Below are 116547 nucleotides of genomic sequence, written 5' to 3'. Positions count from 1 at the left end.
AAAACCCTGGCACGTGCCCTGGACCAGAATCGAACCTGCGACCTTTCAGTCCTCCGGCCAATACTCTATCCACCGAGCCAAACCAGGTAGGGCTAGTTTATTGATTTTTAGAGATACAGGAAGGGAGTGGGGGGGGGGGAGAGAGAGAGAGAGAGAGAGAGAGAGAAAGAGAGAGGAAAAAACATCAATGTGAACCTCAATTGGCTGCCTTCTGCATGCTCACTACCAGGGATCTAGCCAAAAACCCAGGCATGTGCCCTGACTGGGAATCGAACTTTTTGGTACACAAGACAACACCCAACCAACTGAGCACACCAGCCAGGGCTAAACATTGTTCTAATTTGATAAAAGTTGTATTCTGATTATTTTAATCAGTGGAATTCACTATATTAGGTAATATATGACATTTACCTGGAGAAAATTGAGAAGAACAGAGAAGACACATACCATAAGACTGCACAGACTTTGAGAGAACATGACTTTCAACAAAGGCATTTCATGTCTTCTTTGGCTAAATCTAAATCACTTTAAAAAATTTTAAGTTCACATTTTTGTTTCACTTTTTTTTCCATTTTAAATTTTTTCCTGCTTCTTTGTTTATATCTCTAAGATCCTTTTTAGTCCATGAGGATGCTGAATGAATACTCAGGTACTTCAAATATGAAGAGGGGGAACAGCCAACTGAAGGATATTGCAACTCCTTCCTTAAATATTCATATAAGATATGACTGCTTTATCTAAGAGCACCACTCCCAGGGTACTGCATATATTGAACAGAGAGATGATGTATATTTCTGCTACAAACTGACAGTAACTCACTCCTTGAAGATATCCTATATAATAAAAGGGTAATATGCAAATTGACCCTAACAGCAGAACAACTGGGAATGACTGGTCACTATGACACACACTGACCACCAGGGGGCAGATGCTTAATGCAGGAACTGTCCCCTGGTGGTCAGTGCACTCCCACAGGGGGAGCTCTGCTCAGCCACAAGCCAGGCTGATGGCTGCCAGCACAGCGGTTGTGGCAGGAGCCTCTCCCGCCTCCTCAGCAGCTCTAAGGATGTCCGACTGCAGCTTAGGTCTGCTCCCTGCTGGTAAGTGGACATCCCCCTGAGGGCTGCCGGGCTGCCAGAGGGATGTCTGACTGACAGCATGGGCCTGATCCCCCAGGGAGCGGGCCTAAGCCAACAGGTGGACATCCTCCGAGGGGTCCCAGACTGCAAGAGGGCATAGGCCAGGCTGAGGGATCCCCCCGAGTGCACAAATATTTGTGCACCGGGCCTCTAGTATATATATATATTAATATACATGTTTTGGTTTTTTTTTTCAGAGAAGAAGGGAGAGGGAGAAAGATATAAACATCAAAGATGAGAGAGAATCATTGATTGGCTGCCTCCTGCACACCCCCTACTGGGAATTGAGCCCACAGCCTAGGCATGTGGCCTGACTGGGAATCAAACCATGATCTTGGTTCCTGGGTTGACGCTCAACCACTGAGACACAATGGCTGGGCTATGGGGCTCCTTTTATGAGTCCACATTTGACCAGATGTCATCATGATCACAAAACACTGAGCTAAAACTGCCCACAAATTGTTAAAAATAAATTTCCCATTCCAGTTCAATAAATACAAACGTCCACCAATAAGAACCAAAAAATCCCCAACTGGAAGGGATTGGGATAATTTGTAGGTTGTCTAATTCTAATGTTGACCTTCCTTCCCTCTGTTCTCAGCTACCAATTTGGCCATTTGCCCAGCTATGAGACCCCTTTCTTCCAAATGGTAGATGTCATCTTTTCTAAATTTCCTTTTAGCAGAAAAATAGTGGAATCTTGAAACTGATATCAACTGGAGTGTTTGGAGGGCCTCGGGGTTTTCATCCTAATCCACCATAGCAAAATATACCTTCCTAGTGAATGCACTGGAGTGCACCCAGGTATATGCCGAGATCTAAACTTCTTCAGCAGCGTGTTTGCATATTATACATGTTCTAACCTTCTGGACAGCAGCAAACATTACAATAATAGTTTCTTGCAAAATAATAGAACACAGCTTTACTCATTTTTATCACTCTATTTCTCTTGCTCCAATTCATCAGCCGCCTGAACTTTTCTGCTAATATATTCTTCCCTTGGCCAGGATGTGTGGAACCTCGTGAGTCATGAACACCAAGGGCATCACCAGTCAGAGACATACACCAAAGCCATCACCGTTCTGCCATAGTTGTTTCCTTCTTTCTGTTATGTTTCAAACCATATAAGCCAAAATTTGATCATTTCTTCCAGCAAATAATCTCCAAGATGGTAGGTTGTTTTTTCTTTCTTGTCTTTAATCCTAGTAAAAGAGCTATATCACAAATTCCCATGTATGTCTGGTGTATGAGCCATATATTAGAATTTATAAAATATCCTATGGGGGAGAAAATATTCTGTGGTGAAAGAGGTTTGGAAAATGTTCTAGCCTTAGTCTTTCTGCAGACTCGCATTTCTGGACAGTACCTGGATTTACCACAAGCATCTCAAACTTCCCAAAAGCCAGCTTTCTCCTCCCCTTGGCGACCAAGCCCTCCTCCTTTTGCGGAAGGCTAACACAATCCCACCAATCACTGAGGTCTTAAAACTGAGGACTCTTCTTGGACTCCTCTCTTTCCCTCATCCATCAAACCTGACCTTGGCCTCTGAGACAGACTCTCCACTTAGCTATGTGACCTTGGGAACGTTCCTCACTTCTCTATGCCTCAATTTTCCTGCCTGTAAGACGGACAAGGTAACAGCACGCCATTCCTAAGGCTGTTCTGCACAGCCCCCAGAGGAGGACCAAGGATGGAAATCTCAGCCCGGCCTTCCTCTCGATTTCCCGCGCCACCACTAGAGGCAGTGTGGAGTCGTAACGCAGAGGACATGGACCTGGGAACCAGGCTCACCGCGCTGACATGCCTGCCTTTTAGCAAGGCCAGTCTTTTCAGACACCTGTGGAAATGGAGATAACGCTTACCTCGTGTAATAGTTGTGAACATTAAACGTTAACATTTCCCAAGCCCTAGAACAATACTGGCACGGTTGAATTATTTTCCTTCTCTTTTTTAAATGGTCGGATTTTAAACATTGCTTCTAATATTCCAGGCATGTGCCCTCTCCAAATACGATTACCACTCCCTCTACCCTTTAACACAGTTCCTCATGTTGTGGTGACCCCCAACCATAAAATTATTTTCGTTGCTACTTCATAACTGTAATTTTGCTACTGTTATGAATCGTAATGTAAATATCTGATATGCAGGATGTATTTTTCAGGGGTCGCGACCCACAGGTTGAGAACCGCTGCATGCCGTCAGGCAGATGAATGAAAATGTTGGACAAGACAGGACCAAAGGAATGCGTGTAAATAACGTCAAATATATTTACATTTCTGGAAGGATGGCTACTGGGGAATGCGCCTGAGCGGGAGATGTACGTATGTCTTATCATGTCTATGCGTAACTTTGATCAAAATTAAAACGTTTAACTTGTAAAGGAAATGAACGCCATATCCTGCTGCCCTGCTCCTTGCGCCCGCTCCTGCAGCCGCAGCCCGCCAGCCGCCTTGGGGCCTGGTCGCCCCAGCCCCGCGGTTGCCAAGGTAAACATGGGGGTGGCGGTTACCAGCGCGCTCACAGGCGGGTGCCTAGCAACCGGTGTGCGCAACAGAGGAACTGGCGGAAGTCTGAGCTGGGAAGGAGGTGAGAGGCTAGGGGAGCTGGGGTGCTGTGAGGACTCACACCCAGGCTCAAGCTCCCTCCCTTCCTCCCTCCTCCTTCTTTCTCTGCGCCGCCGCCGGGGTATTAATTTAAACCCAAAAGGATTATCCTGGGGAAGGGAGTGGTGGGGTGCGCCTGGGAACTAGACAGAGCCCGGCTGCTCCTCCTCCAACAGGGGCTGAGGGAGGGAGTATGATGATCAGGTGGGGAGGGGACCAGCGCATACCCACTCCAAAAAAACAACAACAACTCCCCTGCGCCAGCCCACATCCCTTGCAAAACTAGCCCGCCCTCTCTGGATGGTGAACAGGGCTCGTTTTCTTAGAACCCGTGCAGGGCCTGAGCACAGCTGGGGCGGAGAAAGAAAAGAAAGCGCCACGGGACTTGATTGCTGGAAGTAGGGGTGGAAACTGGATTAAGGACTATTATTCCTGCTAAACCCCACCCACCCACCAGCCCCACTAAGCACTTGGCAGCACACACACCCTCCAGGACCTGCAGGGTCCAGGAGTGTGTGTCTGTGGATGGATGGGTGGGAGAAAACTTAGTTAATACCTCAAAGTTGAGCAAATCGAGAGCTGCTCCCAAGCAGGCTTTCTGCAGCAAGGGTTTGGGAGCAAAATGGACAGGAGCAGGTCCTTTGGGGGGAGTTTTTTTATGTTATAGCAAAGGTGGAAATTTATTGAAGAACAAGTACAGACTCCCACGTGGGGAGGCGGAAAGAGTCCCTGCAGGGAGCTTTTGATCTAGGAGAGGACTGACTGAACCGTCTTGTCTCCCGCAGCCTTGCTTGTCCTCTCCAGCAGAGGTGGGTGTCTTGGAACAGGCCTAGGGGCTCAGCACCATGGCCACGCTGAGCGTCAAGCCCAGCCAACGCTTCCAGTTGCAGGACTGGCATACCAACAGCTACCTGCTGTCCACCAACGCTGAGCGGCAGCGAAATGCCTCACACCAGATCCGCCAGGAGGCCCGGATCCTCCGCAATGAGACCAACAACCAGGTTGGGAGCGGGAGCTCAGGTGGGCACAGGGATAGCCCCTGTCCCCAAACACCCTCTTTATCTGGCTCTGTCTCTTCCAGACCATTTGGGATGAACACGACAACAGGACTCGACTGGAAGAGAGAGTTGATACAGTCAACCGATGGAAGGAGATGCTGGACAAGTGTCTGACGGATTTAGATGCAGAGATCAACGCCCTGACACAGGCAGGGAGCTAGGGCAGGGTGCTAGGAGACCCTGCCGCAAGGACCTCCCCTCCCTCCCCACTTGGAGGTCAGGGAACCCTTCATGGGGTATGGAGTGACCTGTCCACCTGAGTCACTCACTGGCCCCTCTATTAACGTGGGAGTGAGCGTGCTTCTCAGGGAATGGCCCAGCAGCCTCCTGTGCCTTCTCTGTTCCAGATGAAAGAGTCAGCAGAGAAAAACCTGCAGGCCAAGAACCTGCCCCTGGATGTGGCAATCCAGTGCCTGACCCTGCGGGATAGCCGGCGAGACGTTGACGTGGTGAGGGACCCTGTGGAGGAAGAGCTGCACAAAGAGGTGGAAGTCATTGATGCCACCAAGAAGGCCTTGCAACAGAAGATCAGCCAGACGTTTGAGAAGCTCTGGTAAGGGAGAGGCGTCATTCTCAAGCTCACCTGCACTTGAAGGCTGTGTGTCCTAAGTAGAATATTTGTACTGTGGATGACCGGCAGCTGGTTCTCCGGCTGCCTTCGGTCCCTGCTGTGCCCATGGCAAACACCTCTAACCGATGATACCACTTTTTCCTCTGCCTCCACATGGTCTCAGAAGACTGCTCTAGGGAGCCATTGTCGATTGATGGGAAGCATGGGAGATGGAGCCCATTTACCACCACCCCTGACTGAGTACCCTATTGTGTGTATGTGTGAGCCTTTGTGAGTGTAACTAATGCGTGTGCCCTTGTGGTTGTGTGTGAGCACGTGAGGGTCAGAATTTTGTCTGTGAGGAGCTTGTCCAACTATGCTGGTCTTTGTCGCAGCTGCAGGCAGCAGCTCCATTGTCACTCCAGCCTGCCCATCCCTCGGGGGCCCTGGAGCACAATGGGGGCTAAGTCCTTGGGGCCGTGGAGGGATGGAGCTTGAGCTAGTCTGTTCCTGCCCCAGCCTCCTGCAGGATATCCGACAGCAGCTCAACTCTGACCATCGGGGCAAAATGGAGACACTGGACATTGACAGAGGTTGCCTCTCTCTCAACCTCAAGTCCCCAAACATCTCTCTGAAGATTAATCCCGCGCGTGTCCCCGATGGGTAAGAAGTGTTTCAGTCTCTCCTCCCCTCACCCCACAGTGGCCAAACTCTTATGACCCCTGTATCTCCTGCCACCTGCAGCTCCTCATCACTTCAAGAGTGGGATGAATTTAGTCGGTTCAACAAGAACCGGGCGGAGGCTGAGATGAAAGAAGCCACAGACCTGAGGGAGGCCATCGCCCTCACTATTGCTGAGGTAACTGACCACCCCCCTGACCCTGCTCTTCCATGGCTAATGGATGGGCCAAGTAGGCACTCAAGTCTTTAGCTTTAAAAAAAAAAAAAAAAATATATATATATATATATATATATATATATATATATATATATATACACACACACACACACACACACACACACACACACACACACATATATATATAATTAATTAATTTCAGAGAGGAAGGGAGAGGGAGAGAGAGATAGAAACATTAATGATGAGAGAGAATCATTGATTGGCTGCCTCCTGCACGCCCCCTACTGGGGATCGAGCCCACAACCCGGGCATGTGCCCTTGACAGGAATTGAACTCAGGACCCGTTAGTCCGCAGGCCGATGCTCTATCCACTGAGCCAAACCGGCTGGGGCAAGCCTTTAGCTTTTGTTCCCTGTTGGCCATTGGCATCCCAACCCTTCACTTGAGGAACATCCTTAAGATGGTCATGAACTTATACCCTGTCTTGCCCGGCCCACATCTTGTCCTTCAGACCAACAATGAACTTGAAGCCCAGAGGGTGGCAACGGACTTTGCCTTCAGAAAGCGGCTGCGGGAGATGGAGAAAATATACAGTGAGCTCAAGTGGCAAGAGAAGAATGTGAGCCTTCTCATTAGTCTCCTGGGCTTGGACTTCCTGCTGTGGGAGGAGGAGTCCAGTGTCGGTCCAGCAAGCCCTGGGTGCACCGTGGTGGGTCTAGCAACTGGAGACCACTCACTCTGTCCCCTGTAGACCTTGCAGGAGATCGCTGACCTGCAGGAGGACATCCGGCACCTGGAGGAAGATCTGCACAGGAAGTTCCTGAACCTGAAGCTATGCCATACTCGGCTCGAGTCCAGAACCTACAGGCCCAATGTGGAACTCTGCCGGGACCAGGTGGGAGGGTACCCCAGTGGGGCACTGCTCCCTCCCCTCCCGCTAAAGTCTCCTCAGGATCACTCACTCCCCAGCACATATTCCTGGTGGAGCAGGGGTGCCCAGGCCCATGGGCTAAAGGCTAGTATGGCTGATTCCCAATCCTCACCTCTGCTTCCAGGCACAGTATGGCCTCACCGACGAGGTTCACCAGTTAGAGGCAACCATTGCTACCCTGAGGCAGAAGTTGGCACAAGCACAGTAGGTTTGGGGAGTGGACCGGAGGGGCAGGGAGACACCTTTCACCCATGGGGCCTCTTGCTGCCTTCTGGCTTCCCTGCTGGCTTCCTTCACCTTCCGCCTCATGCAGGGGTGGTGGGTTGTTAATGCCTCCTCCCCAGGGATGCTCTGAATGCCCTGTACAAGCACCTGGCCCGGCTGCAGGCTGACATCGCCTGCAAGGCCAACTCCATGCTGTTGGACACCAAGTGCATGGACACTCGCCGGAAGCTGACGGTGCCAGCCGAGAAGTTTGTGCCCGAGGTGGACACCTTCAACCGCACCACAAACCGTATCCTGAGTCCACTCAAAAGCTGCCAGCTGCAGCTAGCCTAGCCTTGGAGGCTGAGGAGGGAGGGGGAGGTTAGGAGGGAAATGGAAGAGGAAGGGGGTGGAGAGAATGAATCTAATAAATGTTGGGTTTCTCAGTCTTCTAGAAGGTTTTCTGCTACCCCTGCATGCAGCCAGCGGAGAGTGAGAAGGCTCTTGGCCCTCCTGTGAATGGAGAGGCATAAACGGGGACCATCATCCCCCAAGCTCCATGTTCCAAATCTGATTCCTTCTCCCTCTTTAGGGACCCCTCTCAGGGGTAGGCCAGCACCCCCTGGGCTCCAATGGCTCCAATGATTTCGAACCAGCCCAGCCCCAGCAGGACCCTTAGCTGCCCTCTTGTTGCCTAGGGAAGGCCCGGAGAAGACTATGATCACAGTGGGAGTGGGGGACCAAGAACTGGGGCTGTGGTCATCGGAGAGCTGGGGTGACGGGGCAAAGAAAGAGGCTTCATAAAGGCAGGACCCGGGTGGCAGTGGCCTGAAGGGCAGGGCTACCGCGGTCCGATAGTCCCCTCCTGGACTCTTTAGTGGCCGTCCCGCCCGGCGTGACACCAGTTACAGATGGGGAGAACGAGGCCTAAAAGCAGAGGCCTGGTGGGCTCCAACCAGCGTTGCAGGACCTAACCTGGTCCCACGCACGCGGAGCTGCACCTCCGGGCCGCTGGGTGGCGCTGTGGGTCTCAAGCGGCGCCGCGACTCAGAGCCACGAGGGGGCGCTGTGGGGCTGGGGCGCGAAGCAGCCGGGGGTGGGGGGAAGCGCGGAGGCGCGCGCGGGCCGCACCGGAAGTGGCGGCGGGCCCGTGCGGATGGCGGCGGCGGCGGCGATGGCTGCTGCGAGCTGCGGAGGGGCTGGGGCGGCCCGCTCCCTCTCCCGCTTCCGAGGTTGCCTGGCGGGCGCGCTGCTCGGGGACTGCGTGGGCGCCATCTACGAGGCGCAGGACACCGTCAGCCTGACGTCAGTGCTGCGTCACGTCCAGAACCTGGAGCCCGACCCGGGCTCGGCGGGCAGCGCGCGGACAGGTGGGCGGGGCCGGGCGCTCCGGGGACTCGGGCGGCGGGGCTCCCGGAGGGACGCGGGGCGGTGGGAGCGCGGCCGGGAGAGGGCGTGTGGGGAGATGCGGCTCCGCAGGGCCGACCTGGGACCCGCACGGCCCGCGCGGGCACCTCGGGCTCAGCCTGGCTAAAGCCGAGCTCCGTCCGCACGCCTCTCGCCCGAACCTCTCCCGACTCGGGCGTGGCAGCACCGTCCTCCGAGGCGCGCCCGCCGGAACCCCGAGTCGCGCTGGTCCGGCACGGACACCCTCTCGATGTTTCCTGCCTCGACCCAGCTGTCTGAAACCAGTGCGCCCCAGTCCACTGTCCACACCGCGGCGAGTGCTCGTCCCAAAACGGAGACCTATGGCGGCCTCCTCGCAGGAAGCTCTGCAGTGGTTTTCTGTTGCCCGTAGGATAGATAGAGCTCAATCCTCAGCGTGCCCGTCTCGTTTCATCTGACACCGCCGCACCTGCCTCCTGGGCTCCGCTCCTCGCACATCTGCCCCCTTTAGCCCGGTCTGTGCCGGCGGCGCACATCTGCCCCCTTTAGCCCGGTCTGTGCTGGGCTCCTCGCACATCTGCCCCCTTTAGCCCGGTCTGTGCCGGCCTCGCACATCTGCCCCCTTTAGCCCGGTCTGTGCCGGCGGCGCACATCTGCCCCCTTTAGCCCTGTCTGTGCTGAGCTCCTCGCACATCTGCCCCCTTTAGCCCGGTCTGTGCCGGCGGCGCACATCTGCCCCCTTTAGCCCGGTCTGTGCCGGCGGCGCACATCTGCCCCCTTTAGCCCTGTCTGTGCTGAGCTCCTCGCACATCTGCCCCCTTTAGCCCGGTCTGTGCCGGCGGCGCACATCTGCCCCCTTTAGCCCGGTCTGTGCCGGCGGCGCACATCTGCCCCCTTTAGCCCGGTCTGTGCTGGGCTCCTCGCACATCTGCCCCCTTTAGCCCGGTCTGTGCCGGCGGCGCACATCTGCCCCCTTTAGCCCGGTCTGTGCCGGCCTCGCACATCTGCCCCCTTTAGCCCGGTCTGTGCCGGGCGGCGCACATCTGCCCCCTTTAGCCTGGTCTGTGCCGGCGGCGCACATCTGCCCCCTTTAGCCCGGTCTGTGCTGGGCTCCTCGCACATCTGCCCCCTTTAGCCCGGTCTGTGCCGGCGGCGCACATCTGCCCCCTTTAGCCCGGTCTGTGCCGGAGGCGCACATCTGCCCCCTTTAGCCCTGTCTGTGCTGCGCTCCTCGCACATCTGCCCCCTTTAGCCCGGTCTGTGCTGCGCTCCTCGCACATCTGCCCCCTTTAGCCCGGTCTGTGCCGGCAGCGCCCCTCGCTTCTAGTCCAGGCGCCCCCACGGCCCAGCCTCCCGCCCCCTGTGCAGTCAGCTCCTCCCTCACCCAGCTCTCAGCTCAGGATCACGCCTGAGGTCAAGCAGTGGGTGATTCTTCCTGGAGAACATGCAGTACAGCAAGGAAAGGGGCTAGAGAAGCAGTTTGATCGGAGAAGTAGGGGGCATGGGTATCAACAAAACCTGAGAACATTTCACGGTGAAGATGCTGGTCACAGAGACACAAGGCGAGGGAAGTCTGGATTTAGAAAAGCATTTTCAGTAGAAGGTTGAAGCCTGGAAGTTAGATTCCAGTGGGTTTAGGAGGAAATGGAAAATGAGAAAATAGAGTAATTTGCTACAAAGGGAAGGAGAGAGATGAGGTGAAGACAAGATGTAGGGACCGTTTTTTTGTTTTGTTTTTATATTTTTTTATTGATTTCAGAGAGAGAAAGGAAGAGGGAGAGAGAGAAACATGAATGATGAGAGAGAATCATTGATCGGCTGCCTCCTGCACGCCCCATCCTGGGGATTGAGCCCTCAACCCCCAGGCATGTGCCCTGACTGGGAATCGAACCTCCACCTCCTGGTTCTTAGGTTGATGCTCAACCATTGAGCCACGCCGGCCGGGCTGTAACCAGTTCTTCAAATGAAACCAAGTCCCTAGCCCTAGCCCCTTTTTGGCCTATTTTGCTAAGTCACCACATAAACAATGGTGCTGTGTTGAAAATGCCAGAGCAGGACTCCTGGGCACCCAGAGGAGGGAGTGGGGGTGGGAGGAGGGAGGGGAGCAGTCCCAGCTGGGATGGATTTGACCCAGGCTCCAAGACTGATCCTGGGAACATGTAGGGGAATGGTGGGACATAAGATGAGTGAGGAGGGAAGGGCTTTGAATGCCACAGCAGTGACTTTGGGCCTCATCCTGAAGGCAACCAATAGCCATTTTGAGCAGGAGAGTGAGATAAGGAAAGTGACAGTCTAGTATTAGGAAGAAGTATCTGGCTGCACATGTAGGATGGGTTGCAGGGTGGGAAATGTGCAGGAAATGTGAGAGGCCCAAGCAGGTCGTATTAAGAGTAGAGCTGCAGGCCCTGGCCGGGTAGCCCAGTGTCAGTCTGATACACCAAGGTTGCAGTTCGATCCCCGGTCAGGGCACATACAAGAATCAACCAATGGATGCTTCAATAAGTAGAACAACAAATTGCTCTCTCTCAAATCAATAAAAAATAAAATAGAAATAAAATAAATTAATAGGGAAGAAAAGAGTAGCACTGCCCTAGCCAGTTTGACTCGGTGGATAGAGTGTCCGCCTGTGGACTGAAAGGTCCAGGTTTGATTCTGGTCAGGGGCACATGCCCGGGTTGCGGGCTCAATCCCCAGTGAGGGGTGGGAAGGAGGCAGCCAGTCAATGATTCTCTCTCATCATTGATGTTTCTCTCCCTCTCCCTCTCTGAAATCAATAAAAACATATTAAATAATTTTTTTTTTTTTAAAAAAGAGTAGGCTGCAGTGATGGCAGCCAGAAGGGGGTGGAAGGATTTCCTTCAGAAAAGAGCAGGACATGGTCACTGCCTCAGAACAAAGAATTGCGGAAAACCCCAGGACCTGGAGCCCAGGAAGCTGGGTGGAGGGAGCGGCTGCCTTGAGCATCTGGAAGTGGTGCACGAAGGGAACGAGCGAGCGGAGGCCAAAGCTGCCGCCCTTGAGCTCTGCAGCCCTCCCTCCCCCTCCTGTCCCCGCAGAAGCGTTGTACTACACAGATGACACCGCCATGTCCAGGGCCCTCGTGCAGTCGCTGCTGTCCAAGGAGGCTTTCGACGAGGTGGACATGGCCCACAGGTGAGCGGAATGGCCCTGGGTGAGGCGAGCCAGGGGGGCCGAGTTACTGCACCCCTGGACCGGAGCAGTGAAGCCACGCGTGCTGGGACCCCCACCCTCAGCAGGGCCACTGCAGCTGCGGGAGCCAGACATGTCCTCACGGCTGCTACAGGCTCCTGGTCCCCAGGGCTTCCTCAGCTCCCAGCCAGCCGGATTTCTCTCCCAACCCTGACAGGCACCCGTGAGCCTCATCCCGTGTCCCTTCCATCCCTAGATTTGCTCAGGAGTACAGAAAAGACCCTGACCGGGGTTACGGAGCTGGAGTCGTCACCGTCTTCAAGAAGCTCCTGAGCCCCAAGTGCCGTGACGTCTATGAGCCTGCTCGGGCCCAGTTCAGCGGGAAGGGCTCCTATGGCAACGGGGGCGCCATGCGGGTGGCCGGCATCTCCCTGGCCTATAGCAGCGTCCAGGATGTGCAGAAGGTAGCCTGGGCAGCGGGCTTCTGGGCTGTCCCCTCTCTCCCCCACCCCCCCTCTTCTCTGGGCTCTGTGACAGCAGGTCTTAGCCTCCACTGCCCTTGCCCTAGTTCGCCCGGCTCTCGGCCCAGCTGACACACGCCTCCTCCCTGGGCTACAACGGTGCCATCCTGCAGGCCCTGGCGGTGCATCTGGCTTTGCAGGGGGAGTCGTCCAGTGAGCACTTTCTCAAGCAACTCCTGGGCCACATGGAAGAGCTGGAGAGTGATGCCCAGTCCGTCTCGGATGCCAGGGAGTGAGTATGTGGCATGGAGGCGGCTGGAGGTGTGTTTGTGAGTGTGCATGCCTCCGGGGTGGGTTCCTCTGGTGTTGCCACAGCGGAGCCCTTCCTTCTGTAACTGCAGACCCGAGGGAGGGGTGGGAGAATCCTTTGGCTGGAGCTGGGCTTCAAGCAAGGCTCAGGGTCACACCCAGCCCCCTCCCACTTGTGAGGACACCTGGGCCTGGGTGTCAGCCTGACCACGTCCAGCCTCCCCCTCCCTCACAACCCTCCCCCTCCCTCGTAACACTCCCCCTCCCTCACAACCTTCCCCATGCCTTGCTCCAACCTCCCTGCAATCTTGCCCCCCCGCCCCTCCTGGACCCACAGGTTGGGCATGGAGGAGCATCCGTACTCCAGCCGACTGAAGAAGATTGGAGAGCTTCTAGAGCAGGACGTGGTGACCAGAGAGGAGGTGGTGTCTGAGCTGGGTGGGTAGTCCCCACACCCACACCATCATCCTTAGGGACAGGCTTGGGCTCAGGATAGGAGGGGAGCAAGGAGTCAGACCTGCCATCACATTTTTGCCCGGGGCTGCTGTAACAGCAGAGCCAGCTCTGCAGGGTGCTTGGCAGGTTTTGAGTGAGTTCAGTGCCTTCTTGCTCTGGGGCTGCAGCTCCTCCGTCCTCACAGATAAAGGTCCCCAGCAGTGGCAGCTGGCCGCAGTTCTCAGCCGCTGCTCCCAGCCATTGGTGCGTTAATGGCAGGTTCACTGTGTTCTGGGCACCGTGCAGAGCGCGCTACCTGTTTGTCTCCTTTCACCCTCACGGGAGCCCTGTGCGAGTTCCCGACCGGATCCACTCTGTAGGGGTCAAACCCGAGGTCATTAGGGAGCTTTCCCAGTCACCCAGCCAAGGGGTGGGGAGGAGGACTTGAGCCCAGGTAGTCTACCTGTAGAGCCTGTGACCTTAGTCACAGCCCAGCTTGTAGCTGAGAGTGTTGACTGTGGCAAGTGGCAGGAAACCTAGGGACAGGTGGGGAGCGGGGGTGTCAAATCCCCATAATCTGGTGTCCCCACAGGGAACGGCATTGCCGCCTTTGAATCTGTGCCCACCGCCATCTACTGCTTCCTGCGCTGCATGGAGCCCGACCCCGAGATCCCCTCTACCTTCAATAGCCTCCAAAGGACTCTCATCTATTCCATCTCACTGGGTGGGGACACAGACACCATTGCCACCATGGCTGGGGCCATTGCTGGCGCCTACTATGGGATGGAACAGGTGACAGAAAGCTGGCAGCAGAGCTGTGAGGGCTATGAGGAGACCGACATCCTGGCCCGGAGCCTGCACCGGGTCTTCCAGAAGAGTCTGTGAGGGCCCCGCCATGTCCAGTGGGACCAGAGACAGTTCAGGCTGGAAACCCTGTGCCTCTATGGGCTCTGCCCCCTGCCTCGGTCTTCCTGCAGCCTGGGCACAGGCACTGCTGGGGCCGGAGTCACGGGGGAGGTCACTGGAATGGAGTGAGGGACTGGGGCCTCCCCGTGCTGGGTTTCTGGCTTGCTGCAGAGCCTTGGGCTCCCCTGGCTCCTCAGACACGAGGAAGCAAGGCAGGTTTATTGGCGGGTACGCGTGGCATTTTCCTTATCTAGGACGTGGGATATGGGGAGGAAATGGTCTGCAGTAGCATCCGTTCTCCTCGTTGGGATTTAGTCAATTTGCCAGAAAACCTGTCTTTGACTGGGCAGGACTGAGAGCAGCAGGTTTCCATGGATCCAGGAGATGCCGTTGAATCTAGCTGATCTCCATACACACCTGGCCCTGGGCTGTCTCAGGCTTGTTAACAGCTTCCCACGGAAGCCACAGAGCAATAAACAGTTTTTGGTAAATCCCACCAGTTTCCTCTGTTTCTCCTCTGCCCTGAATGCATTCTCCCCCCCTTGACCTTTAGTGTCTAGGACCCCTCTGGGCTGTGCTCTCCTAAGAGCTAGGACCCCAAGGTGATGAGCGGCTGGGTTGTCAAGGCCAATTCCTGCAGTGTTGTTCACCCAGGACGGGCAGAGCAGTCATGGCTTGGTGCCGTTTCCTGTTGGAGGTCGCTCAGAGTGACCCTTGCAGGGGCAGAAACAAGCCAGATTTTCTTGCTCTCGAAGCCTGGCTTCACAGTTTGCTCCCAGGTAGGCCCCGGCCCAGCCAGGCCAAAAACTAGAGCCCTGGAAGGGGAAGCGGAGGGTACCTCCTATCACTGGACTGCCAGCCTGTGGGTGGGGAAGGTGCATCGTCCCAGGTGCTCTGGGTGGACTGAAAGCTGTGCCTCATTCTGCCTCCTGGGCCCCAGACACAGGCCTCGCCTGTTAGGAAGTTCTGCACACTCGCCGCTTCAAAGAAAGGAATTGAGAGGGAGGCGACACCTCCATCAAACATCAGGGATGTTCTCTGAGCATCCTTCCAGCCCGGGGGAGAGGAGCATGCCCTCTGCAGCTAGCCCGGGGTTTCAGGACTGCTGGGCGGGTCTGCTCTCAGCCAGGAGAGTGCTCTGCCAGGCTGGGCCAACCACAGGGCTTCGCAGGGCAGGCATTGGTCTCAGATATGCCATCCCAATCCCCACAGCTTGGGACAGATCCCTCGCTGCCAAGCATGGCGAGCTGTGGGACAGGTGCTCTCTGCCCAGGACAGCTCCACCGGCCCTGCTATGAGCACTGGGCCTGGCGCTAGCCCCGCCCTCAAGAGCAAAGTTTCATGATTTCATTCATAATTTGTATCAGATGTTGAAACTTGGCCCTTGGGGTCCTGAGCCAGCTGTCATGCTCCACTACCCCTGAGAGCTTGCAGGAATGTTCCAGGGAAGCTCGATCCGTCTCCCCCAGCCCCAGCCACTGCTTACTTTGGTTTCTTAAAATGCTTCTTGGCGTTTACTTGTTGCACAACCTCGGCAGCTTAAGAGCGTGGAGCGTTTCTGATGTGGGGACAGAAACCATGCTGGCAGCTCCCTGAGGCAGAGCAAGCTCCCTGGGTGCCCAGTGAAATCCAGTCTGAGACCCCTCTGCGCCAATGCCAGGCTCAGCATGTGCTGTTTTTACACAACAGGTTTTATTGAGGCTGTGTTGACACAGTCAATACCGTTGTTTTTCTTTTCAAAAAGAAGTCCCATTTTCTTGGATTCCCAAGTGCATTTTTTCTGAATCTTCTGTGACACAGGGCACTTAATAGGTATGTAGAGAACTAAGCTGCTTCTACCAGGTTAGAAATGAAATTACTAATGGAAAATACTTAAACCTTAACCGTAAAAAAAGTGAGGAATCAGAATATAAAAATGCACAAGGTAATGCAGTTTTCATTGTTAAAATCTGACATCATTTATCAAAGCTAGCCAGTTAAGTAGACAGCACCTGGAACATAACACTTCGAAGCACCGGCCACCCCTCTCAAAGGCTTCAGGAGTGACTTTTAGCAGAAACTCTTTTGTGAAACAGCCTTTTTGGCTCCCCCGTATCCTCCTTCGAGCCCTGGGTTCTCACTGGGAACTGTGGAATTTCTGCCCATGGGAAGCCCTCCCCAACGGGTCTGATGGTGGCTGTGACCCAGGAAGGGGCTGAGCAGAAGGCCCACGGTTTGAGACGGCTCTCCTGGGTGTTGGGGAGTGAGAACCCCGCTGTGAACCCCCGCCAAAACCTGTTCTTAAAGTGTCACTTGGGCAGATTTGGTTTTCCTTTTTCCTTTTGAAAGTTAGCATGAGCAGTCACAGGGTCGGCTTTGTTGGGAGACGTTGGTGGGAAGAGGACTGGTGAGGGGCCTGCGGGAGCCACAGCTCAGCGAGTCAAAAGTCAGCCATCACCCTCCGTTCTCAACACGGACGTCCTGGCCCTGCCAGGCCCAGCAGTGCAACCAGGTCACGATGACTGACCCAGGCTCACACTTGGGGGGCGGGGGGCGGGCGGCTGGCTTGGGGAGGGCTGATGGAGAGGCCCCACGCCACCGGGAGAGTGGCTATCCCTGCATGGGCAAGCGTCCACCTTCCCTGCCCCAGCACGAATCCCAGCTTTACCCGCTCAGCTCGCACTAAGTGCTGAGGGGAGGGGCGGGATCCTGCCTGTTTCCTGCAGGGGAGCTCTGACTGGGGAAAACGGCAGAAACATCCAGAGCCAACTCATTCCAAAGGGGCCTGCTGGCACCCCTTTTCCCAGAGCCTCAGCCTCCTGGGCCCTAATCCTGCTTAGAACAGGAAATTGGAACCAGAGGTGGGAGGAGAGGAAGCCCCCGCAGATTAACCCCTTTAGTGGACACACACATACATGTGGTTTTTATTAAGGAAAAGCAGGCGGAGTCTTCATGCCTGAGCTTGTGTGCACCTTGTTCTGAGGGCTAAACGAGAGGCTATGCTTTGGGGTCACTTGGATTGGGGGGGGGGTGGCAAGGATCCCTTACAATTTTGTGAGAAAATCAGCCCTCCCCCCAGGAGGTGAAAGGGCTGTCTGTGCCCCTCCCTACGGCCTGGGCACCGGCCCTCTCGCTGAACAGAGCCAGAGCTGGTGGGGGCAGCCCAGGAGATGGAAAGGCATGTGAAGGCTTGCCATCCTGTCCCAGCCCGTGCCCCACCCCTCACAAACCACCATTTCCCATGGCTGCGGCTGGCACCGTGAGGGGGGATGGCCCTTCCCAGGAGCCTGCAGAAGGGGCCACACCTCTACATGCCTGATGCCACAACATCAGCCCTGGGATTGCAGTCCTGGCAGGGGGTCCAATGGCCCCCTCCTTCCCTTACCCCTGGAGGGAAACAGACTCTCCAGGGGACCCACCGTCATATGCTGGAGGTCCCAGGGAGCTGGAAGAGCCCCAGCCAATAACAGAGGCCGTGCCCCTTTCCTTGAGCAGGTACCATCTGGGGGCCAGCAGGAAGGGCAGTGCTTGGGAATATGTCCCCCCGAGGGGATGGATGGGGAGCTCAGTCCCCTCAGCTCTGATGCACAGAGAAGCAGCGTTTCACCACCCAGGAGAGCCCAGGACTCAGGGGGCAGGGTCTCCCACCGCTGGACCGTGTCCTGGGGCCCTGCCTGCAGGCCAGGCAGGGCAGGAATGGGGTCCCAACCCCGACACTGCACAGACACTGCGGGGAGAGGAGGAGCTCAGGCCAGCCTCTTCCAGAAACCACCTCAGCCTGCATGGAGGGAGAAACCAAGTCAGTCTCCTCCGGCCGAGGCCAAGGCCAAGGCATGGCCGCCTCTGTGCCCACCTCTGTTCAGCCTTTGGTTTTTTCTTTAAATGCAGGTTCTTTGTAACTGAGAAGTTCTCTCTACCACTAAAGAGGAGGAGGTCAGGGCAGCAGCGCCCGTGGGTTATGTGGGGCAGAGCAAGAACCCTGAAAAGGAGGAGTGGATGTACTCGGTGGAGTAGAGGCCATTGGCCTGGTCCGAGGGCATCTGCACCCACACCTGGTCGTTGGGCCGCAGCTGGAGCACCGCGCCGCCAGAGGCCTGGTCCAGGTAGCCTTTCTTGTACTCGTCGTAGGTGTAGGTGGCGGGCACGTTGTTCTTGTACAGGGCCACCCACACACTGGTGCCCTTGACGTGCACGTGGTAAGCAAAGTAGTAGACCCCACCCACAGGGCAGGTGAAGATGCCGGTAGCCGGGTTGTAGCCACTGTGGCCGTTGTAGAGAGTCCGGTCAAACTTAACAGGCATGCCGGAGGCGGGAAAGGGTGAGGTGAGCACCGCGGTGAAGGCAGGCGTGGCGTGGGCCGACAGCTCTCCCAGCCCCAACTGCGGCTTGCCGCCCTTGCCCAGCACGGCGCCCTCCACGCCACCATTGGGCAGGTGCAGGCCCGCGATGCCAGTCTCATCGAAGGCCCCCGGGGCGCCAGGGGGGCCAGGAGGCCCCGGAGGCCCAGGAGGGCCTGTGAGTCCTGGGGAACCCGGGACCCCAGGGGGGCCTGTTGGCCCAGCCACACCAGGCTCCCCCACTTTCCCCTCTCCAGGGGGCCCTGGCAGGCCTGGTTCACCCTTTAGGCCTGGCAGACCCTGTGGCCCGATAGGACCAGCTGGGCCCTGGAGTCCTGGTATTCCTGAGGGGCCTCTCAGGCCGGGCTGCCCAGGGAGCCCCAAGTCACCCTTCTGTCCCAGGGCTCCTGCCACCCCTGGTCCCCCAGGGCGACCTGTGAAACCCTGTTCGCCCTTGGGCCCAGTCGGTCCAGGGGGTCCATGGGCCCCTGGAAGCCCCCTCTCTCCTGGGAGCCCAGGTTTCCCAGCCAGCCCATTGGGCCCCTGGTCACCCCGAATGCCAGGCAATCCTGGGGGTCCTCCAGGCCCTACCTCCCCCTTAGGCCCAGGGAACCCACGTCTTCCAGGGAGCCCTGCAGACCCTGGAAGTCCAGGGGGCCCCCCAAGGCCTTGTGGGCCCTGTTCCCCTGGTTCCCCATCCTCACCTGGCTCACCCCTGTCCCCCAAGAGCCCTGGGACTCCAGCTTGGCCCTTGTCCCCCTTGGGGCCTGGCAATCCTGGCATCCCATAGCCAGTGGGGCCTATCAGACCAGGGAGACCCCGGGTCCCTGGTTCCCCTTTGGCCCCTGCTGGGCCCTGTGGCCCTGGCACCCCTGCTGACCCTGGAATCCCCATACCATCCATCCCAGGGGGCCCTTTTGGGCCCAATGCCCCTGGCTCCCCCCTGGGTCCTGGTACCCCGGGAGGGCCAGACGCACCCTTATCTCCAGGGGCCCCAGGAAGCCCATCCAAACCTGGTTTGCCCAAGCCAGCTGGGCCAGGGAGGCCAGGGGGTCCAGGGGCACCCCCCTGCCCTGGGGCCCCAGGCAACCCTGGCTGGCCCACCCCATTATCCCCCTTGAGACCTCGATCACCTGGGGGCCCAGGCTCCCCCTGGGGCCCTGGCTCCCCCCCAAATCCTGGGGGCCCTGGGACCCCCTGAGGGCCTGGTTTCCCAGGAACAGCAATGCCTGAGGGTCCAGGGAGGCCAGGGGGCCCTGGGGGGCCTCGGAGGCCCTGGTCCCCTCGTATCCCTGGCTCCCCACGAAGCCCTGGCTGCCCTGGTGGCCCAGCCTTGCCCGGGAGCCCTGGGGGACCAGCCTTGCCCATCCGGGAGAAGCCTGGGGGGCCAGCAGGGCCAGGCTGCCCATGTAGCCCCGGCTTCCCAGTGCCTGGTTTGCCTGGGAAGCCAGGAGGACCAGGGGGCCCCCGAGGCCCGGGTTTCCCAGGGGGGCCAGGCTCTCCTTTCAGATCCATCGGCAGCAGCGGTAGAGGCATTTCTGAGGGGAGAGAGAGAGAGAGAGAGAGAGAGAGAGAGAGAGAGAGAGAGAGCAGTCAGGGGCCTGGTCAGTGGGACCGAGGACCCTTCTACCCACTCCCCCCCCAGCAGCACGGGGTGCACTGGGAGAAGACAAGGATCTGTATCTGCTCGTGAAGACCACGCCCTGCTCTCCCCTTCCCTGCTCTGACAGAAGATGGAGTTTCAGGGGGTCCATTGGCAATCTTGGGGGCGTCAGGGTTTCCTCACCCAAAGCTCCTAGCATCCAACCTACCCCGGTTGGGAGCCTCATTCTTGCATGCCCGGGAGTGGAATGGCCGCCAGGTGGCGCCAGCAGCCCTCCGTAGAGCCGGTCTGCGCAGCATCCCAGCCCACAATCCCCGCCCCGCCCCTACTCCGCTACAGACCCTCGCTGCCCGCCAGCATCTCCAGGCCCTCGGGGGTGGGAGGCCCTGGGCCAGCATCAGAAAGAGTGGATGTGGGCTCTTAGGTGGTGATTGACGGGCTGTGACCTGGAGCGGGAGCGGGGCGGGCGTCGGTGCCTCAGAGGAGCCTGAGATGGAGGTCGGGAGGCAGGGGGCTGGGGGATCGCCGCTATCCGAGGCCCTGTGCAGCGGGTGGGGAGGTACTCACCCAGGTACTGGCCCTTGCCCTCGCGGAAGGGCGGCCCCACGGGTCCTTTGTGCATGGGCTGCACGTACTGCACCGGCGCGTATCCCGCTGCCCCTCCGGCCCCGCCGCCGGTGGCCGCCGGGGGCCCGCACCCCAGCACCAGCAGGAGCAGCAGAGGCGGCACCGACAGGGGCGTCAGAGCCCACCGCATGGCGTCCACGAACGAGCTGCAGGGAGGAACGGAGGGGGACCATCAAGCCAGCCCCTGGGTGGTTTGGCACCAGGCCCAGGGACTCACAAAAAGCTCAGAAGTTAGATATTCTTCACAAGCAGTTCTCCAAGTCTCAGAGTCTGCACGAGGCATCTCCTAAACCTCCTTAAGCCAGCCATGGTTCTCCATTCCCACTGAGGTCTCGGGCCCCCTCCCCTGGACAACAGCCTGCCCCCACCAGTCACTCTGCAGCCAGACCCCTTCCTGAGCCACGTGCTGAGATGAGCTCTCCAGAGGTGGGAACTCAATCCCCCACTTTAAACAAGGTATTACTCTTGTCATCTGCATTTTCCAGATCACAAAACTAAAGCGAAGGCCTCCTGCAAGCAGAACTGGGATTTGCCTTAGATCTGTCTGACTCCACAGGACCTTGGTGCCCATCGGGGCTCCCCCTCCTTCAGGATCAAGTCCATGTGCTTAGTATGGCGTTCAAGGCTTTTCCCCTCCCCAAGATGGGAATTTTTATTGATAAGCCAGGATTGCCTATTGAATACGTAATATAGTACAATTAACAATAACATAACAGCCGAAACCGGTTTGGCTCAGTGGATAGAGCGTCGGCCTGCGGACTGAAAGGTCCCAGGTTCGATTCCGGTCAAGGGCATGTACCTGGGTTGCGGGCACATCCCCCAGTAGGGGGTGTGCAGGAGGCAGCTGATGGATGTTTCTCTCTCATCGATGTTTCTGGCTCTCTATCTCTCTCCCTTCCTCTCTGTAAAAAATCAATAAAATATATTTAAAAAAAAAAAAAAACAATAACATAACATTCTAACATTTATACTTTTAACTTTCAGAATCACCCTGATCCATATACAAAGCTTTCGTTTCTGGGAAAATCATGTTTTATTTCAACAGTATTCTTCTCATAGGCAAAACAGTTTCTCAAAATAGGGGGTTTATGACTAACATTTCCTAAAGCTTCCTGTGTGAAATGGACACCACATCAGCTGCACCTACTAAAAACCCAAACCTTAAAAGGACCTGGTAGAACCACATCCTACTGAATTATCAAAGATCTACACGGACACGAACCCCCTACCACCGACTCAATTCACTGGGCAGAAGGACGATAATTGGTGGCCTAGTGTCAACATGAAATGGATATATATATATAATTTCAGAGAGGAAGGGAGTAGGAGAGGGAGCTAGAAACCTCAATGGTGAGAGAGAATCACTGATCAGCTACCTCCTGCACACCCCAAACTGGGGATGGAGTCCACAATCCTGGGCATATGCCCTGACTGGGAATTGAACCTGTGACCTCCTGGTTCATAGGTTGATGCTCAACCACTGAGCCACATTGGCCAGGCAGACTTATTCTTAAATAGGTGGCAACATGTCCTATCTAATAAAGATGGAATATGCAAATTGACCATCACTTAGCAACAAAGATGGCAGCACCCACAGCCAATAAGAAGGGTATATGCAAATTAACATGACAAAGATGGCGGCTCCTGGCACCAGAGTGAAGGCAGGAGGCGGTGTCCAGAGTGAAGGCCTGGGTCCTGGGTGCTGGAGGGAAACCGGTGCTGGCAGCCAGAGGAAGGAAGGCCTATTGTTGCACGAATCTTCGTGCATGGGACCTCTAGTCTATATATATAAAACCCGAATATGCAAATAGACTGAACGGCAGAACAACCTAACAACTAGTTGCTATGACTTGTGCTGACCACCAGGGGGCGTGCGCAGACCATTGCGGGTGTCAGCCATGGCGGGATGATGGAGCAAGTGAGCAGGGGCACCAGACCAAGGTGGGGCGCTGGTCACTGTCATGGGGCGAGCCTCTGATGGTTACTGAAAATTCTTTGCTCCCATGTGCCGTGGTCCCACCAGGCGCTTGCACCTGCTGCTGGTGCCGGCCCCAAGGGCTTCGAGCCGTCAGCAGGTGCGAGCAGGGCCAGTGCTGTCAGCGCATGGGAGGAGTGGCAGGAGCGGCGGGAGCGGGGCTGCTGAGGGGGGCGGGGGGCAGGGCTGCAGTGGGAGGGACCAGGCGGGGGCATGGAGGATGGGCCGAGACCCGCCCCTGTGTCCACCGCAGCCTTGCAGCCCATAGTTCCTTTCAAGGTGCATGAATTTGTGCACTGGGCCCCTAGTATATCAATATCATCCCTACTATAGAGGTACACACAAACCAATGTACAAGTCCTTTAAGGGAGAAACTCAGAAACCATCTAGTTTTCCTGAGTTACAATAATTGGAATGAAAATGACCATATTTATGGAACCATGTAATGTGGCCATGTCTTTCGATGAGGCAGATGAAAATATAACTCACTGGCTAGAAATAGTTTTGAAATAAATCTACTCTCACTGATATATGCTTAATTAAAAATGTGTATTTATGGCTTAGTTTCCTCAAGAAAGTAGGATACAAAGGCCTTATAAATCTAACCTGTGCCTATGTCTCCAACCCTGTCACCCACTGTGCCTTTCTCTGCTTTTCCCGCCCCCAGCCCTCTGCTCTAATAACACAGAACTCCTTGTGGCTCCCAGACACCAGGCAGTCTCACACCTCTAGGCCTTTGCACTTGCTGTTTCTCCATCTGCAATGTTCTTCCCTCTCCTACTCCTCCTTCAAGGCTGGGGGAAGCTGTCAACCCTTCTTCCATAAAGTCAACCCCTCATTCCTTTATGTCCCAACCTAGCTCTGTCACAGCATTTAGCTCAGCTCCTGGGTGGGGAGAAACAAGGACTCTAGATTGGGACAGTCAGCCTGGTCCTCCTCTCACCAGCTGAGGGAGCTTAGCTAGAGCGTTCCATTCTGTAAACCTGTTTCCTTATCTGTAAAAAGGGATAATGTGTCCACACAAAATGCTGTATGTGAATGTTCACAGCAACATTATTCATAAAAGCCATAAGGTAGAAATAACACAGATGTGTCTTAACTGATGAATAGACAAAGTGTGGTACATCCATAGGATGGAATATTATGCATCAATGAAAAGAAATGAAGTACTGAGAGAAACCAAGATGGCGGCATAGGTAAACACCGGAGATTGCTGCCTCGCACAACCACTTCAAAAATACAACTAAAAGATGGAACAGCTGTAACCGGTTTGGCTCAGTGGATACAGCGTTGGCCTGTGGACTGAAAGGTCCCGGGTTCGATTCCGGTCAAGGGCATGTACCTTGGTTAAGGGCACATCTCTGGTGGGGAGTGTGCAGGAGGCGGCTGATCGATGTTTCTCTCTCATCAATGTTTCTAACTCTCTATCCCTCTCCCTTCCTCTCTGTAAAAAATCAATGAAATATATTTAAAAAATAAAAAATAAAAGATGGAACAGACATCACCCAGAACCACAGGAAGGCTGGCTGAGGGGAAATTCTACAACTAGAAGGAAAGAGAAAAGCATACTGAGACTCAGAGGAGGCGCAGTGCGGAAGTAAAATATTAAGGTACAGAGGCGCACACAGAGCGGGCTGGCGGCTGAGGGCGCAGTTGTCGTTTTCAATCGGGAGGGAGTCTCAGGCTCTGAGCTCCAGTTCCGGGCGAGTCTCTGGAGACCCAGACTCAAACGGGAGAAGCGGGACTGTCTGGCAGCAGTCGGAACTCGAGGGCAGCTTTCTCTCCGAGGTACTTGCAGCGGTTGCTGGGACACTGAGAGGCAGAGCCTCTGGGGACGGGACTGGGAGCAGCCATAACTGCTCGCTCCGCCCGCCCTGTAGATCCCCTGGGACCCACCTTGCCCAAGCCTTGCACAGAGGCATTTGCGGGATAGCCTCAGGCAAAGGCTAGATTAGCACCTCCCTAGAGGACAGAAGTTCTCCCACTGCAGACACAGCTGATTCTCACAGCCAGTTGGCCTGGAGGTCAAATCCCCCCCAGTATTACCTACAACAATCAAGGCTTAACTACAACAAGACTGTGCACAAAGACCACAAGGGGGTGCACCAAGAAAGCATAAAAAATGCAGAGACAAAGAAACAGGACACAAATGACAGAAATGGAGGATATAGAGTTCAAAACCACACTTTTAAGGTCTCTCAAGAACTGTCTAGAAGCTGCCGATAAATTTAGTAAGGCCCTCGAAAAGACTGGTGAGGCCGCCAATAAATATAGTGAGATCCTCAAGAAATCTAATGAGACCCTCAATGTGGTGATAAAGAACCATCTAGAAATTAAGCATACACTGACTGAAATAAAGAATATTATACAGAATCCCAACAGCAGACTAGAGGAGCGCAAGAATCAAGTCAAAGATTTGAAATGCGAAGAAGCAAAAAACACCCAACCGGAAAAGCAAAATGAAAAAAGAATCCGAAAATACGAAGATAGTGTAAGGAGCCTCTGGGACAGCTTCAAGCGTACCAACATCAGAATTATAGGGGTGCCAGAAGATGAGAGAGAGCAAGATATTGAAAACCTATTTGAAGAAATAATGACAGAAAACTTCCCCCACCTGGTGAAAGAAATAGACCTACAGGTCCAGGAAGCGCAGAGAACCCCAAACAAAAGGAATCCAAAGAGGACCACACCAAGACACATCATAATTAAAATGCCAAGAGCAAAAGACAAAGAGAGAATCTTAAAAGCAGCAAGAGAAAGAAACTCAGTTACCTACAAGGGAGTACCCATACGACTGTCAGCTGATTTCTCAACAGAAACTTTGCTGGCCAGAAGGGAGTGGCAAGAAATATTCAAAGTGATGAATACCAAGAACCTACAACCAAGATTACTTTATCCAGCAAAGCTATCATTCAGAATTGAAGGTCAGATAAAGAGCTTCACAGATAAGGAAAAGCTAAAGGAGTTCATCACCACCAAACCAGTATTATATGAAATGCTGAAAGATATCCTTTAAGAAGAGGAAGAAGAAGAAAAAGGTAAAGATACAAATTATGAACAACAAATACGCATCTATCAACAAGTGAATCTAAGAATCAAGTGAATAAATAATCTGATGAACAGAATGAACTGGTGAATATAATAGAATCAGGGACATAGAAAGGGAATGGACTGACTATTCTTGGGGGGGAAAGGGGCGTGGGAAATGCAGGAAGAGACTGGACAAAAATCGTGCACCTATGGATGAGGACAGTGGGTGGGGAGTGAGGGCGGAGGGTGGGGTAGGAACTGGGAGGAGGGGAGTTATGGGGGGGAAAAAGAGGAACAAATGTAATAATCTGAACAATAAAGATTTAATTTAATAAAAAAAGAAATGAAGTACTGATAACATGCTACAATACAAATGAATCTTGAAAATATGCTAATATCAGTCACAAAATCATATTATATAATTTCATTTATATGAAGTGTCCAAAATAGGTAAATCTATAGAGCTAGAAAGTAGATTAGTGGTTGCCTAGGGCAGGGGTAGGAAGTTATGAGGAGAGACTACTAATGGATACATGTTCTAGAATCGATTGTAATGATGGTTATACAACTCTGGGCTCATGGCTGGCGAGCACAGTGGCCATGGCGGGAGCCTCTCCCACCTCCATGGCAGCACTAAGGACCCTGGGGGAAGTGCAGGGAATGGGCTTAGGCTGGCAGTCAGACATCCCCCGACGGGTCCTGGACTGCAAGAGGGCACAGGCCAGGCTGAGGGAGCCCTCCCCCCCAGTGCGCGGATGTCATGCACCAGGCCTCTAGTTTAATATATGTTTATTGATTTCAGAGAGGAAGGAAGAGGGAGAGAGAGATAGAAACATCAATGATGAGAAAGAATCATCGATTGACTGCCTCCTGCACACCCCACACTGGGGATCGAGCTTGCAATCCAGGCATGTGCCCTTGACTGGAATCAAACCTGGGACCCTTCAGTCCGCAGGCCGATGCTCTAGCCACTGAACCAAACTAGCTAGGGCATGAATATATTTGTAAAAGTCATTGAATCATACACATTAAATGGGTCCGTTATATAATACATGAATCATATCCCAATAAAGATGTCTTTAAACAGGCTAACAACCTGCTTCTAGGCTGCTGTGCTGATAGAGATATTGCACAATATTTGAATGGGGGGCAATATGGCATTTTGCACCCAAAGAAAGTCCCATTTCCCCTCAAATGTCTGCTTGGTGCTCCTCTCACCCCACTCAGGGGCCTCTGGGCACCAGTGCCTGGCCTCCGGGGGGCCCAGGGGAAGCTTGTGCACACTGGGGTTGCCTGTGGGGAGCAGAACCTCCCTAGTAACTGGGTGCATCTGGGCCTGCAGTCCCACATTCCCCTAAACCCAGTCTCATACAGAGCTTTGCAGGCATGAATGCAGGGCTCTGGAGAAGGTTGGGGGAGCTGCCAACACAGCTCTGGGTTCAAATCCCAGCTCTGCCATCAACCGGTTCTGTAACTTTGGGCAGGTCACACAACCTCCCTGAGCCTCAGCCCGATAGTGATACCACCACTGCCAGGGCGCCCCACGCGCCAGACCCAAGCAGGCTTCATTCAATGGGACCCCCTCACTGACCCCCACCCCCGGGGCTCATACGTTCATGTCCTCGCTTCACAGACCCTGAAGCAGAAGCTTAGGCCCATGACTGGGAAGGTGTGAGAGCTGAGGCCTCATCAGGGGCCCTGCTCTAACTGCCAGGTGACGGATGCCAGCACTCACGAGGCTGACCGTGCAGGCCCGGCCTCCGGGTCCTGCTGATGGAGGCGCTGGCCAGCACAGCCTGACAGCCTAACATTTACATCCCTGCATTCAGCCTGGGAAGCATGCTGGCGCCGCTTTAGAGATGAGGAAGACGGTGCAGTCAGGACCTAAACCGGGCAGTCTGAGCCTTGAGCCCCAGCCCCTCACCACCTTACCATCCCAGCTCTCCTGAGCAGGAAAAGGGGCCTCCTGAGCTGGGGGCCCAGAGGCCAGGGGGGGCACCTGAGCTGGGGGCCCAGAGGCCAGGGGGGAGCAGTGCTCACACTCACAGGGCCAGAATGTCTGCGTGGTGCGGGGCCAGGGCTGGAGGAGCAGGTAGCAGGGGCAGGGAATGCAGCAGGAAGCACGGGGAGGGGAGGGAGCCCTCGGGCCTGAGTGGGCCGGAGGCCAACGTCATAGGAGGACTCAGGACAGCCCTGGCTCTAGGGACAGGAGCCAAGGCCTCGCTGGGAGTGGAGAGTGATGGAAAGGACAGGCCACCTCAGGCTCAGCGGGGAGGACAGTGGGGGACACAGGCAGACATTTGCCAAAGGAAGAGCCAAAGCTAGTTGAGTTGGGACAGGGCCCCCTACGAGCTCCCTACCTTTCATTCCTCCTTGGCAATGGGGCTTTCCAGGCAGTGTCCCGCCCCCCCCCCCACCGTGGCTCCCTGAACTCGCGCCCCCCCCCACCACCACCTTCCCACAGCATCTCCTGAACCTGCACCAGGCGGGGCAGGACCCCAGCAGCGCTTCCTCTGGAGGAGAAGTGTCTGTGGGGAAAAGGCAGCTCTCACTGAGCACAGAGACCTGCCAGCACCGGCCTAGGCACTTCATGTTCCCGAGGTGTCACTCCCACCAGGGCCCTGGGCGAGGGGAGCTGTTACTCCTCTTCCTGTGCATGAGGAGCCCGAGGCTCGGAGAAGTGGTGATGTCTAGAGTGGGAGCCAGATTTGAACAGAGGCCGTCAGGAACCTGAGCTCTTAACCACACTGCGACGTCCTGCGGGGGAGGGCGGGGAGGAGGGAACAGCCAGGGCGCGAGAGCCAGACCGAAAGAGAAGCACACGGAGAGAAAGAGTCGCCTGTGGGTTTGAGGAGGCGAGTACTCGGGCTCTAAGAGGCAAGGCTGGCACATGCCAGTCTGGGTGAGGGTTGGGGGATGGGAGCGAGCACATGGCCGAAGACGGGTGCCGAGCCTGTTTCAGGGGCTGCACAAACATGATTCCCTGGAATGGTACACTCCCGGCAGCAGCCAGGTGGGACAGACTACCCCCACCGCCACCCAGCCACCATCAGAGCCAGGGTGCCTGGGCACCTCTGAGCCCCCCACCCCCGCCTTCTCACGGCTACCCCTGCCCCCTACACACACAGGCTCCCCCAGGCTCTCTGGCCTCGGTGTGCAGTTCTGGCCTCTGTGGCTCCAGGCCTACCTCCTACTTATTCCTGGATGTCGGAAACCTCCTGGCTCCCTCCTGGACTCCGCTGATGCCTGCGGGTCCCCATCTCAGTTCTTATTTCTCTTCTGACTCCTCTACTCTCTCTACCCTCCACATACCCCCGACTCTGTGCCCAACACAGGATTTGGCTGGCAAACAGTGATGCTCAATAAATGTTTGATGAGCTCAATTCACCATCAACTTTAAAGATCAGGCCAATAACTCATAGTCCTTTCTTCGGGCTGCACAGATACCTGTCACACACACCCTTTCCCCGCCCCAGGCCAGAGGGGACGAGGCCAGGACATTCCCGCGGCCTCAAAGAACTTCAGCTGCGAACAGCCTGCCCAGGGAACAGAGGCACAAAGGAAAACTGGTTCATTCCCTAGGTCCTTGTGCTTCCAGAGAGGAATGGTGGGAGGGCCTGGAGGCTCAAGCCTGCTTCTGCTGGGTGACCTTGGGCAAGCCATCACCCTCTCTGGTAACCTCGTCAGGAGAAAGGCAGGGGCCAGGGCAGCTGGGAAGGGGCTGGGCCGGCAGGGGCACGAGGTGGGGCGCACAAGGAGACGGATTGAGCAGTGGCGGCGGCAGGGTGGACGCGGTGTTTGGACAGCTGCAAGTCCTTAACGGGGATTTCCCCCCTTTTCAACAAATCCCCGTAAAACAGCATTTTGTCCAAGTCAGCGTTTTGTGGCAGCCTGGGCCTCCTCCCAGGCCGGCCAAGGAGGCTGGCTGGGAGCGGGTAGTGCTCTGGGGGTCTTTCAGACCACGGTGGGGGAGGAGTAGGTCCCGGGCAGGAAGAAGTGGTATGAATGCAACACCCCCCCCCCCAACTACACACACACACACACACACACACACACACACACACACACACATACACACACACACGGCTTGCGGCTGCAGGAGTGGACCGGGCACCAGCTAACTGACCTCTCTCCTCCAATCTCCTCAGTGGGTCCTGCCCCGGGGTGACTAGCAGAGGGGGCCGAGGTGACCCTATGGAATTTCGAGGCCCGCATATTCCCTACCCCATTTCACAGATGAGCTCTCAGAGGCCAGATGATAAAGGGGGCCGGAGGGAGGGGGCCCCCAGTGGACGGTGCAGAGGTGTGGCTGGGGTGGCCCTGGTGGCCCCCTCCTGGGCGGGTGGACGAACCACAGTCCTGCGCGGGTCCTTCAGCTCCAAGCCCGGGACCCCAGACGGGCAGGCGGCTGCAGCCGAGGGAGCAGTGGGGAGCGCGCAGGCAGCCCCAGGGCCTGGCCAAGCCACAGGTATGTTATGAGACGCTTCCTGTTGTGGAGACATTTCTGCGGGATAGGGATCGGCTGCCCCGCTTGCTCCCCGTGCCTCCTGTCTCCCTGCTCTCCCAGCCTGCTCTCTGCTCTCTCCCTGGGTCTCTGCCCCTGACTAATTCCTCTCTGTGTTTCTGTCTGTCTCTCTCCAGCCCTGTCTCTGCCACCTCAGCAGGTGAACAGCATTTCTTGCTCAGTCTCTCCCTCTCTGGGGTCCATCCTGGGAGTCCCTAAGGCCCTGGCAGCCCCTGGACGCCCCTTCAAGCACGGCTACTTACCAGCTGGTGATCTTGGGCAAGTGAATTAACCTCTCTGAACCTCAGTGTCCTCATCTGTGAAAGGATTAACTGAGACGATCTGAGCGACAGCACCCCCAGGTGTGCTGCACTGTCCTGCTACCCTGGTGGCCAGGAAGTTCTATCTTCAGTCTAACCTCAGTTCCTCCTGCTGTAAAGCAACATCTCCTCCAACTCTTACAAAACTCAGGTGACTTGCTGCCAAAGGCCAGGACCTTGTGAAAGTGCCCGAACATCCATTTCCTGGCCTTCTAGGCTTTTTCTCAGACTACTTCTGAGATGAAACTGACCAGGGTCACATGGTCTGCTCAGGACCAGGATGGAATTATGGATCTTGGAGAGAAACAGAGACACTGCCCTCCTTGCTCGCTGGGCAGGATGCCCACCCACAAATGCCTAACCGGGCAGCTCCAGACTTCTCCAGGGTTCCTGAGCTCCCACCCCCCACCACTCCCCCAGCTTGGGAAATTGGAGAGCCTTTCCCCGCCCTCCTTTACCGAGTCTCAGCTGAAGGAGGTTCTGTCTCCCGCTCAAGGCCCAGGCCCCTCCACACCTCTTCCTCAGGGCCTCTCGCTGTCCATGGGTGCCTCCCTCCCCTCCCCAGTCTCCAGCCCCTCCAGCCCATGTCCGCACAGGCCGAACTCCGCCGCCGGCCCCCAGCCACCCTCATCTCTTTCCAGCCTTCTCAGCCAAGCTTCTCGAAAGCATGTCTTTACCCCTCAGTCCCACTCAGGCTCACTCCCACCCTCTGACCCTGGTGCTTCCTTCCCTCCAGCACTGAATTCACCCTGGGACTATGCTCCCCTCCTTCCTGGGAAGGTTCCTCCTGGAATTCCCCTCTGCCACTCTGCAGACCCAGGCTTGCTCCAAGGGGCTGGCTCTGGCCTCATCTCTCCTATCTCCATGTTCCTCCTGCACTTTGTAGCTCACACCCATCCCACCATCAGGGACTCCCCCATCTGTCTGGGCTGCCACCACTGCCCTGAGCCCAGACTCTGTGCTCAGTGATGAGCGGAGCAGGTTCGCCTGGCCGGCCCTCAGAGACCTGCACCCAAACTGCTGTCACTACTTGCTTCTCCCCTACTCCCAGGTGCCCAGGCCAGAAGCCAGGGGCACTTCTGACCTTCCTTCCTTACAGGGCAGTCAGGAGTCCCTCTAGCCGGTGCAATGCCTTAATTAGCACAATAGAAAAGGCCACTCTCCCTCCTGCCAGCTCAGGCCCCACTCACTGCCGTTCCCGGGTGGCCTGTACGGGAGCCAACTGCACAACTGCACGTGACAGCCCCGTTCCTTCACCCTCACCCCCCAATCCAACCCGTCTCCCCTACTTCTCTCACTTCTGTTCCCTCTCCTCTTCCCCGCAGCCTCTGCCTTCATATAGACCTTGCACTCTCCCAACACGCAGCCCAGAGCCTAGCACGTCCCACCCCTCCATAAAGATTTGTTCAATGAGATGGCTGCATCCTCCCCTGGACTGTCACAGTAGCTGGTCTCCCACCCCTCGCCCTCAGCGTCGCTGTTCTCCCTGACACATCCTGTAGGTACTGCAACAGCGCTTCTCAAATGTCAGTGTGCACCAGACAGTGGCTGTTGTTTGTTTTGTGAATCCTCACCCAAGGACATTTTTTTCCATTGATTTTTAGAGAAAGTGGAGGACAGGGAGGAAGGGGGAGAGAGACAACGATATGAGAGAGACACATCGTTGGTTGCTTCCCACATGCGCCCAGACCGGGGCCAGGGATCAAACCTGCAACCCAGGCACATGCCCTTGACCAGGAATTGAACACCGTGACCCTTCAGCGTGCGGCCAATGCTCTAACCACTGAAGCACAGTGGCCCGGGCGCATCAGACAGTTTTTTTGAAACACAGGTTCTTAAGCACCACCACCCTCAGGGATCCTGACTCAGTAGGTGTGGGGCAGGGCCCAGCATCTGCATCTCTAACAGCTCTGGCTCCGTATCTGTGGACTCACTTGGCTCTGCTCTGCCAGGCCCCTCACCTGCTCTGGATTCTCCAGTGGCTGCCTGATACCAACACAGTAAATCCCATGTTATTCTCATGGGGCTTCCTGGAGGAGGAGGCAGACTTTAAACTCTGTAGGATGCGGATCAATTAAGATGGGAGGCGGGTGCCGTAACCGGTTTGGCTCAGTGGATAGAGCGTCGGCCTGCGGACTGAAAGGTCCCAGGTTCGATTCCGGTCAAGGGCATGTACCTTGGTTGCGGGCACATCCCCAGTAGGAGGTGTGCAAGAGGCAGCTGATCGATGTTTCTCTATCATCGATGTTTCTAACTCTCTGTCTCTCTCCCTTCCTCTCTGTCAAAAATCAATAAAATATATTAAAAAAAAAAAAAATAGATGGGAGGCGGGTAAAAAGGGTGGAGAGAGACTGATGGTGAGCCCCACAAAGCCCTGAGGTCACGAGGGGTGCGGGGGGGGACACCCTAACAGTTATGTGTAAGGGAGCCCTGCGGGTGGGTGTCACGCCCATCTGTGTCCCTTCCTTCCGTCTCTGTCCCTAAATCCAGGTCCAGCTGCCTGTGATCAGGCATCTCCTGGTGGGTCTTGCCCCCTACCTCTGTGTCCCGTCCCATTTGTCTGCCGGCCTCTGTGGCCCTGCTTGTCCTTCTTGTCCTCTCCTGTATGCTTGTACCGAGATCCCTGTCTGAGCTCCAGGCTCTGTAAACCCCGAGCTGTTGGTCACTTGATGGGACCCTCGGAAAGACAGCATCTATAGCCCCGATGCTCGTGCCACCTTCAGGTCTGTGTCTGACCTGCCTGACGACCCCTGGGCAGCCCCACAAGGTCCGCATGGGGGTTTGTGGGTCCAGTGCCCATGAGCTGTGCTCTCAGTCCCACGGTATCCATAGGAGACTCTGACCCCCTCAAATCTCAATGTGCAGGTATGAGGACTGCTCCAAAGCCAAAGGGCTGCCTGGAATCCGGGAACTGGGGGGAAGGGGCCGGCAGGCTGGGCCAGGGCTGCCTGGGGCCACCTCATCACCCAGAGTTCTCAGCTCTGGGCAGGTGGTGGGACAGGCGGGCCTCCCTACCAGGCTTCACTTCCACCAAGAGTCCCAATGTCCTCACCTCCCAGACCCCAGGGGACCTCACTCTGGGAAGCAGCATTGGAAGGAGGCGTGAAGGACAGGTCAGAGTTCAACAAGCTCTGAGGGATGACGGTGGAACGTTTGAAACTGAGAGCAGAGCAAACAGCAGGGCAAGGAGCCTGGGGTGGGTATGCAGGAGGCAGGAACCTATGGGCCAGCGACTCAAGAGAGACTTTGGCTGGAGATAAAACTGGGCTTCACTGACAGGGTTCCTGCAGCCTGGATGAGGGCCATGGACTCGCCCTGGGGGAAACATCCACGTTTAGGGGGTGAGAGGAACCCGGTGCACCCGAGCCCCAGCGTTCTGATAGCCAGACACTCCAAACTTCGCAGTGTTTCCTTGTACCCGCCTGCCTGCCTTCGCCTGCATGTGGTCCCCTGATTGCCCTTTCTGTCTCTCTCCTCCAGGCAAACATGTTATTCCTCATTTAAGACCCAGTTCAAATGCCTCCTCCTCCAAGCAGCTTCCCCTGCCTCCCTCAGGGAAAATCTTCTCCTCCTAGACATCTCTCCCCACACCCCCACCTCATCCCTGACTGGGCTTGGCACATAGTAGGTGTTCAATACAGTAGGTGCACAGTAGGTGCTCTGGCTTTAGACCTCTGACTACCCACCTCCCACTTCCAGCCAAGCCTTCAGGGTGACCGCTCACAGGGCCCCTTTTTCTCTGTGGCTCTTCCAGAGTTCTCAGCTCTGGGCTGGAGGGGGCAGGGCTGGACCTCCCTCCCCACAGGCAGCTAGGTCCACCACCTGGGCCCCAGCCTCTACCAATCTCTGAGACTAGACACCCAACTAACTCCCCTGGGGAGGAGCCTCTTGGGGCACCTAAGTGGCCAGGGAGGTAGGAATAACTAGATGGGGGCAGCTGACCCAGAAGAGGCCCTGGGCAGGACCAGGACAACAGTGCACCCTCAGGAGTTGGCCAGGGAACTGGCCCTTCCCTGCCCGGGCTCAGGCCTCCGCTGGTGCCATCACTCACTTCCCAGCAGACGCCCTGAGTTTCTAACCAGGCCTGGACATTGAAGGGCCCCCCCAGGCCCAGCCACCCCCGGGCCCCGGGCCAGGCCAGGCAGGGCCCCTTCGCTGCCAATCCCTCGCCTTCTGGTTCACATTTGCAGCCTTTTCCGGAGCGCCACCCGCCGCCCGCTGCCTCCCCACGCCTGCCAAAATTCCTGGGCCTTCGTGGCTTCCCCACGCGGTGGCGGCAGCGGCGGTGGCGGCGGGGCAGGGAAGGGGCCCGGCAGGAGCACAGCCAGGCCGCTGCACCCGGGCAGGCCAAGCAAACACAGGCCCACGCCAAGGAGCCGGGGAGAAATAGTTCACAAATGAGAAAAAGCTGCTTCCGAGTTGGGCCGAGATTTTAAAGCCCGGGCCGCAGGGAGCTGAGGTCACCTGCAAGAGGGGCTGCCTGCTGGACACCCCGGGCTGGGAGGGGCTTCCACGCAGCAGGGGGGAGCAAGCTTAGGCAGCAGCCGGCAGTGGCCTCGGCCGCTGGGATGTTCCTGCTGGATGCCCCCAGTCTAGCTTACCTTTCGGGTTGAGGGGCCGCTAAGGTCCCAGCAGAGGCGAGGCCTGAGGACGGAAGAGAGAAACGGTCAGGAAGGTGCCAGAGCCCGGGAAGCCTTCTGCCCTAACTCACAGCCACCCCAGTGCCTGCCCTGGGCGTCGTACCAACAGCCCCTGCTGGAACATTGGCCCCAACCTCAGTCGCTCTCCTCAGGAAGCCAGGAGGTGGCTCCCTTCATTCATTTCATGCATACTTAGCCGTGTGCACGGGCTGCCTGGCCCTGACTTGATGGAGTGCCTCCTGTCCCGGGCCCAGGCTTAAGAAGCCCCTTCTGTGTGCCAGCGTTCACGCTAGAAAAATCCCTACTACGTATCAGGCCCTGGGCTGGGGTGCCCCTCCACAAGCTAGGGTTCCTGCCTGGAGGAGCTCCTACTGTGTGGGGGACCCTAGGCTGGGCTTTGGGACACAGAAATGGCCTAGCCCCATGCCCTGTCCTGCCCTGATTTAGCTGGAAGCATCAGACAAGTGGCCACCACGCAATTGGCAAAGATCTCTGGGCTGCGGGAACACAGAGCAGGGAACATTGCCTCCCCTCTTGGTTTCCCCAAAAGGATTCATGTGGAAGGGACACTGGAGCTGGATCCTGAAGGGTGAGTAGGAGCCTGAAAGGCAGACAAAGTCAGAAAAGAAATGTCTGGCTGCTTGGAAGTAGGAAGCTGCTTGGCAGATCCAGGGAAGATCCAGAAGTGCTGTGGGGTTGAAAGGACAAGCAGCAGCTGAGAAAGAGGCGGCAACCTAGTGAGGAGCCTTGAATGCCATGCTTGCATTCCTCGGGAAGGCAATGGGGAGCCATGGAAGGTTGTTGAGCAGGGAGGTGATATGGTCAGGACCTTGAATAGCCAGGTCCCCATTTCTGCCTCAATCAACCATGATACCAGGTGGTTGCAAGCCCTAGTCCAGGTCACACAGCTGTCCACAGGGGAGCTGAGGCTATAGGCCAGGGCCAGGTGTAACTCATGGGTGGATGGGGAGGGAACACCCAGCCAGCCCACCTGGCAGGAGACCTACTGGCCGCGTCACTCTCTCCCTCAGCTGCTTGCTCGCCTCTGCCTGCCCCCATGGAAACTCTGACATCCTGGCCCCGTCTCTCACTGTACAAGCAGCCAGATGCTAAAGCCAGCAGCACCTAGGCCTTCCCTCCAACTCGGCTGAGCCTGCCTCCCTCCCTACCACTCTGAACACCGTGACCGCACAGGTAGGTCTGAAGGCCCAGTCTGGCTGATGGAGCTGGGTGGGAGGTCCTACTGCCCAACTCATCCCCTGCTTCTCTGGCCCCCACCCCCACCCCACCATGAGGCGAGGGGAGGGAAAGTGACATATTGGGTCTGGGTTTTTTAAGAATAAACATGGGTTTAAATGAGTGATGACAAGGAGAGGCAATCAGTCCAGGCCATGGAAACAGCATGTGTGAGGGTTTGGAGGTGTGAAAACTCAGGGTGGAAATCAAAAATAAACAAATGAACTGACTAAACATAGCTAACATTTACTGTGCATCTACTACATGCCAAGTACTCTCCCGAGAGCTCTCAGGGAATTATCTCATTTATCCTTACAACAATCCAGTGAAGTAGCTACTTTGTTTCCCCTTTAAAGCAGCAGTTCTCAACCTGTGGGTCGCGACCCCTTTGGCGGTCGAATGACCCTTTCACAGGGGTTGCCTAAGACCATCCTGCATATCAGATATTTACATTACGATTCATAACTGTAGTAACATTACAGTTATGAAGTAGCAACGAAAATAATTTTATGGTTGGGTCACAACATGAGGAACTGTATTTAAAGGGCCAGAAGGTTGAGAACCACTGCTTTATACAGATGTGGAAATCTAGGCACAGAGAGGTTAAGTAACTGGCCCAGGGTCACACAGCTCATAAGGGGTAGAATCTGACTCTGAAGTTAGGCTGTTGACTCCAAAGCTTGGGTTGTTAACTTCTCCACTATACAGGTGATGTGAGATGAGGAGGGCTGGCTGGGGTCGGCCTGAGAAATGCCTTGAATATCAGGATGAGAGAGCCGGGGCCCAGCTCAAAGCTGGCTTCCCACACCCTCCACCCACGTTAGCCCTTTAAATCCCAAGTACATATTATGTACCAGACACAGCACTCGGCATGCTCCAGGCGTTCTTCTGTCACACTCTCCCATCCCCGCGTAAGGCAGGGATTACTGTCCTCTTTTCCTGGGAAGCAGGCGGCATCCATTCTCCACGATTATGGGACTAGAAAGCACTGGGGCTTGCCCAGCCCCCAAAATGGCCAAACCCTGTGCACTCGGGCTTCCTGGAGCCTCTGCTCCAGGTCCTTGTCCCTGCTTCTCCGCCCCCACCCCGTGCTGCCTCAACCCAGATGGCAACACGGCCCTCAAGGCCGGGAACGGTGGGCAGCTCCCATCGGGGGCTTCAGGGGCCCACTCCGGTTGACCAGGGTTCCCTCCTCGGTCCTACACAATAGGAAGCTGGGGCGGGTTGGTGGGCCAGGGCAGTGCCTGAGCCAACTTCAATGGGACTCTGTTCTTAACCTCCACCCCCAGCTGCCTTCCCTAATCTCCTCCGTGAGCCTCTCCCCTGCGATATCCCCTCCTTGCACAGAGCCTGCCACCAGCTAAATTCCAGGCCAGATGTGGGTGGGACAGTATGCACCCCCGGCCCCACCAGCTTCTATGAGCTGCAGGGCTCCCAGGGAGGACGGCCGGCGCCCCAGTCCCGCATCCTCATCCCAACTTTCCAAGCTGAGTTGCTGATGGCCCCGAGGCCATCGTCGGCCTCTCCCAGAGGGAGAAGTCCCCGCTTTCTGAGTCTCTACCTGGAGCAGGCCCTGGGCTGTCTTGCCTGACAAATCACATGATGGGTTAAGAGCCCAGCTTCATGCGTTCTGCTCCCAGCCCCACCTCTGACTAGCAGTGACCTCACTCACCTGTGCCTCGGCTTCTTAGAGCATCTGTGAGGATGAAACGAGTTGGTTTCATACGGTGAACTTCAAGCAGAGCTTGACATAAAGGAGCGGTTAATAAATGTTCACTAGTATTATATTACTATATTACCGTGACACCTCCCAAAGCCCTGTGAGGTGAGATTATTAACCCCTCTTTTACAGCTGAAGCAACTGAGGCTCGGAGAGAAGTCACGCCCAAGTTCGCCCAGCTAGCCAGGGGAGGATGGTCCCAGAGTTTGGACCCAAGCTGTGAGTCCACAGATGACCCACAGATAATGGGGACAGCCTCCCAGCTCCCTGGAGCTGAGGCATAGTGTGCCTGGGGGTGGGGCTGAGGGTGGGGGTCCTCCACACGCCCTCAGCCCCTCCTGCCTCCTTCCAGGTGCGCCCCCACCCAGGCCCTGCTGCCGCTGCAGGGGGCGCTGTGCATTCCTGGCTAAGCGGGGGATTTGCTGTGCTCCCGGAACTATGAGAAGAATGTCTGCCACGAGCTGAGCCGTGGTCGCCTGTCAGAGGGCGCGTGGCCCGGAGGGCTCACACAGAGCTGCTGGGCGGCCAGGAGCAGCCACAGCGGAAGGAAGGACAGAAATCCTCTGGGTATGGAGGGCTGTGATGTTAGATGTGGAGAGACCTCCGGAGACCTTTCAGGAGAGGAGAAGTGACCCCATCCCCCACCACCTCCGCTGCTCCTCACCTGAGAGCCCGGATGGCATCTCGCAGGCGGATTATGGAGACCCAGAGAGTCACCTGAGGCCACACCGAAGGGACCAGGACCCCTTCCTCCCAGGGGCGGTCTCCCTCCCAGGGCCCGCGGGGCCAGTGCCCAACCCTCACTGTTCTGGGCTCTCTCTGGGCCTGACCTTCTCATGCCTGCTGTTCCCCTGTGCCCTCCTCCCCAGAAAAGCCCTTGTGCTGTGAAAGGGATTGGTGCTCTGTGCATGCTCCCCACTGGGCTCCCTTTGCTTTTCCACCACACCGGGCAGGGAGCAGGGACCGGGGGCTCAGTGGGAAGAACGTGAGCTGTGCGTGCTCACAGACCTGGGAGTGAATCCCAGTCCGGCCCTCAGCATGGTGACACGTGACCAGTGACCAGCCTCTGGGAGCCTCCACTTCCCTCTCTGTTAAATGGGTCACCAAGCCCCGCAGCATGGTTACAAGGACTAAATGAGACAGGGACCTGGCACACAGTAGGTGCCCAATAAACTCTTATTGGTCCCCTCCCGCAATGGGACAGAGAGAAGAATGGAAATTAGGGAACTTCAGTTGACAAGGTTCCCTCCACCCCAAGTGTTGCGGGGGGGGGGGGGGGGGGGCGGGTAGGCTCTGGGAGGAAGAGAGCCCTGAGCCCCGGGTCCTGGCCTTGGGACTCAATCCTCCCACTGGCTGCTGAGTGACCTCAGGCAAGTTCCTCTCTGAGTCTCTATAAGCCCATCCATGAAGTGAGCCCAGCTCTCCCATGAGGCACCAGCCCTCTGCCACCCGCTTCCTCTGCCCTCCAAGAGCCAGGACTCAGCCCAACCAGGTTACATGGGGCGAGTCACCTCCCAATTAAAAACTTTCCAAGGCCCTCCCCAGGATCTCATCGGAGTGTTTAACACACTGATCAGAAGTCTGGGTGAAAGTGCTGCACCCCGATGACTGCGTGAGCTGGGACCCTCCTCACCCCTCTGCAGGCAAAATGACCCTAGATACAAGTATTAACATTCCCATTTGGTAGGTGGGGAAACTGAGGCACAGAGCTGGAATGTCCCTTACTCAGGGTCACAGGAAAAGTAACCCCGGTCTGTCTGGCTCCCATGGCCATCTCTTCCCCTCACTGCATGTACTGCCTTCACTCAAGGCCCGCTGTCCACACACCACCACCCCGTAAATGACCACAGAACAGTCTGGGATTTCCTATTGGAGTGTGGCCTCCCTAGCTGATGTCTGGGCAATCATGTGTACACACATGACCTCCCACTCCCACCTGAGCTTCTGTACACACCCCAGGCCTCCCAGACACTACTCCCCCACCCAACTCATGGCCACACTCAACACCCAGACCCCTGCCCTCCCAGCTCAACAGACTCTTGAGTCCAAGCCCATGTCTCCTCTGGGGACAGACCAGTCACCCCAGGCAAAGCTCCTGCCCTGTCTTCTGTTCATCCCGCCAACCAGTCACTGAGGCCTGTCTAGTCTCTCTTCTTACTCTCCATCTATTTCTTCCTCTCATTCCCATGGCAACCACCCCTTCCTCCCAGGACAATAGTCTCCTTGACTATAAGATCCCCTTTTGTCCGTGACCCCCAAAGAAACCAGAGTGATAGCCAGATTGTACCCCTCTGCAGTTCACACCCTTTCTCGGGACAAGGTCTTTGGAAATCTGACCTCAAAGTAGTCGTCAGTCCCTCTCACTCACTCCCCCGCTGTATAAGCCAACAGCAACTCACTGCCCCTGAGAGAACTCTGCAGCTTCCCACCTCCGCACCTTTGCACATGCTGTTCCCTCTGATTGGAATGCCCTCCCCTTCACCCTGTCCATCCCCTGCACCTGTCAAAGTTCTCGTTCTTGAAAGCTCCAGCCAGCTGCTGCCTCCCTGACCACCCCTCCCGCACACACTTCATCCTGCATGGTGTACCTGGACGGACACCCTGAGACACGGCTGCACCCCACATGAGTGGTTGCTGTGCCCCAGGTTCCTGCACCCCAACTTGCAAGGGCCTCAGGCCATAGATGGGACCAGTTCATCTGAGGCCCCACTTCCTACAAGGGAAGCCCTAGGCTTGCCCCTGGAGGATAGGGGTCTGGAGTGCGGGGGCAGCAGGGCAGGGAAGCTGGGGTTCCGCCCATGTCTGGTCTGGCTCAGGCCCAGGGCAGGGGTGGTAGTGGAGGTGCTCAGGATGAGGGCCCTGTTTAGTATCTTTCCCTTCTCTCTTGCTAGCAGATACATTCAGTTCCATTTTTTCTTTTCCCTTCCTCTGAGCCAAAGAGCGGAAACACTTATTTTCTCTGGGTAGACAATGTGAAACCAGAGAGAGAGTCCCCGGTGAGTGTGTCTGAGTGTGAGTGTGAGTGTGAGTGAGGGGATGTGCGTGTGTTGTCCTGTCTGAGTCTGTCTGGCAGGGCTGTGCGGGCGGCCGTGTGTCTGTAGGAGCCTGGGTGTGTGCAGGTATGTGCACGTGCCCTGTCGTTTCAGCGTCTCTGGTGGAGTGTGTTTCAGTAGAGCACGTTCACCTGTGCGACTGTGTGTGACTGTCAGTGGCAGGGAGTGTAGCTCTGCATGACTGTGTATGCCTGGTGTGTCCTCACTATCGTTGGGGGGCGATTGTGCGTCCCAGGGTCTGGCGGTGTTCAGCAGCCCAGCAGGAGGCCAGTGGGGACATCTCCCCCCTAACAGAGACGCCGACTCCCCAGGGTGCCTCCTCAGACCCACCTCCTCCCCTGGGCTCAGGACAGGGGAGATCCGTTCCCAGAGAGGGACCCCAGGCTGCCTGCCCCTCCAGCCACCTCAGCCCCTCGGCCCCCAGACCTTCCATATGTGCCTGCAGCTCCTGGAAGGCTAGGGCTCTCTGAGTGGCCACCGGACGAGGCAGGCCTAGCACCAGGCACCCAGGCAGCGGGAGGAAGGACGTGAGGGCTGCCAGGGTCCCCCTGAGGGAGGTCAGCAGCACTTCCGTGTCAGGACCTCGCACGCTCTCACACACACTGAGGGTCTCGCACACTTACTGACACGCTCATTGAGAACATCCTGGCAGACACTCGCTGTCCCCGCTCACCCCACAAGTGCACACGCTGACAGGCTCATAGGCAGCAGCACACACACACAACAAGCAGACTCAGGGGGCCTGCCTGTCCCCAGCTCGAAACTCCTGGGCTCCGCAGTCTGAACAGCATTTCTCCGTCCAGGGACTCCTGGGGCCACTGTGTCTCCAGCCCCAAGACAGACACACTGGGCCGTCGGTCCCCCGGGCTGGCAGCAGCCCCCTCACCCCTGCAAAGTGGGCCTGGGGCTGGGGAGGCCGGAGCCTCCGGGAGGGACATTCCGCAGAAACTGTCTCCTGTTGGGGGAGGTGCTGCCAGGACACCTAGAACAGGAGGGACGGGGGACAGAAGCAGGAAGACGGAGAAACGGAGAGGTGGCCAGCCGACCAGCCAAGGCAGAGCGAGGCCAGGGGAGGGCTGGGGGGCGTCCCTGCCCACTGGAGGGCGCTCTGAGGCCCCTCGCGCCACCTCTCCTCCACCTGGCCAAGGAGGCTGTGTCCCTCCCCGTTCTCAGGTGGGAAGACGCCCGGAGGCCAGGTGACAAGCTCAAAGTCAGGGAGCCCACCGGGTCGTCTGATGGGGGCGCCCGGCTTCTGGGAGAGGGAGAGCGGAGGGGCCCCATCTGGGGTTCTGCCTGGGCAACTTCAGAGGGGAAGGGGCGCAGGGAGCTGGGGGGGCGCCCTCACCCTGTGCGCATCCAGATCCAGCCCCACCCGGTGCCCACGGAGGCGGCCGCCCAGCCGCCCGGACAGCCTCGGGGCAGCGTGGGCTGGGTCCTCCCCCGGGTGCCCCCCACACCCGGCAGCCGCACCAGCCTCCTCGCCTTTACCTGCAGGGTCCGCCAGGCGCCGCTCCGGACCCTGGAGGGCAGCCCAGGGCGCGGGCTCCGCGGAGGGGGCGTCGTCGGGGTCCGCGCCGGCGGGTCTCCGCGTCGCTCTGCCGGCCGCCCTCGCGGCTGCCGGAGTGGGCGGGCGGGCGGTGGGGGGCGGGGGGGAGGCCGGGCGGCGGGAGGGGCGCGGCGGGGCGGGGCCTCCACCCTCCTCTTTCCACAGCCACGGCCAAGGCCCGCGCCCGCCTGGCCCGCGCACCCGGGCCTCGACGTCAGCCTCCCTCCCCGAGACCCATTCGGAGACACCCCCAGCCACACCCCGCAGGCAGCTGGTCCCCCGTCACCCCACGCACCGTGCCCACGGGCCCCCGCCCTCTAGAGCTCGGAGGGCACCGACGCGGGGCGGAGAAGGAGGGCGCGGGGTTTTCAGTGCCGGGAAGGGGCAGTCCCAGAAGGCTCCCTGCAAATGGTGACCTGGGCTGAGGGAGGAGGGCGGTCCTGGTCGGCACGTGGGGGTGTCGGGAGGTGAGCCTCTGCCGGAGGCGGGCAGGGGCTGGGGGCTGCCGAACGTGTAGGCATGTGAAGCTGCTAGGCTTCACCTCCAGGAAAATGGGAGCCACAGAAGACTCCGTAGCAGCTCAGCTTTAGAAAGAGACCCTGCCCGGCCAGCGTGGCTCAGTGGTTGAGCATCAACCTATGAACCAGGAGGTCATGTTTGGATTTCCAGTGGGGCACGGCCCGGGTTGTGGGCTCCACCCCCAGTAGGGGGTATGCAGGAGGCCGCCAATCCATGAGTCTCATCATTGATGTTTCTATCTCTTTCTCTCTCTCTCTCCCTCTCTGAAATCAATAAAAATATATTTTTTTAAAAAGAAAAGAAAAGAAAGAGCCCCCTGACTTCTGTGTGGGAGAAGATGGGGGCTGCTGGAATAATCCTGACTGGTCCAGGGAGGTGGGGCCAGACGGAGGGGTCAAGTGTGAGAGGAGTTAAGGAGGTGGAGTGGGCAGGATTTGAATGTGGGGGTGAGGGGCCTGGTAAAAGGAAGGTCCGAGGACAGTGCCCAGCCTTCTGGTTGGCCGTGGGGAAGGGCGGACCAGGAGGAGGGTGCTAGGATGTGTTGAGATGGAGGTGCCTGTGGGACTTGCATGTAGCCACGAGGGAAGTGAGACTTCTGGGCTAGAGATAGGGATTCATGCTGTGCAGAGGGTGACTGGTGCCCTGGGGGCAATGCCAGGGAAGGAGTGCAGGGAGAAGAGGAAGGCCAGGCCAGGATGTGGGCATGACCAACATTCAAAGGAAGAGGGTCAGCAGAGCAGACCAAGAAGGTGCTGCTGGGAAGTGGAAGGAACCAGGAGACTGAAGACTCAAAAGGCAGAGGCAGATGTTGCGAGGGTCAGGGAGGCCCCCAGGGTCAGGTGTCACAGAAGAGCATCCTTTGGGACCAGCAATTAGGGATGGGTGGGAGGCAGGGGCAGGAGCCAGGCTCCAAGAGCCAGAGGACCAGCCACAGAGGTGGACGTGAGTGCAGTGGGGGAGTCTAGAGGAACTGAGGCCAGGAGAAGGGGGCTGGGAGGTGTGTGTGTGTGTGTGTGTGTGTGTGTGTGTGTGTGTGTGTGTGTGTTGACACGTCCAGAAAAGGAGCAGGGAAGGCCCACGGCTGTTGTCTCTGGGTCTGGGCCTACCTCCATTGCCCTCCGAGGGCCTCCCACTTTGCTGTCCCCCTGCCAAGGTACACACCAGTCCCACCACTTCTCAGAGGGGCCTCTCACCCTCGCCCACCTCCAGAGCCTGGGCCCACTCCTGCCCTCCCACTCAGACTGGGGGGAGAGAAAGGGGTCTCGGGGTCTGGCCTCTTGGCCTGAGCCAGCCCAGGGGGACTACAGGGAGCCAAGCTGGGGCACTGCCTGAGGAAGGGGAGGGACCTGGCTGCCAGGTACTAAGAGGACACTGACTGGGGTGGGGAGCCCGGGCCGCCCCAAAAGCTGGTGTGAAAATCAGGCCCTGAAGGGGGTCGGATGGGAGTTGAATGTTCAGGAGGGGCGGGACCTAAGGCCAGAGACTGAAGGTTGATAGGTGTGGACTCCAGTTAGACTGCCGGGGCTCGAGTCCAAGAGCCAAAGCTGCATGCCCTTGAACAAGTTACCTACCGCTGGCGCCTCAGTTTCGCATCTGGAGAGCTCTCATAGGCTTGTTGTGAGGATTAAACCCATGAATCCACATAGAGCAATTCGCTCTGAGGTGAGCCGTTCTCAGGGAGGGGCGGGGAGCTCAGTGAAGGGGAGATGAACCAAGCAGGCAAGTGAGGGGTGCACGGTGCTGAGGAAGGGGCTCCCACGGGCTCTGCACACGGACACTCAAACATCCTCAGCCAGCCCCCCCCCCCCTCGCATACTCACTCCCGGTTCTCCTGACTCACTTCATAAATTGTCCTGAGGCCCCTGCCTGGTTCTGGGTGGTACACACCCTCCCCACTCATCCCTTGTCTTTCTGGGCCGAATGCCCTGCAGGGGCCAAGGGCTCCAGCTCCCTCTCCTTTCAACCAGCCTAGGAGGCCTGACCTGTTGTCCTGTGGCCCAGTGTTCACTGGACCCGCCAGGTGGGCCTCAGCTGCCCACCCTCCAACAGAGGCTGAGACACCATGTCCTGAGCCACCCCCACCCCCCCACCCCCCACAGCTGCCTCTGCGGAGCAAACCTCAAGGCAGGAAATGAGTGTCCTGGAGCCAGCAGTCTGTAGCCTCTCCCGCCCAGGCTACCCCTGGGCTCAGCCAGCCCAGACTCCCAGTCAGGCTCCCCATCCACCTGCCAGGGGCTTCCACCTTTGGTCTGTCTCTGGTGGGGCCTGGATTTCAAGGGTTCGGCTTTGTCTGTGGTTTCCCGCTGTGTGGTCCTAGACAAGTTTCTGGTCTCTCTGGGCTTCAGTTCCCTCAGCCACAAGAATCAAAGACCGGCCAGAAAGGATTCAAGATGGTTCGAGGTCTGAGCAGAGGTAGCCATGGGGAGGGGGTTAAACTGAACCAGATGAGGCATGTAACCTGCTCACGCAGGCCCTGGCCGAGCCGGAGCTGGCACCTGCCTGGTGGTTCCGAGCATGAAGTGAGGAGTCAAGCCGACCAGGGTTTGGATCCGAGTTCTGTCTCTCTGTGGGCAAGTGACTTCATTTCTCCAAACCTCAAATTCCTCCTCTTTAAAAGGGGGATAATGATAGTCCTTAATGACAGCAGCTAAACCGCGCAGGGCTCTCACTCAGGCACCAGTCTGAGCACTTTACATAAATTAATTCATTTAACACTCACAACAACCCTTTGACATTGCTATTATTATTGTCCTCACTTTGCAGATGGGAAAACTGAGCACAGACAGGTTAACTGACTCGCCCCTGTCCACATAGCCAGGAAGTGGGTAAGCTGGGAAACCAGGCAGGCTGGCTCCCTTGTCATAGCCCTTCCCACGGTGCTCTAGGGCCTCTTAGAAGGACAGCAGCCATAGTCGGGTTGGCTTGGTGGAGAGCGTCGGCCTGTGGACTGAAGGGTCCTAGGTTTGATTCCAGTCGAGGGCATATACCTCAGTTGCAGGCTTGATCCCTGGCCGAGGTCAGGGCATATGCAGGAGGCAACCAATTGATGTGTCTCTCTCACATCAATGTTTCTCTCTTTTGCCTCTGCCCTCCCTTCCACTCTCTCTCTAAAAAAATTCACAAACAAACAAACAAACAAAAATGGAGAAAACATCCTCAGATGAGGATTAACAACAAAAAAGAGAGAGACAGTGAATAGAAAGTGCTTCACACAAGACTGGCACATAGGAGCAACTAAATAATTGTTATCACTGTTACCACCATCCTCCCATTCCTCCTCAATTTCTACCTTTGGAGTTTCTTTTTGTTGTTGTTGTTTTATTGATTTGAGAAAGGGAGAGGAAGAGGAGGGAGAGAGAGAGAGAGAGAGAGATTGATTTGTTGTTCCACTTATTTATACATTCATTGCATTCATTGGTTGATTCTTTTATGTGCCCTGACTGGAGATTGAACCCACAACCTTGGTGTATTGGGATAACACTGACTAACTGAGCTACCTGCTTTCAACTTCTATCTTGATCTATAGAAATAAGAGAACTCTAGGTTACAACCACCCTACCCAGGGTTGAAGCCTGGGGAGGGTCTGGATGGAACCTTCCTCTTGCCACCCTTCACCTGCCTGGCAAGCTGAGGGGAGGCAGGGGTGTTTGCACACACATGTGGCCAGGGGTGTGCAAACCCTCCGGGGGGGGGGGTGCTGATAAATTCCTGCTCCACCAGGGCCTTGCTGATCCTGCACCCTCCATCTAGCCCTCCTTCCTTCTTTTCAGTCGCCAGAGGCCTCGCGTACAGGACCAGAGAAGTGAAGACTGCCTCCTGCAGCCCCCGCTCTCCTCACATCCACTCCAGGGGATCTCCCAGCCCCCTCCTCAAAAATCCCAGTAATGCAGTAGAAATTAAAGTTACCTTAAATAGTCTAATCTTATAACAACTTTGCTTCAATCAGCATCTAAATGTGACCACATGTGCCCAGACCACCCAGCAGCCTGGCTGGTGGTTTGGGGGGTGGTAGGGGCCTCGCTGGGGGAGAGGTCTGCAGGTCATGGGGTCCCTCCCTCTGCTTTCTCCTGACCTGCCCACACGGAGCGACCCTTCCCCTTCCTCACCTTTCCCAGGCAGCCAGGGGGCATGGCAGGCCAGGGTGGAGTCTCACCCTCCCTCCTACTCAGCTGGCTGAGGGCTGGGGAGGCTCCACGGCAAGGAGATGCCAGGCCGTGCCAGGGGCGGGTGGCCTGTGGAGTCACACAAAGCTCCATACTCAGAGAGCTTGGTTTAATACTCTGCTGGGTCAACTTGAAATTTGTAATAACTTATTTCATAGTAATTTTTGAACAAAGGGGCTCTGCATTTTCATTTTGCCCGGAGCCCCATAAATTATGTAGCTGGCCCCAGTGGAGGCCTGCATTGCCCACGCACCCCTCCCTCTCTGGGCCCTCCGCACTCCATTCTCACACTCAATAAAAACTAAGTGGGGATCTACTTTGTGCTGAAAACTAGTGCTAGATACTTGGGGATTCGGTGATGAACAACACAGACAAGGCCCTGATTTCACCCAATTGCCACCTGCACACACTCAGACACTCATATATTCACAGTTTTACAAGACAGCTCCCCTAATAATAGTCATAGTAACGACCAATTAAGGAATACTCAGCCCATGCCAGGAAGTATACATACTTCATCTTGTTTCATCCTCACAACAGGCAGCCAGGTAGACATGATGATCCCCATTTTCCAGATGGAAAAAGGGAGGTTTTGAGTTCAAATCCGTTGTCCAGGGTCACATACCCAATCAGCAGCACAGCAAGGACCTGCCCTGGTCTCTCATTTTCAACTTCTCCTCTCCTCCCCCACCACACACACATTGGATTGAAGCTGCGAGCATTTCCATGTCCCCGGCCCCCAGCACAGGGCTACATTTTTTATTAAAGGAAAGAATTCGGATACAGACATACTTCCCAAGAAACATAAGGAAAGAGACACACACTGAAACACAAAAATATATGTCTGTAACACATAGTGTGCTGGATGAGAGGTGTCCAGTTCTGGACTATTTGGATTCAAGTCCTGACTCTACTATGTATTAGGTGTGTTTCTGTTTTCTTATCTGCAAAATGAGAATAGTGACAGGGTTGTTGTGAATACTATGAGAAATGCAGGTGAAGTGCTCATACTAGCGTTGGCGCAGTCACTCTTCCATAAATGTTAGCTGTTGCCATGAATAGCATTTGGGCGCACTCACGCATGTTCTCAAGCCCATCACACCATCTTCCCAGCCCTCTCTCAGCTTAGCTCAGTCCTAGATACCCTCATGGCTGACAGTCCAGGCCCCAGAGCCAGGACGGCAGAGCAGCCGCTTCTCCCAGCATCCTCCATCCTCCAGGGCTTTGCCTGGGCCCACTCATGTGTGTGGAGGGGGAGCAGGAGGGCCTGGGCATGTGATGCTCCTCACCAGCTCTGGGTCTATCAGAGAAGGCTTCCTGGAGGAGGCCTCCACCCAAGCCAGGCTGAGGCAGGAGGGTGTTGCCCTGTGCCTTGGCTCCCTCCACTGTTCCTCACAACACCCACCCCCCAACCTCTGAGGCAGCGCCCTCTCTCCACCCCCCTCCCCACAGTAGAAACTTTCCTCTCCTCCTGCCAGAAGCGTAAATTGCCCCCAGGAATGCACTGCATCCCACAGCTCCCCTGGCAGTGGCCGGCTGCAGTCCTGGGGTCAGGCCTGGCCCTACATCAAAGGCTAGGGATCCATAACAGCGAGGCTCCTCGCCTGCTGCCACCCTCCCCCGCCTCCCACCGGCCCTCTGGCTTCCAGGGAACAGCACATGGTAGCACTTAAGCTCTGGGAGAACAGGGAGGATGCTTTTCCTGCACCCCCCCCCCCAACCGTCCACAATGAACTACTTGTTAGGAGACTATTTTAATTTTACTTAATGCAGTTTCTGCTCCTGGGCCGCTGTGGCACCTCCTTCTCAGACCTGGATGCCCAGTACAAATGTAAGGAGGCCAACGCACCGGGGAAAGGCACAACCCGAGTATGGAAATATCCCTGGTGGGAGCCAGGCTGGTGCTCTGGTGTCCACTCAGGAGGTAGGGGGTTAGTTAGGGGAGGGCTCAGAGCTAGCTTGTGCAACTCAGCAGTCAGCCTGAGAGTCTGGGGTGTGTATGGGGGCCACAGACTTCTTTCCAATGCCCTGGGCGTAGTAGGCAAGCCCTCAGCCTGGCAACCCTCTGAGCTTTGCATTCAGGTCCAGCGGGCATGACTGAAGGAAGGGGGCGCTTCCTGGCTCAGACCAGCTTCTGAGATTTGCTCCATCAGGTGCATCTTCTAGCAAATTCTGAAAACCAGGGGTCCAATGGTCACTTTCTGGAACAGTAAGTGGTGATCTGGAGACCCCTGGTGGCCAAAGGCTACAGAACAAGGCCTTTCCTTAGAGGTCTGCCCAGCCATTGTCAAGCCCAGCAGGACCCCTCCAGCCCCAGAACTCTGCTGTGACCAGGCTCTTTGGGAACCCTCCATAGTCAATCTTCCCATGTAGCCAGGCACACCCGCCCCATCTTGCATGCCAGGACATCAAGGGGAATGGGAATCGCCCAGCCTGCGGTCAGGGGAGGGTCCCAGCCTCACGTCACAGCAAAGCACAGGGATATGGAATCTACGCTAGTTAGCTCAGGGGTGGGGGACCAGCAGTGTGTTTGGCTCATCTGGGAAAGATGACGAGGTGATGTTCCGAATAGCTCTTTCCTTGCCCTCACACAACTGCACGTCACACTGTGGGGCTGGAGCTGGGAAAGGCACTAAAGGGCTGTTTCCACAGCTTGCAGACCCGGTAAGGTTGCCCAAGATTAACTCTGGGAAAGGAAATATCCAAAACCTCATGCCATACAAACGGCTGCTGGAAAGTAAATTGTGGTACTGGGAGGGGAGGAAGGGGGAGGAAGGGCGAGGGCCCCCCTGGAGAGGGGAAAGGGTGGTGCAGCTCACTTTTCTTGGCAGGGTCTGGACACCACACAACGCTTTCCATGTCTGGGTCCCAGCCTTCATTTCCTTCACTTCTCCTTCATTCACTCAAAACCTAGTGCAATTGGACCCAGCCTTATACTGCGTTCTAAGAATACAGTTGGCCAAAATGAGGTGCCTGCTCTGGGCCCCAAATTGTACCTGGAGGGGGAAATACAAACTTAGAGAAGCGTGGGATCCCAGAGAGAACATGAGCCCCCCTATACTTGGAGACACAAAAGTGACCTTTCCTACTCCTGGCCCAGTGGCTCAGTCAGTTGGAGCATCACCCCATCCACCAAAAGGTTGTGGGTTCAATTCCTGGTCAAGGCACATACCTAGGTTGTGGGTTTGATCCCCAGTCGGGGTGTATACAGGAGACAGCCAATTGATGTTTTCCTCTCTCTCCCTTCCTCTCTCTAAAATCAATGGAAACATACCCTTAGGCGAAGATTAAAAAAAAAAGTGAGCCCAGTGTGGGTCAGTGATTGAGCACTGACCTATGAACTAGGATGTCACGGCACATGCTTGGGTTGTGGGCTCCATCCCCAGTAAGGGGCATGCGGAAGGCGGCCAATCAATGATTCTAATTAATGTTTCTCTCTCCCTCTCCCTTCCTCTTAAAAGCAATTTTTTATTTTTTTTAATATATTTTATTGATTTTTTACAGAGAGGAAGGGAGAGGGATAGAGAGTTAGAAAGATCGATCAGCTGCTTCCTGCACACCTCCCACTGTGGATATGCCCACAACCAAGATACCTGCCCTTGACCAAAATTGAACCTGGGACCCTTCAGTCCCCAGGCCGACGCTCTATCCACTGAGCCAAACCGGTTAGGGCGAAAGCAATTTTTTAAATCTATAAAATAGCCCTAGCCGGTTTTGCTCAGTGGATAGAGCATTGGCCTACGGACTGAAGGGTCCCAGGTTCGATTCTGGTCAAGGGCACATGCCCAGGTTGTGGGCTCGATCACCAGTAGGGGGCATGCAGGAGGCAGCCGATCAATGATTCTCTCTCATCATTGATGTTTCTATCTCTCTCTTTCCCTCGCCCTTCCTCTCTGAAATCAATAAAAAATATAAAAAATGTTTAAAGTGAGATGGAAGAGACAGGTCATGCGCAAACTGCCTCTCTTCCTGGTGTTCCAGACCCTGGTCCTAACCTACAACCAAGAGCTCTTCAAGCACAATGCATCGATACCACGCCTCATCTCAGGCCTGTCTACTAACCTTGGGAAGGCCCAGGGGCCCCGTGCCCCAGACCCCAACAACCTGAGTATCTGAAACTTAAGGCCCTAGGTATCGCCAAGAAAGGTGCTACCAAACAAGGCCTGACAACTCTGATCCCCCAAGCCCTTTGAAAGCTATCCTAGGCTCTGTAAGGCTGAGGAAGCCACAGGCCTGCTCTCCTCCTCCCACGCTGCTATCATTAAGAACGTGGGTTTTTGGGGGTTGGCTGGGGCTTTGAACCCTATCATCTCCACTTACTAGCTGTCCGACCTTGAGCAACTTGTGGCCTCCCCTCTACAAATGGAATTACTGTGAACTAGATAATACATCAAGGGTTCAGTGCAGTCTGACACACGGGAAGCACACAATAAGTGGTACCCAACACAGGGATTACGTGGTCTTTTTAAGCCAAAACCCCGAATTGGTGGCCAAGAGCCCAGGGTATGTCTGGGAGAACGGTCTGCTTCTATACTTTGCTGCAGAGTAAACCCAAACATGACTCTGAAAGGGCCTGGTTTGCTCCCAGGTTTCCCAGGCTCTCTGGTCTCTCAGGACCAGGTAAAACCAAGGCAGGGCCCAGGATCTCAGCGGGTCTCTTCGCCCACTGTAACACAATTCCCAGGGCTGAGCAGAAAGAAAACAGGCAGGGTTGGGACTTCACTCAAGAATGTGTCTTTATTGCAGAATTTGTAAGAAAAAGGATGAACCCTCTGTAAAAAGAGGAGATGTTGCCTCCAAACAGCAGGGAGGAATGAGACCTGGGTGGCTTCCCAGAAGTCAGTGTTTCCAGCACAACGGGCTCCCCTCTCCTAGTGGCACTAGACGTGTCACACCATCGCTAGCAGCTCCCTCCCACCCTCCCCGCCTCTCCTCCCCGCCCCACAACCCTGGGTCCCCCACAGCCAGGTTCCAATGGCTTTCTGAAGGCCCAGGGATAGATGTGCCAGGCTTGCCTCTTAATGGGTGAAAGTGGGTTTTGCTTCAGGAATGTAAAATGGTTGAGCTCTTTCTAGTCCAACTAAGGATGACTACATCCACCCCTTTGAAGGGAAAGGGAGCAAAGGATTTCCCTCCCGAATGTACACACTTGTGGGGTAAATGGACTATATCACAGTCTAGCAGGAGAATGGAAACGAGGATAGAAGAAAATAAAACATCCGTGTTCAACAGTCACTGAGTTCTAGAGGGCAGAGGGAGCACTGAGGCTTTCTGATTCCAGCCAGTGCTCCTGCTGGCAGCCCTAAGTCCTGGGGATGGTCATTCCTCTCCAACTGGGAGATTGTCCTCAATCCGCCTGATGAACCTCATCCGGATTTCTGTCACGCCGTCTCCTTTCAGGGTGTCCTGGACAAACTTGGCCTCCACAGCCATCTGGACCTGGGGACAGTGGGGAAATGAAGGGTGACTGGCCAGCCACAGCCTCTGGGGAGCCTCTGGGGATGGGGCTATAACTGGCTCCTCCACAGCAGCCAAAACAGGGGGCTGGTTTCCACAGGACAAGACTGTCAATTCCAACGTTCTCCTGTAGAAGGCAGTGGCCCCGGCCCATAAGGAGACTTAGCAAAGAATACACCGAGTGAGACTGTCACCAAATAAGCCAACTGGGAACGGATGCTCTGGGCTCTGGGTGCCGACAGCCCCGTCTCAGTCTAGCAGGGAGGATCGTCACCATGTAGAGACGTCCAGCGTGCACCCTACACTCAGCAGCATCACCATCCCAGGCAGAGAAGTGCCAGGTGAGCCAAAGGCCTTTCTTCTCTCCCTCTTTCTCTTATTCATTCAAGCATTTTATTAAAAATATATTTTACTGATTTTTTACAGAGAGGAAGGGAGAGGGATAGAGAGTTAGAAACATCGATGAGAAACATCGATCAGCTGCCTCCTGCACACTCCCCACTGGGGATGTGCCTGCAACCAAGGTACATGCCCTTGACCGGAATCGAACCTGGGACCCTTGAGTCTGCAGGCTGACGCTCTATCCACTGAGCCAAACCGGTTAGGGCTCATTCAAGCATTTATCAGGCCCCTACCACATTCAGGTGTCCCAGAAGGTAAAGAGCTGTACTCACCATCTCCAAAGCTCCCCGCAACACCCCACACAAGAGATTGGAATAAATAAGGGATGAGTGGTTATCAGGAAGTTCTACAAAGTCCACCAAGGGGTTATTTTCCAAAATGAGGGAGAATTCGTCACCAGCTGGGCTCCAATTGGTGATGCTTGGAGTGATGCCCAAGTACATCTTGAATGCCACCTGTCAGGGAACACACAAGAGCATCATGGGAAGAGCAGCAGGGCTGCACATAGGAAGGTGATGGGCTGGCGAAGGGGAACTAAGTGACTCAGGAACAAAGCTGTGGCTCTGGAAGACATTGAAGCTTTAGGCATTCAGGGCAAAAAAGGCATCTGTGCACAATTCCATACTCCCCTCTTTCAAGGTATCATATAATCAGGCAACAACTTGCTGTCCACCTGCACTGTGTAGCAGAAGGAAGCACTGGCCTTCTGATTAGGATGCCTGGCCTGAACCAGCATCTGAGTGCACAGAGGCCCCAACCCACCGCCCTGTCCTCTGTGTCTGAGCCCTTCTTTTTGAATGGGAATACAGGTCACTGGGGCAGAATTACTCTGAAGAGCGCCTTCCCTCTATCTACCCTCCTAATTCCAAACCCTCACGAACCTCTCCACTGTCGACCCTCTCTTGGGTTTGGGCAAGATAACCGACAATACAATGCTATAGGTGTTTTTTCGTTTATTATTAATCCTAGAGGCCTGGGTCCGGCCAGCATTGGGGCTGGGCTGGCAGGGGGGAGGAGCTGTGGGAGATCAGCTGGCCCCACCCCCAATGCGGGGGCAATCGGGGATGGGGCCAGCTGGGGGGAAGGGCCAAGGGAGGTTGGAAGGGGCCGATCTGGCCGGTTGGCCATCATAGTGACCAGCTGTTCTGTCATTCAGGTCACCTGGCTTTTATATATATAGATATTATGTAATACTAATATTATTAATAGCAAACATTTACTATACGCACTACATTAAGTGCATTCATTTTTCCATTTACTCCTTACAACAACCCTGTGAGGGAGCTCTTATTTTCTTCATTTTAAAGATGAGGTAACTGGTAATTAAAGAGGTTAAAGTAAGTTACCTAAGAACTAATGAATATTGGAGCCAAAATATGAAGCCAGGTGTGTCTACATTCTTTTTTAAAAATATATATTTGTATTGATTTCAGAGAGGGAGGGAAAGGGAGAGAGAGATAGAAACATCTATGATGAGAATCACTGATCGGCTGCCTCCTACATGCCCCCTGGGCATCCGCCCTGACTGGGAATCGAACCTTGACCTCCTGGCTCATAGGGTGATGTTCAACCCTTGAGCCACACCAGCCAGGCCAGGTGTGTCTGTATTTTTTTTTTAATTGATTTTTTACAGAGAGGAGGGAGAGGGATAGAGAGTTAGAAACATCAATGAGAGAGAAACATCATCAATCAGCTGCCTCCTGCACACTCCCTGCCAGGGATGTGCCCGCAACCCAGGCACATGCCCTTGACCGGAATCGAACCTGGGACCCTTCAGTCTGCAGGCTGACACTCTATCCACTGAGCCAAACCGGCCAGGGCGGTGTGTCTGTATTTTTAACTGCCATGCTACTCTGCTACATCTTCACAGTTGAGACCTGGCTCTGATTTCAGTGGGGCTTTAATACACAGGGATCATCCCAACTACTCTTCCCTTTTCATAATCTGTGCCATTCCCAAGCCACCAGGAGGGTTTCTTTGGCCCAAACAGCTGCCTAGCTAATCTTTTGGAATGCTAAGGGTCTCTCTAAGGGCGACAAAGAGTGGTCAGCTGTGCCTCCCAAAGACAATCCTTCCACCCAGGATAATGACCTTGGCGATGACATCTGCCGTTTCCCGAAAGTCGTGGCACTTCCCCACATTTGACCGTGCCAAGAAATCTTCAATCAGTCGAACTCCAATGTTATAGCCCCTGGGAAGGAAACAAGAGAACAGACTATATTAGAGGATCTGAGTGCTTTATATCTGTAAAAAGGCTTATATCTGTATATAAGATGGTAAAAGGAAAATGGAGGTAATTCCAAAACATCCCAATAAATGAGCTCAGTGGAAACCAAAATGTTGGTTATAAGAGTGACGACCCTGTTCTGAAGGCCAAAGGACCATGTAGGTTCATGTTCTACGGAGCCCCATTCTTGCTGCTCCCACAGAGGAGCTCACTCACATTTTGTCCAGCTGCTTATTCACATCTTCGTCATTTTCATAGTCCTTGCATAGTTGGGTGACCAGAGCCCCATAGGTCAGGGTGAAGAGCTCAGAGCTCTAAAAGAGATTCAAAACGCAGTCAGGACACACACAAGAGAAAGTTTGGTGAGAGTCTGGACGGGCCTCAATGCAACTGTCAGGATTCAAAGGAAGGTCATTGTGTCTGGTGGGAGGGAACGTCCTCCCCTGAGGAGGGGCCAAGGAATCTGGCTCCCCAGGGTCAACGTGGCAGCCAGACCCACTACAAAACAGGCTGTAAGAGGCACTTTCCAACACACCGAGGTCAGCTTCTGCAAATCCAGAACCCACTACAGCCTCCAGCCCTAAGCTCCAGTCCCCGGAATCCGGTGTGCGAGCAGGAGTCATTCCCTAGCTCCTGTGAAAGGCAAACCCAAGCAGACATTTACAAATTACCCTCCGTGGGTTGGCAAATGTGACCGAGGGACTCCCACTCCCAAGGCCCCACCCAGGAACAGCAGAGGACCCAAGGGGCCCTCCCCACGGGGAAGCAGGAAGTCTAAGATGAAGTCCATCGCATGACGACAGCCCTCTTCCAAGGCGTGGGAAAATAATGTTCCTTGTGACACACAGCTAGAATGTTCCCAGGAAAGGGGATAATTCTGAAAGGAACACACTCTGCTGTGTATCTGCACTGGTTTCTATTATAATCACAGTTAAAAACCACAGAAACTCTTTCTCAGATAAAGAATCCTGTCACCTTCCTACCAAGAAACAGAGATGTGGAAGGTAAAAAGAAGTGCAACAGGGGAGGGGCCAATGGGGGGAGAGAGCGGGACATCTGTACCACTTTCAACAATAAAGATAAATTTAAAAATAAATAAATAAATAAATAAATAAAGTGCAAAACCAAAGACTAATAAGACAGAATGAAAGCAGCAAGTTGGGGGAAAGGCATTATCAGAATTAAACAAAGTGAGATGCATGTTAACAGTATATTTGAACAAAGGATTCACACAGATACGAGGCTAAAAAAATAAGACTGAAGGGAGGCTTGTCAAACTGGGAGCGGAGCATCGTTTTGTCTTTAAGTATTCTGGGGAATAAAGTCCAACTCAAGTTAAGACCCAGGCTCTCAGGACCCAGTGCTCCTCACCTCGTCCCCATGGCAAGAATAATATATGAACGCCTTTTGCTTACATACTGTATTCTATTTTTCATCACCTCATTTTCCACTCCACAATAACTCCGTAAAGCAGAGAGGGCAGGAATTAATCTCATTTTAGAGATGAGAAAACTGAGACTCAGAATGGTTAAGGACAAACAGCTCATTATTGACAAAAGTAATTTTGGAGGACAAAAACCAAGAGCTTCTAAACCACTGTTCATTCTATACACTGTTCCCCAAAACTGCAATATTAATAACCCCCCTAAAACAAAACAAAACAAAACATTTAGCTGCACTAGGAAGTCAAAGAGCATCAGCTTCAGAACTAGGAAGTTCTTTGAACTCAACTAAAACAGCCAGATCAGGGTATCTCCAAGAGACCTTTTACCAACTATGGCAATTCAAGAGAAGCTATTGAGGAGGAGAATGATTTTTCTAGTCAGGTTAAGGTTTGGCACTAGAATGACTTGGGCATGAATGGATGGAGACAATCCAGCAGTAACCAGTCCATAGAATTGGCATCGCTGCATTAAGTCAAGAGAGCTTTCCTTCCATTATTAATGAGCCCTTGGACAGAAACGCCAAGAGCCTCAGCCCACCATGATGCCAAGTAACAAGCATATCATGATGTTATCAAGCTCCTTACAGATGCAACAGCCCCCAATTTGCTGATGAGAAAAATCAAGGTCCTAGACAGATCAGTGCATGGTCACAGTATCAATGTTCCTGGGATGTGGGAATGGGATCCCTGACCCAGGCTCTCTGCACCCTCTGATTTGCAGGTCTGTCTCCATCTCCCATTGTGAACCAAGCCTATTTGCAACATAAATATGTAACTTAAAGGTCTTCATACTTTACAAATAGGAATGGGGCTGTGGTATAGAAAAGAGTCATTCAGTGTTTACTATGTACCAGGCACTATGTAATTGGAGAGAGACAGATAATGAACCGAAAAAATAAAATATATGGTTTGCCAGATAGTGATAAGTACTGTGGAGGAAACCGAGCAAAAAAGGAGATTGGTGGGTATTTATATTCCTGCCAATTTTATTTTATTTATTTTTTTGTTCATGTCAATTTTAAATAGGGTAGACAGAAAAGGCCTCATTAAAATGACATAAAAGAACAGGAGGAAGTAAGGATAAGCCATAAAGATAATATCCTGGTGAAAAGTCCTAGGAAAGTGTAAAGGCCCTCAGGTGAGAGTATGCTTGCCATGTCTGAGAAACAGGTAGGAGACTAGTGTGATGAGAGAGTGAACAGCCCTGGCTGGTGTGGCTCAGTTGGTTGGGCACTGGCTGTCCTGCGCACTTTAGGGTTGGCAGTTTGATTCCCAGTCAAGGCATATGCCCAGGTTGCAGACTCTAGTAGGGGGCATGCAGGAGGCAGCCAATCAATGTTGCACTACCATATCAATGTCTCTCTCTCCCCCTCACCCTTCCTCTCTGTGAAAATCGGCACTTTTTTTTTTTTTTTTAAGAAAGAAGTGAACAAGGAGAACTGCGGAGGAAGTCAGAGAAATATAGAGGCGTTTGCAGTCTGAAGACCTGGGTTTTCAGTCCTGTGACCCTTGTAACAAAAGATTCCACGGGACCTTAAAGGTCAGCTATTCAACCAGTTCAATTTCTTCACTGATCATAAGCACCACATTCTCCCTCCCAACAGAAATATGAATCTCTTCTGCAACACTTCTACTTTACAATTGCTTTATGTTCAATAATAATGGTCATTAACATTTATAAAACTCTACTTATCCCCATTTTACAGGTAACAGGTTAAGTAACTAAGACTCAGTTTTCTTCTTCTTTTTTTGTTTTATTAATCCTCACCCGAGGATATTTTTCCCATTAATTTTTAAATGGCAGCACTCAGAATTTCAGAGCGTGGAAGGGACGGAGGGAGAGGGGGGGAAGAGAAAGAGACATTGATCAGTCATGTCCTGCAGGCACCCCGACCAGGGCCAGGGATGAACCTGCAACCCAAGTACGTGCCCTTAACTGGGAATTGAACCCACGACCCTTTGGTGCACAAGACCACGCTCCAACCAACTGAGCAACACTGGCCAGGGCTGAAATGCAGTCTTCTTATAGTTGAACACTGTCTCATTAAAACTTATGTGACCCTAATCCATTCCTTAATATCTCTGAATTTCAGGTTTTCCCATCTGTACAATGACAACAATACTGTCTGCCCTTCAAGGTTACTGTGAGATTCCAATAAGAGGCTTGCATAGCGCCCGGGGCATAGTATGAACTCAAGTAGATATTAGATATTTTTAGATAGTAGATGTTTTTATTCTTAAACTGGTTCTCTGTGGTGTGGTGTCAGAGAGCACCTTGAATTTTAGGCTCAAAGAGGAAGATCTTGATCCACATAAAGAACTTTGTAGTGCCCTGACAGGTTTGGCTCAGTGGAGAGTGTCGGCCTGCGGACTGAAGGGTCCCGGGTTCGACTCCGGTCAAGGGCATGTACCTTGGTTGCAGGCACATCCCCAGTAGGAGTGTGCAGGAGGCAGTTGATCGATGTTTCTCTCTCATGGATGCTTCTAACTCTCTATCCCTCTCCCTTCCTCTTTGTAAAAAAAATCAATAAAATATATTTTTTTAAAAAAAGGACTTGGAGCAATCAATAAGGCAAGTAGAAAGAATACTGGATTGTAGGAGAAGACCTCCTTCTGGGTCTGAGCTTGCCACTTAGTAGATGTGAGACTTTATGTCAGTCACTTCAGGAAACCTCAATCTCCTCACACAGAAACAGTAACGGGAGAGTGTGTCATGCTAGTCACAGGGTTGTTAGGAGGATCTAATGAGATAATGGACTTAAAGGTGCTTTCTTTGCAGACCAACAAACCATAGGAGCGGTTTCACAGAGCCAGTGTGATCTCCAGGTACTTCAGGTACAACCTGAGCAGAGTAAGCTAAGCCAAGCCCTACACTCAGGAGAGCTCGTGCACTTGATATTTTCAGAAGGTTTTTACTTAGCACCCCCCAAAAAACACCAAATCTCCTTTAAGGGGGCTGATTTTTGGAGCTAATGCTAAAAGAGTCATACTTACTATTTCTGTCAAGAGAAGTAATCTAGCGTGACTACCCCAAGCAGCTGGAGAAGGAAGGTCAGTAACAGGACAGAGTCCACCTCTCTCTTCCTCTCCAGACTCCTGTCATGGAGGTTCTGAGTGCTGCTGTTAAGTAGTAATTCACCTGAGTAGCTGGGGTTGGGTTACTAGCAACACAACACAAAAGAAGGGCAGGCCTGATTGTCCACGAGATTCAAGAACCAAACACTATGCAGACACATGAAGGCTAATATCTTTTTTTTTTTTTAAATATATTTTATTGATTTTTTACAGAGAAGAAGGGAGAGGGATAGAAAGTCAGAAACATCGATGAGAGAGATCGATCAGCTGCCTCCTGCACACCCCCTAGTGGGGGATGTGCCCGCAACCAAGGTACATGCCCTTGACCGGAATCGAACCTGGGACCCTTGAGTTCGCAGGCCGACGCTCTATCCACTGAGCCAAACCGGTTCGGCAAGGCTAATATCTTTACTAATAAAAATGCTAGCTGACATTTACTGAGTGTCAACTATTTTCTTCTTTTTAAAAAAAATACTTATTATTATTTTTTTTTTTTTTAGAGAGAGAGAGAAAAGGAGGGAGCGGAAGACAGAGAAACATAGATGTGAGAGTGAAACATGGGTCGGCTGCCTCCTGCATTCCCCCCACCAGGGATCAAGCCTGCAACCTGGGCCTGTGCCCTGACTCGGAATTGAACCATCCTAGGACAGGATGCAATATCTACCTCAATTAATACTCAGAACATCCTTATGATATAGATACTATTATTCCTTTTTAAAATTTATTTTAAAGCTAGTGAAACTGATATTTAGGACAATGAATAAACTTGCCCAAGGTCACACAACAAGTAAGCAGGGAAGTCAGGACTCAATCCCAGACAGTACTATTCTCCTATGTTGGTATTTTTCTGACTCTCTCATAGATTATGTGCCTCTTGAATTAAGGACTAGGACTGCATCTCTGCATTTCCCCCAACACCTAGCACAGAGCTTTCCATAAAGTTGGGACTCAAGACGAAACCGGTTTGGCTCAGTGGATAGAGCGTCGGCTTGCGGACTGAAAGGTCCCAGGTTCGATCCCGGTCAAGGGCGTGTGCCTGGGTTGCGGGCATATCCCCAGTGGGAGATGTGCAGGAGGCAGCTGATCGATGTTTCTCTCTCATCGATGTTTCTAACTCTCTATCTCTCTCCCTTCCTCTCTGTAAAAAATCAATAAAATATATTAAAAAAAAAAAAAAGTTGGGACTCAAGAAAAGTTTGCTGGACAAATGGCTGTTTCTGTTTGCACAAACTAAAAGCAGAGCTCTAGTTACTTGGGCAAATTAAACCATGAAGTCTTGAAAGGTTTAAGTGGGAACACAGCAATTAGAAGACTGGTGATTGCAGCAGATTGGGCTGACAGGGAAGACCTCTGCTGGAGGTGGGGCCGCCCCAAGCAGAGAGGAAAGGAGCATGTGAAAACCAGGTGGCTACAAAGAGGATCATGTGACAAGCCCCAAGCAGGTACCAGTAGGAACTGAATGAGAGGACACACCAAACCCTCCTGCCTTTCATTCAATAAATACAGACGGCCTAGTGCCAGGCATCCTTCAGTTGCCTAGAATGGAGCAGTGAACAAAAATTCCTACTCTCGTGGAGGTTATATATTCATGGGGGAGACTGAAAATATACAACTAAATATATAATTTATAATGAAATATTTAACACAAAGTAGACAGTGCTATAAAGAAAAACAGTAGAGTAACAGAACAGAGAACTAATCGTGTGATCAGGGAACACCTCCCTGAGGAGGTGACATTTGAGTAATTGTGCATGAAGCAAGTTCCAAGCAGCAACAGCCGTTGCAAAAGCTTTGAGGCAGGAGTGTGCTGTAGCCCCTCCATAATTCCCTCACTTCAGAAAAGCTGAACGAATACTGGGGTTGGAAGTGAAGACTGCAGGTTCCTACTGAACTCATATTAAAGATTTCAATATTGATTTCAGGTTCAAAAAAAAAAAAAAAAAAGTACAGCCCTAGCTGGTTTGGCTCAGTGGATAGAGCGTGGGCCTGTGGACTGAAGGATCCCAGGTTTGACTCCAGTGTGCAGGAATCGAAGGGGGTGTGCAGGAGGCAACCAACCAATGATTCTCTCTCATCACTGATGTTTCTCTCTCTCTTCCTCCCCCTCCTCTCTCTGAAATCAATAAAAATATATATTTTTTAAAAGTACAAAATAAATGCAAGTTATGAAAACTAAGCAGGAAGACCTTTCATATCTGCTCATACATTGAGGAGGAAACATTTACCATGCCGCCTGTAATTTACACTGAAATCTAATTTAATCCTAGGTGAGCATTATTGTCTCCATTTTTTAAAAAATATATTTTATTGCCGAAACCGGTTTGGCTCAGTGGATAGAGCGTCGGCCTGCGGACTGGGAGGTCCCAGGTTCGATTCCGGTCAAGGGCATGTACCTGGGTTGCGGGCATATCCCCAGTGGGAGATGTGCAGGAGGCAGCTGATCGATGATTCTCTCTCATCGATGTTTCTAGCTCTCTATCTCTCTCCCTTCCTCTCTGTAAAAAATCAATAAAATATATTTTTAAAAAAATAAGTAAAATAAAATAAAATATATTCTATTGAGTTTTTACAGAGAGGAAGGGAGAGGGATAGAGTTAGAAACATTGATGAGAGAGAAACATCGACCAGCTGCCTCCTGCACACTCCCTGCCAGGGATGTGCTCGCAACCCAGGCACATGCCCTTGACCGGAATCGAACCTGGGACTTTTCAGTCCGCAGGCCGACGCTCTATCCACTGAGCCAAACTGGTCAGGGCTATTGTCTCCATTTTATACATAAGGAAACTGAGGATCAATTGAGAAAGACAGAATGCCAACCAATGCTCACACTTTTCTCCCTGCATGATAATTTCCTAGCAAAATATTCTCTTTTCGCCCTAACCGGTTTGGCTCAGTGGATAGAGCGTCGGCCTGCGGACTGAAAAGTCCCAGGTTCGATTCAGGTCAAGGGCATGTACCTTGGTTGTGGGCACCAGGCAGCTGATCAATGTCTCTCTCTCATGATGTTTCTAACTCTCTATCCCTCTCCCTTCCTCTTCGTAAAAAAATCAATAAAATATATTAAAAAATATATTCTCTTTTCCTTCTTGGTTTAAACTATAGTGGGGCCTTGACTTACGAGTGTCCCGACTAAGGAGTTTTTTTAGATACCAGCTGTCTCTCAGCCGATTTTTTGCATTGAGTTGATAGAGTAATTTGAGTTAACGAGCTCCTTAACGAGCTCGGTCTCCTAACGAATTAAACTCGTAAGTCAAGGCCCTACTGTAATTGAGATTTCCTCCAAAACAGGAATTCTTAACCTGTAATCCATGGAGTCTCTTCAAACGTAACTAAATGTCTGTGTATATGTTTTTCTATTTAATATTTCTGGGGAGAAGCTCCATGACAGTATCATCAGCTTCTCCAAAGGGGTCCGACTGAGAAAAAGAGTTAAGTCCTCCTCGGGAGCAATAGGGTCGGTCTCCGGCAGCACATGCAAAGGGGCAGGGAAGTTTAATCACACCCTCTAGAGCTGAAGATAACAAAAGGCCCCTGACCTGCCCAGCAGGCAACCTGGAATACACAGTTTTTGGGCTGGAAAACAAAGGCAGCCTGCAGAACGGAGGAAGTAACAATATGCCAAAGAAAAGAAACACCTGTCAAGAAGTCCCCTTACTTTGGAGAAAAGTGTCATCTACCTTCCTTTCCAGGCCCAGGCCCCATCCTGGGCAACCTTATGGGGCTCTCTGGTGTCCCGCTGTTCCCAGGACAAGAAGAGAACCTGCCCCTCCCGGAGGGACACCACCGAGCGCCTGCTTGGCCCACCTGACTCCGCCGAACACAGAGCTCCTTTCCGACAAAAGCAGCCTCTGCGCATCTCACAGCGCCCAGGCAAGTGCGAGAGAGCACGGCCCCGTGGTCGGAAGCAGAGAGACAGGGATTCAAATTCTGATTCTTCCTAGCTGTAAACGTGGGCGAGTTAGGTAACCTCTCTGAGCTGCAAGATGGCAATAACTGCTTCCATCTGCGGGGATTACTTCGCGGATAAGTGAGATGATACACGGCAAGTGGCTGGCCCAGGGCCTAACACACAGGGTTATAGGTGCCCACGACTGTTCTTACCGTCGCTGCTGTTGGCCTAGCGCACAGTTGCTCTGCTGCTCGCAGGCGGGGGGAGGGCTCTCTGAGCCACGCCAGCGGCCCTCCAACCCGCCCCGGGCCCGGGACGCCCCCGGAGGGACGCTCCCCTCTCCGCCCAGCAACCTGCGCCTCCTGCCTCCAGCGGAACCACCTCCTCCCGGAGCTCAAAGGAGGACACTTTCCCAACTGCACTCCACGCCGGACCCCTTCCCCAGAACGCCTCTATTCTGCCCCGCCCGCCGAAGTCACACGCTCCAAGTTACCATTTTCTTGCTCTCAGTGCCACGGTTCGCCTGCCTCGACATGGTGCCGGAAGCCCCAACCCACCTCGCCACAGGCCCACTCAGCGACCCCTTCTAACAAGGTTCAACCCAGCCGCGGCCCCTCAGCCTTCCGGACCGACCGGCACCGACTCACTGCGCCTGCGCGGCCTGCCGCGAGGCACCTCGGGACTCGTGGTCCGGCCGACGAGGGTAACTGACCCCTCCCGCCCAAAAACGTCGGACTACAACACCCAACAGCCCCGCTGGCAGCACCGCCCCTTTAGTTCAGCTGGACTACAACTCCCAGAGTACTCCGCGCGCGGTTCATTTGCAGAGCCTGTCTTCCCCTAGGCTGCATACAGGCCACTGGGTGGCGTCCGCACCTTACAGTAATTCTGTATCAACCACATACTTCCCCCCCCTCCTCCCCACACCCCAGCCCCCACTCAGAAATGCTCCGCAAATTCCTCTCTCGCCGGGTTTGGTCTCGCGTACGGAAAGTCCCTTTTTTCAACTAGCTTCTTATGCTGTTGCTGCAATTCAGAGCTAGAAGATCCCAGGATGTCCCAAAAAACTAGCAATGGCTCACATGCAAATCTCTCTCCTTCACTACAAAAATATTTAATGACCACCTACTATGTGTCAAACATTCTGCTAGTGGCTTTCTCTTCAAACTGCCATCTGTCCCCAAACTCCAAACGCAGCCAGCATCTGCATCCTACCACCTGTACCCTGTGATGGACTATCCGGTGTATTCCATAAAGTTCAGGTCACATTCTTCTGGCTCCCTCCCTAGAACAACTGCCTGGCTTCCAGAAAAGGTCATCAGTGTTGATGGCAAGCCACTGTGGGTTATGATTCCAGTTTTGCCATTTTAGGCAAGTTACTGGATCTCTCTCAGTCATGAAGACTGGTGAGCGGCGTATACAGAGCACTGGGACACAAGGTGTGTATTCCCTTTCTTCTCGCCACTCTCAAAATAAATAAATGAATGAATGAATGAATGAATGAATAAATAAATAAATAAATAAATAAATAAATAAATAAATAAATAAATAAACAGCCCAAGGAACAGGTCCCAGAAACAACAGGGGAATGTGTTGGCCACACCTGCATCCATCACCAAGGGGAAGTCCTACTGTCCCTGACCAGAGCTCTTTGGTTTGAGCTCCAACAATTCCTCCCTGGCTGGTCAATTCTGAGGGGCAGGGCTGGAGTAGCTGAGCACCCTCTCCTCACGTCGGCCTCACTCTGCAGAAGCAGCATTCTAGCCCCCAACTTTCATCATCACAACCAGCCTGTCCAGACTTGAGCCACCCAGGCTGGGGAAGACTGGTGGGCTCAGCTGCTCAGGCTGAAAGCTAGTGCCCAGGACTCCCCTGTCTCCCCTCAGGGTGCAGGCCAGATTATTATGATACCCTGCTCCTTGTGGCACAGACATTCTGGGGCCTCCCGAGAGGCAGTGCCCCTCGACTCTCCCTCCAGTGTCAGTGCCTAGGGGAGAGGGCCAAGGGCTGAGGGTTTGGGGAGGAACATGGGGGCTGGGGGTAGGGAAAGCAGGGGTCAGCGATCCCCAGAGGCCAGCATGGCCAGAGAAGAGCATCCCAAATTCCCAGGAGAGAGGACAGCTGAGGTGAAAGCTGCAGTTGGCTGGCCTGCCTGTTGGTCTGGGCTCCTCCCTGCCGGCTGCCTTTGGCTGCCCACAGAAACCTGAGTCACAGTCACGGACAGCCACCCGCCCCACCCCACCCAGCCTGCTGTCAAGCAGGGAGGTTCTGGAGAGACTGGAGGTGGAGCCTCTCTCCTTGCCTATCTTTCAACCTCTGAGATTCTTCCTCTTGGCCTGTGAAACCTTTTATTTTATTTATTATGTGTGTGTGATTCCTCCTCTTGGCATCTTTTTTTTTTTGGGCGGGGGGGGGACTCTTCAAAAGTGTCATCAATCTTAAATTAAGGGTGGGGCAGGGTCCATCTCAGGCTGATCTATAGGGTCTCCTCCTGGCTTACATGAGAGTTTAGAGGCTCCTTATAAGCTCTGGCCGGGTAGCTCAGCTGGTTAGAGCATCATCCCCATACATTATGGTTGCAGTTCGACACCATCCCCACCATCCCACCCTCCCCACCACAGTCAGGGCACATACAAGAATCAACCAATGAATGCATAAATGAGTGGAACAGCAAACTGATTTTTTTCTTTCTCCCTCTTCCTCTTTCTCTCTCTAAAATTGATTTAAAAAATTAAAACTTAATAATTAAAGGCTCCTTACCCACTCCAAGGGCTCTCAGTGCCGCTTCCATCATTTTCCCTAATCCCAATTCCTCCCCACCACCCCTCAGGGCCAGGATTTAAGAACATTTTCCCGAATCCCAATTCCTCCCCACCCTCATCTCCTTCTCCCTGGAAAAGAACACAGCAAGGACAACTTCCCATCGCTAGCAAGGGCTTTAGACAAAGACCTCTTCCCAGGAACCCAAAGGGTTGAACCTATTTAGTCTTGGATCTGAGTTTCTGCCCCTCCCATCCCTCTCTGTTCTTCTGCATCCCAAGAGCTGGAGAGAGGGAGGCCTATTGCAGCTGATATCACCAACATCCTTGAGGACATTCTCCACCCCCAGCGCCAGGGAGTGGGCCCTCGAGGCTATGGCTCCCCAGGAAAGCAGTCTGGGTTAGACCCCCTCATGCAGTAGTACTTGGGGGTGGGGTAGGAGAATCTGGTGACTGTTCTTCCCTGCTGTCCTCACCCCAACATGAGGCCCCTCCCACTTCCTACTTTGTGGGTGTGAAGGCAGCCTCCAGGGCCTTGGTCCTGATTCATAGCTCAGTGTCAAATCTCCCAGTGATTTCCTTCCCCTCTCCATCAGGCTCATCCTGGACCCTGCCTCACCAAACCTAAGAGGTTGTATAAACTCCTGCCCTCCTGTAACAGGATCAGAAAGGGGACATATTCTGATCCCCATTCAAGGACCTGTCCCGGAGCCCAGGCTGTGGTGAAGCTAACAGCTCATTCCTACCTGTTTCTGTACAGGGGACGAGCCCTGGGTGGTAGGGCAGGCACTGGAGAGGCCACACAGTTCCCTGCCCTCATCTAAGAGTTCGAGCTTTAGCTCTGGATGTTGCAAGTGCCCCATCTCCAGGATGTTTAATATTTGGGGGGGAAACGGGGGCCCTCAGGTACTGTCAGTCAGCCCCAAACTCAGAGAGAGATACCCACTCTAAACCTCAGTGGCCAAGGCCTGGGATCTGCCAGGGATCCTGGTCAGTTAGGGGGAGAATGAAGAGAAGTCCACTCCATCTATGTTTTCTGACGACAGCAATCTCAGGACATGTACTTTCCAGACTCCATCCTCCCAGTACTCACTGTGGACCCCTCAGCATGTAGGAAGCTGCACCATTAAATCTTGTGAGGGGGTGCAGGAGCTCACGCAATCAATCTAGGGAAGGGTTCCTTCCCCTTGGCACCATTGATGTTTTGAGGCCTGATGATTCTTTGTTCTGGGGAAGTCCTATGCACTGTATGATGTTAAGTGGCATCCCTAGCATCTAAGCACGGGATTTCAGTAACACCCCCAGTTGTGACAACCAAAAGTGCATCTAAACATTGCCAAGAGTCCCCTAGGGGGATAAATTGCCTCTGGTTGAGACTCACTGATGGAGTCTAATACCATACCCTGTCTCTTTGCAGTGAGTTCTGCAAAGTCAATCTCAGATCATTAGACACAACAGAGGATTTCCAGCTCTATAGCACTGCTTACCCTTCTCCTGAAGAATCTCCATGATCTACATCATGTAGAATCTACATTGTAGATCAAGCATGTCAAACTCAAAGGCTAACACGGGCCGAATAAACAAGGTTTAAGTTTATGTGGGCCGCAAAAAAAACAAAAGCTTCAATTTTCATAGAAACATAGGTTTATTTCCATAGAGACATGCTGAATATAAAGGGCTGAAATAAATGAGTAATCGTTAACATAAATAAAATAATAGAACATTTTAATAAAAAATAATATTTTTTCTTGAACATTAACTTACCAGATACTGAATAACTGCTCAAATTAATAAGTGTAATGCAAGTAAACTTATTTTTCTTGATCTCTGAAAGCGAAATATTTCCTGTTGCACACACCAAACAAGTCAGTTCAAGACTAATAACATGGCAATCGGCTGCTAAAATATTCGCTGCTAGTATTAGTGGAAATGGTGCGCCTGCGAGTAAGGCGCATAAAGGAAATGAATGCAACACGATTATAGTAATCAGTCATTAGCGAACATTGTAGTACATTATTAATTATTATGTATTATGTATAACAGAATATCGTAAAAATTAAGTTATGAAACTTTTATTAAAAAGTTTCTTACGTACCGTTATATTGGCTGGGCCACAAAAATATTTGTTGTGCTCTGCGAGTTTGACATGCTTGATGTAGATTGTAATGTCAAGCTCATTCGTGCCTGTTTTGTTCAGGGGCCCTGCTTCTGTACATTCAAATCCAACCCTGGCCTATCTTTTCATTTTTAGCTACCATTTCCCCTTCACTATTCTTGAGCATAGCAATGAGGGTATCTCACTACCCCCACCTCCTAGTATATGTCTTTATCCTTGCAGTCAGCTCGAGATCAGAGGTGGGGGTGGGGAAAGATCCATCCAAGAGGGCTCTCCCCCTCTTGGATTCCATTCATGAATTCTCCTGAGTCTAGTTCACTGCTTGGCTCAGGGTGGGCCTGTTCACCTGTGGAAGATGCAGGTCTTGAGGCCTCTCTGACCTCTGGAAGGACAGTCCTCATCCCCGCTGTACACGTGGTCCCCTCACCCTCACCCTGCAGACGGAGTAACTGACAACAAAGATGGGGAATCTGCTCCTCATCATAATTTGCTTTCACCTTTGAAGCCCCATCATCATCATCGTCGTCGTCGTCATCTGTGTTACAGTCTTTAACCTTATAACCACCCCATGATACCTCACGATACCATTATTTTCCTGACTTTATAGGTGAGCACACTGGGTTTCAGAAACGTTAAGACACTAGCTTAAGGTTACCAGCTTCCTCCGCAGGCCTTCTATCATCTCCTAATGATTTGGGGCTGGAGGGGGAACTATTCCTTCTCCATCCCCTCCCCAGAGGGTTCAGGTCCCCAACTACCACCCTTAGGTTACCCGGGACCCAGAACCCTTTGTTCTCCACCCTCCCCCTGGAAATGGCTGCTCTCTGGAGATGCTCAAAGGAAGGAGACACTGGCGAGAAAGAGGAACAGGAGGACAACAACTCACGGGGCCTAATCTCTGGACAATAGAGAACTGGAGAACTGACCTTCCAGAGGTCAGGACAAAGGGCAGGGCTGGGGTGGGCAGGCCCCGTTGCACCTCCTCCTTCCTCTGTCAATCTCTGCAGCAGCGCCTCATCGATCCACCTTCCCAGCAAGCTCCCCGTCTGCCCAGGCTGCAGCCCGACTTGGCTGGAGGCCCCACCTCAGCTGGCACTAACAGGAATTGGGGGACCCACTTTGGAGGACTAGGAAGCAGGGTTCCTTGGTGGAGGGCAGTCAGAAGGGGTCCAGTCCTTCCTTCAACAGGCCACAGGGGGAAAAATCCGAGGAGATTCAGGGGTCTGATGGGGGTGGGGAGGTTCTGGTCCAGGACCACCCAGTTTGGAGCTGGGAGGGACCCAGCGGATTAGAGACCTGGGTAAGCAGCGCTGCAGCCTGTAATTACCCGAGAGGAGCCGGGAGGACACCGGCCAACCGTAGGATGCTGGAGGAAGGGCGGCGGCACTCCCGGCCTCCCCCATCCCAGCCAGAACGCGGGGAGAGAAAGCCTAGCTCTTTTAGGGGTCGCCCTGTGCCCCCACTTCAGGTCTTCCGACGTCCCCCGGGTGGATTTTAGTCGAGGTGGGTTTGGGAGAGAATTTAGACTTGAAGCTACTGCCAGGGCCCAGGAGCCAGAGCTCCCGGGCTCCGAGGAGGGATTGGGGGCTCCCATCCCTGCTCCCCCCACTCGGTGAGTCACAGAGCGCTCCCTACATAGTCCTCGCGCGCCGCGGCACGTACCAAGGCGCGGCCGCAGGGGGAGGCGGCGCGATGGGGGTCCTCCCGGAGCCCTAGTGGCCCCGCAGCCGCGACCACAGGAGAGGTGTCCGGAAGCTGGAGGCTCGGCGGTGCAGGCGGGGGGGCGAGGCGGGCGGGATGGGCGCGCGGCGGCCCGCTCCCCGGGCACTGCGGGGGTGACTCTCCCCGCGTCGCACTTGGTACGCGCCAGCGGCGAGGCGAGGCCAGGCCCAGCCCGGGCGGTACAATAGGGTTGGGCCGGGGCCGGGACTGGGCCGGCGCGGGGCAGAGAGCAGGATCGCGGCCGGGCCATCAGACTCGGGGCGGCCGGCGACTCTGAGCCTCGCAGGCCCCAGCTGCGCCAGCCTCCGCCTTGCCCGGAGCGCCCCCCACTCCGACCGCTGCCGCCTGGGCGGGCTGGGCGTGATGTGCCGCGGGACCCCCGTCCTGGCCGCCGGCCGCCGCCGCCGCCGCCGCTGAGACCCCGCAAGACACCCCAGTGACGCTGCAGCCATGGAGAGCGGCCCACATGCGGAGCCGGGTGCCGGCGCGCCTCCAGGTAAGCCGGGGGCCACGCCGAGGCGCCGTGGGGGGAGATGGAGGGGCCTCGGGGAAGCCGAGGACAAGGCTGGCCCGCTGGGCGGGGACCCCTCCCCCTCCGCACCCTCGGCCCGCTGGAAGTTTAAAAATAAAGGTGCCGCGGCGGCGGCGGCTCGGGGTCACCGGTGCATCTTCTGACAGCTACCCCTTCCCCCAACCGGGCGCTGGGGCGCACTGGGCGGCGGGATCCGCGGGGACCCCGCGCCGGAGCCGTCGGGTGACCCTTCCGCCCAGCCCAGTGCCACCTCGACTTCCCCGCCCCCACCCCCTTCCATCCACCCGGCCCTGCAGAGCCTGCTCTCCTAGCGGGGCGGCAGCCCGCGCTCTACCCCCGTCGGCACGTGTGAGCCCAGCCTGGACGTGTGTGTGGAGGGTCCAGAGTCTCCGGCCTGGAGCCCTGCATACCGCAGCGGAGGCCCGGCGCCCCCCACGCCCAGGCCCCGGCTCAGACCTCGCCCCCACCCCATCCCTCCAGCTGCCGCGCAAAGGGCCTGTTGCTGCTGCCGGCGGGCGGGCGGCGGGCGGGCGGGAGGGGAGGGAGGGAAGGGGAGGTCTCGAGCGGCGGCTGCCAAGTAACCCGCCGGATAAAGGCGAGGGGGAGGGGGAGGCAGCATTGTTTGGGGCGAGGGCGGGAGCTGGGGAGTGGGCCGTCTCCCCTGCAGCCGGGCTTACTCTGGAGCCCACCCAGCCCGATGCGGGGGGGCGGGGGAAGGGGACAGGAAAATCTGCTCATCCCACTCATCCTCCTCCCCAGCCCCTCTGGGCCTCAGCCTCCCCCTGGAGAATGAGATGAAGGCTCCAGGCCTGCACTCCGGGGACCTACCCATCTTTCCTCGGCCTGAGGCTTCGGATACATACTTCCTTACACACACATACTCTCTCTTTCTCTCTCTCTCTCTCTTTCTCCAGGCCCCTGAGCATCAAAGCTCTCCCTCCCCTCACCCCACCAACCACCAGCGCCCTGGACTTCTGCAAATCCCATTCGGATCTGGGAGCAGCTGATGAGGGGGTGGGGACAGATTTCTGGTTGGGCCTGGCGTTGGAGGGAGGGATTTCTCTTTCTTTTTCTTCCTGGAAGGGGAGGGAAGAGCATGATTACTGAGTACCCAAGTTCTGTTCCCACTGAGTCAGGGGGGAGGTGGCCCCGACCGTACACCTCCATAGAGTCCTAGAACCTAATCCCCATGGGCCACCTCCCTGGCCCCTGGGGCGTGGGCCCAGGATGAGACAGTGTCTGTGGGTGCGGAGAGCCCAGGACAAGGTGGAGCCGCTTGGCCGTGGGTGGGCACCTCCCCATGCCAGTGTGGGTGCTTCTAGGGGGACCCTGTAGGCGTGGGAGCTGGAGGACGCAGAGGGGAGGCTATTAGACTGGTGTGATTCGGAAGGTTTGTAGGCTGTGCTGAAACAAGGGTGCTTGGGTCTGTCTTGGTTCTGCTGAGTCTGAGAAGCGACACGCAGCGAGGCCCAGCCTGGGTCCATTCTTTCTGGTGACTGGCCCTCTGCACCTGAGGGTCCCCATCACTGCTGTGTTCATCATATCCTGAATGGGGGTGGTGACTAGGCCGTAGATGAGGGCCTGAGTGGCTGGCTCCTTTATAATTAGGGACATGAGTGGGATGCCCGGACTGAGTATGAGGGAATGGGTGGGTGCTTGACTGTACTGGGAAGCGTGCCTGGGGCCTGTAGGAAGACCATTCTATGTCCCGGGGTCTGGATGGAGTAACACGAGAACCTGGATCATAATGTTGCCTGTTCCGTACACAGAAGGCAAAGGTGATAGAGGCGCCCCCTGAGCCAAGGGCTTCCTAGGAATAAAGGTCCTGCCTACTCCATGTGCCTGTGAGAGTCTGAGACATGGCTGCGAGGCTGAGTGCACGTGACACGATCCCTGCCCTGAGTTCCTTTTGCACAGGAGGCAGCCTGGGATAGGGGACAAGTGTGGCACCCGCTTTTGGGTCAGAACTGGGACGGAAACCCCAGCAAGCCATTTACTGGCAACTGGACTGGAGCAAGTGACTTGCCTGCTCCCCACACAGTTTATGCCCCTGAAAGATGGAGGCAGTGTTATCAATCTTGCGGGAATGAGGTCAAGTGAGGGTTAGAGATGAGGTACCCAAAGGGCCCTGGCACACAGACACCCCCAGGGCAGTGTTATCACCATAATTATGGTTATGCTCATTGGAACTGGTGCCAGCAGGGAGGTATGAAATACATATAGGGGAGGAGAGGAGAGGGCAGGAATTGGGAGTCAGTTTACTTAAGAGTGTAGACTCTAGAATCAAAGATTGTAAGTCTCCACTTCATAATTTATTACCGTGTGACCTCAGGTTAAGTTGCTTAACCTAAGTCTTCAATTTTCCCATCCATAAAATGAGAATAATGCTAGGAATTATTTCATAGAAACATTAGGGTCATTAAATTAGATGAGCACATAAACAGTTTTTCTAGGCCAGTGATGGCGAACCTATGACACGTGTGTCAGAGGTGACACACGAACTCAATTTTTTGGTTGGTTTTTCTTTGTTAAATGGCATTTAAATATATAAAATAAATATCAAAAATATAAGTCTTTGTTTTACTATGGTTGCAAATATCAAAAAATTTCTATATGTGACACAGCACCAGAGTTAAGTTAGGGTTTTTCAAAATGCTGACACGTCGAGCTCAAAAGGTTCGCCATCACTGGTCTAGGCCCTGGCACGTAGTTAGTGCTCAGTAAACACTATTAGTTTTCTTGTCGTTATTATTTTTAATTCCTTTGGAGGCCTGAGGAAGAGGTTAATTAGAACTTCAGGAGGTAAATGTGGGACAAGGCAAGGGGGGTAGGAGTTCTAGATGGACATGAGGCAGGGTGTGATGGGGCAGTGGGAGCAGGAGAGGACACGGGAGATGGTGCAGCCCCCATCCAGCACACCCATGCTTGCCATGTGCCAGCTTGCTGCTGGCTGTGCTGTCAGCAGAGAAGTGAATCAGACAGAGTCGCTACTGACCCGGTGTGGGAGGCAGATGTGTTCACTGCAGGGAAACCCGGGTGTAATGGTGCCACAGTGGCCAGAGGGCTCCACTTGTGGAAGGCTTCACAGAGGAGGAGGCATTTGAGGGGACCTGAAAGGATGAGTAGCCATTGGTGAGGCTGGCACGATGGTCCACATCTCTGCATACTGCAGCCACCCCCGTCAGTGCCAGCACCTCCCACTGATGGCTGGTGGGCCCAGTGATGAGGTCTCTAGTGAGCCTCTAATGTGTAGTCACGCAAATGCCAAGGAGAAAGAAAGGGCCCTAGGCCAGTTCACCCGCTTGCCCGCAGGATGGGCATCTGTTGTGAGTGGGGCCGGGCTGAGGGAGTGGAGAAGGGAGCTGAAAGCAGGCCCAGAATAGAAGTGGTGGCACTTGAGGGCAGTCAGGACAGGTCTCAGGCCTGACCTGGGCTGGAAGTTAGACTGCAAGCAGTTGGGAGCTGTGTCCTTGGGTCCCCCGCTGGGCCTTGGGGCCAGTGAGGGAGCCAAGGAGCCAGGCCCAGATAATGCAGCTTTGTTGACAGTGGCAGCTCTGCCTGGCACCCCGGGCACAGCCTTCAGCGGCTTCTCCATCACCTCTCAGCTGCCCCCATCAGCACTCCTTGCCACTTATGAGAGCAAATGTGGACCAGTAGACTCCCTGGTGAACCAACTTACCACCGACTCCTATCCATGAAGGGCCTTCTCTGTGCCTGGCACAGTGCTCAGCAGGTCACATGCATTGTCTCATTTGATCCTCAAAACGTAAGTGGAAACTAGCATTACCTCCATTTTGCAGATGAGGCTCAGAGAGGCAAAGTCACTTGTCTAAAGCTACACGGCTAGGACTCGAACCCAGGTCTGTCTGACTCAAAAGCCTGTGTACCGCACCTCTATGCTGAATGATCGTGGCCAAGCTAGCTGGTGACAGTCTGGCCACTTCCCTTGGATGACCTGTCTTCTGTGGGCATCTTGGTCTTGGGGACCCCATGGTCTTTCTTCTCTGGCAGGCAGAGGTAGAGCATGTGCCTCTCCCTCCCCCCACGGCCCCCCCAAGAACACACATCCTGCCAGGTTGGTGTCTGACCAGAGGAGGCCTTGGCCCTCGGCGGTGGTGACAGTCCAGCTAGTGGATCATCCTTAGGCCTTGGCCTAAGGCTGGGCCTCTGCCCTTAGCACCTAGGCCTCAGTGTGGCCGTCCTTGCCGTCCCTGCCGGGGCTGAGGGAGGGCCATGGTGGAGCTGGACTGCGGGATGGGGTCATTTCCTGCCGCCTAAAATAACAGGAAGTGGGTGCTCCTGATTGGAGGCTGGGAACAATGGCCGCCAACCCGGCCAGAGAGCTCCTTCAGCTCTGCAGTCTCAGTTGGGTTCCCGGCTTTATCATGCACAGAATCCCGTGGCCTGGCCCAGTGTCCTGCCACGGGTCTGTGGCCTCGGTCCTCAGGACCGCTAGAGCGGGCTGCCGCTCCGGCTTCCCTCCCTCAGGGCTGGCTCAGCCGGAAGTGAGGCTGCCCCTAAGGGCCTCTCTGTCCCAGCCCCACCGGCAGGCATCCCCCAGGGTTTGTCCTTCCTGCCTACCCCCATCCTCCCAGCAGACCTCTCCAGAAGGAGAGGAAGCCCAGGAGATTGCCCCTTAGGGTAGCAGAGTGAAAGTACAAACTGTCCCACCGATGCCTGTCCAAACCCCAGCTTTGCTACTCACCAGCTGTGTGACTTTAGCAAGTATCTCAACCTCTCTGAATAGATGTCCTCATTTGTAAAATGGAGTAATGTATCCACCGCATAGGACTGTGGTGAAGATGAAATGGACTGATGTGCTTAAAGTGTTCAGTGGTAACTGACACAGCATTAGCTGCTGCTACTGCTAACTGGACGTTCCCTGGGCCCAGATGGGCAAGGCAGAAGTGACCTGGATGTGGCTGTGTAAATATACTGGGGACATTGTGTCTTTGAGAGCTGTGTGGGTGTCTCTGAAGCACATGGAGGGGATCCCTGGCTCTGTGCGTGTGCGTGTGCATGTGCATGTGCATGTGTGTGTGAGCATGTGTGCATGTGTATGTGTGTGTGAGCACGTGCGTGTGCGTGTGTGTGTGTGTGTGTGTGTGTGTGTGTGTGTGTGAGAGAGAGAGAGAGAGAGAGAGAGAGAGAGAGAGAGGAATGTGCCTTGTCTCTTGCCATTGTGTGGGCTCTGTCCACATGGGGTGTTTCTCTCTGTGGTGTGTACTCTGTCTGTCTGTGTGTCTTTGCCCCTTTGTCGGCCTCACTGTCTTCATTTGTCTGGTCCAGTGCTACCACCTAAGGAGCTTCTGTGAGAGGCAGGAGGAGCTCTGGCTAGAGGTGCTGATCTCTGTCCCAATTCCTCTCTCTGCCTCATGCCTCTGCCTCCCCATGCGCTCCCCGCTCAGGGGTGCTATCTGTGCGCCCCCTCCCTGCCAGCTCTCCCTGGCTCTGCCCCCTGCAGGAGGGGCATTCTCTCCACCCTCTGCCCTGCTGCCTCACTTCCTGCCTCCTGGTGGCCAGCCTGGGCAGGAGCCTGCCTTCCCTGCATTCTTGCACTCTGAGCTCAGTGCCTGCGGGCCCCACCTGCACCCTTCACCCACCCTTCACCGTCTGGGGGAAACCTCCCTGGGGAACACCAAATCATTTCCTTCTTCAAGGAACACGCAGGAGCCTGAGGGAGGGGTGATGCCTATCAGCAACAGTGTGACATAAGGGCTTTGTCATCAGCCAGCTTGGATTTATATCCTGCCTCTGACACAGACATGAGCAATTCACGTAATCTGTCGATGTCAGTTTTCTTACCTGCAAATCGAGGGCCATCTAATTACTTCCCCTTTAGGGTTGTCGTAAGAATTAAGTGAGATGAGGGAGAGTGCCTAGTGTACGGTAGGGCTTCAATAAATTCATTTGTTTCCCTTCCTGGGCTTAGGAGCTGGCAGGGCATACACAGGGCTCTGATATGATCAAGATGTTAGGATTGGAGAGGCGAGGCTTTGGAGCAGCTCGGGGTTTGACTGTGTGCTGGCTAAGTAGCTTTCCGCAATTGTCCACCCATCTATCCATCCATTCATCTAGGTGTTCAATAAACAGACATAGAACTCCCTACTCCAGTGATGGCGAACCTTTTAGCTCGGCGTGTCAGCATTTTGAAAAACCCTAACTGAACTCTGGTGCCATGTGACATACAGAAATTTTTTGATATTTGCAACCATAGTAAAACAAAGATTTATATTTTTGATATTTATTTTATATATTTAAATGCCATTTAACAAAGAAAAATCAACCAAAAACATGAGTCCACGTGTCACCTCTGACACTTGTGTCATAGGTTCGCCATCACAGCCCTACTCTGTGCTGGGAAGGTGCTATATAAGGCATGGGACTGAGAGAAGGATCGAGACCCCCGTCTCTTCTCTCCACGAGCTCTCACACGGGCAGGGAGGCAAACAGAAAAGCCAGACTGAGTGATCATGTTGGGGAATATCTGGCCGGGCAGCAGTTGTTGGGGTGGGAGGAGAGAGGGACAAGAGGAAAGGACTGCCAGCTCCCAGGGGGTGGAGAAGGCGAGTCATGTGACAGGCCCTCTGAAGACTCGGCTGAGTCTTCTGCAGACCCCAGGGTCAGCCCTGCCTGGGGCTCTTGAGAAGACAAGCCTTGTTGACCCTATGACCAGCGCCTGCACCTTTGCCCTGTGAATTTGTGCCAGGAAAGAAATACAAACTGTCTGCCTCTTATCTAGTTCTTAACAAATACTTCTGGGAGATATCGATGTAGGCGAATAAAACTAACAGTGGCTAAAAGCCCACATTTTGACACAAACCAAACATAAAATGAAGGATCACATTTCAGGATCGACAATGGGGATAACCAGAACTTGGTTTAATCGTACCTTCTAGATAACTAACCAAGGAAATAATTTGGCTTAGTATCATTTGTTCCGATAACACTGTCCCAATGACATTTCGTTCGGGTTGGCATAATTCTGAGGAAAATATTTGTATTCCAGGTCAATAGTCCGCCAGGTCCAAAAAAGAATTCCAAAAGTCCTGTTTGCCTCTCGAGAATTCTTTCTTGTTGAGCTGCTGGAGTAAACACTCATTATTCTAGTAACTTCTACCTGAGTGCCTTTGTCCAGGGAACTGCCCAAACTCAACTGAGATGGAATTGCCTGTTGTTTTGCTTTCCTTCCAGAGTTCATTTCTTTGCAATAAATTGCCACCTGGATTGAGTCTTTGTTAAAGTAAAAGTCTCCTTCTCTATGCACCCGCTTTAGGCAAGGGTGACTTCCAATCTAGCACTTGATCCCCATTCAACAGCCTTTCATGACTGTCTCCAGGTACCTGGCGATGTGGTGTCTGCTGCTGCAGCAGTGAGCGAAGCAGACATGGCCCAGCCCTTGTAGGGCTGACAGTTTAAAAAGAACCACATGAGCCCTGACCGGTTTGGCTCAGTGGATAGAGCATCGGCCTGCGGACTGAAGGGTCCCAGGTTCAATTCTGGTCAAGGGCATGTACCTTGGTTGCGGGCACATCCCCAGTAGGGGGTGTGCAGGAGGCAGCTGATGGACGTTTCTCTCTCATTGATGTTTCTAACTATCTCTCTCCCTTCCTCTGTGTAAAAAATCAATAAAATATAATTTTAAAAAAATAAAATAAAAGGTCAGTATGGCTGGAGTGCAGAGAGCAAGTGGGTAGGTGACATGGAGTGCAGATTCAAAAGGTTGGGGGTAGTTGGCGATAAACTATGCCAGCCTTGCAGTTAGGGTTCAAGAATTTTATCTTTATGCCGAAACCGGTTTGGCTCAGTGGATAGAGCGTCGGCCTGCGGACTGAAGGGTCCCAGGTTCGATTCCGGTCAAGGGCATGTACCTGGGTTGCGGGCGCATCCCCAGTGGGAGATGTGCAGGAGGCAGCTGATCGATGTTTCTCCCTCATCGATGTTTCTAACTCTCTATCTCTCTCCATTCCTCTCTGTAAAAAATCAATAAAATATATTTAAAAAAAAAAAAAAAAAAAAAGAATTTTATCTTTATCTTCAGAGCAGCGGGAAGCCACTGGGAGGTTTCAGGTGGCAAGAGCACCCTGATCAGATTTGCATTTGGGAACAATTGCCCTGGCTGCTCTGTGGAGAGCAGAGTGAGAATGGATGCGGGAGAGCAGTGGGAGGACTTTGCAATCATCCAGGTGAGAGAGATGCTGATGATATCTGGCAGGGGGAGATCATCGATTTATTTATCCAACAGATAGTTGTGGAGCACCTGTGTGCCAGCGTCTTGGGGCCTTAGATCTAGAACGGCTAACAATACAGACACAAATGTGTCCCCTCGTGGAGGGTATCTTCTGCCAATGGAAGAGAGTGTCAAAATGGTGTTAATGTTGTGGAGAATAATAGAGTTGGAAAGAAGAAAGTACTGTTGGAGGGAAGGAGCCTCCACTGCAGTTTGTCATTTTATTTTATTTTATAAATATACTAGGGGCCCGGTGCACGAAATTCGTGCACTGGGTGTGTGTGGGGAGGGGAGTGTCCCTCAGTCCAGCCTGTCCCCTCTCACATACTGGGAGCCCTCAGGCGTTGACCCCCCATCACCTTCCAATCGCAGGATCGGCCCCTTGCCCAGGCCTGATGCCTCGGCCAGAGGCGTAGACCCCCATCACCCTCCAATCGCCTGATCGGCCCCTTGCCCAGGTGTCAGGCTTGGACAGGGGACCCCCATCTCCCCCTGATCACTGGCTCTGGCCCCCGCCCAGGCCTGAGGCCTCTGGCCCAGGAATCATGCCTGGGCAGGGGACCCCCATCTCCCTCTGATCGCTTGCTCCACCCCCCGCCCAAGCCTGATGCCTCTGACCCAGGCTTCAGGCCTGGGCAAGGGGACCATCATATCCCCCCAATCCCCGGCTCCGCCCCCCACCCAGGCCTGATGCCTCGGCCAGAGAAGTTGACCCTCATCACCCTCCGATCACCAATCACCGGATCAGCCCCTTGACCAGGCCTGAGGCCTCTGGCAGAGGTGTCAGTCCTGGGCAGGGCACCCCCAGCTCCCCGCGGTTGCAGGCTCCGCCCTGGCCCAGGCCTAACGCCTCTGGCCTAGGCGTCCGGCCCGGGCAGCGGGGACCCGCAGCTGTAGCGGCCCCGCGATCGTGGGCTCCGCTTTAGGCCCAGGCAAGGGACCCCTAGCTCCCGGGACTGCCAGCTTCGACCGTGTCCAGCTCCCATCGCTGGCTCCACCCCTACTTCCTGCTATCACTGGCCAGGGCGGCAAAGGCGCCTGATTCTCCGATCATGGCTGGGGGCCGCCTTTGCCCTGCCCCCCAGCTCTTAGCTCCCCCCTGGGTTTCCGATCACTGTCAGTGGCAGGGGGCTTCTTCCTGCTTTCCCTTTTGCCTCCCTGCATTGTGCCTACATATGCAAATTAACCACCATCTTGTTGGCAGTTAACTGCCAATCATAGTTGGCAGTTAATTTGCATATAGCCCTGATTAGCCAATGAAAAGGGTATCATCGTACACCAATTACCATTTTTCTCTTTTATTAGATAGGATTTTATTGAGTTTTTACAGAGAGGAAGGGAGAGGGACAGAGAGTTAGAAACATCGATGAGCGAGAAACATCGATCAGCTGCCTCCTGCACACTCCTACTGGGGATGTGCCCGCAACCAAGGTACACGCCCTTGACCGGAATCGAACCCGGGACCCTTGAGTCCTCAGGCCGACGCTCTATCCACTGAGCCAAACCGGTCAGGGCTGCAGTTTGTCATTTTAAATAGGGGGTCAGGGAAAGCGTCATTGAGAAGGGACACTGGAGTCAAGACCTGAAGAAGGAGATGAGGGAGTAAGACCTGCATAATCCGGGGGCAGAGGATTCTTGGCAGAGGGAACAGCAGGTGCGAAGCTCTGAGGCAGGAGTGTGCCTGGCACATTTAAGGAACAGTGGCTGGAATAGACTGAGCAGGGGCAAAGAGACAAGGTCTAAGAGGCAATGGGCTGGAGAGGGAGGATCCTGACAGGCCCCAGAGGCCATGTGATGCCTTTGATTTTTCCTCCCCGGCAGATGGGGCATCTTGGAGAATTCTGGCAGAGGAGTGATTTGATCTGACTTATTTTAAAACAGAATCACTTGCTGCTGTGTTGAGAAATGGCCGAAGGGGAACAAAGAGTAGCAGTGGGTGGGCTTTTATAGGGGATGGTAGTGGCTGAAACACTAGAAGTGAAGATAGTAAAAGCGATTGGATTCAGAATATATTTTGCACATTGAGCCAATAGAGATTTATTGAGAGATTAGATGTGGGATGTGAGACAAGAAAAGATTCTAAAATGACTCCAAGGGTTTTGACCTGAGAAACTGGAAGGACAGGGTTGCCATTGACTGAGGTGGGGAAAACGGGGGGTGGGGGCAGCGTTTGGGGGAGGGAATATCAGGAACTCAGTTCTGAATGTGTTAGATTTGGGGTGTCTGTAAGACATCCAGGGGTATGAAGTAGGGAGTTGCATGAGCGAAACTGGAACACAAGGGAGCGGTCTTGGCTGGAGAAGCAAATTTGGTTGTCAGCAGAGTGCTGGTATTTAAAGCTGTGAGTCTGGATGAGGTCACTGAGGGAGTGCGTGGAGACAGAAAGGAGATGAGGTCCTCCACTGAGCCCTGGGCCACTGGGCACTGACAGGTTAGCAAGCTAAGGAGGGATCAGCAAAGAACTCTGAAAAGTCATAGCCAGCAAGAGAGGGAAAATCAGGAGAGTATGTGTCTTGAAAGCCTAAGCAAGGAAGTGTTCAAGGAGCAGCAAGAACCCACTGTGTCAGATGTGGCTGATGGGTTAGATTGAACAATGTGGAGGTCACTGGAGACCTTGAGAAGAGCAGTGTCATGGAGCAATGGGAGTGGAGGCCTGACCCACCTGGGTTCTTGTGGCGGAGATGGGAAGAGATGGACAGATTCTATCGGGCGGGTGCCAGACACGATATACCTACTCACCATCGGTCCCAACAACTTGCTGAGGAAACAGGTTCGGGGTTTGCCCAAGGTCCCACAGCGGAGCTAGGATTCCCCACTCAGTCCTCTCCGACTCTAAGACCTTTCTACTCGGCTGCGTCAGACACCAGGTCCAGGTTATTCAAGCCTCCCTCTCGCCCTCCTCCCAGGTTCCCTTTACACGGCTTATCAGGACCTAGTTGGAGATTCTCTGTCTTGCCTGGTGGGTGTGATTTGCCTAGGTCTAGACAAACGTCCGCCTACGAGTTCTCCTTGCAACACCTGTAGCACGCACAGGTGCTAGGAGAATGGCAGCATACGGGCCTCACCCTCAGCCTTCAAGCTTAGTATTTACAAGCAAGCCAAGGCCTTTTGGCCCCAAACAGTTCTGGGTTCAAATGCTGCCCCATACTAGTTCTATGACCCTGGCAAATCTGCTCAGTGGGGTAAGCTTTGATTGTCTCATTGTATAATGGGGATCAGAATCTCTGCCTCTCAGAGTTCATGTGAAGATGCAGGATGGAGATACAGAGGGTCTAGCTCAGCTCCTGGTGGGTAGTAAGAACTCACTGAATAGTTCCCACTACAGTAAGTCCTCAACGCCGTCAACAGGTTCTGTGACTTTAAGTGAAACAACATACAAGGAGACCAATTTTACCATAGGCTAATTGATATAAACAAGAGTTAAGCTCCTGTGGTGCCTCATCAATATTATAGCAAAAGGATGTTGTATGAAACTACATTATTCCCGGACCTGCGGTAGTTTTGTTGCTGATGAGAGCTGGAAGGGAGTTTGCAGGTGGCCGGGAAATAGACCAGCCATGACCAGGCAGCCAGGAGCTGGCGCAGGGAGCGCTGGCTGGACTGGCATGGAGTCTCAGGGCTCTTGGGGAGACAGGGCCTCAGCTGAGGCTCTTGCCTGGAGCCCAGGAAGCTAAAAGGGGAGGAATGAGGGGAAAATAGTGTGAGCCTTACATAATTTCATTGTGTAACATCTATGACCTCATACTGCTTAAACAGAGGCAGGCTGGTGAAATGAGTAAGAGCATGGGTTCTGGTGACAGATGCTGGGTTCAAGTCCAGCCTCCGTCACTTACCAGCTGAGTAACCTCAAATCACTTTACTCAATGTCTCTTTGCTTTACTTTCCTCATCTGGACAAGAGAGATATTTATAGTGCCTCCTTCATAAGTATTTTCAGTGAGGACTAAACTAATGTGTAAAGTGCTTTCAATTTAGGAAGCTCTTGGGAAATATATATAAGCGTTAGTGGTTATTATTATCACTAACACTCCTCACAGTCCTGTGAGGTAGGTACTGTCTGCATTTTATAGAAGAGGAGCTGTGGCACAGAGAGGGTCTGTAACTAGCCCAAGGTCACACAGTTAGTGGGAAAGCCGGAATTCACATTCACATAGTCTGCCTTTACAGCCCATACTCAACCACGGGACACCTGCCTCCTCTAAAAAAGGCACCCCTCCCAAAGGCGGTACCTTGGGAGTCCCTGCACACACATTGCCACCCATAGGGATGGGGAGTTTGCCACCTCCCGGAAGGGCCAGAGTCCCCAGAAGAGAGAACCTAGTATAGTGAGGGCACCTAATCGGAGCAAGCAGTGCTTCCCTAGGTTCACCTTCCCGTGGACCCTGGCCCTGCCGCCTAAGCCCGGGTCAGTGGCTGTGTCCCCCACTGGTCCCTTCAGTGCCCAGTCGCAGCAGATGGCACTAGGGCTCAACACGCAGAGGCTTCTCTTCGGGAGCTTTGTAAGACCCATGGGGAAAGGGAGGGAAGTGCTGTTTCCTGGCACTTTACTGACATCCTGCTGGCTTGGGATCATTGCCCCATTTTACAGATATGAAAGCTGAGGCTTAGAGGAGTTGATTCACTTGCCCAAGGTTACCTGCCAGGGAAGCGGGCCCTCCCGTCCTGTCTTGGGATAATGACATCAGAATTGGGCCCTCAACTGACGCTGAGGCCTGTCTTTCAGCTGCCCCATAGTGTACATGTGCTCACATGTGTGCATACGCAGGTGCATACCAAGTCATGTGGCTTCCTGCCTTGGCTCTTTGGTATCTTGTACAGGGTCCCTGAAATACTAATGTCTTAAAAGAAGAAATCTGAGGGTGGTTGGAAAAGAAGAAAAGATTACAAAGTGGACATAGCTGGTTGCCCATCCAGTTGGGGATCCTACTTGTGCCCATGTTATATCCCTCCTCTTCTCCAGTCCCATGTGCCCAGCACTGACACCCTCTGAGAACCAGACCTGGGGTTGGGCACTGTGACCCTGAGGTAAAGCAGAAAGGTGAGGGAGGCAGACGAGGAAACCAGTCTTTACCATTTGGTGCGTCAATAAGTGCTACAAACTTCTCAGGTGTTTTTTTTTGTTGTTGTTTGTGGGATTTTTTTATTATTATTTTAGAGAGTGAAGAAGGGGGAAGGAAAGAAAGAGAGAAACGTTGCTTTGTTGTTCCACTAATCTACGTATTAATTGGTTGATTCTTGTATATGCCCTGGCTGGGGATCAAACCCACAACCTTGGTGTATCGGGGCGACACTCAAACCAACTGAGCTACCTGGGCCGGGCTCCTCCGTTTTTCCAACACACAGCCTGCTCCCTTCTGCCCTTTTGCAAACGCTCTTTTTGCCAGAACCCTCTCCTCCTGACTTTGCCAACTCTAGCTCATCCTTCAGAGCTCAGCTTCATTATTACTTCAGGAAACCCCCAAATGTAGGTTAACCGTCTCTGCTATGTTACCCCCGACAGAGTATTTATTCCTACTGTAACTGCCTGGCTCTTTGTCTGCCCTGCCCGAGGGTGGGACCATGGCTATTTTCTCACCATTATATCATTAGTGTCTGGAACAGTGCCTGGTACATAGAAGGAACTCAATGAACATGTTGGGTGAATGAATGAACAAGTCAGTTGGGCAAGGAAAGAGCTTCCAATTGAACTGATGGTGCAGATGTACTGTCTGACTCTCCTCTCTTGTGTTGGTGTTCCAGCTATGGCAGCCAGGACGCCCCCAGAGCCAAGACCTTCTCCAGAAGGTGATCCCTCTCCACCGCCGCCACCACCACCACCGATGTCAGCCCTGGTGCCCGACACTCCCCCAGACACCCCTCCCGCCATGAAGAATGCCACTAACTCTAAGCAGCTCCCACTGGAACCAGAGAGCCCCCCAGGGCCAGCAGGGCCTAGACCAGCCCCTCAGCAGGAAGAGTCCCCTTTCTCAGAAGCGAAGACCAGGGGACCCACCCCACCAGCCACAGGCCCACGGGATTCCAGGCCTCCTCGAAGGAGCAGCCAGCCATCTCCAACGACAGGGCCAGCCTCTGACAGCCCTTCTGCCAAGCAAGGTGTGTGTGATGTCCTTAGTCCTTGCCCAGACCCCTTAGCTCAGGGTCCCAGCCCTATTGACACCACCAGAGGGAATCTCTGCCCAGGAGGAGATGGGAAAGGGATGGGGTGAGGTCCTAGGGGGGAGGGCCCCCGAGGCTGACTATCCTTCGGAAGAGTCACTTGACCTAAATCTATTCTTGTTCCCTCTACTAAGATGCGAAGAAGGCAGGAGAGAGACACAAACTGGCAAAGGAGCGGCGAGAAGAGCGGGCCAAGTACCTGGGTGAGTGTTTAGGAAACATCATCATCTTCCTCAACATCCTCATCATCATCATTAATGCCCTATTAACATTAACACTTCTGGACACTTAATTATGTGGACTGTGCTGAGAGCAGTACCTGCATTATCCCAGCTGATGCTCTTAACCCATTTTGAGGACGAGGAAACTGAGGCTCAGAGAGATGAAATCATTTGCTGAAGTCACATAGCTCATGGAGTACCCACGATTCAGACCAGAGGCTCATGCTTTTAATCACAGCCCACAGAAATCAGTCCAACAGGCCCCAAAGTCAGACAGGGGTCTGGCTCTAAAGAACTCAATTGTTCTCAGTGCCAAGTGACTGTGAGGCCAGTGGGGGCGAACTAGGCCTCCCGTGCTAAGGCCTGAGCCCGTCAGCAGGAAACCCTTTAATTTGAGGGGGAGTCTGAGCGCAGAGGCACCTCCCCACCAAGCAGGCAGGAGAAGACCCAGCAGGGCCGGGTAACAGGGAAGGTCCTCCCTCTGCAGAACCCCTCACACCCCTTGGGGCCCCTTTCCCACAGCGGCCAAGAAGGCAGTGTGGCTGGAGAAGGAGGAGAAGGCGAAGGCCCTGCGGGAGAAGCAGCTGCAGGAGCGCCGCCGCCGGCTGGAGGAGCAGCGGCTCAAAGCCGAGCAGCGCCGAGCAGCTCTGGAGGAGCGGCAGCGGCAGAAGCTGGAGAAAAACAAGGTGCGTTTATGTTGACTTCTGGGCGTACCCATGTGCGCACACATCTGTACACTGGCTCAGTGTACACACGTCTGTGTTTGCACCTCTGCGTCACCTCTGTCTACATGGTCATATTTGTGTTCACACCTATCACTGGGTCTCTGTGGGTTTGCTATCTGGCCATCTGTGCAACTGCAGACATGGTGGGGTCAGTACTTGCCAAGGTGGGCACCTGTAACTGTGCTGTCAGACAGTATTTGTGTGTGTGTGCGTGTGTGTGTGTGTGTGTGTTTGCACGCTCGCGCATGCCCTGTGTGTGGGTGTTTGCATGCAGAGATGAGTCTGGGTTAGTGTGCTGAGCGCTACAGGTGAGGAGAGCCTTGGCTTGAGCATCAGTGAGGAAATGAAAGGAAAGCGTGGCCTGGCTCTGCCCATCGGCCTCAGGCTGAAAGGAAAACATTGCCTCAAGGTCAGGACCCGCAGTGCCAAGGGGACATGACCCCACCTGGGAGCCCCAGCAGGGAGAGTCCCACCCTGTGCTCGGAGAAACAGCTCATACGCTCAGGAAATGACTCAAGAACAGTGAAAAGCTCCCCAAGAACAAGGGATCTGCTGCAGACGGTCCTTAATCATAGCAAGGATTCCGTAACCTTGGTTACCTGCAATGAGTCAGAGAAAACTTCTGGGGAAGGGCACTGTCCCAGGAGAGAGAGGGCTCTTCCTCCCAGGTACAATGAAGGATTTTGAACCCAGACTTCCCTCTTCTCGCCCTCCCCACCAGGAGCGCTATGAAGCAGCCATCCAGCGGTCAGTGAAGAAAACATGGGCTGAAATCCGGCAGCAGCGCTGGTCCTGGGCAGGGGCCCTGCATCACAGCTCCCCGGGACGTAAGACCAGTGAGTGGGCTGGAGGGGCTGGTGGGTGGGTGGGTGGGCGAGGCTGGGACCTGAGGCGCGTGGGGGAAGGGAGCGGCTGCAGTGCAAGGACTGGCAGCTCCCTGCAGCAGGTAGGCCTTGCTTCGTGTGACTTGAGGCTTCTGGAATGGTCTGTGGACCAAATTGTCCCTTCTCAAGGACCTGCACTATCCAGTCAGAGATGGATTCTCTTCATTTGGTTTGCTCGTCAAACCTGTCATTTTAGGTTTAGCCTTCTTTGCTCCTGACAATTATTATTAGTTGATGATACGTAAAAGAGGACTCCAATGCCCTGTAGACACGGGATATTTAAAGAAAACTGTCTCGCGCCCCCCCACCCTCCCACCCCTTATGTACCTGTCTTGGAGGGTAGATTTTTGTCTCTGAGTTTCCTTCACGTAGGACCATCATGGATTTTGGTCTGATTCTTTGCTGGCATGTTTGGATATCTTTATGTAATGGCAGGGTTCAGTGTTTCCAGCTGTGTATCTTTTGGTGTATGTGCTCATGGATCTGGGCATTGTGTGTCTTAATATGTTTGCCTTGGTGTGTTCGTGGCCTTGTGGACCTTGGTGAGGACTCCCAAGTCAGACAGAATTGGGTTAGGACCCCAGCTCTGGCTCTTGTGGTGTGACCTCTAACTTCTCGATGTCTCACTTTCTTCATCTGTAAAATGGGGATAACAATACTACTTGCCTCCGAGGTTGTAGGTAGATGTTTGGGAGGATCAAGTGAGGTAACATATGTGTGGTGCCCAGCACAGTGCCTGGTACATGGTAAGCATCCAACAAATGTTAGCTGTTACAAATACCATAATTAAGTTGCTTCGATGTGTTCGTGCCTGTGTGCATCTGGGTCTGACATGCTATCTCTCAGTGTTTGTGTTTCTGTAACTGTGCATGTCTGCACACACGTGTGCATGCAGAAGTGCCTATCACTCTATATGCCTGTGCCTGCATGTCTTTTGTGTCTGTGTGAATATGTGGATTTGTGCAAATGACTGTGACTGTGGGTTCCTCTGTTTAGGAACGTCTCTGCATCGTCCCAGTGCGTGGGTGCTGTGGCCAGAGCGCCTTGGCTGGGCAGTGTCAGCAAGTGCAGTGCTGGGTGGCTGTGGGGGAGAGCTTGCAGCGCCCAGCCCTAGGGAATGGCTTCTGGGCCAGGAAGGCTGTAGTTTCTCTAGTTTTACTCCATCTCCTCCCTCTGTTCCTTCTCCGTCGGCTCCCCCAATACAGGTTGTCCCTGATCACCTACCCCAACCCTCCTCCCAGAGCCAAGTCTGCCTCCTCCTCCTCTTCCTAGCCTGCCCACTCCTCCCTTTCCCACCTGCCCGCGGAGCATCCTGCATGGAAGGCCTCAGTGTGCCCCGGCTCCTGTGTGGCCCGGCCCTAATGCCGTGTCTTTTCCCCTCTAGGTGGGAGCAGGTGCTCTGTGTCGGCAGTAAACCTGCCCAAACACGTGGACTCTATAATCAACAAGCGGCTCTCAAAGTCCTCTGCCACGCTCTGGAACTCCCCCAGTAGAAGTAAGAGAAGGCCCAGCCCTGCTCCCTCCAGAGTCCCTTGTAGCTCCCAACAAGCCTCCAGAGCTCAGCAAGGACCCCCGGTCCCCAGAGTCCTCACAGACGCTAGGTCTCCATCCCCACTCTACCCCTCCTGGGGTCTGTGCCCCTCGGGGGAGCCGGCATTTCGGTCTGGACCCTGAGGACAGAGATGTGCCCTGCAGGGAGGAGAACAGAGACAGAGGGCAGAGAGAGAGCCTGGCAGGGGCCTCGAGAGCAGGTGGGGGTGGGGGTGGGAACGGGCAGGCAGCCGCATCTCCAACCACAGCCAGCTGGCTGGGCCAGCCTCAGGCAGGTGGCCTTGCCCCGAGTACCAGACTAGCTTGGGTGCTATGTGTGTGGAGGGAGCCCCTTTTTCTGGCTCCACCCTAAAGGGTCCATGCAATCCTGCCCTCTCTACCTTAGAACCCCAGCCATGGTCGTGGCTGGCTCTAGAGCTGTGGCCAACCAGGGTGGCATGGCCCCTGCTTCTCACTGCCCTGGTGCTCACATGTGAAGGGCCATGGTAGGAGCTATTTATAAGTTTCTCCAGCTTTTATTTGGTTGCTCTGTTGCCTAGCAACCAAATCAGCTGTTGGACCAAACCCACCTGACTGAGACTTAAAAATAACTCAGCAGCTGAGGGGACAGAGGAGGGTGGCCCAGGGCAGCCAGCCCCCCTAGCAGCCTCACCCTGTCATGGGATGCGTAAAAGTTAGGACTCTCCTGAGTCAGAGGAGCACAAGGACCCTTACTGTCCCAAATCCTTGGGATCATGCCCCCCCAGCCCTCTGATGGCAGGAGGGAAAGGGCCCTACAGTGGGACCCTTACTGGCAGCTCCTTGCTAGACTCACAGGTCAGAGCCCTTCCATCTGCGGGGAGTGGTAGGAGCGGACCCTCATGCTATACAGCACTTTGCCCTGGAAAGTGTCTTGTTGCCTTGGTCTGCAGTGGGGGTCAGACTGAGGGCGAGGAGTGTGGCCAGGATAGAGCCCTCCTGGGGACACTCCTTGGGCTGCCCTGGGATGGTACCCGGCCACCCTCTTTACTTCTGTTTGTTCCCTGTGGCTCCCCTGCGGTAACCAGCTCCTCCTGGCATTCTCCCCCTAGATCGAAGCCTGCAGCTGAGCGCCTGGGAGAGCAGCATTGTGGACCGTCTCATGACGCCCACCCTCTCCTTCCTGGCACGGAGTCGCAGTGCAGTCACACTGCCCCGCAATGGCCGAGACCAGGGTAGGGGCAGCGGCCCTGGGAGAGCCCCCATGAGGGGCCGGGCAGTGGCCAGCCTCACGTGTGGGCCACATCCCAACCACACTCATCCTTCTGCAGCCGTGCCGGTGTGCCCGCGCTCGGCCTCTGCCAGTCCCCTGATGCCACCATGCAGCGCCCCCCGCAGCAGCACGCACCGCTGCACCCCCTCCTCCGGGGAGCGTGGGGAGCGCCGCAAGCCCAGCTCGATGGGCAGCCCCACCCCGGTCCACCGCAGGCCCCAGTCCTCACCGGTAAGTAGCCGTGCAGGTGGGCACAGGGAGCCCAGCTTGGGACTGTGGGCACCACTCACTTCTGTTCCCTGCTTCCCACTCTCCATCCCCTTCCTCACTAGGTGCAGAAAAAGGAGAAGAAGGACAAGGAGCGGGAAAACGAGAAGGAAAAGAGTGCCCTGGCCCGGGAGCGCAGCCTCAAGAAGCGTCAGTCACTGCCTGCCTCTCCACGCCCACGCCTCTCTGCTGGCGCGGCTTCTGAACTCAGGTGGGCACAGCCTGCATGTCACCAGGCCATTCATTTATTCATTCATTCATTCATAAATATTTGTTGGGCACCCACCTCTAGAATGAAAACTCCGTGAGGGCAGATTTTCTTTTCTTTTTATTTATTTATTTATTTTTAATATATTTTATCGATTTTTTTTACAGAGAGGAAGGGAGAGAGATAGAGAGTTAGAAACATCGATGAGAGAGAAACATCGATCAGCTGCCTCCTACACACTCCCTACTGGAGATGTGCCCGCAACCAAGGTACATGCCCTTGACCGGAATCGAACCCGGGACCTTTCAGTCCGCAGGCCGACGTTCCATCCACCGAGCCAAACCGGTTATGGCTATTTTTGAGTGTTTTGATCACTGAAGTACCTTAGCACCCAGAACAGTGCCTAGCACCTGGTAAGCTCTCAACAAATACTTACTGAGTGAATGAATGGACCTGCCAGGTACTGTTCTGGGTGCTAGGGACACTTTGGTGAGCCAAACCACGCCTCATTCTTGCTCTTATTAATCTTGCTGACTATTGGGGAAACAACGTTAATCAAATGAATGTGTAGCCCTAGCCGATGAAGTTCAGTTGGTTGAGCATGTCCCATGCACAAAGAGGTCCCCGTTCACTTCCCAGTCAGGGCACATGCCCAAGCTGTGGGCTTGATCTCCAGTAGGGGGCGTGCAGAAGGCAGCAGATCGATGTTTCTCTCCCTTCCTCTCTCTTTCTAAAAACATATATATAGCCATAACCGGTTTGGCTCAGTGGATAGAGCGTCGTGCTGCGGACTGAAAGGTCCCAGGTTCGATTCCGGTCAAGGGCATGTACCTTGGTTGCGGGCACATCCCCAGTAGGGGGTGTGCAGGAGGCAGCTGATCGATGTTTCTCTCTCATCGATGTTTCTAACTCTCTATCTCTCTCCCTTCCTCCCTGTAAAAAATTAATAAAAAAAAACAAAACATATATATATTTTTAAAAGAATATGTAATTGCAAACTGGGATATATACTCTCAAAGAAAATACTATGGTTATGTGAGAGCATATAAGGTGGGGGGGCTGGCCTCGCCTGGAAGGGGCAGTTCCCTAAGGAATGACATGCCCAGGGTGTGTATATGTATATGTGGACTCTGTGCCCTCCAGGCTTAACATTTCCCTTTTCTTTCAGTCCCAAATCTAAGGCCCGGCCATCCTCTCCCTCCACATCCTGGCACAGGCCTGCCTCTCCCTGCCCCAGCCCAGGGCCCAACCATGCTCTACCCCCAAAACCACCATCCCCTCGAGGCACCACTGCATCACCCAAGGGGCGGGTTCGGAGGAAGGATGAAGCAAAGGAGAACCCCAGTGCGGCAGGACCCGAGGACAAGAACCAGAACAAGGGCAAGGCCAGTGAAGAGAAGGAGCCTGCAGCCCTGGCCTCACCGGCACCCTCGCCTGTGCCCTCACCCACCCCAGCCCAGCCCCAGAAGGAGCAGCCCACAGCCGAGATCCCTGCAGGTGGGCATGAAGAGAGGAGGAGGAAGGGTGGGCAGGGCAAGAAAAGACAGCTTGCCCTGCGTGGGGGAGGTGGTCAGAGGTGTGGGCCCAGAGATGACTGCGGACTGGGTTTTGGAAGATAGGACCTTCAGCAGGTCATCCCAGGGCACAGGCCAGAGAAGAAGAGCTCATCTAAGTTGATGGCAGAAGTTGAATGGGTGGGTCACCCTGAGGTCCAGGAAGCAGGCATGCAGGGGTGCTGGAGGTGCCTGAGCTGACTCCTGGACCTTGTTTCCACTCCAGATACTGCTGTCCTGACCTCACCCCCAGCCCCGGCCCCCCCAGCGACCCCCAGCAAACCCATGGCCGGCACCACAGACCGCGAAGAGGCTACTCGGCTCCTGGCTGAGAAGCGGCGCCAGGCCCGGGAGCAGCGGGAGCGCGAGGAACAGGAGCGGAGGCTGCAGGCAGAAAGGGACAAGTGCGTGCACCCGTGGGACTGAGGGGGACGAAGGGGGCCCATATGGAGGCTGCTAAAGAAGCGCGGGACCGAGCACGAGTTTTCTTTGTCCCCCAGGCGAATGCGAGAGGAGCAGCTGGCTCGAGAGGCCGAGGCCCGGGCTGAGAGGGAGGCAGAGGCCCGGAGGCGGGAGGAGCAGGAGGCCCGAGAGAAGGCGCAGGCCGAGCAGGAAGAGCAGGAGCGGCTGCAGAAGCAGGTGCCCGGAAGGCGGGCAGGGCAGGGCTGGGCTGGGCTGGGCGCGGGCGCCTCCTGCTGGTGGGCCGAGGGCTGGCCTGGAAGGAGGGCTGGAGTCCAGCTGCTTAAAGCTCACTGGGGTCTTTGGCAGAAAGAGGAGGCCGAAGCCCGGTCCCGGGAGGAGGCAGAACGGCAGCGTCTGGAGCGGGAAAAACACTTCCAGCGCGAGGAGCAGGAGCGGCAGGAGCGCAAAAAGGTATTGGAGCCGGAGCCCTGGCTCCCGTGGGCGGGGCTCCGGTGGGCGGGGCTCCGGTGGGCGGGGCTTCTCGGGGCGGAGCCTTTCTGGGCCGGGTCCCTGTTTGGATTAATGGTACTGGTAGGATTACGGGAATGGGCGCTGCCTTGGACTTGTAAAGGGTAGGACACGAGGGTATTGGGGTGAGTTCTCGTCCCTGGCCTGTAAAGGACTGGTATGAGCTGGAAGGGCCCTGAGACCCCAGGCCTGGGGCTGGATGGTGGGAGGTTTAGGATTAGGGTGGCGCTTGGGCCTAACCGATGTGGGGCTTCCAAACAGCGTCTGGAGGAGATCATGAAGAGGACTCGGAAGTCAGAAGCTGCTGAAGCCAAGGTCAGGGTTCCCCAAAGGGCAGTGTAGGGAGTGGGGGTCGGGTGAGGAGGAGGCTGGGGAATAGCATTCAGGGTGGAGGAAGGAGGCTGAGGCAGGCTGCTCAGGCTCTCGGGTGGGGGTGGGAAGAATTCAGCACCTCAGTCAGGTGGGCCAGTACACCTTGAGTCTGATTGCTCTTCCTCTTCACAGCAAAAGCTGGAAAGAAAGGAGGCAAACACCAACAATTGTAGCCCAGGTAAAGGCCCTATTCCCCTCGCTCTGTCCCTTTCACCACCCATCATCATACCCCCTCCTCTCACCAGCCAGCAACTGATGGCCATTCCTTCCCTGTGATAGACCCTGTCAAAGCCGAAGACTCGCGGTCCTCAGGGCTGCAGAAGGAGGCTGTGCAGAAAGAGGAGCTGGCCCCCCAGGAGCCTCAGTGGAGGTACCAGCTCCCAATCCCAGGGTCCGGGCAGGAGTTGGGGGCGGGCTGGAGCTGTGGGGGTGCCTGGGCTGTCCTAGGTTGTGAGGTGCCTGATGAGTGTGTCCCTGCATCCACAGCCTGCCTAACAAGGAGTCCCTGGTGAATGGCCTGCAGCCTCCCTCAGCACACCAGGAGAATGGCTTCTCCCCCAAGGGACCCTCTGGTGAAAAGAGTCTGGGCCGAACGCCAGAGGCTCTCCTGCCCTTCGCAGAAGCAGAAGCCTTCCTCAAGAAAGCTGTGGTCCAGCCCCCACAGGTCACAGGTAGGGACCCCTGACTCCCAGGCCCACAGCCTTCCCTCCCAGCAGCCTTCCCAGGACTCCCCAGCCTTGCCAGAGGCCTTCTCACACTCCATGTGCCACCCCCAACCCTGGCTGGCCTGGCTTGGAGGCATAGTTTGCCTGACTGTTTCCCCTCCCGTTTTTTCCCCAGAAGTCCTTTAAGGGGTTGCCTTGGATCCAGGCACAGCTATGAGGGCTCCTCTGCATCATCTACCAGGATATCTGGGAAAGAAAGAGACAGAACAAAGCCGGAAGTGGCCTGGGCCCCTGGGGGTGGGTCCTCTGTTATTTTTAATCAGCACCTTATAGACTGTTGTCTCTGGCTGGAGCCAGGCCCTGCCCCTCAGTGCATTTGTGTGCTCACACGCGCGGAAACCTCCCACACACACATACACTCACAGCCTCTCTGGCCTCCTTCCTTGGGGAAGGGCCACCTGTAGTATTTGCCTTGGTTTGGTGGGGTACAGTGGATGTGAATACTGTAAATAGCTTGTGCTCAGACTCCTCTGCCTAGAGGGGGCGGGTGCAGGAGGCAGACCCTCCCAAGACTCCCTGGGGAGATCTTCCTCTCTATTTAACTGTAACTGAGGGGGAACCCAGGTTTGGGGATGGGGCCACAGGATGCTGGTTGCTTTAGGGGTACCCATGCCCCTGCCCTCGCCTGGAATCAGTGTTATTGCATCTGATCAAACTTCTCCAGAAATAAAGTGAGAATAATCCTGCCAGTCCTGTCTATCCTTGGGGCTGGTGGTGGGGGTGGCAGGTGACCTCCCGAGTTCTAAGAAGAACTTAAGGAGCCAGGGCCTGTGGATATCTACTCCTGCCTGACGGTAGTCCTAGTGGCCTTCCACTTTCGTCATGAATTCATTCATTTATTCATTCACAAGGATGGTTGTACCTGCTCTGTCCCAGGCAGTGGGTTACATGCTGGGGATACAGTAGTAGGAAAAGATGTAGCCTTTCTCCGCAGGGAGCAGGTGAGTGTGGTGGACACTGAGTTGCCAACTCAGCATCCATTCCCATCCCCACTTCCTTATTCCAAACAGAATCCTGACTTTGTTCAGGTGGCCATCTTCCTCCTGGATCCCACTCTGCTCCAGTGGACCCTAGCCCCAGGGTGAACCATGCTTGTAATGAGCCAAAACTGGTGGTCCCAATGCCCTCGTGTGCGATGGTTTAGGTATGGGCATGTGACACAATTCCAGCCACAGACATAAAGAATAGCCTTCCAAAAAAAGAAAAAGGAAGAATAGCCTTCCAAAAAAAGAAAAAGGAAGAAAAGCCTTCTGGGCTTCTAGGAGAGGCTTCCTCACCTTTATTTATTTGGTTTGGGTTTTTTAAATTATTTTTTTAATCCTCACCCAAGGATATTTTTCCATTGATTTTTAGGGAGAGTGGGAGAGGGAAAGACAGAGAGAAATATTGATGCGAGAGAAACATCAATTGGTTGCCTCCTGCACAAGCCCTGCCCAGGGCCTGGGCTGGGGAAGAGCCTGCAACCAAGGTACCTGCCCTTGACCGGAATTGAACCCTGGACCCTTTGGTCAGCAGGCTGATGCTCTATCCAGTGAGCTAAACCAGCTAGGACTTCCTCACTTTTAAAAACGATTTCGTGCCGTAACCGATTTGGCTCAGTGGATAGAGCGTCGGCCTGCGGACTCAAGGGTCCCAGGTTCGATTCCAGTCAAGAGCATGTACCTTGGTTGTGGGCACATCCCCAGTAGGAGGTGTGCAGGAGGCGGCTGATCGATGTTTCTCTCTCATCGATGTTTCTGACTCTCTATCCCCCTCCCTTCCTCTCTGTAAAAAATCAATAAAATATATATTTTAAAAAAAACAAAAACGATTTTGTGTTAGCCAGCCTCGGTTGACCCTTCAGTGTCCCCACCTCCTAGTGTTCACACCCTGTGTAGTCCCTTCCATGCTGTACCAGTGTTGGGCTGAGTGACTGACAGAAAACAACAGAAGTGATGGGTGTCCCACCCAAGATTTGGTCATTAAAGACACCACAGCTTCTGTCCTGGTGGCTATCAGTCTTGGATCACTCCCTCTGGAGGAAGGCAGTTGGTACATCATGGCAGCCTAGTGGAGAAACCCGATCAAGGGACCGAAGCCCCCTGCCAATGGCCACGCGAATAAGCGTGGAAGCGGGTTCTCCAGCCCCAGCTAATCCTTCAGATGACTTCGGCCCGGCCCACAGCTTGTCAATAACCTCCTGAGAGACCCTCTGCCAGAACCAACCGGCTAAGCCACTCCAGGGTTTCTAACCCTCAGAAACTGTGAGATAATAAAGGTTGTTTTAAACTGATGTTTTGTGATAATTTCTTACACAGCAAGAGACAACTAAGACGCATAACGATGGGAAAACCCTGCTTGTCTGATATGAGGTCGGACTATGACCCCTGGAATTGCTGCATTCATCCTGCTAACCAACCTGAGGATAGAGCCAGCAGCAAGGGTGGCAGAGCAGCAAGAGGGGAAGAACCTAGAGCCACGAGAGCATCATTGAATTAACCAACCTCAAAAACATTCCTACCCCTACACAACTTCCTTCTTCTTTAAGCCAATGGAGTTGGATTTTCTGTTATGGGTGGTCAAAAGCTGCTAATGCATCTAGGGACACAGACAATAAGGATATGAATGTACTTCCATTGTGAGATAGATACAATGAAGGTGTCCTCTACAGATGCAGCAATTTAACTTGACCTGAAGGATGTGGAGGAACCAGCCATGTGAAAGAGTAGGGAGGAGAGTTGCAGGTACAGGGGTCAGTATGTGGGAAGCCCTGGAGGAGTCAGTGTGGCATCGAGAACAATGGGCAGAGATGGGTGGGGGAGGAGGGGGAGGTGGGGCCAAGTCACAGGTGTTGGGGATGAGGTGGGGCGGGGAATGGACTAACGGAACAGCTCTAGGCCCTCTCCGTGTGTGTGAGCTCCTTTACACACCCCTCCCACCCCCAGCTCGTATTCACAACGAGGCTGAGGCACCAACATGTCCCTGAAGGCAGCACCCTCTGAATACTCTGCAAGGGAATCACTTATTCATTAATTCATTCAATAAATTGTGGAGGACCAGCTAAGCCCCAGAGGGATGGGATGGGAAGCAAAAACCAGATGAGGAAGCTCCTGGAGCTCCCTGGTGGGGAAGATGGGCATCAGCCAAATAGCCACACAAACATGTAAAAATGAAAATGTGGCCAGGGCTCTGAAGATGGACTGTAAGGAGCAGTAAAAGCATCGAACTCAGGGAACTAACTACATTGGGAGTCAAATAAGCTACCCCTGAATAAATGGTGTTTGACCGGATATCTGATAGGTTGCTGGGGCAGTCAGGACAGAGAAAGGAGAAGCACTTCCCAGATGAGGGGAAAGCATGTGCAAAGGTCCTGCATGACAAGGAGTTGTGTTCAAAGATCTGGAGGCTGTGAGACCTGAAGGAGCCTGTTTCACTCACCATTGAATCCTCAGTGCCTGGTAAGACGGGCTCTCAATATCTGTGGAATTAAGAAAGGTTCATTGAGGAGTTGGAGCTGGGCACGAGGTGAGCCAGACCATACACGGCCTTGTAAGGCTGCGTCAGTAGATTGGATTTTATTCCAAGAGTCATGGGAAGCCACTGAAGGCTATTAAAAAGGGGGTGGGAAGGGTGACATAGTCAGATTGGCGTCTTTACTAGGACCGTTCTGGCTGTTGGGTAGGAAACCAGTAGGGACTTGACTGTAAACTGGAAGATCAGTTAAAAGTGATTGCTGGGGTCCAGATAGGAGATGATAGAGGCCTGGGCTCAGGAAACACCAAAGTGTGCAACATGCAACATTAATTTATTTATTCAAGGAATACTGAGCACCTACTGTGTGTCAGGCACATGGGTGCTGGAGATTTAGAAGTGAGCAAAAATTGATGTAGTCCTTACCCTCATGGAATTTAGTCTGGTGGAAGAAACAAACATTAATTAAATAATATTACAAACAAATGGACAATTATAATTACAGTAGTCCCCCTTATCTGCAGGGGATACATTCCAGGACCCCAGTGGATGCCTGAAACCACAGATAGTACTGAACTCTGTATATACTATGTTTACCCTATACATACACCTATGATAAAGTATAAATTAGGAACAGTAAGAGATTAACAACAGTAACTAATAAAATAGAATAATTATCATGAATGTGGTCTCCTGTCAGCAAACTAGCACGAATTTCTTTTTCCTTCAGAGATTCCCAGACAGGTTAGTTCTTACTGTAGATCTCAGCAACCTCAGCTTAGGATTTTGTTTCTTTCCTTATTAAATCAAACACTTTGACCTTTTCACTTACAGGAAGCACTTTACAGCTTCTCTTTGGCATATCTAAATTGCCATCATCACTACTCTCATGCTTTGGGGCCATTAAGTAAAATAAAGGCTACTTGAACACAAGCACTGAGACCATGACAGTAGGTCTAACCGAGACAGCTACGAAGTGACTAATGAGTGGGTAGCACATACAGCGTGGATACACTGGACAAAGGGAGGATTCATGTCCCAGGCGGACAAAGCAGGGTGGTGAGAGTTCATTGCGCTACGCAGAATGGCATGCATTTTAAAACTCATGAATTGTTTATTTCTGGAATTTCCCACTTCATATTTTTGGACCACAGTTGACCGCAGGTAACTAACTGAAACTGTGGAAAGCAACACTGCAGAAGTGGGGGCGGGGTGGTAACTATGACAGACATATAAAGGAGAAGTATGGGGTGCTGGGAGAGTCAACAATAAGGGGATCTGGCCTGCTTGGGGAGGCCAGGGAGGGTGTCCCTGAGAAAGCAATGCTAGAGCTGAGATCTGAAGGAGCAGGAGCCCGTTACCAAGGCAGCAACAGAACAGCATTTGCAAAGGCCTGTGATGAGCACAGATAGTGTAGCTGGAGCAGAGAGAGAAGGAAGGTGGTGCCAGGAAGGCAGAAAGGACCAAGCCATTTAGGGCCCTGTGGGCCCTACTCTGAGTTTGGAAAGGTATTGAAAGATGTCAGCAGGGGGTGAAGACGGGGGTGGGGGGGGGGGTGGGGGGGGGTGGGGGGGCGTTGGAGATACAGAGGCAGGGCTGCCTCAAACGGATTGTCAAACTGCAGCGGGAAGGCCGGGGAGGGTTGGGGGACAGGAGGGAGGGGGGTAAGAGATCAACCAAAGGACTTGTATGCATGCATATAAGCATAACCAATGGACATAAGACACTGGGGGATAGGGGAGGCTAGGGCGGGGGGGAAAAAAGGACACATATGTAATACCCTTTGTAATACTTTAAGCAATAAAAAAAAATAAATAAAAGAGCTGCTTTGCTTACATTGCTTATAGTCCAGCTCCAGAGACAAAAAAAAAAAAAAAAAAGACGGAGTTGGAAAATATTATCAGGGCTACCGCCCCGAGAAAGGATTAAGAGGAGAGAAGACGAAGCCTGGAAGTAGGGAGTCCAGACAAGAGCACCAGTTCTGGCGAGAGATGATGGACACGGTCAGTGAGTGGTGGATGGAAACCGAGAGGTAGAAAGAGGAGGTGAAAACGTGGATTGGACACGGGGAACGGAAAAGAAAGGTGTCGAGGATGATTCCCAGCTTTCGTGGCCAAATAACGACATGGATACTGAGAGGGGGCAGATCCTGGCTCTGGCCTGGAAGTGGCTGGAGAAGGTCTGCGGCGCAGGGCGGGGGCGGGTCGCGGCTGCGAGGCGGGCGGCGCAGGGGAGGGTGGAGGCGGGAGCAGGCTCAGGGCTGCGCCTGGGGGCTCTTCCGGGAAGCCCTGGGGCCGGGCTGCAGGAGGCGGCCTCCGGCTCTATTTCCAGGTTTTCCGCCGGAGACTTAGGAATGTCCGGTCTGTTCCTGGGCAAGACTGAGGAGCAGGGAGGCGGAGGCAGCGGCCCTGCTCTCCGGAGAGTCCTCCCTTTCTTCATCGCTGCCCTTTCCCCAACAGGCCAGACAAGGCAGGGCCAGAGGCGGCAGCAACTGCCCTTCCCTCCGCCTCCCTCCCTCCCTCCGCCGCCAACGCTCCTGAGCTGCGGCGCTTACAACACCCCTGCCCCGCCCCCCGACACCCTTTCTTTACCGGGACTCCCCAGCTCCACCGGCCGGCGCGAGCCCCGTGCGCCTCGCTCAGAGCAGTCGCTCCACCCACCCCCGAGCCCGGCTGCCCCAGGAACGTGCGTCCGGCGCCCCCTCGTGGTTAAAGGAGCACATGGCCCGGTCGGCGAGGCCGGAGCCGCAGGTCCAGGCGCGGGCTCTGCGGGTGGAGGTCCTGCCGAGGGTCAGGAAGCGCGCGTCCAGGCTTGACCCACTCGCTCGGTAGCTGTGGGCAATCGCCCTGCCTCTGTGAGCTGGTGAAAACGAGGGCCGGCGCTATGGGCGATCCATTTCTTAAGCTAATGCCTCGAAGAAGCGCTTTGTTAGTTGCGAGGCCCTCTCTCCTGGGCAGCCCAACCCCTGGGTACTTCCTACCAGCCCCTTCCCAAACCACTTCACTTCGGGCCGGCCCCGCAGACATGTCCTGTGAGGCCATAACCTTGAGCGCTGATGGGTCCCTGCAGCGCTCAGCCTAGAAGCGAAGGGAGACCATTGTAATACAACCTAAGGGCTCGGTGACAGAGCCAGGCATCGGGTACTATGGGGACATGCAGGAGAAATATTTCATCCAGGCTCAAGGAGGTGGGGAATGTCACGGGAGGCTTCCTGTGGGAAACAACACCTGAGAAGTCCTTGAAATTGAGGGCTGAGACCTTGAAGGACTCCAAAGGGCCGCCCCTGGCACTCAGCTACCGTTCACGGCTGTGATGGGTCCACAGGTGGAACTGGATTCCATATTGTTGGGAGTGGCTCCCAAGGTCGGGTGATGGCTGGGTCTGCCCCAGTGAAGGGCAGTACAGGGGCATTGTCTGTACGGAATTTCAGCACCATAACAAAAATGGCTAGAAGTGGGTTGCTTTTTATTATCACCATCCATTGGCAATTTTAAACAATGTCAGTCAAAAAATATTTCTCCCTGAAAGAAATATTTTATTGGTCTAAGACGTTCTAAATTGCTGCTACAGATACTGTCGAGTTTTAGCAAAGAAGTTTCAAATTAGCACAAATTTATTACTTACCTTTTAAAATAAACATTATGGCCTTAGCCGGTTTGACTCAGTGGGTAGAGTATCAGTCTGCGGACTGAAGGGTCCCAGGTTTGATTCCAGTCAAGGGCACGTGCCCAGGTTGCAGGCTTGATCCCTAGTAAGGGGCGTGCAGGAGGCAGCCGATCAATGATTCTCTCTCTACCTCTCTGAAATCAATAAAAATATATTTAAATAAGTAAATAAAATAAACATTATGTTCCACAATGGAAGTTAATAAGGAGAAATCTCACTTAACCCCCTCTTCACATGCACAGACTCAGATATACATGTACATTTTGAAAGTAATTTCTTGCCCTGGCTGGTTTGACTCAGTGGTTACAGCGTCGGCACAAGGGTCTCAGGTCTAGGGCATGTACCTGTATTGCAGGTTCAATCCCCAGCCCTAGTCAGGTGTGTGCAGGAGGCAACAAATCGATATGTCTACATAGATATTTCTCCCCCCACCCCCACTCTCTCTAAAACAATGGAAAAATATTCTCAGGTGAGGATTAACCAAAAACGAAAAAAAAAAGTAATTTCTTAATAGTTTGGAATCACTCCAGCTTGCTCTGGGCTCAGTTGGTGTCTCTAACTCTATGACCTACATATTTCTGAGTTTAAACAGTAGTTTCAGAATAAACAACAATGACACAATGACTGCAAAGGCTAAGAAACAGAACTTAAGTTATACTTCAATTCTATCATTCTATGTGATCACTTGTGCTAATTCAAAGCTTACAAAACTTAATAACCAAAATTTGGGTTTAAAATTTAAAACAGTGGGAACTGTAAAGTGTAATTTTTGTTTGGAATGTGCACATTTAATTCAAACACAACATGTTTTTTCAAAATATAAATATCTTTAAAAGTAAAAGTTATCCTTTTATTTCATCCTTTTTTATTGTGGTAAAATATACGTAACATAAAGTTTACTATTTAAACCATTTTTGAAGTGTATAGGTCTATGGCATTAAGTATATTTAAATTGTGGTGCAACCATCATCACCATTAATCTCCAGAACTTTACTATCTTCCCAAACGGAAGTTTTGTCTTTATTGAACACTAACTTACTACTACCAACTCCTTACCTAGTCCCTGGCAACCACCATTCTATTTTGTGTCTCTATGAATTTGAGTACTTAGGTACCTCATGTAAGTGGAATGTATAATATTTGTCCTTTTGTGACTGTCTTCAAGGATTATACATGTTGTGAGGTGCCAGAATTCCATTCTTCCTTAGGCTGAATAATCTTCCATTGTTTGTAAATAGCACATTCTGTTTATCCATTCATCTGTCAATGGACATTTGACTACTGTGAATAATGCTGCTATGAACATGAGTGTACAAATATCTGTTCAAGTCCCTGCTTTCAGTTCTTTTGGTAAATACCCAGAAGTGGAATTGCTGGATTATATGATCATCCTGTTTAGTTTTTTTAGGAATTGCCATACTATATTATTTTCCAAAATGCTATACCATTTATTTTTATTTTTTTTGCTTAAAGTATTACAAAGGGTATTACATATGTGTCCTTCCCCCCCCCCCCCCCCCGCCCTTGACAATCCCCTGGCCTCCTCTACCCCCCAGTGAATGCTATACCATTTACATTCCCAACAACGGTGCAAAAGAATTCCAATTTTTCCACATCCTCTCCAACACTTTATTTTTCTGGTCGCCATCCTAATGGATATAAAGTGGTATCTTATTGTAGTTTTGGTTTGCATTTCCCTAATGATTAGTGATGTTGAGCATATTTTCATTTGCTTATGGGCCATTTGCATATCTTCTTTGGAGAAATATCTATTAAAGTCCTTCGTCCATTTATTAATGGGTTATTGAGTTTGAAGAGTTCTTTATATAGTCTAGATATAAATCACTTATTAGATATATGATTTACAAATATTTTCTCCCATTCTATCGGTTGTTTTCTTCACTCTGCTAATAGTGTGTGATGCACAAAAGTGTTTATCTGTAATGAAATCCAATGTATCTATTTTTTCTTTTGTTGCTTGTGCTTTTGGTGTCATAACCAAGAAATCATTGCCAAATCCAATGCCATGAAGCTTTCCCCCTATGCTTTCTTCTAAGAGTTTATAGTTTTAGCTTTTCTGTTTAGGTCTTTGATCCATTTTGAGTTAATTTTTGTATGGCAATTCATTTTTAAGGTTGCAGCCTTGGCTTTAGGTGCTAGTATTCCTCACAATTCTGAAGTTCATCTCATCCATTTCTGGGGCTTAAGCTACTGTTTAGGTATGAGACTGTATGGTGTGCTTAGGAGCTTGGAATCTGGAGCTGGGCAGCTAGGGCTTGAATCCTGGCTCTGAAATGAAGGCACCTCACTGGGTTCTTGTGAGGAATCAAGAAGTTAATGTATGTGAAGAACTTAGAAAAGTGCCGCACACTTAGTAAGTGCTCAAAAAAAGCTAGGCAGCATGTGTATTGTTATCTTTAAGTTGATAGTGTCAAATAAGGATCTGGTCCAGACCTCTTTCCTGAGGTTGATGTTATGCCCAGATTTCAAGACCCCCCAAAGATCCACCAGGGAGCACCAAATCCGATGCAAAAGCAGAGAGTCTTTAATACAAGCTCACTTGGTCCCCCCCCCCCCCCCGCCTGCCTCCATTACTGGATGCAAGTGAGAGCCCCGAGTTCCAAGAGAACAAAGGTTATATAGGGCTAGTTATTTGGGTGGGCTTAGGGGGTGACGTGGGTTACAGAGATTGGTTATTTAGGTCAGGGTTTTTCATCAGGGTCTTACAGCACAAAGGTCAGGAAGTGACCAGCACATTCTGAGACTTGGGCCGTCCCCCCACGATAGCCTTATCAGGACCTTAGCTGCATTCCTGGAGCTTCATTGGTCCACTCAGGTGGTGGTTGGGGGAGTTAGGTCAATACCGGCATTCTTGTGGTCACTCAGAAAAGGAGGGGGCTTGGGCTGAGGGTCCAGCCCTACAAGGCAAGATAGGGGAGAGGGAGGGGAGTATGTTTCTGCTTTGTCCTTTCAGTTGACAGCCTGCATATCTAATTGTCTACTTGACATCTGGCTTGGACATCTTGCAAGCACCACCAGTTCATCAAGTCCAAACTGGACTCAGAAATTCCATCCCAAACAATATCAGGATCCATTAGTCTCCCAAGCCAGATAGATCCCTGGGAAGTCACTCCTCTCACTGCCTTGCCTCTGAAATACCTTTGACTTGCCCAGTCGCTGTGACTCAGTGGTTGAGTGTTGACCTATGAACCAGGAGGTCACGGTTAGATTCCTGGGCAGGGCCTGGTTTGCAGGCTCTAACCCTCAGTGGGGTGCCATGCAGGAGGCAGCTGATCCATGATTCTCTCTCATCATTGATGTTTCTATCTCTCTCCTCCCTTCCTCTCTGAAATCAATAAAATTATATATTTTTAAAAAATGAAATATCTTTGACTCTGTCCCCAGCACCCTCACGCCAGCCCAGGCTGCAGTGAGTTCTTCCATCTCAGGAAGAGCAGCAAGGCCTCCAATCTAGTCTGCCCAGTAGCCACAAATCTGCCCACACACTCTCCTGCTAAACCCCCCTCAGGCCTTCTCACGGCCTCAGGACAAAATGCCCTCTGTAGAGCAGCTTGCTGGGGCTTCTCACCCTGTGGCTCTCACTCTCCTCCTCTCTTCTCTGTGTGCCCCCCACCCTGGATTGGTGACTTCTCCGGTCTCCAGGACTTTGCATGAACTGTTTCCTCGGCTTGGACACTCTCCCCTGCCTGCCCCACCCCCAACCAGTGGCTGGGTGATGACGGTTCAACTCTTAAATATCACCTCTTCCCGGAGGCCTTTTTTGACCCCAGAGCTCTGTACCTACACTAACTCAACAAAGGCTTCATTGTAACCATTTGTCCATTAAATGCTCCTCTGCCAGAACCGGAATCACAAAAGCATGACCATTCAGTCTGTTCGCTGCGTCCGTCCTAGCCCCCATGCCTGGCACACAGTAGATGCTGTCTGCGTGCAGTACATGTCTGGCAGGGAGCGACATGAGCAAGAGCATGGACGCCAGAACAGGTGGGCGAGTGAGGGAGACTAATAGGCAGGTCATGTTTCGGTGGCGCCATGTGAGACGGGCTGGGGGGCTGCCAAGTGTCCCGGAAGCCGGACAGGAATTAGGCCCTGAGGGCCGTCTGTCCTGGGTGGCTGGGAAGTTTGTTCTTTCTCCCACAGCATGGAAAGCCCACAGAAGGGTTTTAATTTTATTTAAAAGTATGTTTCTATTGGTTTTAGAGAAAGAGGAAGAGAGAGGAATAGATGGGAACGTCTATTGGCTGCCTCCTGCACGCCCCACACTGGGGACCAAGCCCTCAATCCGGGCAGATGCCCTACCAGGAATGGAACCGGTGACCTCTTGGTGCATTGGATGACACTCAATCCACTGCGCCACACCAGCCGGGTAGAGAAGGGTTCTTTTTTTTTTTTTTTTAAATATATTTTTATTGATATAGAGAGTTAGAAACATCGATGAGAGAGACATCGATCAGCCACCTCCTGCACATCTCCCACTGGGGATGTGCCAGCAACCCAGGTACATGCCCTTGACCAGAATCGAACCTGGGACCTTTTAGTCCGCAGGCCGACGCTCTATCCACTGAGCCAAACCGGTTCCGGCCAGAGAAGGGTTCTAAGTCAGGAGGTAGTAAGGGTTCTAAGCCAGAGGCAGGTGGGCAAGGCTGCAGCAGAAGACAGTTGTAAGGCTGTGGCAACAAAATATCTCTAGAAGGAGACAGAAGTGGGGAAGGGAGCTGGGTGTCGGGGGAACAGGGGCAGGAGGGGCATTTCATTGCATGCTCACTTGTACCCATGGAGTTTTGAATCATGTGACCATATGACTTAGTCAAAACATCATTTTCAAGAGTGGACAAAGGGGTATGTTGCAAAATCTAGGCAAGACATAGAGTCTATATTATTTGATTTTTAATGGTACACGAATGCTGACCCCTTAAAGCAGGGGTCCTCAAACTATGGCCCTCAGGCCACATGCAAATACAAATATTGTATTTGTTCCCGTTTTGTTTTTTTACTTCAAAATAAGATATGTGCCGTGCACACAGGAATTTGTTCATAGTTTTTTTTTTAAACTATAGTCTGGCCCTCCAACGGTCTGAGGGACAGTGAACTGGCCCCCTCTTTAAAAGTTTGAGGACCCCTGCCTTAAAGAAAATGAGAAGATACATAAAAGTAGAAATAATAAAAATAAAAGTAGAATCCCCTGAATTTTCTCATACCCGAAAGTGAGCTGTGTTAGAAATACTGTCTATTCACCCAAAGGTACTGGAAGAGAACTGGGGTGAGGGCTGGGGGTGAAGCTTAGTCCCTGATTGGGTTGCTGGCTTTTATAAATCAAAATACAGGACCCCTGTTAAAGCCAGATTTCAGATAAACAGCGAATAATTTAGTACAATAAGTAATTTTTTAGTGGACGGATGTGCCAAATATGGCATGGGGCATACTTATATTTAAAAATTTCTTTGTCCTGGCAGGGTAGCTCAATTGATGCCAAGGCTGCAGGTTCCAGCCCTGGGCAGGGCACATACAAGAAGCAACCAATGAATGCATACAAAAGTGGGACAGCAAATCAATGTTTCTCTCTCTCTCTCTCTCTAAAAAAAAAATCAATAAATAAAATTTAAAAAAAAATAAAAAGTCTTTGTTGTTACCTGAAATTCAAATGTAGGTGGGCAGCCTGTGTTTTATCTGGCAGCCCTATGCCCTGGCCTTTCTCCTCCCTCTGCCCTTTCCCCAATTTTTATTTTAAATCCTCATTTGAATGAGTTTTACTTTTAAAAGTCACTCACATTTGTTTTAAAAAAATTCCCACCAGGCCCTACTGGCGTGGTTCAGTGGTTGAGCATCTACCTATGAACCAGGAGGTCACGGTTCGATTCCCGGTCAGGGCACATGCAAGGGTTGTGGGTTGATCCCCAGCAGGGAGCATGCAAGAGGCAGCCGACCAATGATTCTCGCTCATCATTGCTGTTTCTATCTCCCTCCCTCTCCTTTCCTCTCTGAAATCAATAAAAATATATATTAAAAATCAACACTAATAAAAGAGAAAAATGGTAATTGGCGTACGAGCTACCCTTTTCATTGGCTAATCAGGGCTATATGCAAATTAACTGCCAACTAAGATTGGCAGTTAACTGCCAACAAGATGGCAGTTAATTTGCATATGTAGGCACAATGCAGGGAGGCAAAAGGGAAAGCAGGAAGAAGCCCCCTGCCACTGACAGTGATCGGAAACCCAGGGGGGAGCTAAGAGCTGGGGGGCAGGGCAAAGGCGGCCCTGGGGCCGCCTTTGCCCTGCCCCCCAGCCATGATCGGAGAATCAGGTGCCTTTTCCGCCCTGGCCAGTGATAGCAGGAAGTAGGGGTGGAGCCAGCGATGGGAGCTGGACACGGTCGAAGCTGGCAGTCCCAGGAGCTAGGGGTCCCTTGCCTGGGCCTAAAGCGAAGCCCACGATCGTGGGGCCGCTGCAGCTGCGGGTCCCCGCTGCCCGGGCCGGACGCCTAGGCCAGAGGCATCAGGCCTGGGCAAGGGGCCAATCCTGCGATTGGAGGGTGATGGGGGTCAACGCCTGAGGGCTCCCAGTATGTGAGAGGGGGCAGGCTGGGCTGAGGGACACTCCCCCCCACACACACACACAGTGCACGAATTTCGTGCACCGGGCCCCTAGTAAAAATAATAAAAAGTAAAAATTTCCACCAGGCTTTTCTGCAGGGTCCTTGGCCTCACCCAGTGCCCACTGTGGGTGCTGCTGACCCAGCACACAGCAGCCCAGGCCGCCGGGGAGACTGCCAGGTGACGTGATGGGAGGGGCAGGATGGCAGGTCTGGCAGCAGGCACTAAGGGCTGGGTCCTGGTCCTGGTCCTGGTGACGGGCATTGGTAATTGAGCCTGGATGCAGAGCACTGGGCTCCAAGCACAGAGGACCATGTCCTGGCTCTGAGTGCTGGACTAGGGCCAGGGCAGAGGCCACTGGTCACTAGTCAGAGGGTTCTGGGCTCAAAAGCAGTCATGAGCCTGGTGTCCCTTACTGCCCAGGGCAGGACTGCAGATGAGGAGCTGCCCAGCCCCCAGTTGTTTTGTAACAGCTGCTGGACGAGGCTAGAGGAGGAATTTAAGAAGCTGGGTGGGGAGGGAGGGGTCTGTGGGCAGGGCGAGGCCACTTAGGGAGGCTGACCTTGGTCCCAGGCCCTGGAGGCTAAAGAAAGAGAGCAGGCTGGAGCTCCAGGCCTCTGGGAGGCAGGCAGTAGGGCCCTAAAAGTCAAACGCAGGATAGGTGGTGGGAGAATGGGAACCTTTAGGCCCCCTCCCCTGTCTTGTACCCTCCCCCTTCACCAACCTCCTGGCCCATTTCCCAGACCAAGGCAGCTGGAGTGATTAGTGTGGGCTGAGGGAGGACGAATGCCAAAGGCTTGTCTCATGTCTCAGAACACAAGGACCCAGCCAGAGTCGGTGGCATGACTGAGAGTGAGAAAAAGAGACCAAGAGATAAACAGGAGATAAACTGGGACAACACCAGGGACAGACTGGAAAAGCAGGGCAAGACACAGAATCAGAGACTGAATGACCCACACAGAGAAATGGGTGTCATGGGGAGGAAGAGATCAGTAGCTACCAAGCAGGCAGACCTTTTCTTTATCTCTTCCTAGGCCCTACCCCCACATGGTTCTCCCAGGACCTCGGAACTTCTCCCCACTGTGTCTCCTACCCCAAGGTTTCCCAGCCTCAGCACTATTGATGTTTGGGGCAGGGTAATTCTTTGATGTAAAGGGGGTGGGGGGCTGTTCTGGGCACTGCAGGGTGTTTAGCAGCTTCTGCCCATCAGATGCCAGTAGCACCCTTTCCCTCAAGTTGTGACAAATGAAAATGCCTCTAGACGTTGCCAAATGTTCGCTGGGGAGGAATGGCCCCAACTGACAATCTTCCTGGCTCCCACGTAGATCCATGGGCTGAGAAGAAGCAACTCCTGGTTCTCCCATCAGCCTTTGTGCATCGCCTTGCCCCCAGCATGGCCTCGGAAGCCAGAGGAACTGGGGAAGTTGCTGAGACTGAGAGGGGCTCCGAGGGCCTGCTAAAGCCGCAGCGAACAGAGCTCCTGCCCTCATGACATTTCTGGTCTTGTTCCATCCAGAAGGTGCCACAGGCATATTTAGGGGTGCTTTGTGAGTGGTGTGCACTCTTATCTCTAACGGAGGAGGAAGAGATGAGCCCCCAAGTATTTCTGGACTAGGTATTTGCAGCAAGTATGCATTTTATCCACAATATCCACCTGTAAGACATGTCTCATTTATTTATTTTTCTAAATCACATTATCTGCTCCAACCCCCGCACTCCCAAAACTCAATCCCAATCACATTTTCGGAATCCTCTACCCAGTGGTATAAATGTTGACAAACAGCTTGGGGGAGGGGGGATGTTAGGAAGAAACTTGATTTGTAGCATTTGCCAATTTCTATGGTGTAAATACTCCCAGGGCCAATTTCAAACTGCCAATATGATTTCACTGATAGTACTGCTGGAAGAGGTGAGCAGCAGGGCACCATTATGTAGTATTTCCACCATACAGATGTGAAAAACCCCAAAGAGCACAGATAATAGCAAAATATAGTAAAATAATTAGGAAGTGATGCACTTTGAATGCTATTACCTCTGAATATACGTTATTTAGTTTTATGTTTACATAATTTAATTTTTTAAATATATATTTTTATTGATTTCAGAGAGGGAGAGAAAGATAGAAACATCAATGAGGAGAGAGAATCATTGATCGGCTGCCTCCTCCATGCCTCACACTGGGGATTGAGCTTGCAACTCAGGCACGTGCCCTGACTGGGAATCGAACTGTGACCTCTTGGTTCATAGGCTGACACTCAAGCACTGAGCCACGCCGGCTGGGCCATAATTTAAAATTTTATAATGCCCCACCTCTCGGAAGCCCCTGAGGGTTTCTCCAGTCTAGAACATCCAGGGGAGGACTCTGATCATCAGTCAACTTTGAGTTATCCTCGTGGATCTGTGCGGCTTGGCCACAGTGCTCTTTTGCTGTGACTCTCCAACCACCGCTCTCAGCACTCACACATCCATTCCCTCCCCGCAAACAGCAGCTACGCAGGCCGATCCAAGGTCCTGGGAGACCCATGTGGGAGTGGTGAAAAGTTGCTATTACTCAAGTTAAGACAACAGCAGCAGCAAAGACACCACTTTTTCAGCCTTGGGAAAACTCTTCAGGCCTTCTTTGATGGGCCCACTTCCGCCCCTCCCATCCTGGGAGCCCTGTGCTCTGGAATAACCCTGCTCCATGTCTCCTAGAGCCCAACCTCGTAAACAAAAGCCCTAGCTGAGGGATGTCTTTCAGTGCCTGGCAACCTCTGCTTTTGGCCTGGCAACCTCAAAGCCTGCAAGAGCCTCAGTCCTCACCCCAGGCAAAAAGGAGGAAACCTACCGATAGCAAGGAGACCAAAATGCAAATTATAACCTCAATATGTTTCTCAGCAACATAGTCAGACTATTGTGGTGGCAACAACCTGCTGAGGCACTGAGAGGTTCCAGCTAGACTGCAAGAAGGACTTTCGGACCTGTCTGGAGGGAATTAAACACAGACACTGTCAGGGTAAGTGGTCTCCCTTCCAGGCTGCCCCAGCAACCACTCAAAGCTGACACACTTAACATCCTCTGTCCTCTGCTGGCTCCCCCACAGCCTCAGGGTGAAGTCATGTTACCAGCTAAGTGCCTGGACCTTGGAAAGTGGGAGTGGTTCTCTTTTACAGATGGGAAAACGGGCTCAGAAAGAACCACTTGCCTGAAAGCACACAGCTAAAGTAGTCAAGGCTGGAATGTGAACTCAGATGGGACTCTAAAGCTTGTGTGCTCACTTTGTGACCCCCATCTCTCATCTCCACCCAACCCCAATCTACCTCTGCAGCACCCCCCACCCACCACCACCTCCACCATCTTCCCATACAGGAGCTGGGGAAAGGAGAGCAAGTACGAATTTATTGATGGCTTGTAAAACAACAACCTTGTGCTAGTTACTGCTGGTCAGACATTAAGAATATTTTAAAGCTCAGTGTTTCTGAATTTTTTTCTCTCTAAGCAAGATAAAGGGTTGCCGAACCTTGGCACTTATTGCTGTTTGGGGCCGGATTATTTTTTGTTGTGGGAGCCACCCTATGCATTGTAGGATGTTTAGCAGCATCCCTTGCCTCTGACCACCAGATGTCAGTAGCACCTCCTCATTCCCCCCAACCTCCTCTCCTGGTTGCAACAACCGAAAGTGTCTCCAGACATTGTCCAGTATCAACTGTTGGATAAAATCACCCCTGGTTGAAAAACACTAAGTTAAACCAAAGATAAAAAGGCAGCTGTTTCAAAGAAGCATGTCTTAGGAGTAAATAAAATGTGCCAATGAGGTCCTGTTCTGTTTGGGAGAGTGAGATCATCAAGGTCCAGGCTTCTGCTTCTGATGCAAGAGGGGCAGCGGGGGCAGGGGAGGCAGGGTCTACGGCCTAAGCCCCAGTCTGGAGCGGGGCCTGTGTCGATCCTCTGAGGTCTGACTCGGACTTTCCTGGGAATAACTCTCTTTTGAGTCCAAGAGGGGTCATTGATGTTTCACTTACAGTTACCCCAAAGGGGGACGCCCCAACTGCTGGTGGTTGGTGTTACATCCTGCATTTCCACAGGACCTATTCCATGAGCCTCTTTTCCTTCTGGAAGGGTCTGGCTTTCAGTGCCCAGTCCCCATTGCTCTGCCCACATGAGCGAATTGAAGTGAACCCCTTCCTTCTGGTTCACTCAGAGATGTGTGTGCGTGCGGGTACCTGTGTATGTGGGGATGTCAAACAGAACAGTCTTCACAAGTTTCCTTGGGGGAGTACAACATCCTCTTGAGTGAACCTATCATAACTCCACACCTTTACCCTTTCCTGGCAACGCCCCTCCCATCCTTCAAGAACCAGCTCAAATGCTTCCTCTGTGGGGGGCCTTCCCTGCCCCTCTGAGGCTGTCGGTCACTGGAGACCCCTGCGAACAGAAATTATACTGCATCTCATCTGTATATTTGGTATCCCTTCCTATCTCGTGAATGGGGCAGGAATTCAATCAAGATCTGAGCAATTGATATTATTTATGTTGAGAACTGTGGCAGTCTCTGTGCCAGGGAGATACAGAGGACACAGGACATGATACACAGTCCAGTTCCGTGAGAAGAGCCCATCACCAGAAGCTGGTACAAATGTTAGTATTAGGATTTGAGAGTGATACTTACATCTCACCCCTTCCCCACCCTCTCCTGAGTTCAGGCCAACTGTTACCCTGACCAAAAAGCTTGGTATGGATCTTCTGCGAGCAGAGAGGGAGGTGAAGGTACTTGGATGGTCTGAGCAACAGCAGAGGCAACGGCTCCTCTTTTCCACGAGGTCCTTCAAGTTGAGAGGGTCACACATGGTGCTGGTCTCGGTCTGTCCTGATTCCCCTTCCCATCTTCCTTGTTGCCCTGAAAGCCTCTTGTGCACCATAGATCGCTCCGACCACTTCTCTCTGCTAGTCATGGCTTGAGCTTAGAAGTGACAGAAACCCAACTCAAATGAATTCATTTATTGGCTCATGCATGGGAAAGTCCAGAGGTGTTGCTGACTTCAGGCGTGGCTGAATCCAAGGGCTCAATGGTATTACCAGGAATATGTCTTTCTCAGCTCATGGCTCTGCTTTCCAACTGTGTTAGGCTTCATTCTCAGGAAGGCTCTCTCCAAGAGTGGCAAAGGTGACCAGTAACAACCCCAGAAGGAAGACAGGGTCCCTTTCTCAGTGTTCCAGCACAGGTCTCAGGCCGATGCACATTTCCCCTGCTTGCCTGGCTTGAGTCACCTGCCAATCAATGAAGTCCCAGTGATGAAATGTGCTGATCAGCCAGGGTCACCTGATCAGTCTGGAGCCAGGGTGGGGGCAGGAAGGCTTTCTGAAGCATTATCAGAGTGCTGTTACCAGAGGAGGAGGAATGGAAGGATGCTGAGCAGGCACAGCAATAGATGGCCACTCTGTTTTTCGGTTAGAAGAGGAATTGAGGTGCAGAAACCACAACAATGTATGGGAGAATCTGACAAATGCAGAAGAGAGGTTGGTGCCCTACCCCGTTTGGCTCAGTGGATAGAACATCAACCCACAGACTGAAGGGTCCCAGGTTTGATGGTCAAGGGCATGTGCCTGGTTTGCAGGCTGGATTCCTGACCCCGTTGGGCATATGTGTGAGGCAACCAATGGATGTGTCTCTCTCACATCGATGTTTTTCTCTTCCTCTGTCTCTCCCCCTCCCTTTCACTCGCTCTAAAAATCAATGAAAAAATATCCTGGGGTGAAGATTAAAAAAAAAAAAGAGAGAGAGAAGTTGGGGTACACCTGAGAGAGGGGGACCCTGAACTGATGAGATAAGCCGTTGATAGGTGGGGCAACTGGGAAAGAAGGGCATGAGCTGTCACGAGGAGGCAGGAAGCCCAGAGTACCGTCAAAAATAGCACATATGCTGAAACCGGTTTGGCTCAGTGGATAGAGCGTCCGCCTGTGGACTGAAGGGTCCCAGGTTCGATTCTGGTCAAGGGCATGTACCATGATTGCAGGCTCGATCCCCAGTGGGGGTTGTGCAGGAGGCAGCTGATTGATGCTTCTCTCTCATCGATGTTTCTAACTCTCTATCCCTCTCCTTTCCTCACTGTAAAAATCAATAAAAGTATATATAATAAAATATATTAATAAAAAAAGAATAGCACACATGACTGGACCATTGTGTATGGAGGAGCCGAGGCTGGTGAGATCATGGAGGCCAGATGGTGGAAGGCCTTAAGCTTCCCCTCCATCCTGATGGCAGTGGAGAACCTTTGGAAATGAAGGTAAAACTAGAGATTTAGAGGTTAGACCACGTCAGAGATTTTGGGTTTGATCCTGAGAGCCCTGAAGTCAGGGAGCAACACGATCAGAGCTGCACATGAATGACAGCACTCTGCCTTCCACAGGATGGACTGGTTGGAAAGAGGCAGGAGCCAGGGAGGCTGGGGAAGAACTCGTAATCATAGCCAACACTTACATACCACTAACTGTGGCTCGGGCACGGTTTTAACCACTTTACCGTGGTAAGACATGAGAAGGACTGAAAGAGGGTGGTAGGAGATTCAACACATGTCCTGGGGACAGAACACATTGGACTTTGTGACTGATGCCATACGGTGGATGAGGCAACACGAGGAAGCCAGGATTCCTGGGAGATTTTGAACCTGAGCAATTGGGAGAATAGAGGAGCCTCTATAAGAAAAGGAGAAAGAAGAACTAAGAAAAGTCCATATGCATTTACTACTGCCAATTCTGTGCCTAGCCCACCACCAGGCCCTAGGAAGACATGAACAAGCTCGTTCAAAACAAAACACACACACACACACACACACACAAGCTAGTTGCTCCCTTCTGAGAGATGGCTCTCTGCGGGAGACAAAGGAATATAATGGAGGATTTCAGTACCTTGTGATGAATGTGCGCAGATTTGTACAAGCGCGGCAGGGAGGGAGGCAGTAATAGTACTTCCATTCAAACCTGGGGTCAGCCTTGACCCCCCCCCCTACTCTTCCACCCTGTCAGTCACCAAGTCCAGTAGATTTGATGCCCTAAATACTTTTTGAGCATCTTTTGCATCTGTCTTTTCTTCATCCCCATTGAAAACACACTAGATCAAGCCACTGTGTCTCCTCATTTGAACTACTGTAATATAATTTCCTAATTGATCTCTTCACTTTCACTCAGATTTGCCCTAATTCATTCTCACAGTGTGCCAGAATAATCCTTTAAAAAAGGAAATCTGGCCTGGTCCGTGTGGCTTGGTGGTTGAGCGTCAACCTATGAACCTGGAGGTCAAGATTCCATTCCCAGTCAGGGCTCTATCTCCAGTGGGGGCGTGTGCAGGAGGCAGTCTGTCAATGATTCTCTCTTGTCATTGATGTTTCTGTCTCTCTCACCCTCTCACTTCCTCTCTGAAATCAATAAAAATATATCTTTTTTTTTTTGAATCCTCACCCGAGAATATTTTTCCATTGATTTTAGAGAGAGTGGAAAAGACAGAGAGAAATATCTATGTGAGAGAAATACATTGATTGGTTGCCTCTTGCACGTGCCCTGACCAGGGCCCAGGCTGGGGAGGAGCCTGCAACCAAGGTATGTGCCCTTGACTGGAATCAAACCCAGGACCCTTTAATCTGCAGGCCAATACTTTATCCCAGTGATGGCAAATCTCTGACACACGAACTTCATTTTTTTGGTTGATTTTTCTTTGTTAAATGGCATTTAAATATATAAAATAAATATCAAAAATATAAATCTTTGTTTTACTATGGTTGCAAATATCAAAAAATTTCTATATGTGACACGGCACCAGAGTTAAGTTAGGGTTTTTCAAAATGCTGACAGCCGAGCTCAAAAGGTTCGCCATCACTGCTCTAGCCACTGACTAAAAGCAGCTAGGGCAATAAAAATATATCTTTAAAAAAACATACCAAAAAAAAAAAAAAGGAAATCTGAATCCCTCCCCTGCTTATAAACCTTTCAATGGCTTCCCATTGCTCTTACTCATTGCTCTCAGAGTAAGAGCCAATATCCTGGACCTGGACTATCTGACCCAGAAGGATCTGGCTCCTCAGGACCTCACCAGGCTCATGAGCTTCCGCTGCTGTTACATTCTAGCGTCAATGACAGGCCTAACAATATTTAGGATGTGCCAGGTTCCTTCAGACCACAGTGCTTTCCCATGTGTTCTTCCTTCTGCCTGGAATGCTCTTCCCCAATTCTTGGCCTGATTAACTACAAGTTTATGGGCCACTTTCTCAGGGAAACCTCCTCGCACCTTCTGACCTATGTCAAAACCTCCAGATTCTATGCCAAGAGTCAGCAAACTTTTCCTGCAATGCTTAAATAGTAAACATTTTAGGCTTTGCCAGTCACAGAATATCACAGCTGCTTTGTATGATAGCAGCCACAGACAATACATAAATGAATTTACGAATGCTGAGCTTTGAATTTCATAGGCGACTTCACTAGGACAGGAATTCCAGCGCACATCAGCCTGTGCCAAACCCTATTTCCGGAGAAGTCTCTTTATAATGTAGATTCCAAGGCTACACTCCCCGGGAAACTTCTGGCACCCATTTTAAGAAGCTTCACAGGACCACACTTTATCGGAAAACCTCTTTCAGGGCTCCCATTGTTACCGAAGGCGGGGATGGGGAGAGGGCGCGGTGGCGGGCGATGAAGCCCATCCCGGCTCCTGGATCTCCTGGATCTCGGAAGGTCACTATCACAATAAAAACAACTCCATTTTGAATCGCGCTTTCAGGATACCAGAAGCTCTCACGAGCCTTACTTTGTGAGAGCCTCACAACAAGTCTGTGAGGTCGAAACAACGAGTCTCGTTTCGTGGGGGAGGAAACTGAGGCTCAGAGCAGGCGGACGATTTGCTCAAGGTCACAAAGCGATAAGGAGCCCGCACAG

General features: G+C 53.3%; 5 protein-coding genes across 12 annotated transcripts; 3 read left to right on the top strand and 2 right to left on the bottom strand.

Annotated features, from left to right (window-relative positions):
* The first annotated feature begins 3778 nt into the window (after positions 1 to 3778).
* Positions 3779 to 8162, top strand: TEKT2 (tektin 2). Its single transcript, XM_059686108.1, has 8 exons — positions 3779 to 4743; positions 4824 to 5353; positions 5870 to 6013; positions 6095 to 6209; positions 6721 to 6828; positions 6961 to 7104; positions 7265 to 7344; positions 7485 to 8162. Exons 2-8 carry the CDS (start codon positions 5112 to 5114, stop codon positions 7696 to 7698), a joined length of 1047 nt encoding a protein of 348 aa, XP_059542091.1. The 5' UTR covers positions 3779 to 4743; positions 4824 to 5111; the 3' UTR covers positions 7699 to 8162.
* Positions 8163 to 8457: 295 nt separating this feature from the next.
* ADPRS (ADP-ribosylserine hydrolase) lies at positions 8458 to 14487 on the top strand. The gene is made up of 6 exons (XM_059690193.1): positions 8458 to 8714; positions 11787 to 11883; positions 12137 to 12344; positions 12449 to 12633; positions 12988 to 13088; positions 13678 to 14487. The coding sequence occupies exons 1-6, from the start codon at positions 8501 to 8503 to the stop codon at positions 13968 to 13970; spliced, it is 1098 nt and encodes a 365-aa protein (XP_059546176.1). The 5' UTR covers positions 8458 to 8500; the 3' UTR covers positions 13971 to 14487.
* Positions 14488 to 15672: 1185 nt separating this feature from the next.
* COL8A2 (collagen type VIII alpha 2 chain) lies at positions 15673 to 42622 on the bottom strand. The gene is made up of 4 exons (XM_059690192.1): positions 42504 to 42622; positions 34968 to 35010; positions 20478 to 20683; positions 15673 to 19845 (listed from the first exon to the last, which is right to left on the bottom strand). Exons 3-4 carry the CDS (start codon positions 20665 to 20667, stop codon positions 17927 to 17929), a joined length of 2109 nt encoding a protein of 702 aa, XP_059546175.1. The 5' UTR covers positions 20668 to 20683; positions 34968 to 35010; positions 42504 to 42622; the 3' UTR covers positions 15673 to 17926.
* A 9332-nt stretch (positions 42623 to 51954) lies between these two features.
* Positions 51955 to 64432, bottom strand: TRAPPC3 (trafficking protein particle complex subunit 3). 2 transcript variants are annotated; one of them, XM_059690191.1, is made up of 5 exons: positions 64295 to 64432; positions 55546 to 55643; positions 55194 to 55293; positions 53375 to 53557; positions 51955 to 52682 (listed from the first exon to the last, which is right to left on the bottom strand). In XM_059690191.1, coding segments are annotated over exons 2-5 (405 nt in total). In that variant the 5' UTR covers positions 55548 to 55643; positions 64295 to 64432; the 3' UTR covers positions 51955 to 52562. The 2 variants fall into 2 exon arrangements, with proteins under 2 accessions (XP_059546174.1, XP_059546172.1); XM_059690189.1 differs by having other exon boundaries at positions 64231 to 64391.
* A 6075-nt stretch (positions 64433 to 70507) lies between these two features.
* Positions 70508 to 94607, top strand: MAP7D1 (MAP7 domain containing 1). 7 transcript variants are annotated; one of them, XM_059690184.1, is made up of 18 exons: positions 70509 to 70830; positions 84835 to 85188; positions 85386 to 85454; positions 85995 to 86158; positions 86919 to 87033; positions 88466 to 88576; positions 89703 to 89825; positions 89922 to 90094; positions 90196 to 90341; positions 91507 to 91835; positions 92118 to 92295; positions 92392 to 92530; positions 92660 to 92764; positions 93083 to 93136; positions 93326 to 93371; positions 93473 to 93563; positions 93680 to 93864; positions 94034 to 94607. In XM_059690184.1, exons 1-18 carry the CDS (start codon positions 70785 to 70787, stop codon positions 94042 to 94044), a joined length of 2439 nt encoding a protein of 812 aa, XP_059546167.1. In that variant the 5' UTR covers positions 70509 to 70784; the 3' UTR covers positions 94045 to 94607. The 7 variants fall into 7 exon arrangements, with proteins under 7 accessions (XP_059546166.1, XP_059546165.1, XP_059546169.1 ...); XM_059690183.1 differs by having other exon boundaries at positions 70508 to 70830; positions 86919 to 87024; positions 89703 to 90094; XM_059690182.1 differs by having other exon boundaries at positions 70508 to 70830; positions 89703 to 90094.
* The last annotated feature ends 21940 nt before the right edge of the window (positions 94608 to 116547 follow it).

This window comes from Myotis daubentonii, chromosome 3 (assembly GCF_963259705.1).
Source record: "Myotis daubentonii chromosome 3, mMyoDau2.1, whole genome shotgun sequence".
NCBI lineage: Eukaryota > Metazoa > Chordata > Mammalia > Chiroptera > Vespertilionidae > Myotis > Myotis daubentonii.
The sequence above is the reverse complement of the archived record's forward strand: the minus strand, read 5'-3'. Positions and strand labels throughout refer to the sequence as shown.

Excerpts from the sequence above, each read along its gene's own strand:
- TEKT2 (XM_059686108.1), top strand. The coding sequence starts at position 5,112 with ATGGCCCAGCAGCCTCCTGTGCCTTCTCTGTTCCAGATGAAAGAGTCA. Across the intron at positions 5,354-5,869 it reads CAGACGTTTGAGAAGCTCTG|CCTCCTGCAGGATATCCGAC; the intron begins GTAAGGGAGAGG and ends TTCCTGCCCCAG. Across the intron at positions 7,345-7,484 it reads CAGAAGTTGGCACAAGCACA|GGATGCTCTGAATGCCCTGT; the intron begins GTAGGTTTGGGG and ends CCTCCTCCCCAG.
- ADPRS (XM_059690193.1), top strand. The coding sequence starts at position 8,501 with ATGGCGGCGGCGGCGGCGATGGCTGCTGCGAGCTGCGGAGGGGCTGGG. Across the intron at positions 12,634-12,987 it reads TCCGTCTCGGATGCCAGGGA|GTTGGGCATGGAGGAGCATC; the intron begins GTGAGTATGTGG and ends CTGGACCCACAG. Across the intron at positions 13,089-13,677 it reads GGAGGTGGTGTCTGAGCTGG|GGAACGGCATTGCCGCCTTT; the intron begins GTGGGTAGTCCC and ends GTGTCCCCACAG.
- COL8A2 (XM_059690192.1), bottom strand. The coding sequence starts at position 20,667 with ATGCGGTGGGCTCTGACGCCCCTGTCGGTGCCGCCTCTGCTGCTCCTG. Across the intron at positions 19,846-20,477 it reads GGGCAAGGGCCAGTACCTGG|AAATGCCTCTACCGCTGCTG; the intron begins GTGAGTACCTCC and ends CTCTCCCCTCAG.
- TRAPPC3 (XM_059690189.1), bottom strand. The coding sequence starts at position 64,272 with ATGTCGAGGCAGGCGAACCGTGGCACTGAGAGCAAGAAAATG. Across the intron at positions 55,294-55,545 it reads AATAAGCAGCTGGACAAAAT|GGGCTATAACATTGGAGTTC; the intron begins GTGAGTGAGCTC and ends TTTCCTTCCCAG. Across the intron at positions 52,683-53,374 it reads TGCGGGGAGCTTTGGAGATG|GTCCAGATGGCTGTGGAGGC; the intron begins GTGAGTACAGCT and ends CACTGTCCCCAG.
- MAP7D1 (XM_059690182.1), top strand. The coding sequence starts at position 70,785 with ATGGAGAGCGGCCCACATGCGGAGCCGGGTGCCGGCGCGCCTCCAG. Across the intron at positions 85,455-85,994 it reads AGAGCGGGCCAAGTACCTGG|CGGCCAAGAAGGCAGTGTGG; the intron begins GTGAGTGTTTAG and ends CCTTTCCCACAG. Across the intron at positions 90,342-91,506 it reads GGCGCGGCTTCTGAACTCAG|TCCCAAATCTAAGGCCCGGC; the intron begins GTGGGCACAGCC and ends CTTTTCTTTCAG.